The sequence below is a fragment of the Rhopalosiphum maidis genome, chromosome 2, assembly GCF_003676215.2.
Source record: "Rhopalosiphum maidis isolate BTI-1 chromosome 2, ASM367621v3, whole genome shotgun sequence".
Lineage (NCBI taxonomy): Eukaryota > Metazoa > Arthropoda > Insecta > Hemiptera > Aphididae > Rhopalosiphum > Rhopalosiphum maidis.
The window spans coordinates 87,577,319-87,703,536 of record NC_040878.1 but is presented as its reverse complement, the minus strand read 5'-3'; the positions used below and the strand labels follow the sequence as shown (position 1 = coordinate 87,703,536).

Genomic DNA, 126,218 nt, shown 5'->3' with positions numbered 1-126,218 from the left:
ATAACATGATATTAATTTCTACAACAGTTACTTACAATGAACAAGATGATCTAGTTTGTAGTATTTCGAGTTTTTTTCTCACAAAATACCAATTCCCTAAAGTAATAAAGTCTTCAACATTGTTTATAAAAAGGTCGCATGAAAAATTGGGTAAATATCTTGGGTCGCCACTACACAAAGGTTGAGAACCGCTGTGATAAAGTATATATTTTCACAATTAATGTTAGCAATAAGAACATAGTAACATGACATTAACCAAAGGCTATTTTGAAAAATTAAAATTAAAATTTAAGATGGGCGGGATAATATAATTTGAATGATTGGTGGGTGACGGTAAATCGGCTTTTTCATACTACTAAAATTACACACTTAAATTCCAAATACCGCTATTCGTTATCTTGTTAAAGTTCAAATGTTCAAAAGCCTTACTCGTTGGCAACATACACGTTTTACGTTTATTGGTATATTTTATACACACAATGATTGTTCTCAAATTAAATATTTTTGGCAAAAATTAAATTATCTCAGGGTAAAAATAATAAATAAAATACTTTACATAACAGCAATATCAAAAAACATAACAAAAAATTCACTTATTAATATAGTCTAAAAGAACCGTCTCCGTTCAGAATCGTTTTCGTATACAGTGATATATCATTGATTTCAAATACATCTAGTATCATCTATTCAACTCTAACCAAACAGCAGCGCTGTAATTTAATATTTTGATTAAAAATTAAAAATTAAAAATAAGGATTTATTACTCAATAGTAACTTTGGATTTTACTATATAATGTACAAGTAATAGTTTAATAAAATATTTGTACGAATAAAAATTTTGTGTAAAATAAAATAGAAGTGCATATTTTTAAAGCATATTTGTACTATTTTAGGCACATAGTGTATGCATATTTATTACTTTTAAAGGATATTAAGGTCCGAGCCCAAGGTTATAACCGAAAATTCAATACAACTAATACCAATATGGTGATGTGCCATATTGCAAGCAGTTCTATAGTTGACAAACTTTATTTATAACCATTATCATATCATCATAGTAATTCGTAAATCTTGGTTGATAACTGATAAGTTATTCATTGGGTATCAATATATTATTTCTAATCATCTACAACCGAACACATCTAAAAAAAAAAATAAATATTTTTCAATATTTCGAATTCAGAACTGTAGACTGTAGAAGTCGGTGTTCATATCATTGACGTCGTGTATCATTATTGCATATACAGAACGCCGTGTTTCACAAATACAATTTGCTGTAACTTTTAATAATATTCTATAATTATTTTGTTGAAAGTATTTAATTTGTGTGCCCCTTGAATGTCTATCGTGTAAGAATTCCAGACTAATTTCTCATGCCCGAGCAAAGGTTTTAAATATTGTCTTGGACAATGAATCACAAAGAACTCTAAAGTCAAACCGTTATTTTTTTCAGAGAAAGTCCAATAACAATAACGTTTGCCGTCTCCAAGTGACTATGTCACTATAAATATAATAATATATTACATAGATATACACATACATATACTTATTTACCTAGAGAAAAAAATTAAAAATCAAAAATATTTATTATATAAATAACCGTGAGTGTACAACAGCCTAGAATAAACTGTTGTGTGTACTAATTTCTGAAAACACTAATTTTCTCGGCCATTATTTAATATTCTTAATAGTTTATCACTTTATGAAGTTCGATAATCCATGGTGCTATGCGACGCAATACTAAATACGGCACTGACGCGTGCATGCTTATACGAAACACAGCAGACTCCACGTACTTGGCCTAAAATTACCTATACGGCGAGTCTCCTTAAAAAACGGTACGTTTACAAATACACAACAATTATCGAACTTTTTAACCGACAATTTTGCTATATTAATCATTTCACACATAGGCGGGTGAAACGCCTAAATCTCGGCGTCCAACGGACGGATCCTGTGTAGGAAACTCATGAACTGTAAATGCCGCCAATTTTTATCTAAACACGAACACCGAAGTGCGTTTGCCGAGCATTACCACCTACGGGCGCGGCGAAATACAAAAATATCTCGTTTATTTGTTTAATTATTATATACCCAATTCATATTTCGTATGACGGATATCGCCGTGTCACACGACTAATAAATACGTCTTGATTTACCGCGATGTTTTCGAAACCATTTTTAGTCGTCGTTATCGAAAAATACGACCGAAAATATAATTATTGCAATGTCGGCCGATTATCGATGTGCGGACGTCGCGGTATGACGTAAATGAGACCATAACGGAAAAACGTAGGTATTACGCAACGATAAAAAAATTAACTTGTCGAGCAGTTTGATTGTGTTTGATCACGCGTGTATCGATAATACAACACGATAAAACATTCATAGAAAATAAAAACTCAACAACCAATAATTGTGCCGCGATAACAAAACATTAATAAAAAAAAAATAATGTTTGATTTCCTATAGTCGGGTCAGCGGTTCGCTTATCACCGTCATCGTGATGGATCCCGCTGGTTTAGGACGAAACGGTGAGCGGGTCCGGATTTAGACACACGGACTCGATGATATTCATCGATAGACTGATTTTTTTTTTTAAAACATTATTTTCAACTAGAGATAGTCGCTTGGCGGTACCGTCTGTATTATACAATTTTCGGTTATGTTGTGTTGTCGTGCCAGTGATGGCCACCGATAAGGACACCACATTATAGGTAAAAAAAAAAATGTATAAACTTTATTTATAATAATATAACTGTTGTCATTGTCTTAAGTCACGAATGGAAATGTGTTTAAATTGTCCATTAATTACGAATAGCTTAACATCATATTATTATGTCTATTATAAGCAGTGGTCAAAATGGTTTTGTACAGTTTTTAAATAGCTAAAATATAGTTTTGTTTAATACATTTAATGTATGATTCTTTGTTTGTTTTGAATACCTATCAAGCTACAGAGATTCGAGGCAAGAGTATATGATCGAATTCGGAAATACATGTGTAGTCAGTTTCGTATATGGATGCGCTTTATATGCGAGCGTTTGGTACAGACATAATATATTTTATTGGTTTTTCGAAAATTGTAAAATTATATAATGTAATGTTCAAAAAAATAAAATACAAATCAATAATCAATGAATGAAAAAATAAAAAATATAATTGCTTTTATCTGGCTTTTGGGTGAAAAAAAAAATTAAGTGGCGGTATATTTCGGTCAATGAATGAAATGATGTTCGAATTTTAACTTTTGACTACGATAAGTTTTTTATATCGGTGCTTACATCATAATCGTACGCATTAAAAACGACCAATAAATAAAACGAATAGAGAATGAAATTAAAGAAAAAAAATCTATGTAATTTTACATTTCTCATCAATATATCATTTAAGGGAAATAAAAATACTTTAGAGGAAGCTCAAATATTTTAATATTTTATAAATCCATGCCGGTGTCTCAAAAGACAAGCAATAGAGCAAAATCGTGCAATAGAGCATCAAAATTGATCACTATCGGTACTTTTATAGTAAACGAATTTTGGAGAATATTTGCATATTCTGCTATATTTTGAGTACAAACATAGTATACATTTCAATTATTCAAATAAACTATCATTATGATATTAATTAACGACCGTTGACTTTGATCGATTGTCATAATATATTAATAAAAAAATTTAAGTATCCAAAAATATCACTATCACTTTGAACTGTGGTCTAACTATTAAGACTTAAATAACCTACTTAGATTGAACATGATAGGTGATATGGGTGTATGTTGTATTGTAACATTTATATTTGGAATATAAAACATGAATGATTTACCAACCATAACTCAGTTTTGAGAGGTTACAGGATATCAATAAAAACCAATTTCTCTACAATTAGTAGTGCTTTTTACAATATGTCACGAACTAAAAATATTGTCCTAAATGTAAGGTAGTAGGTAGGTATACAATACAATAGTGTTAAATAAATTGTAAATAATCAATGATAAATGAGAAACCACACATGCAGAATGTTACACTAATTACAGTATCAATAAGTAGTAAAAAAAAAAAATGATGATTTTGTACACTGGCATGTGTCTTATACCTTAACAAATACAATATAAAATCAACTATAGTGTAATGGTTCAACATACATATTATTTTGAGAAATCGGTAAGATTAATTTAACATTAGTATTTTAACCTTGTCAATTTAAATACCATTTTGAGTAATATTAGTATAAAATGTCTAATAAAGACTAAATTTACTATTATAAACTATAATTGTGCATGATAATTAAGAAGATATTTTAATTTTTCGATTATTTTAACAAACATAATTATGATGTTCAGTAATCAATTCTAAATTATGATGAATTTTCTATCTTTACATGAATTTATTTTTTAAATGATAAAAATAAAATGCTTATTTTAAATAAAATTTTGTGTGAATTTTTATCGATATGGCTATTGTAATACTATAGTCTAAATCAGTTTGCGTCATTATTAAGTACCCAATGAAATGTGTACATGTTGTACTCAATTAGGAAACAGAACAATATGAGAACGGTTTGTCGCTTACAATATTATTTTACATACCCAGATTTTATATATACTTAATTAAGATTTTGGAACATTAAAACAATTAATAATGTCTACAATCTCTGATATTAATAATTTATCTATTAGTAAAATAATGATAACAGCTATAATGACATTAAATATTAGGTAAAATATTACAAAACATTATAAAACAGCTTGTTTATTTCACTAAAATCTATAATCAGTCTTGATCTTATACATTAACATAATAAGACAAATATTTCAACATCAACCCTGTGCTTATATAGTCTAGAGCTTTATCAAACCCAAAAGTCATACACTTTTTCAGTCATTTTAATTATTTTACAGTATTAAAAATCTATACATTAAAATATTGTTTATAACATCATCACATTATAACTAACTGGTAACAATTTAATTTAATTAACCTATGTTTTACTATGAGCGTACAATTTTTTCTCTTTGTCGCTGTCGTTGTGTAAATTTGTGTCCTGAAGTTTTCGTTTACGTTTCATCATCACTTTAACATGTTTCTTTGAACCCATATGGATATTGTACTGTATGTCATCTACAACAAAATAAAACAAAAATATTACAATCATTTTCAAGTATACCATAGGTTAATAATTCATGATTATTTTTTTCAACATCTAAATTACATTATATATTATGGGTTAATGCTACATTCATATTACAATTTATTGAAAGAGACGATTACAATATTTCTATATGATATCAAGTGTAACTAATATTTTATTGTTATATAATATTTGAGCAGAATTTGCAATGTAAACTAGTGAATTCTAAAAAACAAACGAAAAAATGTTTAAAATCAAACTACCAACCCCCCACCTACTCACCCTTTGTTCAACTCACAAGTTAAATACAACTTCTTACTGCTCACTAAACACGCATTTCTTTATACATATATATATATAATTCTTGATTATACAATTTTACAGTATAAATAGGTACAACTTTACAAGCAATAGGTATTTACGATAAAACGGTTTTACTAATTTCAACTAGAGTTTGACAAACTCGTTTAATTTATTCATACATCTATCCATACATATTAAACTTTATAATTTAGTTTATTTATAGTCGAGACCATGTTCTAAAATTATAAATATCACATTTAATACTTCTACGTTATATAGGTTATAGTTCTATACACAACATGTTGTATTGACTTATTTTATCTGTCTATTACACTCTTCTGTTCGTTATTTTCTGTTTAAACTCTTAAACTTAGCAAACTATACTCAAATACTCAGATACAATCAATAATTCATAATTTAAAACAGTTCTAAGATTGAAAAAAAAATAAAAACAAATTAATTTATTTTTAGTTTAAGTTAACTGCAAACGCTATAATAACGCACGTCGCATAGCTATCCAAAATCAAACTTATTAAATTGAAAAAAGTTATCGATAAGTACTAACGTTTGTAGGTGAGACACCCTATATAAACGCGGAGAATAATTATTTCGTGTATAATAAGCGCATCGTTATTTTATAACTATTTATCACACCGTTATCGACAAAACATGAAATATTTTTCAGATTGGCTTTGGCGCTCTCTCTCGCTCTCTCTCTCTCTCTCTCTCTCTCTCTCTATCTATCTATCTATCTATCTATCTATCTATCTATCTATCTATCTATCTCTTTCTCTCTACTGTCGTAGAAACACATAGAACTAACGCTCGTGACGTCCAACACTCACTGGAAAACGGTCTGGAACAGTCTTCGCAATAATAGTCGCCGTACACGGGTAAAATGATTTTCTGGTCACTGATGTCAATCGGCTCCAGCGTGTGTTGACCGCGAGGTTTCCTGCCCAACACAACCTGCGCCAAGTCCACAGCCTGGTCGCTTAGTCGCTGCCACTCCCCGAGGTCGGTGCAGTCTAGTCGGTACACCGAGACGGCCTGTAGGTAGTGTGCAAAGAAAAAGGTTATCGTTAATAATGTGGTAATACAAAGTTAAATGATGGCTATTATTGCGCATATTTTTCTCTGATAAATCGAAATTAGCAGAATAATGTATTTATTTTGTAATTATGATGTTATTTTAATTTAAGTATAGCGTTAATTCCAAATTTAAGAAAAATGTTATGCTCAGTATTTCCTATTTATTTAGTAGTGGTCGATATATAATAAATATATCACATTCACATTTACATATATAATACACATCAATAAATTTTGGGTCAGGCGTGGGGGCCAGGAGACTACACGTCTATAATTAAATACAACACATAATTAGGAAGTTCAAGTACAAATGTATGCTAATTTACATATATTATATGGCTATAAATAATACATAAAATAGCAATAGTTTCGAAAATTACTAAAACTTCGAATTCCAAATCAAAAATTCAAATACCACTAAGCAATGTAACCATTAAGAAATGTTTGGCAAATTGTTGAATCTATCAAAGTCGTGGATAAACTTCTAAATTCGAAACAATGGGCAATAAGAAGATATAATTAATTAATAGTTGAAACGTTAAATATTAATAACTAATAAGTTACGATCAAATGTTTTTCAAATTTTTTTTTTTCACTTTATAACCGTCTTTACATATATATATATATATATATATATATATATATTTTTTTATAATCTCATTGGGTATATTATATTTTTTAGCGTAATTTACATACAAGTAAATAATAACACTTTTAAAATGTATTAACTTATACTACTAGAAGTTTTGACTTAATTTTGATAAATTCGAGTTATTTTAAGTTTCCTTTAATAACTGGACGAAGTAATTTTTTACCTTTATTCAACTTCGAGTTATTGTGACTTGACTGTATTTAAAAATATTTGGTTACTTTTATGTTTTGATCTTTTTCCAGATAATATATAAATTTATTAATACGCATTACGTAATAATATAACTGAAAAAAATTGTACCTAGGTAATGTTGTAGGTAATGGGTGTAACATAATATTATTAATATTAGAAAATATAAAAGTTCATGACTTCGTCACTGAACACCTATAAGTCCTATATATGAGTGGCTTTTATAAAGACATTTAGATCGTCACCTGTTTGTCATTGGGCTTGAGGAAACGGTTGTTGATCCACCGTATCTGCCGTCTGGCGTACTTTTTAGTCATGTACTTCATAGCGACGAGCGCATCCTCCAAACATTTACAGCCAACCTCGGTATTACGGTTGTCGACCGGTAGCTCCAGGTACTGCTGGAACTGTTTCAGACCTATGCACTGCAACACGCCCTTTGTAAAATCCAAATTGAAGCTATAATGCATTACACACGAAAACCAATTAATAACCTCAAATTTATACAAAATATTATTTTATATCGTGGATATAAAAAAAGAAGAATACAATAGTAAAATAATTTTAATATCAACAAAAAAAGAGAAAAAGACTTGCCCGATCGTGTTAACACTCATTAAGTACACGTTGATAATGCGTCGAGAACATATTTTACAATGAAAAAATTCGCTCGAACCGGTTATGCGCCACGAGCGGAATACGAATGTATAAAACAATATAATACGTATATATGGGTGTATATAGATTAAATGCTATGAACATAGCAAAGCTCTCTCAGTATAATACAATATAATATAACGTCGTGAGTCGTACGGCGTGCGGTATTATGTGTAGTGTATACCCTATAAATCGCATTTATTTAATGTGTATAAACGCTTTGTATAATATATGCCCTCAAACGGTTTTGATACGCATACCTCGACAAATACTGCAGCGAAGGGGGGTATTTGTACCGCAATGCAAGTAAATATTATATATATTATATACATATATATCGTTGTTTTTTTCGTCTACGATTACATTTTGGACTTCCTCAGATATGCAAACCGGCCTAGAGTAACCTCGCAGATGTACCTATACACTTATAAAACTCACATAGTTATAACTATGTATACCAGCCCCTTCCCCCCCCAGTGCTCATCCATACATCGACGGTAGTCACGTTGTACTGTATATATAATATAATAATGATCATAAACTGAACGTTTAATAATAATTATAATTTATACAATCGATCCTATAGAAATTTCTATATGTGTATCCGGAAGTAATAAATCGTTCGTCGAACGCGTTCAGTTTGTTTTGAATATTATAGTCCAAACGACTCGTTTCGTTATAATATATCAGTAGATATAGTTATACAAAGTATAATGACAAGATGTGGCATACTATAAAACACTATCAGTAGAACGTACTTAAATATTTTATAATATAAATCGATTCATGTCAAAAAACGAATAGTTGTTGAGTTATTTAACTTTGTGTACTGAGGATAACAATAAGTCCACAATGTTTAAATCATATTAAGGATGTGGTGATATTATAGCTATTGATATTAATGCATTTATAATTTATATAATTTATAATAAAAGTATGAAAATATAAATTTGATAAAATTTTACATTTATATTTGTGTAAAACAATTTTTATGAACTATCATCCAAATTAAATAGAAAATAAATACATAATAATATATTATAAAATTTACAAGAGTAGATAGTAATTTTATCCAGCGGTATACGATTTCGATCTCGTACAATGAAAATTACACGAAAAAAGTTCATATGAACGATTGCAAGTTCGGAATATTCGTCTTTACTGTATACCGTATACGATAATGGTGTATGATATAGATTATAGATGGTACCAATAGGTTTAATATAAACGTAACAAGACGACTTACTTGTCTGTTCCGGTAATTTTGGAAAGTTCGTTTTTGAACTGGCAAAGCTCGTCGATCAATCCCCGTTCGACCATCTCATCCGTACGTTTTTCTAGCCGCCTGTTTAAAACGTCCTGGAAAAAAAATACAATAAGACATAAAAACGACGAATAAGAATGATACATAGATACATAAAACACGTTTCCCAACAAAATATCTTATAGGAGGAAAAAATACGACATTTCGAAAATAATATAGCAAGTAAGTAGACACACGAGATTTGTCCGTCTTTTCGCACAATTATTACTATCGCCAACCGGCGAAGAGTCATTGAACCAGTTATTATATTTTCTTTACACACACATCACCACCGTAAATGATTAACTGCCCCGGCAACTATAAAGCCCGGCGTGTTTGAATTATTCATTTAGAGCACATACTTTCACGGTTAATCCGCTAGCCGTCTGTTTATTATAAATATGTAACGTGGCGTTTATATATAGGTACCTATATATATTTCAGAAAAATGGACGGCGTGCTTTCACCACAATTACACTCTATATTATGTTATATACGTGAGCATAAAGTAGAGTCTCGGTAATCCTACATATATGGGACCGGAAAGCTGTATTATATAGTATTATCGGGTCGTCGAATTTGTCGGATATTATCGAAATTAATATATAAATATATATAATCAATGATATACCTTATCATTTTTTATAATCTATCAACGTCAAACTGTTGTGCAAAAAGTACTTTACAATGCGAAATTCAACTATAACAATAATATATATATAAAATGGTTGTATTGATAAACGAAACGATAGATAACCAATTATTTTTCTAACTTATTTATCCCCCCCCCAACTTTATCTATAATCTATATACTTTATTATAGCTTTCAATAAAGCTTAAAAATTTCCTAAATGTGATTTTTTTCTTTTCTACATAACTTATACGTAAACTAAACTTCTGCGTGCATTTGACAAATATTGACGTATTAGTATATTCATCTATAGCCTCAATGTTTGCATAGTTTATTAAATTCCAACATCCAACTAAAATTTTTAACATGTATTGGAGTTATTTTTAATTTTTTTGCTTATTGTTTTGGTTGATTTTTAGTAGAAATACTTTATAATATAGCCTGATACATGTAGCGCATGAATATATTTTTTAAATGTATTCCATTGATACATTTATTAAACCAATCGTCGTTGTAGAATTAACGTAAACATTTCTAAATTTTAATTACGGTTGTCGACCAGTCGGCCATTAGACTATACATACAATTTACATGACAATTAACGTTGTAACCGACCGAAACAGACTTCAAAGTGGCACAGCTCGTCTTGTAATATATATACTCACCACATTAAGTTACGCACATTTAAACTTTCAAATTATCAATAGTAACGTTTGTGGGAGGTATATTTTTCAAGTCCTAAACTGCAAGTGCCATAGACCACCCCAAGCTTGTTATATTATTACCACGATGACGACGTAAGGGTGATCGCACACGAATACACGATATTAAAAATCAAGATTAGCAATATACCAAATGTCTTTCGCCAAAACAAATACTACAAACAACTCGAATGGGGAGAGGGATATAACACTTACAATTTTTGCGCTGTACATAGTGCTGAAACGGTAATCCTTTAAAAAAATTGTTTTTTGATAAAATAAATTAAGTATATTTACCCTCTTTTGAATCAGTAACTTTTCCCCTAATGAGATTGTGGTTCCAGATGGACTACGTGGAAACACATAAACTATATACCACAAATAGCCGACAACAATATTATGATATACGTATATTATGTAACGATGTATCGTTGGCAGAAAACATCTGCCTCAGTTGGTCACTCTTCACTTGGACGATTCATAGGTACTAGGTACTTAATATTATCATTACTTTAAAAGCTATACAGTCGACATGAGAAATAAAAAATAAGGAAAATATTTAAAGATAAATCGTACACGCTGTTGTGAGGACGCTACGCGGAACCCACCGCCAAAACTTACACAATAATAATAATGTAAAACTACTATAAAGAACAAACGTCATTGGAAAATGAATGAATTCCTAAATTCACCAAATTTAAAAAACAAACGGAGGAGTGAATACGTGTGTAGAGCCAGCGTGTCGTCATTACTATGTAAGACCGCAGGATATAAATGGTGTCCTGTTTACATTTCGTGCCGAAGAAAAAGAACTGACAAAATCGCAGGACATATTATGTACAGTCGTCCTACGCATTTTTATATGGTTTCGAGTATGCGTGAACCTCTATATACGGGCTTTTTAGTTAGAAACGTTCGTTCACGTTGGCGCCACAACTTTAAAAAAAAAATGCAGGAAAATAAAAACCTCCTTGTCGCACGGTCCGGTCACGAAACGACCACGACAAAAATCGTGATCCAGGCCCACACTCCCAATATCACCACGACCACAGTGCAGTACTAAGGTGAAACATCGCGTGATTTTATTAAAACTCTAACGCTGCAGAATCAACTTAGCGATGCGACGAATTTTCATCGCGTAACTCAATATTACGATAAAACTGAAATACTTTGGTCAACTCTATAGGTTTTTTCGATTTTGACCGCAAATCTCGTACATTTCATCACATGTTTTGTATTATTATTATTATTATTATTTGTATACATACAGAAAACATAATATTATACTATTATTATAATATCCTTAATTAATAATTATAGTTGCAACGTCATGAAAACAGTTCCAAAATGACATCGCAATACAATTGAAACGGATGACGGTTCGAGAATTCGTACATACTCGTACATGCAATATTACAATATTATTACGCAGCGCGTTACGAGAAAAGTATAGGAAATAAAAAAAAACCATTGTAGTACAGTGACCTATTCAAAGTGTCTAAATGGATGAATTATTAAAATCAGTGTTACAAAAATTAGACAAACAAATATTATTTTATTACTTAAAGTTAATAATAATTTAGATGTTAAATAAAGTAAAATTAATTACAATTTAAATGTAAATAGTTTGAATACAATTGATTATTATTACTTAATATTACTTAAAAGTTTATGAAATAAAACATATCAAAAAATAACAATAATGAACAAAGATAATATCGTTTTGTTACACGAGTATATATCTAATTAAATGATCATTATTATAAATTATTATAAAAAAATAATGTTTTAATTATTATAAAATAAATGAATAATTCATTTTTACATGATTTGTAATTTTAAGTATTATATTAATGAGTAAAAATATACGCAATTTAATAATTTAACAAAAATAATTGTATTATTAGTTATTATTCAAGTTGTATTCTTACATGAATAATGCTATCTTTTTTAATTAAGCGGAAAACAAATTTCCTATTTTAAAATGATTGTATTTCCTACATTACCTATTATCTTTATACAAATTATCCGTGGAAATAATAGTACTCTCGGAGAAAATATTTAAAAATACGACAATATCAAGCATTTTATTAATCAATAGGAATATATTGCACGATCCAGGTCAAAAGTCATCGAGTATTACATATCAACAAGTTTTATTTTAGACGTCTTAGGGTTCATTCCAAATAGTTGTTAATATATTAGTTAATAACGTTCAAACATAATAATATTAAAAAATTAAAAACCAATCAATAAGTAAAATTAGGTACTAGCTTATAAATTAATCAACTAGTTGATTCTCTGCTTGAACAAATAATAATATTGTTATAATAGGCATATGAATAAATTATATTATGTTAAATACACCAAAAGAGTTATAGCGCACCTGTCTTTCTATCTACATCAACAAAGGAACTAAGAAATTGAATCAGTACGATTTATAAATACAATTATCTACTGTTAACATTTAAAACAATAATAATCGCACTTTATCTATAGGAGTTGATGAATTTTTTTACTAAAATATCCAATTTAAAAAAAGATAAAGATAATTTACTTTTATTTTCAAAAAATGTCAATAATTTCAAGTAAAACTGTTCCAGAAATTAGGCTTAAAAATGTATGCATCATAATATTATTTTCCACGACTTCTGTAAAAAGTTGATTAGCGTAGATAAATAGACAGACCGTTCTAAGTGAACATGTTTTTATATTATATATAAATATTTTATAGTTTTACAATAATAGATAATATTAGTATATTAGTATACAGAAACAGGAGATGAACTCCTTAATTAAAATTAAAAGTATTATTTAAATAGTATGTCAACAATTGTTTATATTGAATACATTTCCTATTGGTACCTATTTATATACAATAAAATGATTAGTTCACAGTATTCGATCAAATAATGGGTAAATTATTTGTGTTAGAAAAAGGCTGCGAGCTACTGACTTTCAGTTTAGGACATTTTTTTTTTTTACGAACTTTAACCTATCGAATCGTCGTCGAATCGACTCCCTTGTTGCATGTTATTATAACTTTTACTTTTGCCTTGAGTTCCAATCATCCCGATTACTAGTAGATTGTTCTGTATATGATTAAGAATTTGTTTTTTTACACAACAAACACAAATAACAAGGCGCTCACAATCGACTTTTTGACCTAAAACGATAGATGTATACAGTAAACACGTCAACAACTAATCATTCGATCTATGTAATATAATAATGATTTCCGATCGAATTAAATTATAGCAGTGCACTGAAAGTGAGGTCAGATATTTAATTACGATAAGAAAATTTCAACAATTGTTTTCCGTAAATCAGTACATAATTATGATTGAAACTCGCTCTCGAAAATCGACCTCGTAGAAAACGGAAATTATTATTAGGAAAATTGTTCTCAAAAATTGGACTTTAAGAGACATTCCAAAAGATGTTTTTATAATTCGATAGTCCAAGGCAATGATACAGTTTATCGTACGATAGATTATAGCGTAATACATAATAATAAAAAACACGAGATAAAAAATCATCTTCCGTTTCTCAATTGTCTATAAATAATAAATATACTACAGTATATTATATTACTAGACAATTTTTAAATATAGGATATTAAATATATGAAACGATTTATTTTCAACTTTTAAAAATACCATTATACGTTCCCAGACGTCGAAATATGTGCCGCCGAAGAAATAATATTATAATTAATCTTAATTCTTAAAATATGATTATAAACAGAATCGTGCGAAAATCTTCTCGCATATAATATACATACATTATACATGGTATACGCGTGCATACAGAATATTTTAATGAGTTGTACGCATGCTGCAATTTCATCACTTCAACAATTCCATAGAATTTTATTGCTTTTCCGCACGCTCAATATTATTATTATTATTTATTTATTAAATTGAACACCCCAAAGGGATAATAAGTACAGACAAAATCTAAAAGTAATATAAACTTAAAACTACTGCCACATACACAAAAATAAATCATTATATAAGAGATATTCTTTAAAATACTTCTTAATTTGGCTAGTGAGTTAAAACAAAAATCAAAATTTGATAAAATATTGCTATGGCATACAATACAATTTTCCGGACTATTAATAATTCAATTACTTGAGCAATAATAAAAAAAAAGAAGTATTATTTCTTGAATTAACATCTGTTATTTTGAAATTATTTTTTTTTTCTTGAACTTGGGACATATTAATAGACTATTACATTATAAAATATAAATGCTAAATCATTAAATTATCGCTTAAAAGTTAACGATTCTAATCGAATTTCTCAAGCTATAACTCCCACAAGCCCACATCAATCTTATCTAACTTAAAAGTAATGGTAAAATGAGGCTGATTTTTTATCAACTTTATATCTACTAAATTATTTTGTTTAGGATTCAAAACAACAAATTAATATTCTAAAATTGACCTAACAAGAGAGCAATACAACACTTTTAAACCGTTGATCAATAAAATTACGATTTATAAACCCAATAATACGTAAGGCCTAACAATAGTTACAATATTTTGTACCAACATAATCATTGAATGTTAAGTCAGAAGACAATAACACACTTACACCTAAATTATGAATAATAATTGTATAGGTACTACTGTAAAGCAAAGCCATTTATATTAAAAGGAAAAATAATTTTATATTTTTGACGACTATTTATTATTATAATGTATTTATGATATATATATATATATACAACGTTTAAGATGAAAACAATAAAATTCATATAAGAATTTAATTATAATAACCTATTTTAAAACGCAATCCAATCAGACATCTAAAACACATATAGTACAACAAAGAACTCCTTATTAGCTTGTTACATAAAATACAAATTTAAATATCCTAACTATGTAAAGGCGACTACTAGAAGCTTTTTACAAGGCTTATCACAGTATTCTTATCATTATCCTAAAATCTAATTAAATAAAAAGTAACAATAATAAACTAAGCGGTTTGTCAACAAAATTCAATAAACGTTTTTTCTAGAACAAAAAAAAAATGATTTTTGAAATAAATAACAAATCGCTCCAATAACAACACAATAAAAATAAAACGACAATAATAATTGTATAGAATGTAGCTTGGAGATCGTACACCTAAGCCCTGTTATCCATACTCTGGCTATATGGAGTGACATAAATACGAAGTAATAACAATAATCGTGTGCGACATTTGTAAATAAAAAATAAAATGTATTATTTGTGACGATCAATCGACATATATGTGCAAATTTGCACACGAAAGTAGTCTATAACTTAAACATTGATATATCCACTAAATAGTTTTCATTGTATGATGGTTAGTATTTGAAATAACAGAAATTTCTGTCTCCTCAAGTATAGTGCAACATTTCTCAATAATTTGAAGACATGATCATCGAGTATACATTTAAAAATTCCTAAAACCAGATTTTGAAAAACTGCACATTATTTAAGGAAAAATAAAGAGTCGAATATGCTTGGCGATAACCATAAACGGATTGCTGCACACACTACGGCGACGTCATGTCGACACAAAGCAGCCGAACAATACGCGTATAATGTGTGTGGTACATAAAACGCCCGAGTACTACTGTTACTCCTCGAGACTTTGGGGAGGAGCAGGATATACTGTGCCAAGTAATATAAATATACGTTATTTTGTTGTTAAAGTTCTTCGAAAAAACCGTTTGTTATATATATATATATATACACCACGGTAGGTGCGCACGGTATACAACACAAGAACGGGATTCTGGCGTCTGATCGTAAAACGTACGGTTCGCGGGGCCTCGACTATTCGGCGTGAGGGATTTCGAATTTCGCGGAACCGAGGCCGGCGACAAACGCGAAGAACCACACCGTTTACAACGCGAAGTTGGTCGAGCCGAGTGCGATACAGTCGTCCGATTATTGTAATAAAACGTACCTCGGCGACAATGTTCTGTCGCGGCGGTGGTGAAAGTATGCGTGGCGGCGGCGTTCTCCGCTCGATATGGACAGACGGGGCCCGCCGATGAGTCACACGCACGCACGCACGCACGCACGCACGCACGAACGAACGCACAAACGGTCGGACGGCCGACGCCCACGACGCCGACGACTATAATAATAATCATAATATAATACCGGGAAAAAGGCAGCACAGACACGATATCAGCGAGCGTCAACCGTTAACTCGGTTTAGGGTATAAACCGAGAAAGAATTTATTGCAGTCCTTTCTGGCGGCGGGCGGTAGTGGTCGTCGTCGTCGTTCGCCGTTTACGAGGAACAACTATAGGTACACAACGCGAGAAATAATAATATTTTATGCGTATATATTGTGTGTATGTGTGTGTGTGTGTGTGCTCGCAGCGACTTGTCGTCGTCACCTCTTCGGTCGTCCCCAAAGATGGTCGCGCGAAAGTCATCAAACGTATATAAACGACGAGGGAGGCGGATGAGGTTTCGCGCGATATTTATCATTAATTTTATACAGACGTCGTAACCGTATTTATTATAATTTAATATATTGGGTAGGTCATAATCAAATTTATATTATATTAATGCGAACAAACTGTACAGAAACGTATGTTAATCGCAAGTCATATTAAATATTATGACCAATTGTTTCAGTCAGTATAACAATTCAACGGTAAGAAAAAATGTATTTTGTAAGCCATTTATATTGTTTACAGTTGTATGCTCTAATACATCCAACCCCCGATAACCCGATATAATTGTGTAATTTATAATATAATACATGTCTAAATTGATAAATTAAAAATATTGATAACCTAACAATAATAGTTATCAATAATATAAAACAAATTTTCAAACAAACATTTGAATACTACAACAAGATGGGAAACCTACATACGTAGTTCAATAAAATTTAAAATACGAGTATTATTTGAAAATTGAGAAAACTAGAAAAAACTTAGACGATGAAGATTGTGGTGAAACGTATAGTAAGCAATTTTACTTGTTCTGTTGTGAACACAGTTATTTTGCAAATTCGATGATCATTGCATTAACTTGGAAGTGGCAAACCAAACTAAAATATTTGCATGATTTTTCTTAATTTTTATAGAACCAAATATGTGGAATTCTGCAAATTATTTCAGTAAAAATCCTTTGTCCAATTACAAATGCCCATTAATATTTTACATATAATTAATTTTGAAACCACTTTTTTAAACGGTAAAATACACAGTAAACCGTCTGTGTCTTCACTATTGTAACTTTTATCCTCACTACTAAATAACTAAAGCCACTTATCAGTTTAACTATGACTATTAGTCCTGCTCCTTATTGTATCAAAAGAAAATATTACTACGACTTGTTACTAAAATTTTACCAATAAAAATGTCACTCATTAACTTATATTCTAAAGGCTGTAATGTATAATCATAATTTAGAAGTGAAAATTCTACATGCACAGAACATAATCTATAGTTGAGCTTAGGTTAGGTTTAAGTTATTCCTTGGAATTTAGGTATTATATTTTCAAAATATTAATAACAAAAACAATATGTTTTACCACGGACAATTTTTTTAAAGTAAATATTATTTAAATGTTAATACCAATGAGAAACACGTAAATACATTTTAAATTTTAAGTAGTATAATAGGTAATAACGCTTAGAACTTTATAATTATTGTTAATCTGTAGTTACGTTAACGCAATAACAATCTGAATTTAATTATTTAATTTTAAATAACAACATGTATTTAATGTTGTGAAAAAATGTTAATTTGTACAAAAAAAAAATGCATCAAGTATATTTTCCTTGCCATCCAGACATTAGGCTTTGGCATTGTTTGATTATAAATATATATTATGGTCGAAATTAGGGCGACCAGGTATTTCTCGAACAACTACTACTATTAACTCGCGACATTATATTTTGTTTGTCCAGATATCATCTGTTTTACGTTTTCGCTGCAATATCAACGTGCTGCAAAAGTAAAAGTTATTCGGGAGATTCTGTCATTAACAAACGCAATTGTATATATACCTTGTTTAAAGTCCGTGAGAGAAAACGGTAAAACTTTTGGACAAACAACTGCGTTAAAAACGAGATGAACAAAAAAATTCTGAATTATATATTTATTACTAGCGGTCGGCCGACATAGTACAAACTATACAGTACATATACAAACATAGTCTACAGAGAAATAACTTTGGCCCTTAAGACAACTTCAAAACTCAAACACTAAAAAATACAGACAAGACAAAAAAAAAAGTTTTGAAACCGACGTTATTAATTGAACATTACTAATTATATAAACAGAATGTTAAATAATAATGAAAAATAGACTTGAATGTTTTTTTATAATTTATCCGTCTATCATTAATATTTATTCATATGTGTGTGATTAAATTAAATATTTTTTCGAAAAACTTTCATATACCAGTCGAGGACCAAGAATAAAAATCTTAAAAATACCTATACTACATTACTTTTGAAATATTTATACTTCAATAACTGTATTAACACTCTAAAATAGAATTTTATTATAATCTATACTATTACTTTAAGTTCACTTCTTTTGAACACTGTGGGTACGTAGATTATTGTTGATCAGTTGATCGATCGGGAACAGGCAACAATAAACAAGGTACTCTGAAACTTGTTCGTAATTCAGCTTTGTTATGGCGTCTAAAAACACAAATCAAATAACATTATTTCGATCGTTATTCGTCATTGGGTAAGATTGGTTTTCTTTGATTTTTTTTTTTTTTTTTTACTCTGAACAAAAGAAATATATTGATTTTACAGAAAAGTTTGTAATCACGTTTTGAAGCAGAAAATTTTATACTTCCAGATAGTTTTTAGTTATAATTTAGATCTGGTTAGTACCGTAATGTGTGGAAAAGATTATTGGAAGTGGTATCTAAAGTAGGCAATTTCCAGTACTTTATTAAATAATTGGAAATAAATCAACAAAAAACAACGGAAAATGGGAATATTTATGGAATACTAGTTTTTGACAAAATTGATTTTGTTTTGATTTAAAAATATTAATCGTATACAATCGTTTCCTACACAATTATATTTTTAAAATGTTATACTATTGTTAAACTATGATCACGAACCTAAATTCACACATATTAAGGCTCATTAAGCTTAACTTATAACTTAATAAATATAATATATATATAATATGTTTTAGACTAAAACTTTTAGCAAAAATAAATTTAATCGACAGATTAAGACAATATTATACAGTAATTCGAAATATATATACTATAGTACTATATATACACTATGCTCCGAGGAATAAATGCCAAAACACGTGTTTGCTTAGTCCTTAACCGTTTAATTGTGTTTTTCACTGAATTCAAATTTAACACATCCATTACAGTGACTTATTCTTAATGACTAGATAATCAAATTCTACTATATACAGACAATTGAGTTACCTAGTTGTATGATATACCTATATTGACTTATTACAGTGAAGTGAAACTAATTTATAACTATTTTAACATTTATATGCGTTTTTTACATAGCCAAATCCCACTATTATGCTAAAAAAAACAATTATAATGATATTATTATTGAAGATTTATTCATAAAAGTCCTTTAAATAAATATAACATAGTTGTAATCACATGAACTTAGTATAGGTACTATATTCTATAGATAAAATAATTGGGTTATTAATTTTTTTTTTTTTTGATAATTTATAGATAAATGGTTTTTATTGATCCAGTACACTCGTGGATAGAAAAAAATAATTTAGGTATTTTATATATTAATTTACTATACTATGTACCGTTACCCAGATTCCCAAAGGTCAAAAATAACACTACTTTGCGATATATACCTGTAGATAAAAAACATACATAAACTATTTTATTAAAAAAATCATTCCAATACTACGATTTTATATAGATGACGAAGTAGGTACATACAATCAAAAAAAAAAAAACTAAATGTCTGAAACTATTATGATCAAGCGTACTGGGAATAGGCCCGAAAATTACATTAATAAATATAACTAAACGATACACCACCATAAATGTTTGATATTATGATGTAGTTAAGTATTATTTTTGTTTTATTTTAAAAGGCTTATATAGCTTGACGCGAGATTATAATTTGTAACATCATTAAGTCAAAATATCGACGAGCCGTATAAAAATATACGTTAAAATTGATTTATTTTAAAGGTTTGTATGGTTCACGCGCAGATTGTTCCTGACAAATTAATTTAACCACCAGACAGACGAACAACAAATTGATAAAATGCGTTATATATTGTACTAAAATAATGATAAGGAAATAATAATCATAAAACATTATTATTGTCAATAGTTGTACGGCATTAAATCGGTTTTCGAGTACATAAAGGTAAGCGTGAGCGTTGCAATATAAAAATAATCATCTTCCGGATTATATATAAGAAAACCACATTCGTCTTCTCTGCAGACTAGACCTCTAAACGATAAAATTAATATGGGAAAAATGATTTGAATCGACCTATCCAAATATAATTAATAACAATAAAATTTAATTAGTCGTATATTAACTACCAACAAATTTGTGTTTTTATTCGACTCCTTTAAAATATCGGTAATATATATAATAATATATAGTAGTACGATTTAATATAACAATGTTATAAAGCGTAGAAAAAGTTAATATTATAATAGTTACATAGAAATTGTTACCGGTTTAATGTTTTTTTATCGAATCAAAACGATTGAATAATAAATTATAAGTACATAGTATTAAATTCGTAGTTTGTAAAATTCGAAATCGCCATTCATTAAAATAATTAGACGGGTGTTTTTGATTTCAAAAGTAAATAATATTATAGCTGCACGTCGCGATAGTTAGTAAATAGTATTAATACTATTATCCACTATATAATAATGTTATTATAACATCGTAAAAAATATTGAATAGTAGACACCTGTGCGAAAACTATTTAACTAGTTTTGATCGGAAACGACGAATAGTTTTTTTTCTCAAAAATTTAAACAAGGGGAATAGGAATGAGCAACGACGCATTTAACGGCATATACAATGCATTGTTCATTAAAAGCAAATGGAAATAAAAAACCGTACGACCAAACGAAGATATTATATATTAATAGGGGGCTCAGTCCCCTGCTCGTTTCGTTCGAAAATAGCTTTAGGGGCTTCAACATCCCCTTATAACATAAGGGTTACTTAGCATTTTGAAATGAGAAAAAAATCTATGGTCAAAAAAAATGTTATATTAAAGTTTTATATAAAATGAAGATTATTAATTATTATACATAGACATTGAAGCATGACAACTTCATGCATAGTTCTAAGTGGAAGATTAAAATATGCTAAGTTTTTTTTTAAATAATAAAAATGGATATCATAGAACAGAAGAAGGGAGATTAGATAATATTATTAATACATTTTAAATAAATTAAAAAATATATAGTTTGAATCTGCCTAAATAAATGAACTTTACAAAGATTAACAAAGCAAGATTATAAATATTTCGGTACATTATTCCTAGTACCTATACAAAAAAGGCTCATATTAATTTTATTTTAAAACGTTTTATCAAAATTAAATCACAAGTAATAAGTATATAATTGAACATTTGTTTTAAATACAAGATACAATAGAGTTTAGTATATTCCTGTTAAGTATGCTTTTAAATCTTTTATTGAATATTTAGGATCAATGAGTATTTAAATTATTTACCATATAAAAATAAGCTGTAGGTAATCAAGTTAATGTCAAAAATATAGTATAATCTTAGATTTAGAATAGTTTCTATAATAATTTACTACGCTTAATGTTGTAACAATTCTATTGTTTTACAAACTTAAAATATGAAATAAATTGGTTATCACTTTTATGTATTGATTTTTATTATTTTCCGTCACAACATAAGCTTCGCTTCATCTTATAACAAATATGTACCTAATCATTTAATTGTAATAAAAAAAAAACCTCTATCACATACTTTTATTATGATTAATATAATATAATATTGATGCTGTGGCAATCCGTTGGCCTATCTACCTTTAGGTACACACAAGTAGGACGATTGATCGCACGCGCCGGAATAGCATGTCTTCTATATACGTTATCGACTATGTTGTTGTTGTTGTTATTAATATTATTATTATTATTATTGTTGTTATTGTTGTTGTTGTTGTTGTTACATATGGAATTAAACATATATATATATTATACAGACGACGATTTTCCAACGGGTTAATAACCGTTGTGGCCACCGCGGAGGAGGCTACAGCAAGCTACACAAACGCTGGAACGCGATGAGACGATAATAATTTTATAATAGGAATAATATATACATATTATATCGAAAGTGCAACAGAAACGGCGCCGCCGCCACCGCTTACGGGTTTCCGGTCGCGTGGGGGCCGTCGCCGTCGCTCTCCTATTTATTTTTATTATCATATTTAAGTAGGTAAGTATAATATAATAATATCAAACGCTCGGCATCCACCTCTCCCTCCCTTAGTCCATCGCACAGGAAGTCGCCTCCGCGAATATCACCTGTCACCCGGGACAATCTAAAGTGCGCTCTGTTCTTATATACATACTGCGGGGGAGGGCCAGCCAGCCCTACACGTGACTGATTAAAATAAAACGAATCACCAAGAGATCCATAAGTTATGTTAGATGGCATAAGTTAGGTGTACTAGAAATACACAGATTTCCATTTCAATTTACATTATATAAAAAATGAAACAATTCATAAAGTTATAAACTAGGACATGGAAATTATTGCATTTACACGTTTATGGTGAGCCCTTAGATTTATCGCTAAGCAAACTAGCAATTAGCTTCAATAAATACTACGAAATAATAAGAAAATTTATATCACATAATTTTTAATATTATTAGGTATGTGATTTTTTTAGTTTTAAGGACATATTTCTTGATTTTAAAATGTTTCAGTTCATATTTAGAATGATTAATGGTAATAAAATTTAAAATATATGTAAATTAATTTTTAAATATTTCAATTTTCACTATATGTTGTATATTATTTATATCCTCTTTTAATAAACCTAGTTAGTAGAAAAATAATAAATTATATTTATACGTCTCAAACTTTAACTATATGTATTATATACTATACATACATACAAGGCATTTCAAGCATATTTCTAATGATAAGAAGAATTTTATTCAAAGACAACTTTGAAAGTTATAAAAATTGTATTTAAGTTATTTTGTAAATTATGTTTAAGAATTTCAATTATAGGTATTATTCATGTAATCTTAAGAGCAGGTATCACTCATTTGACACATGAATATTTATTAAACTTATAGACTTATGTGCTAAAAGAGCCAAAGTTAAACATTATTTTTAAGTAAATATAACTATGATACACTAACATACAGCAAACGTGTTTGTTATACAACGGTTATTCCATTCGGAAGAAGCACAGCGACACTCTAGCAAAGCGTTTGAACTAGGAATTAATAATAATAATAATAATAAAAATTATCCCACTAGTCGTTATAAACTTGCACATACATCCGTCAGGTTATCCTAAATGACGTGTAATGTATAGGTATACAACAACGTGACACGGGCGGGATGGAATAAAAGCGCGTATCCGGTCAGCGATGATGAGGACCGACCCACGCTACTCAGTGCTCCGTCACATTATTGTATTAACCCCTTCCTTTTAACTGCGATTGATCGTTGAAAAACCACATCATAATACAATATATTATGATATTATTTAAGACATTTGCCACAACATTACTCGTGACATTCATTTATGACGCATACTTATACGTTACTATGATGTAATAGTAACAGTAAAGTATAGTATAGTATAGTATTTATAGTACACACTATAGTATAGTGTGTGTGTGTGTGTGTGTGTGTGTGTGTGTGCAATACGAAGCATAAATGAATAGATTAGCCGCAGTGGAACCAATATGCGGGCAAAAGACATACAAAATTTGAAGCACTCCTACACTGAGTATCGTAAGGTACCGTCAGAAAATGTGAGAGGGAGATAAATATAGGGATACGGCGTACCAGAGGGGAGGTGATAGATCATGAGGAACTCGGAGCAACAATCATGAATGAGTTGTAAACGTAAATCGAAAAACGGCGATTACTGTTGCTGCGTAGGCCGCGTTGTAGCAGCATATACTTATAGGACCTAACCATGTAAGGAATTATCGTGTGTATGTGTGTTTGTTAGGTATAGGTACGTCCTATACAGTACACGTATATTGTTATTACGAAAACGGAGTTAATACTATACGAGAAAATACCGCGGTCGCGCGATGTGTGCCATATGGACGTCGATGTATTAAGTATATAGAAAGGTATGACGAATGGAAGGAGGAGCGTGGGATTGCCCGCGACGATGACCGAGAGGAAACGAAAAACCGACAGATTTATACGGTGAGTGGACGCATGCATACATCGTGAGTGTCGTCTACGGAATCAGCAAACAAAGGCTAACAACTCGTATACAACGACCTGCAGAGGACAGAAAACCACTACTACCAGTATATTAAAATATGCCGACAATTTTTCCAATTTAGAAGCCACTCTACAATGTTTTGCGTCAACATACTAAATTATTAAATGCCTGAGTTTGTGAATAATGTGAAATATACTGTAAAAAAAACATTATAAATAAGTGACGAAATTTAATAACTAAGTACCAAAAAAATACATAAGATGATTGCATACGGGTGAGTACAATGTTTGAACTGCAAGCCAAGAATTTAACAAAAAACTTTGAATTTCATTTTGAGCTGGAAATTTAGAAAGTCATTCTTATTAGGTATACTATACCTACGCCTACAAGCTCGCCTTTCAAATGGCGCCAATGATCCAATTGTTGTACATGGACTACGATCATCTTATTTAAATCATAATTTATAACACCATTATAATAGCCAATATATAAAGAAAAAAAGAAAATTATACTTAATTCAACGTAAAGGCACAGACGCACGGTGTATACTGTATAATATGTATATATTATCTATAAAGTGTATATAATATATATATTCATTTTCACGGGCAGAAAAAATTCGAAACCCATGGTAGGGCCCCCATACATGTTCATTGCTTCTTCCTGTACAGATTATCTATAATATAAAATGTGTGTATAACAGCTGTATTTACAACCACGTCGTTAGTCACATACTAGTCGTACACTATCTATGTATCGTTGATTCGCACACGGTCTAGAAGACCGAGATCCATGCGTTAAGGATTTCCATCCATCGAACGAGACATCATTTGTTACGAGTAACAGGCAAACATAATATTTTTGTCATCTGACACAACCGAGATATACGCTGCACATCGCTATTATTAACAAGACAGGTACTATGTTTTATTGCTTATAACCGTTATACATACGCGATCAACGTACATAGTACATACTATACAATGTGATCTATTTAAGAATCTACACTAATTATTTCAAAAAAATATATATATTTTTAATCGTTAAAACGATTTTATTTTTACGTTTTTAAAAGACAATATTTGATAATTGCATATTTCTAAGGAAAATATTTTTTTTGGAATACTTTGATTTTGTAAAAATTTAATTTCAAACGAGTAGTTAATTATTAATAATAAACATTTTAAGTTTATCTAAACTCTAACTAATGAAATTTGATTTTAACATATCAAAATACTCTAAAAAATATTCTACTTAAGAAAATAAAATAAAATATGTATTTTTTATCATTCTAAAAAGTAAATATAAAATGAATATAAATTTATAACAATTAAAAATTGTAATTTGTTTTCAAAAAGTTTGTTTTACCACAATAATATAGAAAAAAAATTAAAAACTTTCCGTATCAATGAGTGTAGACACTTGAACGGATCACCTTGTATACTATATTATAATAATATGTGTTTGCAGATCGTCATCCATCCATCCTCTTCGGATTGTCACCTCGTGTGAAAGCCATTACAGTAATGACGGTTTGCCGAGACGCTGTATAATATACAAGTAAAATCGGACGTGCATTTGGAAATATAAAATATCACAATAATATTGCATAAGTTATAATGTATTATATACACGTCAATATACTATACGCGGGGGGAAACCGTCAAGAGAGTTCCAGAGACTGAAACGAATGCATTTCGTGTTGGGTTTCAGAATCGGAGCCGAAACGAATACACAACACACGGCGTTTCTAATATTGTGTGAGGAAAAATTGTCGCGGACAAGAAATACTTTACCATCGTTCTTAACGATACATAAAATCAAATATACACACACACATATCATTATACACTAACGCGTTACGTTGTTGAGAAAAACGAAAAGATATGAATAAACAACTTCGTTTCCGGTTTGCCGCGCTCATCTACATTTTAAATTATTTATTGAAGGTCAAAAAGCTATATTGATTTTACGTCTATAACTCATGCAAACATGCATAACAATAACTATATTATAATATTATATTTATGTGTAAATCTGTGTGTGTGTGTGTGTGTGTGTGTGTGTGTGTGTGTGTGTGTGTGTGTGTGTGTGTGTAGATATTTCACGCGTAGATAGGACTCGTTTAAAGATGATTCAGAGGCTACATATAGTGTACATCATGCTATGTGTTAAACACGATCATTATATGATATTTACTTTTGATGTAATTGAATTTTTTGCATATATAAATCATTCGTGGAAATAATTGGCTGAATAGTTGTAAAAACTTATTACTAATAGTTAACTATATAGTAATATTATACGTAGTTATATCTGTATTATAATATGTAAACTCACGCGTTTTATACACACTCAACATAAAATTGCATATACATGAGTGCATCGCAGAAAAAAAAATTACTAAGAACGACGATGATGTCAATGTCAAGAGAGATGGCTTTTTTTGATAACGATAAATATAGTCTCAAAAAATTAACGCCGTCGTCGATCGGTCATGTGTTGTATACACATATATATGCGATGATCGGCGTTCATAATATTATAATGCATTATACGAGAAATAACTGCGATCGCTTGTAGATGAGATGTGTGTATGTACTGTGTATGATTACGAAAGGTGAAAGATTGGGCAGGAGGAGATGACAAGTGTTTATTTTGATGACGACGAAATACCTCATCATTGCCGATTATTATTATTATTATTATTATTTTGTAAAAAAACAAATATCCCACGTTGCGGTTCTTTTCCATCAAGACGATTTATGCACACAAAACGCATCATACACTAATTAGGCTAAACATATTTCAATAAATGTTATGTTGGAGCGCGTGTATATAAAATGCTTACGAGAAAAGAGCATATTTTGAATTGTTATCAAGAGGTGAAACCGAATGCGGAAATAGTATGTACGTCGGGTCATCCACGACATATGACAACGATACATCGTGGTTTTTTGGCGCTGGCCCTTGACAAACTCTCGAAAGTGCGTCTAAATGACAAAACACGCACTGAACCGCTGTGGTTCTAAATTGAACCATACTCCGAGGAAGGGGGAAGAGATAAATAAAAAGTTTTGTATAAACTACGCAGAGTATCGAAACACCGAAGTCGATGTCAGTCCGCCGTTAAATAAACTCTGCAATGGGTTGGCGGAACATCACCAACAGATTTATTTATTAATCGTACATAATACATATTTTATAAAATATATAACACCAGGACCAACGCATAATTAACTTCCGAGCACTTTATTTATCGTCCATACGTCTGTTAGTCAACCGCGAGTCCCGTCTGTAAACGAGTTATTTTTATCTATATGGTGCATTATGTATATATTATAATAATCCCCTTCCCGTCGTCCTGAGGGGGGCAATAGATATTTCAAAACGTATAACATGTCGAAAACGAGGAGAACATACGTTTATGTACTATACATGCGTGTTATAATATATTATTAAAAAAATCCTTAAAGATTCTATAACTCTAAATTATATATAAAGATCTATAAACAGAGTTTCTCAATGCAGCGATCAACAAATTAAAATGTATATTAAAAATTGAAAATTTCTGTGAGTCGCGTTTTTTTTTTTTAATCATACATAGGAAAAATAGCATAACTCGACCTAGACTCGATCTCCAAACACGCATACAAACTCACGAACTTTACTACATATATTATACGCCTTTACAGTGCACTAAACTATGCATTTTAGTACGACAAACTTTGTATTTGTTTCAATTTCTTTTTTCTCCAACCAAAAAACGTTTATCACTTATTTCAACCCCCACATCAAACTTTAAAATCATTTTTTTTTGCCTCTTCAACAAATTTCTATAACTTTATAAACATAACTCTAAGTTTCTGTTGTTTGAAATCTACTGTATATGTAACTAATATATTACTTGGTAACTTCATTAATCCAAAATGCGCAACCTATTGTTTATAACGACATTCCCACGCAAGTAATAACCGTTGAAATATATTGATCACACAGAAGCAGTCATATTTATACCTAACCGAACAAAATTGCGATGACTTGGAAAAACAGTTTAAAATCTATCGAGTACTACACATATCACACAATGATAAATAATTCATTTTAAAAGCAAAAATAAATAGAGCACAATTACACACAAATTGCGACGTTAACATTATCGATTTAATTTCATGCGTGATATATGAACACATTTTGGTTTCAAAGCAAATTAATAAACAGACTACGCATTCGGACAGTAAGAAAAAAATTATAAATGCAAAAAAACCGTCGGTTCCTTAAACACACGCACACACACACACACAATACATATTTCCACGATGAATACGTTTCGATGTAAATAATATTTTTCCTCGCGTAAATATCACTATATTATACGCGCGTGAATGTGGGTTACTAAACGATATAATATACGGTTTATTATTATTTATTTCCGAATCGGGCCCGTCGTGGTCCGATAATTATTCACAGATGTGCCTACATCTATATATTACCGCAGCGACATTAGTGACTATAGTGTTCAGCTTTCAAACGACGATGAATATTTAATAATAAAATGCAGCGTTTATACGACACGTCTGCTGATACGTCCGGCGGTGGACGCAAATTCGTTAATCGTACTTCATTACAATCGTATATACATTACACGTACATTATACATTAATAGCCTATATACAATAATAAATAACCATACCTCTAACGCAAATACGCAAATTTACACTTAGGTACATATATATATATATATAGGTAAATAAATAGCATGTGTTAAAAATTATTATGAAATCCTTGTACATATTATATAACAGAGAATATGACCATCGTCAATAGATTTTAGAAAAAAATGTATTTTGTCGTGAATCAGATAGGTAGAACAATGTTATCAATATCACAACATAAAAATATCATATTATATATAGGTAAAATAATATGCTCATAAATCATATTAATATATAACTATATAATTAATTAAAAAGAATTTCAAATTTTGAACTAGTATAGTAAATTAGTTATATAAGTCATAACTTTAAATACTTATAAAGTTATAACAACTAGATCAAGATTTTATAAATTGATAAATATTTTCAAAATCTTAAATAGTTTTAGAAATAGTGTGATAATGTGTGCCTTACATTAAAAAAAATCACCCTGTATAGAACGGAAGGCAAACGCTAAGGAATCAGAAAGCGTCTTCGAAATCACTGGCAACAGTATTATATAAACCATTTTATAAAACTTATAAATAGACGATTTTCAAAAAAAAAAAAAAAAAAAATTATAATATATTATACTCGCATAAAAATATATTTTTCCAAATTTTCTCGAGACGTCATTAATTTCCCGCGCACAAAGCTCGGATATTATAGCTTATACACGACAGTGTTATTTTTACTCTTTCACCGATGTCCTCTCCCCGGTTCGTTATATTATATTTGAGCCTACGCGACTGTTAACAAAATAGACGACCGATGCCAAAATGTGTTCACCAACTAGGAAGCCGCCCCCACTACCACCGCAAAGCATACATTATGATGTCCTAACACTGTAAAATACAAGTACCTATCACCAGAAAATATACGAGTACGTTTACCCTGTCCAATATTTCTATAGCCCGGTCAGCGGACGACATTAATTTTGAATACTATAGAAACTGGTGCTTTTTAAATACGTGTACATAGTAATTTACTTACCATGCTCAACCACTTCTTTTTTAATATTTTCCAATTAGAACATCCTTTGCTACAATAAATTATTTAGCACATCGATTTTCTGAAAATTTGTACGTACTTTTTAAAATCAAAAGTTGAAAAAATAAATTTTGAGTTATTTAACTACATAGGTACTAATGATAATAGGTTTGGAAGATATATGGGGACTATAGTGATTTAAAAATGTTAATAATTAATTAATTATTAATATCTATCAACAATTTGAATTTATAAAATTGATCCAAGTACATATATTTTATATTTTTGTAACACTATCTTTAAAGATTACTATCCTTAGAATGAATATTTTAATAACAAAGAACTTAAGCTCAAATTTGAATTATATATATCAACATACATGTTTAAAAAATAAATTACAGAGCAAAAATTATTCTCATTCAAAAAATAGAATATTGTATCACCACAAGACACTCCTTGTTATATAATACGAATAAATCTCAAATATTAAAGATATTTAAAGAGAAAATGAGAGGGATCGAATGTATGGTAAACCAATCTGTATCACACGAGGCGTACTTACACTACTAAGTACGTTTATGTGGCAACTCACAAACTCCTGATATTTTGAAGACCCCACAAGTTAAGCATAGGAACTCGAGTCCTGTATATAGCCTGTGCCTAGATTAAAATGAAATTTTTTGTAAGACCACCAGTGATTTAATAAACTAAACATATACGGTAATACAGTAAAAATCGTTTTTAATGACAGCTGCTATAATGACAAACATACATTGTTATTTTTGTTTATTACTTTGTAAAAAGCCGTTTGGTGTATATTTATAAAATAAAAAAAAATAATAATAACCTTAGATTGAAGGTCCTGGAAAAATTCTTTTATTAAATGTACTAATTTGTATCGATTATTATGACGTCTGTATAATAACTATACGGTTTTTATGATTAGTTTAACTAGAAAAATATATATAAATAAGTATGATTTTTATACAAAAGAAAACTAATATAACAATTTTATTTACGATATAAATTTAATTTTGAATAAATAATAATACAACTTTCATTTTTTTATCTATATATATACCTATATAAAAGTCATAATTTAATGATAAACATACAATGCACGTTACTGATAAATTATAATACAAAAAAATAATCGAGTTTTTAAATTGTATTTTATCATTTTTGTTATAATGACAATCAGTTATTAGGTACAATTTTAAAAAGTCACGTGAATGTTATTATGAACGGTTTCTACTGTATATTAAAGTGTATGATATGTAATAAACACATATAGAACTTTTTACAAATTATCTCGTAAAAAACAATGGAAAATAAAAATTAAACCTATATAAGTGTTTCAATTGCTCCTAGAATATTGCTTATAACTCATATAAGTATAGTAAAACAAAAGTACTTAATCAATTAAATCGTCAAACATGAAAATTTCATTTAAACGAATAATTGTGATGTATGTCTGCGTGATCAAGGTTTTATTAACACGTTAGTGTAATGACATATATGATACGGTAAAATATTGTATGCTCAATGTACACTTTTGAATAAATATCAACTATATCGTCAGTCTCGTCAGTCTCGTACGGAGAGGACCTTTAAATACTGTGTAGACACCAACCTAATAGTATATAATATTTGTGCCAGCACGCACCCATATAATGCAGATTATCATATTATAATATACTACATACAACAGTTTTTTGTTGTAGTATACGTATATTGCATATGATGTACGTGCGTAGTCCACCGGCCAAAAATGATCATGATCATTATCACATACATACTATTAATGTGACCTATAACCTTCGATCGGATAGATAGCGCGCGATCCATATAATCAACCAACCTAATAAAACTCCCCAAATCGTCTTTACCCATCATAAAAAATTGAAATAATATCATATTTTATTCTAATAAAATCATAAACAAATTCAACTGATATAGACTAGGACTTAGGAGGCGATTTCGGTGGCGATGGAGCCGTGTTCTTAACTTCTCATTCTCTGAGCGTTCATTATTTAGGCGCTTAAGTAGTCAAAAGATGTTTGAAATTCGAAACCACATCTGATATAAATTATATTATACACACAATGTATAATATCACACAGTGCACTTATACCGGGAACGGTATACCGATTACCTAGCAGTTTTGCAGACCGCGGTGTTTTCGTCCGACAAGTATAACATATTATAGTTTTATCTATGATACTATATAGAACAACAGTGCATACTATTATAGGTATGATGTTACAGTACCGAGTAAGTTATATTTTAAACGGTAACGTATTTGAGTATCTGAATATAAAATAAAAGTGTAGGCAGTGAAGTAACACAAAGTTACTTCTCTCAAGTTATATTTTCAAAATATTATATCTATGTATATAATTAATTTAAAAAAAGAATCGTTTAATTTTAATAACCCAACATTTTGAATTTTTGATTTTGAAATATTGGCTCCTACTATATTTAACCACATAATTTATTTTAAAATCAAAAAATCATATAAGTTTTAACCCGAATGAATAAGTTATTGTTATGAAAAATTACCAACCGTATAGCAGTAATCAAAAAGTAACGTCATTAGAATAAGAAATTAATTACTTACATTACGTTACTATCAAGACCAAGTGATTAAAAAATATACTATTTATACTAATATTTAATCATATTATTGTACATTTGGAGCAGACGTGTAGAACGGCTATACGAGTGTTTAATACATCATAATGATGACGACTCGTCGCGATAACCCTTACCCGCTTACCAACACGCAACTTAGTGTATATATTCGTTAGGTTAGAACACATACGCGTACAGGTACGCACTTGGAAAGCCCTCGTCACTCTGATGTCAAAAACGATTTTAAATAAAGGTCAGCAAATCCTAAATACATAATATAATAGTCAATAGATATTATAGTATAATATATACTATACTTAACGACTTAAAACTTTGAAATAAACCCTTCTGGCGATAATATTACATATATTAATAAATATTATAAATACATAAAAAATGACGTAGTATGTACTTCACTCATCCTCTTAGAACTTTACACCACTAATTTGTCATAGTTAGAAATTGGTTTAATAGATTACCTAATATAATACATTATTATATCGTTTACAGTACAACAGTATACAGAATATTTGAAACCAATGTACTATATGACATAGAACAAAAAACGAACTAACATCGAAGAGATCACGTCACAATATAATCTCAATGTAACAAAAACGTAAAAGAATAATTAGAACGAAAGTATATTTTATTAACTTTTTAAATCGTACACTTTATTCCGACCTACACATTAACTTTATTACCTAATACGTTTCCTTATCTTACGAAAAAATTCACCTCAGTTCCATTTAAAATTATTACACTTGTTAAATATCTTAACTCGGATATTATCCCTGGAAATATTTATAATCGCATTAAGCGCTGCCAGTACAGACAATTAAAAATATCTACATTTACAAATTAAGCTAAATAAAACAACAAAAGTAATAATTTAGTTACTCGACATTAAAATTTCTAAAAATGTGGTACTTACAACTTATTATTTTTGACAAATAAATATTCATCTGACAAATACACCAATAAATTATCCAATCAATAAAAAGTGACAAAATAGTTATCTATAAGAATAGATTTACCTATAACAATTATTTTTACTAGCTTCAAGACATAAAAAAAAAAAAAAATTATATAAATATTAACATTAGGCAATTAATTTCTTAAGATGCCGACGAAATGTAGCCGCAACAATGAATCTCAAAATAAACATTGAACTTAAACCACACTATAGTAAGAATAAAGTTTATGCAGTATGTAACGAGACACAGTTTATAACTTAATCATAAAGAAAACTCCACTGCCGTAAGAAATAGATGCACCTAGATTTAAAAATGTAATTTTATCATCAGTCACAATTAATAAGTAATAATAAAATAAATCCTTTATTGACAGACAAGCTAAAATCAGCCGAGAGACAAATAATTTGTACGGTCCCCAATTTCGAACAATATTTAAAATTCAGAATCATATGAAAAACGATATTATCTATGATATTATATTTTATTAACTGGAATATTTTTTTAAAATGAGCGAAGTATAAAATTATTGAAAACGGTAATCGTACAACAGCAGCGATAAATGACATTGTGACATTTTGTGAGTTAAAAACGCGCGAAAGAAAGGAATGGTTGGGCGTTTATCGAATGTTTATAACTCGGTTTATAACACTCTAAAAAAAACTCGTTCTTGGGCAACGCGTCTAATTAAAAACCATTTAGATATTTGGGAATCTTGTCATTTGGCACACAGCATACCAAATACATTGCGTTATATATTATATGGACATTTCTTTTTCATCGCGCGGGTCATCGGTGCGATTTGGCAACTACGAATTAGCAGCAACGACCAACCTAGCCGACTCGTCTTCTCCCATCCTGAAGGTCAACATTTTTAATCGAATTCGAAAATTTCGGTACGACGCACATTGTGTGCGTGTGTGTGTGTGTGCTTATACTACTTACGTACAACACACAGTTATAACATTATATATGGCTACAAATACACCGATGACGACGAGGATTATGATAAAAACGACCGTGGCGTTGGCGGAAAAGCGTAACCGCAACCGCAATACAGTAGAACATATTTTAACGTTTAAATTATAATCGAGGATAAATCGTCGTTTTCTCGGTACAAGCAGATGTAAAAATTTTAGTATATATTCAAGAAAAGAAAATTCTTTAAATATTTCATTAAAAAAAAAAAAAAATGGTCTCGATTCCATGAACTGTAGATAACTTTTTACAAAACGCACAATTTAATCAAGTGGCTGCGACATATATACATAAATTAAACTATTAGAATGAACTTTAGACTATGATACTACGTTTGTTCCACCGTCAACTTTTGTTTTTGAAAGAGAAAAAATTGTTTATCCATTAATATTGTGTTACTATATTATTAATAAAGTAGTTTTTGGATATTAACTGAAAAAATACTCAACGATAATTTTGAACTTTCCATTATGAATACCGATTTAACTTTCAAAAAGTTAAAAATTGAAGCATGAATAGTTCACAATTTATAACAGTTTAATAATAAAGTATAGACGCCACGCTTAATTTCGTAGCATCAAATATATATATATGTGATATTTACTCCAGTTCATTAAAAAAATAATGATATTTTAATGCTGAATAATTGTTATTTCTATACGTAGTTTGTGTGGTTTATAACATTTTTTTTATGAAAAACTTATTGATATAAAAATTAAATTATTTTAATGGGTAGCAATACAAGTTAAGATTTACTAATCTGCCGTTTATTATAATATTATGACGGACGAGACGCAATCCCCCCCCTGCGATGCACCGGAATGCGATTTTACGACCAAAGTGTATTAATTTTCACGTTTTTAGAGATGACAATTTTATTATAAGTATTATTAATTATTATAACTACTCGTTCAAGATTATTATCAGGCTCAAGGACGGGTTATTCACATAATATAGTATTATAAGTACTAATATAATATATACTATATTATGTATAATGGTGATCATTTTATCACGAGCTGGGTTTGATATCTATACGAAACTTGTTTTCGATTTTTCTTATTGTATGTATATTGGAAGATTTCTTATTTTCGTGTAGACTATTTTCAAATTTTTCAATAGTAATTTCTCAAGAAGTTTATTTACAAAAGACAAACTATATTTTTTTTTAGACGACAATGCTTAAATTTCAAATATTGAATAAATAATAGTTCTTCGTCCCGTGAACATTCAAATTCCGAGTTAATGAGTGCAAAATTATATAGCACGAGAATTTGGCGTGACTATATCTAGTATATTTTCTCAGTATATGTATACACTCTAAATGTTCATTCGTCGTCATCAATATATTATAACATAAAGGTATAAATAACGACATATAATTATGATTGATGCCGAGAATCGACCATTAATCGAAACAAAATGACTATATACGGGGAACCTATTACGCTATAAAAAAAATAATTTATCTATATAATGAGGAAACTTATCGTTCAGTACTTTGAAACCCCAAAATCGAAAAACAAACACCAAAAACCTTCACGAACGAGACCACGGTGTATACGTCATGTATAACGTGTACCTAAGCGTGTATGTGTGTCTTGTTCGACGGGGTACGCTCGGTAAACCGGTTGATAAAACGGCGCTGGGAACAGGTTTGAAAGTTGTGTAGGGGAAGGATATATACGCAATGATATTATATACACACGCATGTGTACATAAAAATACCGTACACACAGGTACGCGGTATACTTACGGTATTTTCGAATAACTTTACACCGCGCGTATGTTTCGCTTTAAGTAAATATATATATATATATATAGTATGGATTTTCATCGATCCGGAATGCCGATTCGATAATTGAGCCGTAACGGAACCGTGTCGTCGAGTCGCCGGCCGCACACAAAGTTTGCTATAATATATTTTGCTCGCTGCGAGTTTAGCGACTGCCGAACGGGGTTAACGAGTCTATCGTGATGTGATGACATATGTAATGCAATATAAAATGTGTTTCCCACGAAAATAATTCAAAACAACCCTATAATTCAACATTTTACTTTATTATTGTGTATGTGTGTGTGTATAAGACTAACGTACGGTCTCATCGCTGACGTGCGCACGCGAATGAGTGTATACAATAATTTTCATCGAAAGCCGCTCATCGTCATTTATTTTTTATGGCCACCCGTATAATTGATAAAACCGAATAAAGTTTTGAGCGCCAAGAATGTACAAGTTTGTGACATATGTTTTGGCACCAAAAAGCGGATTGCCTATATCATAAACTGTGGTATACCTACATATTATAATATGTTTAGGCAACTGGATTTAAATGTGTATAAAATGTACACATAATATATATCGAGACAGAATTTTCAAATTATTTTGTACCATTCTCCCGGCTAGATTAAATTAGTTATTTTCAATGACATAAAATATGTAAAAAATAAAAATGAAATAAATACGCCTATATAAAACAAGCATCTCGTATTAATTTTTTTTTTATATATAATAAATCATTTTGTATACTAAATCATTCCGGTAAAACACGATATTATTCAGATTGTACATACACCGTTGCAGAGAGCGTACATCTTACTAATAAAACCAAGCGATTTATAGTAATCCGAGCTGTTTAAAATCTGCAACAGAAGCGAATCATAATATTACACAGTAAATTATACATGCCCATACGATTAATATACGTGTAATATAGGTGTAAATTTATATCTTTTTTTACACCAATGCTGTTATTATTAACGTTTAAAACATACATTTGAGTTATAATAATTAATTTTTTTTATCGAAACTCCATAAAATTTAACAATCATGCGTAATCACGTCAACCGATATAAACAATGAGGTAAGTCTTTATTTTTAAGTAGCTATGCAGTGAATAAGATCAGTCGATAACTTAATATATATATATATATATATATGCGCTAATATATTACCAAATATATTAATGTATAATATCAGCGTGAGCCAATATAAAATAATTTACAACAAATAGTTTTGTAGAATTCAATTATAATATATTTAAATAAAGAAAGAGACAGAGGCAAAGAAAATAAAAAGTACGTAAATTATCTTAAATTGAAAAAAGTATACAATAAGTGACATTACATTATATTATATTTTCTCGTTTGAATCTTCAGAATTAATAATACTTAATATTTTTGTATAATGGAAATCATTTATTTAAGTTTTAAACTATGTTTTAAACATAAATCGCATTCCGATAGGTTAGGAATTTATTCTTTCGATACATTTTACAATCTACATCTAACATGCGCTGGAAATCAATAATAAAAAAAAAAATTTAAACATGAAATATTTAATAATAAATTAAAAAATCTTGTTGATAAGTGTTGTTGGCTGCTAAAGATATTTTGTGAAATCCGTCAAAAACTAAAAGAAAAATGAAGCGTGGAAGTTTAATACCGCGACTTAATTAATCGTGCAAACCCTAAGCGCGTTAATAAACATGTATGAAAGACCAATATTAAATAAATTAAAACCTTAATAAGTAATAACTAAAACGGAAACAGAGATTTTGGACTCTAGCCATCACTGTATTTTAAATTATAATTAGGTTATTATTTTATCATTGATGCTGCTCATACGTATACGTAAATCACGATAAACGGCTCGTCTAAAAGTGTACATAGTGTATCGACGTCATCGAAAATAAACGTAAATAATTAATTTATATTACATAAGTACCTAAGTATATAATAAAATAATTACGTTTTGACCATAGTTGGAACACAAAAAATCGATAAAATAATAAGGCAACAGTTATAATTAACAATAAGACTCTTTATTCTATATTATTATAATGAAAAATATATTCTCAAATACAATATAATGTATGTCTATTTTGTAATAATAATAAAATGTTCTGAATATTTTTTGGATTTTTCATTTCTCATATATTGTCCTGGCGACCTGACGTACGAAAAAAAGAGGTAACATATTTTTTTATTAGACAATAAATTATACCAAAAAATTAGGTAACAAATAAGAAAAACTGAATACCGTTAACGATTATTAACCGAAACAGATAAATAAATAATATATATATACATATATACATATATATATATTCGTTATTTTGACTGAAAAGAAAAATCCGAATAACAAAAAAAAATTTTGTAAAATTAAAAAAAACGCGCGGTAAATCAATGTTTTGTTCTAGAATAAAAGCCGAAGTAACCACTTCATTTGTACAAATTAAATTTGCGTAAAATAAACAAAATAGTATGCAAATTATACATACATAATATGGTCATTTTTACCTACTGGAGCTGATTAGCGCGCACGAGTACAATCTGAGATACAAAATGTAAATAATTATTACCTATATAAATTACGTGTTATATACTAGTGATGTGTAGGTAAATTATCAACTCTTACTTTTAACTAATTAATTTCTCTCTCTGTGTTTAATTATATCATAAGAAAAAGTCGATTAATTGTTTTCACGCAAAATATTGTGTAGGTATTCAAACCATCGTTAATCGTGTATATCACGCATATATAAACGCTAATAATTAATCGAATTTACGTCTCACACACGGCATGTGCATACAATGCAGTTAGTATGTAGTATATTATCATAATTATCGTTTTCAAGATACCTTCACTTATACATTACATTTATGTAAACATATAAAAATCCTAACGCTACACAACAGCATTATCAGTAAAATACTAAAATAGCAATATATTTTCCCAGGACCCGTGAGATAGACGTTTAACACGCGTACAATAAAATTATGCACCCGTATAATTTACACTGTTACAATTTACAGGTATACGTCCACTAGTAAACCTTTCGATAAAGATGATTAATAAACATCCGCGGACAGTTCATTTTCAATAACCGTGCAGCTGAGCGAAATAATTACCACTGCACGAATGATTATTAATATGCTCATCCTGCAGCTGTGTAAAATGTAAATAAATGAACATTTTTAATGTCGAGGTGATAAAGATATAAGTATATGGTTTTGTTGAAAAAATATATACATTTAATATTATATTTACCTCCTAAAACGACTCGAATAGGTTTTTTTCTATATTTTTTATTATTTTCACTAAATCAAATACAATTTAAATGCTTATAATTAATATTATAATATACAATTAAAGTTGTATGCTCGAAAAACGATGCAACAGATTAGAATCTGTAAGTAAAATAAAATATTATAAGAATATATAATAGAATATAATAGAATATATAAATATACGGACTAAATAAAACGTTACATAAGAATTAATAACAATACATCAGGGTACATAACTACATAATAGTATATTTTAGAGGTTCTCTAATAGAGGATGTAGATTGACTAGTTTTTGATATAATAAATATATCTAAAAAATAGGCACGAACACATTAGTACGAATGAGGTCGTAAACAAACTTGTATTTACATTAATTATAATAAAATGTACATCCCTCTTTTATTTTATTTTATTTTTTATGTCCTTCCTGTACAGATAAGGTTTAATGTGTCTCGAACAGAATTATAGAGGTTTTCAGCAACGTTTTACATAAGTTAGACTTTATTGTATATTGAATCTTTAATATATTTGCTCAAAATTATTTTACCACACACAATTTTCAAATGCATACAAATATATTAATTGTAATTAATAGGAAGTAGGTATACACTTGGTAAAATTTAATATCAGAATACGAAGTTAAATCGCATAAAAGTGAAATGTCATTGATTTGTTAATTATAATGTATTATTATACTATTGAAATATAGTTGAGAAAACTTTAAACCTTTAAAGTGCAGTTAAATGTTTTTCAATGGATCGAATACATTGATGTAAAAGAAAGTATATATAAGATATATAAATTGATAGATGTTAAATTTAAAAAAAAAACATGGTATAAAAAAGCATAAGCCTTATAAAATCTATTAAACTATAACGGTCGATATTCAGAGGCCATAGGGTAATAAATAGTGATCAACTAAACTTATTTTTTTTTAATTGGAATATATTCTATAATATGAATAATCTTCTTTTTTCTTGATAAGAAGGAAAATAAATTCTATTTAACGTTTAATTATGACTGAAAACAAATATAAGCATTTAAATTTTGTGCTCTTGATAATATAATTTATTATTACTGCAATTATAACACAAAAAATCTATAATCATATAAATACAATTCCTTAAAAATATTAACATATAAAACCAATTTCTATCTGAAGGACCCTTAACTGGTAACACGACTAGAGTATTTTTTTTTTTTTTTTTTTTTTAACTATACACCATAAGAAAAAATATCAGTAGGTATATACTCGTTCAAAATCAGAATGGCTGTGAAAAATAAAATAAAATTACATATTATATAAAGTTTATATTATCTACAATGGATATAATCTTATATTATACAGTGAAACTATTTCCGGGTGCGCGCGCGACGTATAGTAGTAAATATACCTAAATAATAAGTCTGGAAGAGAGGAAGAACACTGGTGGGAGGGGAGGGATGCCACTTATTAAGAAGCAACTCCCCCTCCCACGACCCTCTCAACAACCATGAGTTCTCGTCGCGGGACAACCGCCAAACGCGTGGGCGCCCCGGGTCAGCACGTGGACTTTACTAATTCTACTACCTCGAACCCCTCCCCCCCTCCTCACCGTACGCACATTCCAATTGTCGTCGTCGTCGTCTGCTGCTGTCCGGTTGCTCACCCGACGACGTTTTGTATGTTTTATTATTAAATGAAAAAAATTATTTTTTAAATATAATTCTGTCTAGCCCGTGCCCGCTATTATAATATATATATATATTATTACACTCGTGTCGACAGCTTCCTTTTCGGCGCGGGACACCACACTTTTCCACCCGAACCGCTCCCGGGGGACCTTGACGGACGGTAGCGCACGGCGCCCACTGAAATCCCCGAAGGCGACGCGCATATTTACATGCATGAATATAGTAGTCGTCGAATGTTTATTATCATTAGTATTATTATTATTTTAACTGCAGAGGACCTTTTTAATAATAAAATTAAAAATGTAGCTTTATTATTATTATTAACAACCACTCAAAAGACGACGATGTGCGAGTGCGCGACGCAATTAAACTAAGTATATTACAGAGTAACCGTAAAACCAATGTTGAAAACATAGCATATATTTATTGACACGTTTTCATAAGACTAAAAACATCGACGGGAAATATTGTGGTTGTCCACCGACGATGAATATAATATACCAAGTCGAGTAAACGATTTAAGCAGTTCATCGGAATTCGCCGCGAAAAAGTCCAGTTCGCACTTTTAAAAAGTTTCCACCAAAACCGTCGCAATATCGGAATTTATAATTACTCGCAAATAAAATTACTGACGATAAGATACGTAGGTTTACGCCCCGCAATATAAAATGATAACAAGAGTGTGTCGATACATAGAATACCTCTATAAAAAAAAAAAATCGTTCTACTGAAACGATTCAACTTGCACTTCAACAATTAAACGTATAATATCGTCGGACTTATTACAAAGACGTCGCGGGAAAGGATGAACAGTGCACACCTAGTAATACATACATCATTCTCATGGACATAATACGAACGTTCGCAGCGTATAATATTATGTACTTTATACGCAATATAAGAGAGAGAGAGAGAGATACTGTTTTATAATATATATATATATATGATATGATATAAGAATACAATATTATCGGTGTGCTGAATCCGCACACCACCCCTACTTCCTCTACAACCAATCGTTACTGCAGCGAGCCGCGAGTACACTACGCCAACCAGTGGTTGCCAATTGGGTGGGTTTTCATTTTTTTATTTTCGTTTGAAAACAACCAAATTTTTATGTATTTCCGTCTGTTCACATACAAAAATATTAATGTATATTTATGTCACATCGCCGCGAATACATAAATAAAACAGTATATATAAATATATTTTATAGGTATTTTTTTTAAGAAAGCATTCCGATTTTGAGCCAATACATAAGAGAGAACCGCGTAGACATTACTTTCCTTTGCATAATACCTATAGGGTAACAGGTAATTTATAGAGTCGCGAATTTTTTGTTCGGCCCGCGTTTCAACTCTCCTATATGTATTATTATTATATATTATTATATAACTGCATGCTGTGCATCACAAAAATACCACGGCACTTTATTGGAAAAAAAAACTTTGACCACCACTGCCGTGTAAGCTGTATACACGCCGTAACCAAGCACAATATAATATTATATATAACGCCGTGTCCCAAGTATCGAATTGCAATAATAACGACGGTACGTATAAGTACGCGCGTGATGTATACATCATATTATGCGCAATATCGCTTAACGATAGGACCTTACACAGTTACACACACGTTGTAGTAGTTCGAAATTTTGTATAATAATACATATGTAGGTAATAAATTATTTGCACTATACACTGTTATATTATTAAATACTGCAGCAGTTTGCGTTTCTTCACTGCGTATATTCATACGTTCAAAATGTACATTTTTGCAAGCCCACCCTATAACGCACACGCTGTAAGTTATTCTTTTGAAATCGAAATCGTCGTTATATTTACGTTTGTTTCACTGATTACACGAGTGAATTGCCTTGCAACCAAATAAGACGCATTCGATATAGTCTCTTTAAAAAAAAAAACCTGAACGAGCGCGAAATGAAAAAATAAATTTAACTAGTTTGTATACAATATATTATGTGTGTTTATACCCCCCGAATATAATACATTTAAGTGTGTACACATAATAATATATAATATATATATATAGTGAGGATGTAAATGTAAGGACGAGACGCCTATAAATTTATTTCTCTCGCTCTTTTTCCCTTCCCTGTCTTTCGTTTGTCTGTCTAATGCGCATTTACCCGATAAGATACAACAACAACAAAAAAAACACAGTTTTCGCACACAGCACCTATAACGTACAACGTTCCTTGTTTTTCTAACCAAAAACGACGATCTCAGGATAAAAAAAAACACGAATAACGTGCATGCACATACTCAACCAACTGCTGTAATAATGGCGAACAAAAGCAAAAAAAAATGGTATACGTACGAAAAATAAACGTTGATGCGCCGATGGAAATCTACGACAACTTACACAAGTTAAACACGAGATAATACCTATAAACGTATATTTAAATTTACACAAAAAATAATATACATCCAAAGCCGCTCGACGAAAACAGACGAGAAAATTAATGAATATAATAATATTATTACTTATTACAATATATAATAATATAATGTTTATATATATACGAAGTACGGACAATAACGACTTTTTGTGTACAAAATAAGACGTATCTCCATCACAAACCCCTTTCCCACTCATAGCAAGAAAAAATAAGTTTCGTATAATATTTTATCATAGCAAATAGGTATATTAAAAAAATATAATTATAAATAAAAATAAATAGGTATATTAAATTAATAAAACACTAACAGAAAAAATTTGAATAAAAAATTATCCAAGTAACATCACTTATCAGGAAATTTCCATTTAATAATAATTAAAATAATTACTGATAACTAAAATACAAATTGTTAATTTACGTATTTGTTTATAAATAGATACCTATATGTACTGTATATGTCGCATCCACATAATGAAATGAGTGATTTCACTATTTGGATGCGACATATATAATTCAAATAGATAGCTATAACTTTTAATTTATAGAATATTTTTTTTTATTATTATTATTGTGGCGTATTTTATATTTAAATTAAAGTTTTTAATATACAACTGATACATAACCACAAGGTTAGAAGAGCAATGGTATATTTTTTGCCCCATTTCAATTAATATCTACTCTGAATGTATAAATAAACAACATAAAATTACTGTAGCAATAAAAATATTATTATTAATTAGTTAATTAATAGTATAATTTATACCATATTAATATAGTAATAGAAATACAGAAAGTATTCTTAATATTTGTCTACTCCTGTAAATTATACGAGTTCCACGCGATACCTAAAAGTACGTTACATATATGAAACACACTGTACTGACCTGAAACATTTAAATTATTTTAAAGCCTCATCCGAATATATTTATGCTGTATTAGGGGAATCTTTAAGACATGTAATAAAGTTAAACATGAAATTCGAAAGTTTAAACATTTATTTTCGTGTTTAATTTAACTTTTGAAGTTTTATACATCGCCTAGGATACACGTGAATATATATGCGGTTAATTGCAATTGTCAGACAGTATAGGTCGGACGAGGGCGGTAAAATATTGTCAGACCACTAAAATAAAAAAACGATAATCATTTCGTTTTTAAATTAAATACTACAATATAATATTAAAAATACAATTCTCATTGCTTACGCTCGTGAACAATAATAAGCAACATTTTTATATTACTATATATCTTTTGTTATAGAAATAGCCACAATAATTTTAATGAACTATATTAACATTTATACAGTTTGAATGTAGAACGGATTAAAAAAATGAAAAATAAATGTACATTTATTTTTAAGTTTTGAATCTTTCATCTTTCTGAATGCGAGACGGTTTTTCGAAGTTATTCATCTTTCCCGTATTGTGTATACTGTAAATAGGTAATAAGTATGACTGAGTGAATTTAATGAATTTTGAAACTGTAAAAGGATATAAGAATGAAAAAATTATATATATGTATATATTTTACAATACTACTGGTACACTATAATGAATAAACGAAATTCTACTTTGCACGTAGTTGTATATTTTAAGTTTATATTATCAAGGTTGAAGGGTAATAATATGTAAATTTTAGACCTAAGTTATATTATAGGTACAAGAATAACATAATATACGATAATATTAAGTTTTTAATACACAAAACGAAGGCACTTTGAAGATGATAGACGTACTTCACTGCCTTCGCAGCTCCTAGGAAAACACATTTTTTTCCACATTGGGCACATAGTACAATAACCGCCGCTTATACCTATTATATTATGACGGAATTCACCTAGGCGTTATTCTTAGGCAAGATATCGCTAATCCCCTATAACCAGTCTGTTAAATTATGTCAGTGTGTTGGTACATGGAGTATGCAGACCCCGCGGCCGTCAGTTTATAATCTAATTATAATATTTATAATGACATGTTTATTATAATACATAAAATACACGAGCGCGAGTTGTTAGTTGTTAGTGCAGGCAAGAAGCGGCCATACTAAAAAAAAAAAACTATCACACTTCGCAGTCCGCGGCGTGTTAGTCGTGTTATAAAACAATTTACATTATATGTGATAATTTAAAAAAATTTCTTTTCTTTTCTATACCTACGTCATACAATATACCGTATATTCTGCAGTGTTATTATTATTAAAACGTCGACGACGTACATTTACGCAAATATAGCAATGTCAATTTTATTGTTAGTCACAATGAATTTGTATTTATAGGAAATTTATAAATAATAACGCGTGCGTACACATATATTATACTTTAAGTGAACAAACCACCAACACCAGTTTGAAAGAAAAAACATATTAAACCCGAATGAGCATTCTCAAATTAAAAGCCACGACGCGAGTTTATCCAGCAAATTTGTATATACGCGTAAAGTCACCACACAACGTTTAGATTATATGAGATTATATGTATATTAATGAATTTACGATGAATAAATAAAAGAGTATAGAGTAGATTTGTTGGTAGAAATAAATATCGTATTGTTAAATTATAGTAAATAAAAGGTGGGGGATATAACATACAATATACTACAGAAAAATATGGTCTCGAGTTACGGGCATGCAGATCAATAGAGTACTGCGATAGACTACGATCACTGATAATAATATATGCACCGGTCGCATGTGACGGGTGAAAAAAATTCCAATCCACAGGTATTTAATGGAATCGTCGTAAAACCGGTTTGGTGTTAAACAAAAAAAAAAAAAAAAAAAAATCGCCAAATATTCCTCACATGACGCGAATCGGCGGTTCAATATAATTATAATATTGTACAGCCGAAAGTAATAATAGTTTATGTATGGTCCGCGGTGTTAAATGTATATGTATATTGTATACTTATATTATCGTTGCGTCATACGTGTATTGCAATATATACATTTTACAATAGTATTATAGCTCATAATATTATTTAGGTCCAGGATAATAAGCTCGTTTAATTAACGAATCCTCGAGTAGGTAAAATAATTAATAATATATCATGATTCGTTTCAAAAGGTGCACATTGTATATATTCGAAAACAATTTATCATATAAATATAAGTTATAATCTAGTATACTATAAATATAACATGATATATTTTATAGGTCCTAACACACTATTAGACGTATAGATAACGAAAAATTAATTATTACGCTTACGTAAAACGGTAATAATTTAATAATAACAGACAGTTTAACTTGAATTCTTTCTTTTATTTCTATTTTAATTGCTACACAGGAACAACGTTACACTTGTAATAATTTCGTTGTTATTTCCGGCTACTATACATCATAATAATATGTATAGACGTTATTGCAACACGCCATTATGCCAATTAAAACCGTCTACATCCTACTGAGCTCATTGTTATAGTTTAGCTCGTCATTTTTAAACGCGAGTATACATCGTACTGTTTTATGAATGAAGTATACGAAATCGTTAATATACATGGTGGCCGACTGACAGACAGTGAAGGCATCAGATGATGGTGAAAAAACATACTATGTAGTTATTAGTACTTCTCACGTTGAAAGGAAACAAAAATATTTATTTAAATTATTTATTTGTTATTATAAATTATAAATGCAATATAATAATTATTTTTGTACACTATCTACACGTGGAATTAACTATAACACGTAAAAGTACATACTTACATATTAATATGAAACAGAAAATCGAACTACGTATAAAAAATGTACTGTATAAACACGATTGGAATACATTCAAGTGTCAAGAAAGAAATCAGCCATTGTTAATTATTACGGGGAAATGTTAATATAGATAACCTATGTATATGAACGAGTTTAATTAAAATATTGATACGACTATCACGGAAAATAACAATAAATTAGTTTTAACTAAACCATGATTCAAACATAAATTAATTCCATTTCCAGTCGATTTATATAGACGTGTCTTACGCATAGCTCTATATAATACACAATACACATATCATATTATATTTTTATTGTGCAGACTAAAGAACTGCGGTCTGAAAAAGTAATAAAAGCAGAACATGTTTTAAAGACTATAAGTATAAATATGTAAGAATTAATAATTTGCAATCAATGATAATGCTGGCAATCACAAAAGTAAAAAAAAAACTTATGGTCGATAACTTATAGGTATAATGATCGAACATCTATCGTAATACCATCATAAAAAAGTAACAATTGATTATGTTTTTTTTTTATTTTGGTAGGAATTTGAAAAAAAAAATTAATTCATGTGGTCATCAAGCATACAAGCGTTACACTAATCAATGATAATAATACAAATGATTCAAATGAAAATAATAATGATAATATTATAATGAAAATCCAACTGAGCGGTATATACAACATACAGGTGAAGGAGGTGGCGGAGAGCGAGATTATGACGAGTAGGAGAGAGAAGAAGACGCGCAGCTGTTATACGGCCGCCGAAGTATAAAAATCTAAAATGAAAGTGATGAATGAAAGGGAAACCGAACGTTGTCTGCTGTATGTTCCGACGGTGGCAGTGACCGAGTGGGTAGTAGTACACGTAATAGAAGTAAATGAATGAAAAAAAAACAATAATTTTTATTTTTCGACCGGGGTGGAAAAAATTGTAAATAATAAAATCATTCCCTTCCCTCTACCGTATAGTAGTCTAGTGTGCAAGCATGATAACGCGGATAAACAAAAAAAATCGGTCACGGGAAGGGAGTGGGGAAGTGTTTTATAGGACCTAGCCAAAAACCAATGTCGTGTCCTTGATCCGTTCTCTTATAGTCGTTTCACGCACGCACTCGCAAGCACACACAAACTCGCATATTACTCACACACACTCACTTACGCGAACTTATACACACTTACACACACATACTAGCACACTTACAAGGGCGTCGGTTCGGCGATTTCATATATTTCGGCCAGCGTCAAGGCCGGTCATCATAATATCTACCAAGTCACCCGCCCCACCGACCGACCGTTATGGCACAGACCGCCATCGCCACCATAGCGTTTCCGTTCCTTTGTTGACGAAAATTCGTTGCGCAAATATGGAAACAAAGAAGGAAAGAGAAAATAACAATATTATAAGGAAAATATAATAATAATAATAATAATAATAATAATAATAGTAAAACTAAAATGAAAACACGTCACACAATTGGCGGGAAACAGGCGCGAGGTTAGGTGCACGGACGGAGAAAACGTGGGGTTTTCAGTCATACGAGTATAAACCAAATAACATTTACTTCCAGATGTTTTGCTTTCAGTAAGAAAATATTATTAGGATGTAAACGTTACGTTATACTGTAGTTTTCCTTGCGGTTTTCCCGTGATACGCAGAAGACAAGTCATAGAGTATCTCTATGGTACAGGTAAGTGCAGATTAGCGACATAAAAAATCTGCAAATCACAACCACAGTATACAAGCGTACTATAATAGCTGTGTCGCGATATACAATCAACATTTTCGAGTGAAAATTATTATTCTTTGCCGACTGCAAACAACGAAGGCATTTTTTTTTTTTTTTACGAGTATTATAGCTAGCCGGCAATATTACAGACCTCGAACTTTGAGTATTACATTAATATAAATGCGAGACAAATAATAATGTAATTTGAATAACATTATGATTTTTATTATCTTCTATGCATCTCGACTGAAATTCTCGACGTCTCGTACACGTCACACACATTCCACAAGGACAAACGGAAACTAGGAGATGACCCAACCCGAAAAACGCGCACATTGTGTATAATATTTAATATTTTATAATAACACATAGTCGTACCCATATCGTATGCCGATACATAAATACCGCACAGTCAAAGATACGGGCTAACTCCGGATACCGTAAAATATACACGTAAATATTAATATAATACAATATTATGTGTTCTGCCGGGTTCGGGTGGCGCCCTGTACCTGCGATTTCTAATCATATTAAGTTGTTAATATTATACAGCGTGCACGCCGTTTAAAGTTCAAGACATCGCCGTCAGCGTACATTCTGATATTATTATTAACAAACAATAAGTACAAAAACCTACACCTCGGCTGATGATATAACGAGTTGAAAGTCACTTGATATAATTTTATTTCCCATTCAAGTCACTGATATTAATAATACTTAGCGTACAACGGTAACATCTTCAGTACGAATATATCGAACGAACAATATCCTTCACTTCCAGAACGATGTATCCGATTAAATTTTTGTAGCGTGCGGTGACCTTTCCAGACCCCGAAAACCACTAATACGAATTCTCTAGACCAACTAGCAGCTGTATAATGTTACCTTATAATACTATGTTTGCAGTCATATATCTAAAGTAGAGTTTTTTTTTTGTTCAAAAATCTATATTCCCAGTGAAAACAAAACACTAATCGGAATCCAAAAGTGCAGAACATAATATAGAAATCGATTATATAATTACACTAGTGAGTATAGGGACATATCCCGGGTTTAATGACCTACAATCGAAGGTCACTTCAAAATACTGTATGTATAATGTATATAATATGTGCTATTTATTATGATTTATGACCTATTTTTGTCTGATTATCATTATAAACGATTAATATTCTATACTATAAAATATGTAGATTGTATATTATATAATATAATATATAATTTACAATATACCTTGTAAACTTCATCACAATTAGTCTAAGACTAAAATATTGTATAATTATTTCGTACTCGTGATTGAAAATAATCGTTGTAATAAAAATGTATAACAAACCTAAAAAATTAAATACCTAATAAACTTTTTACTCAACAAAAACATTTGATTTATATTTTATTCTATTCAAACCTTGCCAAGTTTTCCTGTAACAACAGTGTTTAAAAAAATTAAATTACGATAAATCAATTTATATTTGCGTAGTAACCCTAAGGTGTGATTGGAATGTGCATATTCTAAACAATTATATCACTCACACGTTTAAATTATGCTATAATAACAGCGTACACATCAAAACAATTTTGTTATGTTATAAAACTACTAAAATCATTATGAGAACCACCACATTAATGAATAAATTGTATCAATTAGATTACGTCGTTTAAAATTAACATACAAAATATAAAATATAAATACGATTACAGCGTAAATCGCAATTTTAGTATAAGTTGCTTAACTGAACTAAAGACACCTACGTTATTTGACTAGGTATTAAAGCACATAAGTTATATACCACTTATAATGAACAATGAACATATTATAATTCGTTACATTAAAGCGTATTATCTATAGACTATAGGATAATATTATTATTTATCAATATGATAAGAATAAACATAAATTATTTTAATGCTACTACATAAAATATATTATTTAACCAGAATGCTTGGAATCAACTAAAAATGTGCAAATTAAAAATATAATTCTGATTACCTACCTATGATTATACGCAAATTATTTCGAGTTGGGGAGCCACGCGATAAGACTTGTTTCATACTTTAGTATAGGAGAAAATTAATTTGGCATATTTTTGTTCAAAAAAAAATATCATTTCCACAATACCAGTATTTACAATAATATTATAGGTATATCATGATAGCATATTATTCTATTACAGCATTAGTATTTAAACTTACCGCGTCACATGTTAGCCACATCATGTGCACTTCTTTGAACCGCAGAGCAACCACTGGTACATCGGATCCGCTCACCCGGGTTCTCTGTTCCTCAAACAGCTTGCTCTTTTGTTTGCCTTGCACCAAATAGATCTGTATAGTCCTGCGTGGTATAAAAAGCTATTATATGTGCATAAGGTATAAAAGATAAAATACAAAAATAATATAATATAATGTGTGCCTCTGTTATAAAAACACCCAATGAAGTACCCAAAAACAAAATATTCGGGATTGTTTTTCCATTTCCAAAATATGGATTTGTTAAAATATAAAAATATTTCCTGTTCAAAAATAAATTTAAATAATATATCTTATGATTTTTATTCCAATGTATGCAATAATATTATATATATGTATGCACTATGTATTCGTAAAAATAATGATTATAACCAAATAAAAATAATCATAATAATGATATGGTTAGTAATATTGATAGTTATTATTAACACGTAAATGTATCGATACAGAATCAACCTCGTAGGCAACAGATAAATTTTTAAATAATTTTGATAATATAAATTTAGAAACCATAAATGCCAACAATTCCGTTTTAGAAGAATCCTACTACAACTACAACGCGTTTGTTTATTCTGACGATAACGTGATTCTTTATAAAAACTATGTATATAAATATTGTACCTATCTGCATTACTTTTTATTCCATAATAAATTAAAAATGATGCAGTGTTTTAAAATATGTTATCACTTATCAGACTAGAAGTTACATATTCTAAAGTGGAGATATTGAAAACTCAGCCAACATCTGTCATACTCAAATATTAGAGGTCATAAGGTCGTTCGACGATAATATTTTAATAGTATAAATTACGAGTATAAAGTGACAGTCATTCGCGATTGAATGACGCGACACAGCGCACGACTTCACGAAATTTAGATAACGGCCGGTTATTGTTAAAATACATTTTAAAAAATAACTCAACCCAATTAGATATAATACTTCCACTTGACAGATAAACAGTATAGGTATTAAGATATCATACCAAAAAGTGTTGTATAAAGATAGAAAGAAATGGCTTTCTACATACGATGGAAAATTCAAATCCAAAAATCCAGTAAAACTATTGATACAATACAGGGCGATTATTTTATCAAACAACATTATTTCAAAATCTATTAATATTTTTGAAAATATTTTTTTACTTAAATAATTTCCAATTGAAATAAAACATTTAAAAATATATATACATTTATATATTTTTAAGATCTTTACTTTTTTGAATGACAACATACATTTTTAATTACATTTTCTGAAAAAAAATATTTTTCGGGTATTTCTATACATAAAAATCGAAATATGGATGAGTATTTTATAAGTTATAACTTATAAGTATTTAAAGTTTAAGTGAGCCGAGTGGAATGATACTTGTATACCTCGTAAAGTATTGGTCTTCTACTCCGCTAATCTAAACTTTAAATACTTGTAACTCAAAAACTACTCATCTCAATAATTCAGATTTGTATGTATTAAAATACTCTGAAAATATTTTGCTTTGAAATATGGAATTAGAAATGTACATTGTCATTCAAAAAAAATAAAAACTTAAAAACATATGATTTATTTAATAAAATATAGTTGAAAAATAAATGTTTTCAAAAACATAAATAGATTTGAAATAATGAATGTTCGATAAAAGAAACACCCAGTATAGTACCTAAGTACCTATAAGCCTTTTGACTCACGTCAAAGACGCTGAACCAAGACATATTATATTATTACAATATTATTATGGTAGAGGTGAACAAAACGTTCTTATCTTTGATGTTTGCTTCGCGGTTGTTTGCCATCAAACACTGAAATTATGCATTATAATATTTTGATCCCACCCAAACTCTATAGTAACACATGAGTAAGTATTGCTCGTTGTAAACTTTAAAACAAGTATAATAAATTCTCCAACACGTTATTATAATATAGACAGACACATGCAATGTATCCATGTATACGTATATTAATATAAAAAATAAATAAATAGGAACTATCTTTTTATATACTATCGTGGAATGTCCAATTGTTTACCAAATAAATGCAACGATTTATTTTTAAGACTATTTTACTTATTTGTTTCCGACCAATCGTAATCAATTAGTCGTAAAAGTGGTAAATTAAATATTAAATGTCTCCTTCCTAGTATAAAATGATTTCCAGTGGAATATAATAATAATAATAATAATAATAATACGAGTAAAAACAGGTTTCGATTGTTGGCTGACAAAATATAAAACAAATAGTGAGTGCATAAAAAAAATGCATAATATATATATACATTATATACACATATAATAAAGATAAATATTCTGATGGGAAAATTGTCTAGTGTGTAAACAGGTGATTTTTATGAAAGGTTATACGTGTAAACATAAAACATTTTTTTTTTCGTAGGTATATTATGCGCTCATTGTTCCTTTATTTTATAATTCACGACTAAAATAATATTTCATAACTTTATAATTACAAATAAGTTATTAATTATATACTTTTTCAAAAAGCAATAAATCATAATTGCAGCAGGTACCTCTCTGTTTAAAAGGCACAAGTTACATTAGGGACATTTTAACTATACGAGTATATGAATGATGTACATATTGTGCGGAAGGACGGCGGTGACAACAAAAAACGCATTAAACAAAACTATAAATTTGTTATAAACTCGTAAAGGTAGGTGTAATAATTAAAATTAGGAAGAGATTATATCCGAAATCTAGAATACTATGTCGGCACCGTACAGACACACAGAAAATAGATCAACGGCGGTAATTAAAATCATTTATTTAATTTTCACGACCGTTCTATATATATGTATTATATACGCGTCGTGATTTAGAAAATAATATATTATAACTGTTCACTAAAATATAGTCCTATGAATATTTTAACTCAGACTTAACAACTCCCGTGTTATTGTCATTTGGTTACACAATTATTTTTAAATAATATATTATTATAATATCCTCCTCTTTTAAAAGAATATCATCGCGGTTTTGGTACCTACATCATAACCTATTAACCTAATGTCAGAGAATATCGTTTTAATTTGGAAATAAGTACGATTTAGCATAAAACTGTCATTATTGAAATTAAAGAAAATACATTTATCTAGGGCATCACATATTATTATTTTTGTGAAATAATAAATGTTTAATTTAATATTAAAAAAAAATTAAATACTTTAATGTTAAATATATATTTAATGTTAGAGAAGTAAATACTAAAAATTCATGAGTAAAGACCCAAATAATATTGTACCTACGATTCGTGTAATGCGTAACTATTGCTTTAAAATCATTTTATACCGATATTTGTTTTATCTAGATACTAAGTATGTTTTGATCGATTCTTCAATAAAACTTCGTATAATCACGCAATAGCGAGCGCCACAACCACAACAATAGTACAGACACAAGACATCTTGGAAATAAGAGTATTTTCAAACACTTAAAATTAATAAAGAAATGTATTTAAGATTACCTACATCGATCACATTTTATATATACGTTTGCTCTGATATACTCTCCACTATCCAGTATCGATCATCGCAAGACCACGTACAACACACACGAGAGTGGTATTATTCTGGTAGATGATTTTATTACTTAAATACTAACAGAGTAACAGACACTACACTTTATAAACATTACGATATAAAAAAAGTTAAATTCTGCAATAAATGTACACAATTTTATACGCAGAGTAATTCAGTTAGCATTGCTTAAACCTCCATTGCATAACATTTATTTAAATTCCTATTTAAGGAATTTATAGTTTAACTTAATATTATATTTTTGGATACTTAAATTTATTCATACTGTTTAAAGAGTAAACACAAACTCGATTTGACTTAAAAAAGAACCTCTTTAGTTATTTTTGATTCCGAGCAGAGCAAAGAATTTATTGATTTTATAATAGCGTGTGGTTTTTATTTTTATTTGAACACTTTTAATTAAAAAAATGCTTCGATTTTAAGGTTTGAATGTGGGTTCTGGTATCAAATTGAAACTAGTACTTTAGGAGTCAAAAGTAAAATTATCACTATAACTTGTCGAAATAATCGGGAATCGCAAAAAAAATTCGAACATTTTGTTCACATTTTAGTATTACAGTAAAATCCCGTTACAACGAACTCCAGGGGAGCGAATTTTTTTTCGTTATAACGGAAATTTCATTGTAACGAAAATTCGAATAAGCTCTTTATAAACCCTGCTTTCCGGCAGAGGACTTCTATGACTTTCGTTCTAACGGGATTTTTTGTTGTATTGGTATTCGTTGTAATGGGAATTTACTGTATTATGAAAACAGACGTTTGATAACCATGGATAATATAGTACAAAGTTCGACTACCTTCACTTAAAATTGTTATCTATATACGATTATAACTGATAAGTATATAATTTGATTTAAATTTAAAATATTTTTTATAGGGACCCGGTTAGGTTAGGTTCCCAAACAATGATGAAGTACGCCCGATACCTGATTTAGAACAGAACAAGATTACCTCATTGTCCACATTTTTTATTTATATATTTTTTTAGATAAATCAAACTCAATTTCATGAGTAAAATTTGTGCAATGCATTATACTCATACAAGTTTTAATTATATTATACTAGATATATTACACGATTTTGCACGGGGAAAAAAAAAACAATTACAAAATTATTGGCATTGAATATATTTTAGTTTTAGTGTTGACATATCGTAGATGTCAGTGAACACTCAATTTGTGGATAAATCCAACCGAGGTGGGGAATGCGATTATTGTAGCGGATTGAACAGAACACTTGATGTATTTCGATTTAAGTATAAAAACTTCATGAGCTAATCAGATTAGGCATACCTCCATCAGTTGTTATTGTTATTATTATTATTATTATTATTATTATTGGTAATAGAGTAGCTTATAATCATATGTATTAGACAAAAAATTAAAAAATAGTTTATTCGGCCTCAGTAATCGAACGTAGCCTCAAACTAATCATTAAACTTAGATATCTCTCAGAATATAATCTCTAGAATTTTGATTACAAATTACAATCAGTTGAATAGTTGTTGAGCCTATTAATCATCACGTAACTACATACACACATTTGCCTTTTATATATTATATATTAATGGTAACCAACTTGAAGCTCAAATTATAAACAGATACAGCTCACGTCTTAATTTACCTATTATTATTATGCGCATTTTAATTATTTTGATATACATTTATAAAAATATGTAAAATTATATAAAATGTATTTATAAATATTTTGGATTTTAATATCATTGTATTTATTGTATATATTCATGTGGCTAGCAAACATATTCATCCTTGTTATACGAGTATATGTGGATAGATTATAATCTATAATAATATACTACTACAAACTTGAATGGTTTTACGCAGTAGCAAGTAATATCTTGGTTCTAGGGATGTAAATGTATATAATTATCGTAGTTTGTCGTGAATCGCTGTTTCGGATACAACGTTTTACGCGCGAACCATTTTCGAATTTCCATATAGGTACGCATATCTATGTATAAATTTAAAATCCAAGTTTCTTCAATCAACTACTTATTCCTGGTGTGCTGTATAAAACGTCCTTACCATATATTCGTCTTACGGGTCAGGCTTTTCTCTCTTTTTTTATAAGAAAATAAAACAAATATATAACTAAAAAACGAGCAGCGTACTCTAGCAGTAATTCACACAAACACGCATGTAGATAGAAACTCAACATTTCCCCGGGGAATGATGTGTTTGGTGCTGTTAAAAATCTTATGTTGTTAATTTAAAAAGTGTTATTCGCTAACAGATAGGGTGAGAGGGAAATAAATATTAAATAACATTGAACATATATACTGGCTCGTATACACACACTCATACTCACACACAAGTATAATATAATATTATTATTTATTATATTACAGAAAATAAACGCATTTCAGACTAAATGATTAACAGCCTGATGCATTTAATGCAAACGTATAAACGCTTGGGATATAATATAAACAACAATGCAGGACACGGGTAGTTAATTTTTCGCATAAAAAGTTTACTTAATTATACAAACGTATATAATAAAATTTGTTATTATTTCAACGCTAGTATTATTATATATTATATTATATATATATATATTTCAATTTGAATGTTATTCTTTAAAAATAATTAAAATGTGAACAGAACCAAAGTATAATAATTGTTAAATGTAAAATGCACCTGAAATATTTAAAAATACAACTACAGTTTACAATATATTATACATTGTATTGTATTATGGTTATATTGTATAATATACAATATAACCATAATAGTCTCCTCCCGACAAAAACAAATAAAAACGCCAAACAAGGTACTTTTCCCAATGTAGATTATATTATATTGGAAATAGCACGATATTACGCGTATCGTATGCAGTACAGAATAACTCAATGTATAATGTTATATTTTATATTAAATACACATAATAATCGGTTTATGCACATTAGAAAACGATTTTACGAAAATTTCGTGTTAGTCATCCTCTATTGATTTGTTGTAATAAAATATTAAAATACTTATGGTCGATATGCACTGTAAATAGGTATTTACGTCAAACGAGTTTTGTTTTTAAAGGAACATCTCAATAATATTATAAGCATTCTGATATCAGGTATGTAGGAATATTGTACAAATATTATGCTAAAAAATAGTCCACGATAGCTATTTGTCTGTAAACACTATACAGCAATATTGATTTAAAATTCAAACCTCACTGTTTTGTTAATATAGGTACTAGATTATCACGATCTAATTATTGACAACGAATATACCGACATGATGTTAATTGTGTAAATTTAATTCAAATGATTTACTTATAATATTAAACTGATTCCGTATTTATCACACTTATTACACAATAATATATTATCGTTATAGTATTCTCGACATACAATAAAATTATTACATAAAACACGTTTACGCGCAAATATGATTTTCCACTCAGAAAATATATATTATAATATGTAAACCTATTATGAATACGACAAAGTCATAAAATGAGCTACGGTCATTTATACATTATATGAATACGGTATTCATCTATCTTCACTAAACATACACTTTAAGGCCAACATGACGGAGAAAGAGAGACCGTAATATGGTTCTCACTCGCACGGAAGCTTCAGAGTGATAACGAAAGAGACGTTTGAACAGATAAAAGAGATGTATATTGTCGATTAACACAGGTATCAGTATTGTGTTGGTTTAAGCCGAATTCACAGCTATATCTGCAATGTAGTGTCCAAAAGATGATCCCTAACTAACTTCCGGCAGATCATAGTTATGGTCATAATAATTATAATGAATGACCACGGCTGATCAGAATTCAGAATACGATAAAAACCACACGACCGCGACACGACAGATACGGCGTAACTGCAGTGAACACACGTAACCACATATACCTGAGTTTAATACCAAGGATATACGGTACGTACCTAAAAACCTTGCGAGTATTGTGCGGATGGAGCGCGCTGGCCGCCACCGGGTCAAAGTACGCGGCGTGCGCCTTGAGGGCAGTCGGCGTCAGCAGATCCACGGCCGTCCGTTCTTGGTCGACCAACAGAGCCAGCGCCAGCCGTTGCGTCCGCATCTGCAGCTCGGCGTGCGCCCGGCACAAGGCAGCCTGAACATTTCCGTCCACTTCCAAAGCCGCTGTTTTCACCAGCGTTAAGATGATATTGTCCAGCCTGGACTGTACGTCAGCAAACCCATACCGCTCGCGGTGGCCAACCGTCACGTCCGTGGCCGTCACTTCGTACCAGACATCCGGTACACCATCGGTCTGGCCGACTGCTCTGGCCACAGCGTCGAGCACGCGGACACCGTGCGCGTACAACGCGGCCGTCTCACATTCGGCCACCGTCGGTGGCCATGTTTCCGCCACCCGTATGTCATCCCCGTCGCCTACACCGACGAACGTGTTCCTGTACCGCCGGAACGGTAGCCGGCCGATGGCCGTCATGGTTTGCGCGAACCTGACAGCCTCGGCCAACGCGTCTGCGTACAAGCGGCTGGCCCCGGCCACAGTCACAACCGTCGGAACGTCGTTAACGTTCCGAAAACCGGCGTACTCGCGAAAAGCGCCCACAGACAAGTCATCGCCGTCATCGTCTTGCTCGTCGTCGTCCTGCTCGTCTTCGTCGTCCGCCACATCCGGTTCAGGTTCCCCGTCGGCGGATCCCTGTACCAGGTTATCGTAGATGATTGATTCAATGTAGTACGATGTGCCGCCGACCACCACCGGAACTTTTCCTCTGGAGAATATGTCTTTTATCTGATATTATCGGAAAGTCAAGGAGCACAGTATAATGTACGATAATCATTAACAAATAATAATTTAAAAAATATATTTATACTTGGATGCTTTAATAAGTACATAGAGTAATATATAAATATAATGTTTTATAAAAGTAATTTACAATATATTTAATTTTTACATCAAATTAATTTATTTCATGATCTTGCAGAAAATATATAATGACGGGTCCTCATTCATTACTTAAAGAGAAATTTTGTAAATCTTTTGAAACGAAGGTAGGCGAATATTGATAGGCACAATTACAACAACACACAACTGATATAAGCATAAGTCGCGATCGTATCTATAAAATACTTACACATGCCAAAGTTACAATAAGTTTAGTTTTTTTTTGGAGCGTGGGCATTTTTTTTTTTTTTATTATTAAAACCTCGAACGCTTAAAAAAATTATTTATACAAAAGATTGTAATTTATATTGCTTGATTAATATCAAATAAATAATACATATATATGTATAATCGGCGAGCCGTAAAAGCAAAATTGAAATTAATCAAGCGTGTACGTATACGTAATCATACGACCTAATCATAAGTGTAAACAAACTCATTATTTATTTTAATACGAGGGTTGTGTAAACGCACGTAACACATTACAAGTTAGGGTATGTCAAGTCATTGCGATTGCTCACTGTAATATTAATATACGCGACAAAACGTACTGTAATCGTAACTGAAAAATGCATATTTTTACACGCGATAATAAGGCGTGTACACAGTATGTATTAATAATTGTAGTGAGTTGAAAAGTCCAATGAAGAATTGAGTGAAATCTTTACGCACGATAATTCAGTAAAAATTCTGAATTGAATGTCGATCTATAATTTTATGAAACTTGCAAGTATAACATTTTGGACACCCCTCTCAAACCGTGCTATACCAAGTTTCTATCTATATAACATAAGCACATATGGTTCGTTTAATGACATATGTATAAAAGGGGTAAAGATACGAGCACAACGTCAACTACAATATAAGCATCACAATGATGGACCGGAAACGAAATGACCACACCGGAAAAACGCTTGCAGCAGGGTCATCCTCTGTATATAGTATATACAACACCTTTTTACGCAAATTTTATAGTATGTATGATATAATATGTAAATCGTATAAAAAATAAAAAAATACGTATACACGATGTAATACCATAATTTACGATAAATAAATAGAAAAACTCATCGAGAAAATTAAACACAATTTGTGGTTCCAAAAGCACTTAATCTCAAAAAATTCTCTCTTTTTTTAAATTCATTTTCATTTTAATATCGTCATCGTTCCTTATCGCAGTAAATGTTAGTTTTATTAATTAGTTTTTTCGATTCCCTCTTACAGTTTTGAAGATTACGTATATATTGTTTCATATTGTTATAATCATTTTCGTATATAGCCGACATGTAGACGCCAAAAGAAAAACTACTATCACCGTTATTTTTTTCTTTCTTTATTGCCAACATTAAAATCATTATTTTAACGTTGCATTTGTCGTCGATTTATTGTTTTAAACTCCTACCATCGTATTTTAATTTTCGAACAACATATGTTATACAAATATACAATACACGAGATTAAAAAATAATATTTTGTAAATGTTCAATTGAATGCGATTTATAAGCTGAAATGAACATCATTGATCAGATTACATTGTCAATACTCTTCCCTTCACCATTCTTTCATCGAGCATATTCCGTCAACCGAGATTGAAACAATGCATTAAAATTGTCAACCCAAGTCGATCACATAATCTCACCACAGCCTATTTTTACCCTTCACCAAATATTAATGGAATCCACTTTTAAGCCTTTAAGTCGTGTAATCTAAACAAACAAAATATATAACATACAATACGAACAACCAAATTTTACTCACTACTTATATTAGCTGTATTTGGTAATAATATTATGTTATGCTGAATTGAAATAATTTTAAAATCTATACGGTAATTTCGGTAATACATATATTAATCACGTGGACAATAATATAAATTATTATATTAGGTATACGGTCTAATATGTGTAAATATATAATTAAAAATATATAAATATATACATAAATTTTAAAAAATTTATAAAAATACCAAACATGAATTGTAGAAGACAAGTATAATAAACATTATTTCAATAGTGTTAAATTATGTGATATAGCCCTTACATTGTAAAGATATTGTACCTACCGGTTATTTGTAATTATTTTATTTATACACATTTTATATGGTATATATTATGAGTATTCTACATTATGGTGTTACAAGAATAACATATATTTTAATTATATCCATACAAAAAAAGAACTAGAACATTAAACAAAAATCAATACGTGACATAACTTTAACCAAGTCTTGAATAGGTCATTGAATATAATAAATAATAATCATTTAACAAACTACGGCGGACTGAATGTGGCAAGTACACAACGCATGTATACAGTAACACTTATTCCGGTGTATGATAATATAAATAATAATAATCAATCCTTAAAAAGTTTGAACGTCAATTCAGTCTTTCTCAACAAATCCGACATACACAGGTTCAATTTAATACTCGCAACAGCTTTTTCCATATTTTATTCGCTTTCTCTCTCTCCCTAAGGCTCGTATTGCCTCAGGAAATACAACTTTACCATCACTGCACTGCACCAGTACCGCACTTCCTGTTATTATTTTACTGCCCGAAACTATATTCTTCTGTTACACATTTTACTTCACACACCCCCACCCCTTCTTCTTTTCTCAGCACTCGAATACCGACGCATTATTTATAGGGGAATCCCTATCGGAAAAAAAAGCACTTTCTTCGAGGAGTATAATATATACGGTATTATAATAATAATAACGCTGTAGGCGCATATATCACACAAACGCATATGATATAGAAAAAGTATTAACAAATACATACAACACACTAACAAACAGCACGAAGCGTGACACTCGAGTATGCATGACAAAAGGACTTCATTAGAAACCTGCTGTTTAAACACGAACAAGAGGTCGTTAATCAGCTATAATATATTGGCTATACGAAGGGCCACGGAACGCAAAGAACCTTTTTTCATCGTTATTTTAACTGCATGTTACGCGACAATTACAACATAATATAATGTTCACATAATAATAATAACGAGAAAAGGATACAATTTTTAGAGCTTCATTTCTGTACTGGTGTACGTTACACTCGTCGCGCCAATCCACGGTACCCATCATGTGGTGCGGGACTCCGTCCATCTCTTCCCTGGTAGCCTTATTGGTGGCCACGTCAAGACCTTTGTAGACCTGCAGAAAAATTAAATAACACCGGTTATAATTTTGTTTATTATACATGGGTTTTTACAAGATACAGATAAAATAAGCCAGCTGGGAGCCATAGCTTCGGCTATTTTTTTTCTGTATTGCTAATTTAGGTACCTAATTCAAGATTATCTACCCGTAATTAACATGGTATTTAAATTAATGTTTTAAATGTCATGATAATATAATATATTTATATAAAATAATACATACGAAATTGTTGTGTCTAATACCTATATATATACACGTCGCTACGGAAAATTGCAATAATGCAACCCTTACATAAACTATAGCTAAATCTAATTGTGAATCAAAACAAAAATGCAATCAAATTAAATTATATGAAACTCTCGATACATGATTTATCCAGAAGTTATCATAAATAATACAGAAAATATAATATAATGTAATATATTTTTTAAATCATTAATTAGGCGGTACTAAGCCCTAAAACATTAAAAACCATGTAACAAATACTTAATTGAAAAAACTTTAACTATTTAACTTAAATTATTTTAAATAAATGATATTAACATTTTATTGTAAACAATTTTTATTTAATGTTGTCTCAACTTATATCATGCATCATCATGTGTTAATCATTGCAATCATATAGTGATTAACTGAACTACACGCAGTTGTTGTGCGTCATTTCCGACATTTTATTGTTTTTAGAAGTATATAATAATTAACAACAGATGAAAAGCATCTGAAATCGAGTGCGATCGAACTCGCCCGGTCAATGTCGACTTAGCCCGATATTAGAAATTAAGAAGCATACATTATATTATATATATTATATAGGTTCCTAGTATAGCTTAAAAAAAAGGTGGATGATAAATTTTCTTATATAGTCGGGTTGTAGCAATGCAGCAATATCACACGACGCAGCGGCGGGAAAAATCGTCGGCGAGACCTGAGGGGTGGTAGTCTACCGGCGCATAATGCCATATATTGATCCGTCTGCGTTTTATGAGTGTGCGTGTGTAAGTGTGTTTGTCTACCTTTTGCGGCGTGGTGGTGTGTCTGGCCGCCGGCGGCAGACTTGTTGCGCGCTACCTATATACAGTCGGTTGTCGGTTGAGTTACGCGCGCGGTACATTATATGTACATAATATAATATAACTAGTACATAGCTGCAAAACACAGAATACATAAACCTCGTTTCTCTGCAGTCTATCTCTGTCGGCCCGTCTGTGGGGTAGGTTAGGTGACGAAAATTTTAAACAGCCCACGCACCGCCGCCGTCACGAAATGGTTTTTTACCCATTATTATTTTTGTTTATATACACATTCGGTTGGTCTTCGGCAAGTATTTATTTCGACCCTAGCCGCATTTTTACTATTAAAATTTTACAAAATTTAACAACCCTGTACAATAAACATTCATTTATTTTTACGTATTTTAAAACAAGTAAACTACATTTGTATTTAGTCCTGGTGTATATTTATAATCCCTCACAGAACATTAATGGAAAAACTGGAAAACAATCGATGATTGTGCGAGCAGACATGACAATATGTATTTATGAAATGAAAAATATTATTATATTTTCGCATACGGGATCATAAATGTCAATGAAACTATTCGTAAATAAAGGGTAGAGTGTGGGGAGGGGCTGAAAAGTTAATCGGACGTGGAAAAGACAAACAAAGTTAATATAGTTAGGTAAATACTTAACCACTGTACTTTAACAGACGTCCAGACACCGAAGGCTATCGACTCTACTAATTTCTTAAGGAAAAAATTGATAGCGACAATAGAGATAGCAAAGGATGTTCCGGAACAACGTCAATATAATGACAACAAAAATGAAAGGCATACAGAAGATTCAGCCATAAAACCAACCTTTTGAGTTGACCATTGCAGGGGAAAATATGTACTGTAGATATACACTACCGTTGTCCAACGTTCAATATTGTATGCCACACCCTCCCACACAACACTAGTGCAGTTCGCATTTATACTATATATGTATATACACGTGCAGGTTTTCGGTCGAATAATTTTGTTGGACTTTATCGCACGTGGTGCACTCACAAGACTATACGTTACATTAGTTTACTAAAAATATATAAACCTGACCTGCAACGGGCGTATATATCAATAAAGTATGATAGTATCGACTCTGTCATACATACTATATACGCATGACGTATGTCCGGGGCGTGGTTAACCGAACAGAATTAGATTATCCGTGGAAATTTTCGCTATATATACCATTGAACTCTTCGAAACATTTCCATTTATAATATTTATATATTATTTTATATTTTGATAATACGGCAATATTTCAGGATAAAGTAAGCCACCAAATTTTAATTGTATACAGAACGGCATCTAAGATGATAATATATACATAAAAATGGCATATTAAACGAAAATATGGTTTAATAATATGCATTTAAAATTAAATATGATATAATATCCGAATGGCAAACGCATATATGTGAGTGTATTATAGTGTTTTCATTGAATAATTAAGTCGAATTTCATTGCATCTACAAGTATATAAACGATATCTGTTTTGTATAGGAGCACAATTTTCCCGCTGACGCCCACTCAAGAACATGTTAAATATTTTTACTTATTTCAAAATAATTTCCCACGTTTATGTACAGACCGTCTAAAATGGTATTCACTATATAATATTTATAACAAATATTATTATATTAAACACACGTTAGCGATACGGTCTGACGTAGAAGAAACGAAGTTATGAAACACTATAAATACTATATAAATAACGATCGATATTAAAAACTATTAAAGTAAATTCGCAAAAACGTTTTTTAATTATTTTATTTTTTTCGTCATCACTATTATTATTATTATTATTATTTAATAGTATGATAATAATTTATATAGGTATAGTCACTATAGTTGGTTGCTTATAATTAAATATTTTCTCAATACATTCGGACAACAGTTTTTACTATATTTAATATTACAAGTATTGATTATCAGCCAATTGTGAAACACAAAACAGCTGTATCAAACGAAACATTTATTAAATACGTATATGTGTATATATATAATTATTAATAATACGTATTAAACAAAAGGTTGGTTAGGAAAATAAATAGCTCAACAATGATTTTATTTTAACTATTTATAAATATGTATCAATATATCACTAACCATATTTCAATTATTCAACAGTTATAGGTTTAAGATGTTTAATAAGACATTACCGACATCAGTGTAACACAATCTTAATACATTTAACCATCGTGTATTGATTTTTCAACGTTTTTTTTCCCCTCAGACGCAAAAAAAATAATAGTCCACTATAACGCGAGCACGCGCGAATACGCGATATAGAAAATATTAATCAGAACATAATAATATAACATATAATAAGGTTTAAAAACGTTATAGGTTTGCTGCCATGTGGAATAATATTGTTTATATCAGTCTCGGAGCGTTCTAGTTTAAAATTCTCCGAGTGAATCATATCTGTGATCTAAACGACTTAAACCGGCCAATTAGATTGCATGCTGCCGAGAGAGGAATTTATGTGGATGATGGTTTTACGCTGGCCGTCCATATAATATATATCGTCCTTTCGAAGTCGAATTTAATATTAATGGTCGCGCACATAGTAACAGCTACAATATACATATTATTATTATATATTCTTACATTCGGTTCCTATGTAAAAAAAAAATATTATTGCACATGTATGATATTATATAATAGCATTATATTAAATACTAGACTCACGACGGTCGTCTCTTGAAGAAAACGTCAATAACAATAAAGCCCAACACATATTTTGCAATTTACGTCGTTTACGATGACGGCCTAATCGTCGTACACAACTGTTATATTATTATTATGGTGATATTAGGTACTAAGACGCCGCAATAAACCACTGACATTTTTACGACTATACACGTTCGTATGTTCTTATTTCGACGGCGATCATACGGAATTCATTCGTTAAACTTTTGTGTTGTTGTTCGGGAGTTGTCGATTCCGAGGTTGCATAATGATATAATACATATCTATCTATATCGAAAATAAGACTAAAATTCTATGAATTCTTTACAGAATGTTTTTTGGAATTTAAATTAGGTACACGTCCGTCGTCTCAGTTAAGATTAAAATGAGATATTACGTTACTTTTGCAGTTTACACACTCGGACGCGTACGTTATAATATTATTACTACAACTTCTACTTATTTACTAAAGATACAAAAGTAGCGTTACGAGTTGGCGCCGTGCTATACACTATATTATACACTATGTACACATATACGTACCATATTATTATTAAAATATAATAATATATATATATATAGTATTACAGTGTTAGTGTGTAACAAAACGCGAGAAATTTCGAAATATTATGTTATAATTTATTCAACTTATGCGTCAAATACGTACTTTAATTATCTAATTTGTTTACAACAACTCGTGGACTAGTATAATATACGACAAATTAACATATTATAGTGTAAATTACTGATAAAATGTTTTATCCTCAGTTAGTCATGATAACGAGGAAACCTCGCATAAACGCCACCAACAATAATGTGTCGTTATATAAATTTGAGGGCAGCGTATATACGTTCTCGACGAACGCGTCTGACCGTTACGCCGTTTTTCAGTAAGATAGCGCGGAGTAATTATATCAAACTTTCGTCGTTGGCGGAATGTTTGATAAAAACAGGCACGGTGTGAAATACGAATATCAAACGGAGCAATACACGTTTGTATATTGTTATCAGCGGCGAAATCCACACAGAAAATAAAGATCATAACTATCGTTATAGTGAATGCAGGAGAAATAGTTTCTTACGTTGAGTCGCTTTTGTATAGAATCCATTTGACTATATAAGACAAATACACATTGCACACTACATAATATGATAACGTAAACCGTGATTTCCAGAAAAATAATTTTAAAATTTATATTGATTTGTATTTAAGTAATTCAAATGTGTCAGTGTTTGTATTGATAGACTAAACAGTAATAACAATGGTAACTGATTTAACTTTGAATAAGGATGAATTCTACTAAATACGAAGTATGTAGAATATACCTACTACGATCAAATACTATGAGCAAATTCTCTAGCGGAAAACGTTTTTCAATACGAACGCCAACGTTTGAAACATTTGTAAGGTAGAAATTCGTAAGGGCTTGGTGCGGTATGTAAATTAACTGTGTTACAGTCATTAATAATTATACTCCACGATAAAGCCGTACAGTAATCAATAATCATGATAGCGATACTAATAGAAATAACCAGGTATTAACAAACTCAAACACGGTATTGGATTATTTGAACTAAACAGATAAAACGCTGGATCGTGGCGTTTGCAATGTTTCAAACGTTTACTTCGTTGTTTAGCAAATAGACAGTCCAAATTTTTCTTTTATCCAACGTTTCCAACAATTGCCGCTATAGAATTTACTCAATAACATTGTGCTGATACGTCACTTACTAACCACAAAACTCACGTCAATCACATTGTCAAATTGTTTTTCGAAAATCGCGGATCACGTTATCACGATGGAATGTGAAGCTCGCCAATTGGTATATGTATATAATGGTATTTGTAACGATAAATATGTATACGCATTGTTGTTATTAAACAGTTAAGCCGTTATCATGCGTAACTAACACTCAGCCACAGTGGCAGATTTAGGTGGGGTGCTTGGGAGCGCTGAAGCACCCACCATTCCGCGTATTTTTATTAAAAATTACTAATAATTCGCCAATTTAAAAAAAAATAATATGCTAAATTGTTTAAAATTTTTATATTGCTTAATTATGTTTTAATACCAAATTATTAATTTTTTTCCCCCAAATTGTACAAAATAAGTACTTTAGGACTATTATTATTAACAAAATAGCCCCCACCATAAAAAAATCCTAGATCCGCCACTGCTCAGCCACCTGTATAAATAAAACGCTGCAAATTTGTATTTTATATAATTTAAGCTTTAAGCAACCCAAATATTAATATCGTATTCTAAACATCTTTATTCGGCAACAATCCTTTATACAATCTACAAGAACTACGCATTATTTATAGTCCTCGATATTAGAACAAATGTAAGAGAGCAGGGTATGGCTTTTGAATATACGTGAAAACTAATTTCTATCTTTAACCCAGTTTTGTCTATCAATAATTATAGTAATATGGATGTTTTAATACAGTTGTACTACTCTATTTAAATGTCATCGACTTGCTGAAAGTCGAGTACAATTATTACTCGCGAAACAATAGCCGTGTAACAAGACCGTAAATAACATATACAACATTATTATAACATACAAACAAAACGTGCAGCATAATAAAAATAATAATAATAGTAATAGTATTTTAACATAAACAGTTTATGTAACAGCATGTCAGCCCGGCAACCCAATCAACGTGTCAAGCGCATTTCTGGATAATGATGGTAATGACAAAAATGATAATTAATGATAAGAAAAAATTATAATAATAACAATGTAATTTTATCCTCGGTTACACTATATTATTTTACAAACGAATACGGAACACATAAGGAACTGTGAGAAATGAACGAGAAAGGAGAGGGATACGAGCGGTAGATGATGGCGAATAGGCGGGGGTTTTCGTCAATACGTTTTATCTTAGTCTAGGTCGGTATCTCGACGTGGCGAGTGGCGGATAAAGGTCAATATGTGGGAGGATGGGAGTTATATAGTATAGTAATAGAAGTACGTGTTGCAGATACGTGATCATCTCGGTTTTTAAATCGTTATAATTTGCAGTTGCGGTAAAAAAAAAAAGTCGAAAAACTAAACAAAATAAATAAAACACGAAAACGGAAAAAAAATAGCGGTCGTAGCAAGGGCCTTGGACGTTAGGCGGCATCATACGATTTCTTCTTATGACGACGAAGATGACTGGATCCGTCGCCAGACACGGCGACGAGGGTTAAGGTCGCCGCCGTCAAGCGTAATAATGAGTGCCGATGGTGGCCCATCGACGGTGGATAACAATCCATTTCACCAGCCAGTACACATTTTTTTTTTGTTTTAAGATTTTTTTCTGCAGTTCCACGAACGAGAACGATAGCTCCCACACCGCCGTCTCAAAATATCTCAAAAAATCTCGTTAGCCAACACATTATATACGTACGACGAGGCTAACGACCCACAACATTCTTACATGTGTATATATATATACACAAGGTACCAGTAAATTACGAAAATAATAATATACAATATATTACGAATGATAATGACTATACGGTTTACGAGCAAAAACCACTACTTTTTCACTTACATCTCCGCCTCGAAGGAGTTCCTGCACCAGTATAGCCACGTAAACTTAATGAGTAAGAATTGTCTGTGGTGGTAGTGACTGTATGTCGATACAATGATATTAAGTTCACGTCAAAACGAAACATAAATAAGATTGCGTATAGTATTTGTTAAACGGCAAGTTAATCACGGAAATTATAATAGACGATATTGCCAATAAAAATCCGATAAAAACTATATTATAATATTCGTTGAAATGTTTTTTTCTTTTTGAAATACAAAAATCGACATGAAAATAACAATTGATTATCGATGTAAAAATGTTACTAAAGAACTGTGTAAAATTTATTGTTATCCTGGAAAGTGAAAAATGGAAAAAATCCTATTAGCATTTAACACAATAAGTAATAACATTAACAGTTGTTTACATAAAATAATTCAAAAGGCATTTGGTATGTAAATATATTCACAATAGTATTCAACAGCTTATAATACATAACAGCTAGGCCTAATTTCAAAATCTTTTACAATCTTTAGAACGTGTTATCTATTATAACTCCCGAGTCCAGATCAATTTAGAACGATTTCTGGAATCCTGCAAAAATATGGATTATAATATTACGTAATTTAACAATTTGAACGAAAATAAAAAATATAATTTTTAACATAATATTATAAACAGTGAAGTACGTCTAAAGAATAAAGTCTTAATTAAAACCATCGATATAATACTATGTGAGTCAGGCACGTATACAAAGGGGGGTTGTTAATCGGCTCCCCGAAATAATTTTGAGTAACGAGGAAAAATTGTTTTATTATATTGTGGCTGCTATGTTTTGTACCCCCCCCCCCCCGATTTTTTTATTTACGTACCTAATGTGACTATACAAAGGTCTGCGTACACTGACGCGGTGGTGGTGGCGCGGTAAAATAAAACACGTATGTTTTTATGAGAGTCCAACAAATATACATACGTGTGTATCCGGTCTAACATCAAACGCTAATGAAACGTTGCCCAAAATTCCTATCTTTTTAATATAGGAAAAAATTATTATACTATAATATACTAAAAATAAATATACGTTTTATTAATAAAATATCATGTATTGTGTAAATGTATATTTATATATATATTATAATTTATAATAATAATAATAATATTAACAATATATTGTACTTAATTTAATATTTATTAACTTAAAAACCGCTAACGAGGGTTTCATTGATTACGACAGACCTTTTTATACTTAGTAAACGATTAATCGATTGCACCAAAACAACGACAGTCTAAAAACAACCTATCGATTCCGCCACCTAATCAAACAATAGAAAAATTAATCTTACCAGATAAAAACTATATTTTCGCTCATAAAATTATAATTTAGTATTATGATACGATTTGAAATAATATTATTTAATACTGTATACACTATACACGATTAGGTTATGTATATTGTATATAATATACACAGTATACATAATAAAAGTTTTTTTTATAAATACCCTGGTTTATATTAAAATATGATTATTAATGTTATTATTACATTTTTATTTTTATATTTAAATAATCCGTAACTGTTGTCAGTGGTGTATATTTTTTTTTTTTTGGTTTGGAGGGTGTCCACGGTATCTAGACACCCCCCAAAAAAAAAAAAAAAATTAATGTCGATAAATTTTGAAGGGAATTTGGTAAACAATAATATGTGATTCGTTTTTTTTGATTAATTTAATATTATATAAAATCATAAACTAATTTTAAATTAGCTCATAACGAATCACATATTATTGTTTGCCAAATTCCTTTTAAAATTTATCGACATTAAATATTGAATTTTTTTTTTATATAAAGTAATAAACTAATTAGGAAGGAAAATAAATTTAGTTTTAAATAATGTACTTATTATCCTATGATATTTTTAATTATTTATAAAACTGTTATTCTTATAGCATCACTGGTATTAAATTTAACAAACAAAATACATTGTAATAATTATGTTTACAGTAGGTATTTTATACCCGTATGATTTAAATTACATAAAAATTACTACTTTTAATTAAATAAATAAAAATGTTTCATTACAATATTTAATGAGTATATTATATATGAGCTTTGTGGTAGTGGATGTAAAACAGAAATATTGCAACCAATTAACATATAAGTATATACCTATACTATCTGGACACCCCCTAGAAAAACATTCAAAATACGCCACAGACTGTTGTATAATTTTGTAAATATATTGTTAATATATGTATATCATTCGTTTTATAGGTATATAAATTGTATTTATAATAAGAGTACATTTATTACTATTCAAGTACCTATACTCGAGTTATTATTTCCAAAAATATGAATTAAATAACTAAGTCAAATTTAAATGTATAAGCTAAAAAGAAAATAAGATAACCACAGATAAATGTTGGTAATCGATAAGCTGTATTTAGACTTCTGCGCTAGCGGAGTCTGTACAGGCGGAATCGACGCTATACTGACAGGAAAAAAATATTGATATGTAGGCGAATTTAAAAATAAAAAAACGGGTGTATGTGAGTGTGTTTTAGAAATCAATTTAATTGTCCAGGAAATATTTGTAGTTATAACTGAAGTGCAATATAGTAATAACTAATAAGTTATACTTTATGTCCATAAATTTTTATTTTTTTAATAAAACTTTCTCTCAACAAATTGCTCGACTTTTAATTATCAGACGTCTCTATAATTATAATTAAAATAACAGTTATTTTTGTACGAAACAATAAATAATTTTACCGAAGATAATCCAATTAAAAACTGATTTCTGGTATAAAATTACTCAACTTAACTCGATTACCAACACAAACGATGACATCACTGTACAAACGTTTATTAAATCGTACTACCATAACATGCTAAAATAAAATATAATTACCACGAAAATAATGATAGGTTTATAAATAATAACTTGCTGCTGTTTTGAAGTTTAGGTTTTTATTTTACGCTCTCGTAGATATCAAAACTGCGCAAATGGGTCATACAAATTGTGCCCATTTTTTATTTTATTTTTTAATGCTACCCTCTCACCCCCCCCCCCATACACACACACTGTATATCATCAAAATTAAACGATCCTGTATACGCGCATATTATACCATACCTCTACGGCGTGGCGACGGTGTTACACGGTCCTATTATATATATATATATATATTAACATATAATATATACGTTATACATTAGTCACGATGCGTGCGTGCCAAGTTAAATAATACTTCTCGTATGCGTATTATTTCTAGTCTAGTGCTCGGCGACTGCATTCGGCCGGCGTAACACGTTCACATGCATGCACACACGTACGTACCTATGTATAATACGTACTTAGACGCGTTGTGTGTGTACATGCTTGTATATATATATTTATATATGTGTGTATTATAATATTATATTCATATGTACAGAGTGTATCAAAAGTCTTCATCCGATTACAAATTTATGTAGCTCGGCAAACGTTAGCCACTATTAAGCGACTCATATACCTGCGGCTAAAGATTACCGAGCTATATAAATTTGTAATCGGATGAAGACTTTTGAAACACCCTGTATACTTACTGTACACACTATACAGTGTTTATGTGTAGACAACTACACTCGTGTAACGCCACCGTAGCCGCACGACACAAATATGTTTATCGATAACTATACATGTGTCGATAATTTGTTTTATGTTTTGAATTTTTTTTCTTATACACAAAAAATGTTATCGTTACATAGGGTACATATCTATATAAATCTTATTATATAATACGTAAAGATAGGTCATGACCTACGACTCGTAGATACTTCGTAGGTCACAAGGCAACTAATGAGAATGCAGTACAGCTCTATGTATTATTTATTATTAGAGTTATCGTATTTATTTGGCTAAAAAAAAATCATTTTAATCGAACAAATTCTCTGTGAACGTCGGACGGAAGAAAGACATCTCCTATACACATGATAATTGAACAGTAAAATATGAAATGTTATATTGATATGATACAATATTTTATACTGATATATACTCTGTAGATTGATATGCAAAGCTATATATAAAATGGAAAATATATTAAATAAGTGTTTGAGAATCACAATTAACCTCTTTTCAAAAAGGAATACGGTAACTGAGCCACTAAAACTTTTCAGGTGTACTCGGTAACTGGGTCAGTACTAAACTATTTTTATGAATATCTTTATACTTGTTAGGGAACGTATGGACGTATCACAAGATACATTATCATGATAACTGCAGTTATCATTCTACAATATGATTCTACAATAAAATATTCGTCGTGTAGGCTTTACCCAAGGTGGAAGGGTGTAACAGGACTATTTAACAAATATAATAACATTTGTAATGAAAGTTTGTCAAATAGTCTTGTTACACCTTGGCTTTACCATAGGATACCTAACAAATTATCTGATATTAATCGGGTATTAAATTAATATGTACCGATAATAGATAATACCTAGGTACGTAAATATTTAAAATTGTATAATATACCTATACAATTTAAAGCTTATAAAATATCGTTTAATTAGAGACAAATAACGATACGCGATACCCACAATGCAATTTATATCATACAAAAGAGAGCACAATCATTTTCCTCACGAAAGTAAATTCTATAAAATTTGTTGGCAAAGCATGAATCAATTTTAACAGATTTACTAGTGGGCGGGTATTAATGGGCATTTTTAATCAAATTATAAGTTTGAAAGCCAAACGTTATCATCATTATCAAAAAATATTATCGAAGAACATGATTATTTAGATACGACTCTGAGAAAAAGAAAAAGAAATAAAATCGTTGTATTAATACACAATAAAATAGACCATATTCGTTTATACGAAAAGTACGTAAATCTATTATAAAGTTATTGAGTTCAGAGTGACGGTGTCCAAAAGTCATTCGTATATACTTAATACATATATGTAAAATTTACGATTTCTACAGATAATATAGCATAATACATGCAGAGCACTAGCGTTTTTTTTTTTTTTGTTTGCTCCCGCTCCCATTTTAAAATCCTGGCTATGCCACCGATGCAAAGCACTACGATTGCCATACGAAATAAATAAAAAACTACGATTGGTATAAAATAAATATTCGAATTGTTCACGTTGTATTTTTTTTTTTTATATATAATTATAATTACAAACAACAGATATGAGTAAATAAAATGAGTTTTACTTTCGCCAAAAACGCGTGTATAGTGAAATATAAAAAAGTTACTCGACGTCATAGATTTCGTATACGAACACGATATAAAATACTAATTCATACTTCTCTATCGTTATAGTTTACCTATTTGAACATATCTCGTTCCATTCATCTGTTTATATGAAGTGACTAAAAAAAATTCACGATCAAAATAATAATGGTAAATTGATCTATACATACATAATTACAACATGCTTTAAATACGTATAACCAAATAATAAATTACTACAAAGAAAAGAAACCAAATACAGAAAGTATCGATACAATAACGATCGATTTTTATCAGTTTTCCTATTGTTTTTTTTCACTATAAAAGTATTATAGAAGTATTAAATAAAACAATAGAACTACGAGATATAATGACCAATCGTTTAAATAACGACAACCCTTAATACATTGGCCTCTGGGTAGTATGCAGCAAAGACATTTTTCATTGGACTAATAAAACGTAAAGTTTTTTTAACTGCTGTAACAAAATCTACTACGGGAATTTAAGCTGAAAACGGCAAACATAGTATTATTAGTATTACAGATGTACTGTAAACCTATATATTATTTATAATTATCTATACTAATTTATAAAACCAATAATTACGATTTTATTTACTAATTGTAATATACATATACTGCACGGTGATTGGTGATAATTAATACAACTATAGTACATACATTTTGTATTCATAAATATAATTAAATTATAACGGACAGTTAAACAGTTCGAAGTTATAGCTATAAATGAATTTTAAACATGCACGTCAACCAACTAACTAATAAATAAAAAATAACTTAGTCAAGTTCACAGCGTGTAATATGCCGACCACCGCACACACAACGCAAAAGACACATAAATATGAATTGAACAAAAAAACCTAAACCTCAAGTGAGAAATAAATAAATATCAACCATTCAGAGTCAATCAAGTCAAGTTAAAAACTACACGAGGAAAAATAAATTTAATTTTTTTGTTCATCTAGGCAACGTATTACGGAGAAGATATTATGTGTGAAATATTATTCTCCTACATACAACGACTAATCGAACAATATTACGTGATTAGATCATATTGTTAAAAGTGTTTATTTGCAAACTATATACTTATTTGAACGACTTATTCAGCTAAAATTTCCTCAACACGTTTCACACCACACGGTCACGAGCCATAGAATGTACGATGGAACAATATTAATAATTCACACGAGTGCGATAACAAATAGATAATGTTTGAAAAATCAACATAAGGTATTTTTCAATATCAATTTAATCCGTTGTTTTCTGATCCCGTTGGCCGTTATCCTTCAAAGTTCAAACAGAAATATTATACCTGATGGCTAACTGTGTATAATTCAATAAATGTATAATATACCTTTATACTTATGCTACATATCTATGTTGAATAAAAGTCTGATCGCGTGTCCGTTCTTTATTAGTTATTAAATATTCAAAACTAATTAGCAGTAGTACAGTACTATTATATAGTATATGGTAACTATCAATTACAATTTATCAACAAAGATTAAAAAAGTAATACTACTCTTAAGTACAAAAAGTAAATTTATTATAGACATCGCTTTTTTCGCACTGATGTCTTAATTAAAAAATTTAAAAGAAAATCCAAAAATTAAAATGTATAGATAATAGTATATACGTGCGGATAATGCGTTAAATGCACTCACATACAGCTCACCTTGACACAAGACAGTGTTTTATTATTATTTGAAATAATAATACATAATATAACTTTAGGAATTTATCTATAAAATAAAAACATCACTGTAAGAATAAACTCACTCAGCTTAAAATTTAAGCCCGAATTTTAAACCTTGAAAAATATAATAAACGAAATAAAAAGGAAATAATGTAATGTCGTTTTTATGTTAATATTTTAATCACGTTTGCTTCTACCTATAGTTTTTACTTAAAAATCATAAAATTGCATACGTAATACGTTTTAAAAAAATTGTACACGTCATTGAGGTATCAAAAAATATGGTGTTATTGAACTCAATACCATCTGCAGATATTATGCCAGTAATGGTACATACTTGAGGTTAAGAGGTTCTCAGAAAAATCTATCTTAAATATTTGAATACATCGTTACTTTATATTCAAAACAGAAAAATTGTATTTTCAAACTTTCATTTAATTATGCTATTCATATTTCATTTTCGATTCGCAGTAATTTCAATCTTTACAACAGAACAGAATAATACAATTCGGCAATATTAAAGAAACATATAATAAATTTACATGTCCAATTTACATATTTTTATATAAATTATCAATAGTATAATATTATGCTAATCATTATCATTATTTTCGTAATGAAAATTATATAGCAATTATAATAGTTACGAAACGAATGGAACGTTTGTAAACTATAAATACAATTTTAAAGAAACGGCACAGCAGCTAAAATAAATGTATACAAACTATTCGTCTATAGATAATATAATACTGCAATATTATAGTATAGTCTGTGATTATGTAGGTACATAATAATATATATAAGACAAATCGATCGATCGATCTAAATACGAAGGTATACAGTTGTGTGTGATGTCATAAGTACGTAGCTAAAGGGGCGTCATAAAATTATTAACATATTATTATGAAATTCACGAAAGAAAAAACGTAACGCCCCAACTGTTGGCGTGTTGGTAGGTGGGTAGATGATTGGTGAGGGTTAGACAAAAATTAAAAACTGTAGTTGGGAACAATAGACTCGCCGTCCATCCCGAAATCCGCAGTCGTTTGAAAGTCATACGATATATAATATATAAGCACATACAATAATATGTCCTTCGATTCGGGCGGAATCCTGCTGCAGCAGCACCAGCAACAGCAAAGTCGAACATCTGCACGCAATATAATAATATACGTTAGAGCCCCCGGCCGATATATTATTGCGTACCATATTGATATTACCTATATAATATACGTACATGATATGCGAAAAATATGCGGTTATAGGTTAGGTTAAAATAATAAAATAATTGTATAAACACCCGGGCAGGATGGTAAATTACCGTCGTCGTATAATAATAAAATATACGTAAAACGCATTATTATTCTGTAGGTATGACTTTCCCGTGACTTCCATTGTCCGGGATCGTCGTAAGCGGTCCAAAGCGCGCGCGCGAGCAAAGAAGAACGGCGGCATATTGCGGAATAAACGAATTCCCCTGCACTTCCCCCGACCCGCCCACCAGATATCGAATTCGGTCCGATGGACGAGGACGTGGTGGTGGTAGTGGCGGCGGCGGCGGTGGAAGAGACTGTGGCTGCCGTTGCTGCGATAACTGGATCGGCGCTCAGGAATGCGGCGAGTCTCCGACGACCGACCGACCGCCCGCCGTACAATCAAGCAGCGGCGGCTTTTTGGCAATGTCGCCGGGCGACAGGTCACGCCGCGCGGCGGCTGGCCGGTACACAACCGGTCCGCCGGCACGACGACGCCCGTCGTCGATCCGCGGGTAGGGACGGGTGTATGAGGGGGAGAGGGTCTCGCGAGAGCGGAGGAGATTCCCATTCAATTTTTGCATAAGGCGAATGCTTCGCCCCCGCGCGGCCGCGGAACTCCGCAATCCCCACCACTGCGCGACGACCGGTCGCGGCCCAGTTTATATTATTTATTTTATTAGGTATTATTCCGTTTTTATTATTTTTTTTTTAATTGGAATGACCACTACCCGCTCGCAGGGGTTACCAAACGTCAAGTCCTTGAAACATATCTATAGCAGGCAATTGACCAAGGTCATTAACCGGACTCATTTATCACACGAATGTGCATATATGCAGTGCCGAAAGCCACCGCTTCTCATAAGCGCAAGAGCAGTCAAAGAACCCACTACCCCCCATGCCACTACCAACAATTCGTACCACACACATCGATGTTTAACTGTAAGTGTTATAAGGAATTGCCCACTAAAGTTCAAACAAGACTTAATACACACACCTCCCTCCCTTCGTATAATGGAAGTAAAAAATCTGCAGTAACACTATGGGAAAGCACTTAACAATTTTCGAAAAAAAAACCCCATCCGGTAAACTTAGTGTACCAAACAAAACCCTATTTTTATTATGAGTTCTATATTACAGTACTTGGAAAACAAATATGTACTTATCTAATTTTTGGTATTAGTTTTTAAGCAAATGTACTACCTATTTAGTTTCTGATTTTCATTAGGTTAGGTTATGTTAGGTTAGTACCATACATTCTTAGGTATTAAGTCGACTCTTATTAGCGTGAAATTCGTGTACGTTTGGATCGTATAAACGCATCGTGGTAATGGTGATCATCAGAAGTCAGTAAATCACGACACCGCATACCTAGGATTGTCTCGAAGATCTCATATTTCAGACACGAATCAAAGGTACCACTATCATATGAATCTCAATGGCGTGCGACCATCAAAAAAGATCCAAAATAGCGTCGAACTTACTGAACTTGGTTACTAACTTAATATTATGTCTTAGTTACTTTTTGTATTTTTTTCGATTTTCTAAAAAGTGCAATAGTCATTATTTCACAACAATAATAATTAAAATTAAAATCAATTTTTACTTCGTATATGTAACATTCTTAATATATAGTTTAATTATACAATTTGTTTAATTCAAAACTGTTTTTTAATGTAAAGCTATACATTTAGATTTTTAGCACACTTAAATATTTTGTTAATTAATAGATTAATTATGTATTTAAATTAGTGTATTGATTCCTATAATACAACGAATAAAAATTAACAATTAACATGACACAAGAACAGTTTATAGACTACAACCACTTTTAAATATTGAACATTTTTAACAAATTAACTAAAAACTTAAGATACTATTAATAAATTTGCTAACTGAAGACAATAAAATTACTTTAATAAAGATAATAACTTATTATTATAATTTTCTATAAATGATTTGTATGAACTTAGCACCATCAAAATTTTAAGTAAAAAAAAGGTGCCATAGGTATTTACGCAGACATGTTTTCAATATAATCAATTGTGCCTAAAGTAACTAATAATAGTCATGAACTAAGTGCACACGTGTAAAATTTGATATTCTAATAGTATATAACAAACTATTTTTGCGACAACCGACAGTAAAGAATGCAGAGAAAATACTACATATCTAATCGACTATTATTCGTTGAGGAATCTGGGCTAAATAATATGCATGTAATCAAGATCCATTCATAACTGGTTCCGTAATATAAAATAAAATTTACTTTGCTTTTAAGAACACGTAAATAACAATACGATGATAAACTTGGTTTAAGTAGACATACTATAAGCATTGATTAAATTATTTAATCAATGCTATAGGTACCTATACTATACAATTTAACAATTGCGGCACTTGGTCTATCTAATAATAACAGTTATTAGTCAAATTGAACCTTATTTCAATAACGGAGAAAATATTAAGCATTCATTAATTGTCCAGATTTATGACCTTAAAGCGTTTAATCAAGCGATATATGATTTTTTTTCAGTAGACATAATTACAATGAGTTTCCTATACATTTTATTAAAAAGACCTTAGGTAATTCCTTTCACATAATTGCTCACAGATGATGGCGGCATTGCCCAGGTGTTCGCTTACTGACAATGAGACATAGGTCTTCAATATCGCCTCCAAAGAATTATGAATGAAGTTTCATACAAACGAAAACCCAAATCCAATACCCAGTAGTGATTTTAACTCAGCGCAGATACAAGAGACGTCTTAAGTTTACACAATTCCATACATTTTTCTATACATTTTTCCTTTGTATTTGTGCTTCTCGTGTTACTAAACTCGCAGTGGTTTAAATTCTGCCAACCCTAGCTATTATATTAAACAACCATATTTATTAAATCAAGTTTTTTAATTATTTATCATTATATTATATTATACGAGTACATAATACATTAAATAAATGTATAACATTTATTTATTAAAAGAGTTGTCATCGTTAAAATCTAAACATTATGCAATTGTGAGCAATAGTTTAATTTAAAATTCGAGGGGGGGAATCATTCATTATGTATTAAATAATAATAATAATTAGTAAATAATAATTACAAAATAAAAATAGAAAATTTACAGCGATACATTTTTTTTATAACAAATAATTAATAACAAAAAATTTTTCAATTTTAATATTTTATTACACGTTTGATAATTTTATATAATAAATTAAAGGTCTTATCAATAAATAAATCTAAGCAAAATAATCTGAATTTTATATACATTATTAAAATCTTTATACTTTATTATAATACATCATTATACATTTTTCTACTTTGATTTTGTCATTAATTATCTACGTATAAAAAAATGTATCACTCTGAATTTAACACTAAATTATAATTTTATTAATTCATAGATTTGCATAATGTTTAATTTATTCTTGAAGTACATTTGGAATTAATAAGTTAGAATACATTATATTAAATGATTAAGTTATCGAATTTCTGATAACTCACCACTTAAAATTATGTAATGTATGGCTATGTATATTTATTACAATTTAAAATCTGAAACGCGTTAAACAATTTGTCTGTTATCTTGATCCAAAATTAACTCTTAAGTCCCCAGTAGGAAACGCCTAAATAAATTCTTTGGTCACACATATTGAATTGGATTTAAGCCATTTTCTCATATTATGCATATATACATATATATACATTACACATATACTCTCTAGACACAGAGTTCCCGCCAATAAATCTATCATGAATGGGACACATAAAAGTGTGTGACTATGCAAGACTCAACAATTTTAATGATCAACAGCAGTCCACCGACGAAAACGCCTCATCAATAGCCTATTTTATGTTTAGTACTGAAGATAGGTCCCCGACGTTTTGTTTGCAAACCAACAGCACTTAATTACGACGTTAATAATAATAAAATGTTATTTGTACTGCATAATAATTAGATGGGTAAGACAGGGTAGTGGTGACGGGATGAAACCGGTTGCAGGGTAAAGTCATCAATCCATGCACGTTTAAAAAAACATATGTGACGAAAAATGCTATCGGCAAATACGATCGTCTCTCTCCGAAAATTAAGAAGAATAAGAAATAAAAATGTCGTCATGATTTATTGTAATTCATCTTTCTCTTAATATATTTGGACCCACCGGACAGTTAAAACAGACTAATCTGATAGTGGTTACGTAAGATAAAATAAATAAAAATAATTGTTTATTACAAAAATGAATTAGAGATACCAAATAGTTCTCATACATATTCACGAATTCATGAACGAGTTTGACACATTACACAAGCGATTAGACCGGAAGAGGTCCATTGATTCACATAGTAAACCGGCGCCGCTCTTGATAGGGGCCGTGGCTGTGCCAAAAAGTCATGTGTATTCGTTACTCAAAATCTTTATAACGACTTTAATGTATTTCTCAATGTATAACAATAATGTATACAAAATCATAAACAGAAAAAACAATTTAGCAATACTCAAAATACACATACCTAACTACGATACATAAATATAATTTTTATAAACTAAACAGTAAAAATCATAAAATATTTTATATTTGTTTAATTTTTGTACCTCAATAAATGCAAGAATTTAAGGAAAAAATTAATAACACATTTTATTTATCAGCGAATGGCCTAAAACTTAGATACTTTACATTTAATTTAAAACTGTTAAAATAAATATTTAAAAAAAAACTTTTGTACCAAGTTCCTAAAATAAAATAAATGACACAATTTCCTTGAAAATCAGAAGAATATTTTTTTTTAATTAAATTAAAATTAGTAACATCGTTAAAATTAATAGATAGGTACTATTATTATATTATAAAATTTTAAATGTAATTAACTTAACATCAATTAAATTAACCTTCATACAATAACTATATTAATTTACAATCGCAATTACGTGTTGAAGTATTTTGAATTACACTCAGAATGTATACATATTGTCTACATTCACTCATACTGAAGAAAAGTTCTTTCAAAAATAATTCTTAATATTGTCTTTAGTCATAATACAATAAAATATTTGAGATTATTTGTTAAACTATAAATTAAATAAATACATTACAGATATCATTAGCTTATAATCACTTATATTCTACGGTTGAAAAAATCCTTTAGCTAAAATAATATAATATAAAGATGAGACTCCATTGAAATTATATATTCCATAGTATATACATATTTAACACTCAGTATGCATTTCATAGTGAATATTAACACGATTATACTTTTTTATAAATCTTAAAATTGTATCTACATATATAAATTAACCATCCAGTTCTTTACAATAACTATAAGTAATTTGGATTTCGATTTTAAAACCTGTTCTGAATTTATCATTTTACCATACTTAATATTTAATTTATTCGAACAAGTATACACTTTAACATTTATATTTTTCTTTAAAATAAGATTGTTCTAATCTAATTAATTATAATCAGTAATTTATCTCAAATGAATACATACCAATAACAATAACTAAAAAAAAAATCAATATTTTTACTTTTTGATTGATTGAACTTAAATTTTGAATTTTAAAAAAATGTAAATACGACTTATCACCACTATAGGAGGAAAAATAATTAGATGCATTTGAAAATCAATCAATTATTATAAATACCGTTTATAAACGTCCGTTTAAATTTAAACAGAACACTTAAATATAATCAATAAACATTATTTATTGAGACTTTATACATGTAACATAAAAAAAGAAATCGAATTTTAATGAAAACCACACGGCGTGTGAATGAAAACGTTTACACTATAGTAAGCAATTAGGAGAAAAAGGCAGCAAAGACAAAAATCGATTGTTTTCGAACATTTTATATATGCATGAAAGTCGTAAAATTGTTTTTTTACGACCGCACACAGTGTCGCGAACTTGTTAAGACCCACAAGATTTTTTTACCTAGTATTTTTTTTTATTATCATTTTTATGGCGCAAAATAAATATTTTTACAAAATATATATAATATATGGAGAAGGCTTAAACCATAACAATCGTCAACGACGTGACCCAGGTCGGCGTTTTGCCTTAAGATCTGTTTATCATAATTTAAAATATTTATACCCATAGAATATATTGAACACTGATTTATATAAGCCATAATAATATACCATTTTCTTACACATTACCGCTCATTTTAAAACTTTTTTTTGTTCTAGTATATTTTAAAAGTATATAATATTTTTCTTAGTTTCATTAAAATTGTTATTCTTCTTCGCAGATTTGTAAATTATACCGAAAAATAAATTTTTGCAGACTGTGTCCCCAAAACTAGTTTACAAAATCAAGAACAAAGAAAAGATACAATAATTATGAAACATAATTTTATTTATAGGTTATAAACAAGTTTTTGCTTCAATAAATTGGTGACTTATTCAACAATAAATATGCATACAATTTTTATAATACCCGGCTATAGTATTGATTAGTCAGTAATAATTCAATTCTAAATTTTAAATACTGAATAAGACACACATCCGAACAGAATTCTGAAGTCAATCTGAATGAATTTAATATTCAATTATTTTCAACCTTAATCAATTTACGATAGTATGCAATCAAACGTCCTGCTCAAAGACATTATTTATAATCCTAAAATGGAATATACCTATTATAAAATGATATAACTAATACAATAATGTGATATATACAGACCCATTAATAAAATAGCAAATAGACTAAAATAATAACTCAATTAATAATATAATATTTTTATACAAAATATGTTCTATAACAAGTTACATCCAATCATTTATATGAACTAACATAAGAAATAAGTACCAAACTATTAAGAGTTGTACATTATTTTGAGATACACAAATGTATAAAGATGAGTAGATATAGTTTTAATAAAAATATCAGAATAAATCTAATAAACAATTCCAGCCAAACCGTTTATTAAATACAACAAACTAGCCACGGCTGCAACAAAATTAAATTGTAATCAAAAACTTTCGCCAGACAAAAATTCACTATAAACCCGTTTTTTACACAATGCGATGTGTTCGGACGTACGCGCGAGATTTGCAATTTTTAAACCAGCGGGTCACGTAGTTTTTGCACGTAATATTATCATAACTAGTCTATTTTTATACACAACTCGAACCTATTGCGTGTATATAAATAAAAGGAAAAAAACTGTGATTTTAAAACGTGGTGCGGCGTTTAATTCGTAAAAATACATCGGACCAGACTGATGCTAGTGGCATTATTTTTTCCTACACGATATTCAAGGCCAAACGTGCACGATAGTGTGTGTATGTGTGTGTGCGTGTATACACGAATTCGCAATAAATTTAACACCCCCGTAAAATGTACGCGTGGCACAGAGGAATACCACATAATATTGTAACTATGTCAAGCTACGTCATCGCCGCCTGAAAACGTCTCAAGGCCCGTCTGGATAGTATTTAAATGTTGTGAGAAGAAGAGGAGAGGAGAGAAAAACCGCTCGCGTAATTTACATGCGGTTTGCGGGGTAAACGAATTTTTTTTTCAGCTCCGGCGATTGAAATAATATATCTCGATTTTTACGCGATAAAAAATGTAGAATTTTTTATTTATTACGATTATCATTTTTTTTCTCCAACTAAAAACTTATCCCCCACATCGCGAACGTATGCAAATTACTAACATACAGTGACGTGCGCTCGTTCGAAAGATCATGGCCAACGGCTGGCCTATGCATTACAAACAACCGTTGTAGCCGCCGCCGATTTCGTAACAAGAGGTGGGAGCCGGGAGGGAAATTGGACGCGAGTACAATTTTTTGCGACAAACGTGTGATAACGGTTCAACCGTATACATCGAGAAATATTAACCCTTTATCTTTTTTCAAAACTAATAAACGGGAGAAAATATATTTATAAACAATTACTGATCACAATAATATAATTGATCACGCTGCAAATAAGTTTTAATATTATGCAAGTGTCTATATATTATAATATTTGTACATAGTTAAGTGGTATATTATAAGCAATACATATTAGTTCCTCGAGGTTATTCACCTGCACCGCCGCACTATGGAAATTATTTCCAAGTCGATGTTCCCCCTCTTTGCGAGACGGTACATATATTTTAATGACATTTTTTTTTGTACATTATTAACGGAGGAGTCTTACTTAAACGAAACAACCACTGGCAAACGATCTCGGTTTCATATAATTAGTACCACATTGATCCTTACTTCAGTATTAGATATAACAGAGTATAGTAAGTAGCGATACATCACTGCACAGCTGGTCTCAACTCTCATTTTATGATCATACATGGCATTTGAATTAATTACTAGTTTCGGATTTTTGTCATATCCCACATGGTTAGTAAAAATAAAAATCTTTGAAAATTAGGTATTTTCTTTATTTAACTTTAGTAAAAACCAAAAATCAATCTATTTTAAAATTGTTCAATTTATACGATTTTTATAACTACCAGTCACAGTTGTTTTTATTATTTCTACCCTAAAATTAGAGATTCTTATTATACTTATGGACAATTTTACTTAATTCTAACTCCCCATTCTGAAACTAATAAACAAATGAATAAATTTACCCTGCAATAAACAAAAATTAAATTAACTTTTTTTTTATACTAATTTTAAAAGAATTTAGTATTTGAAAACTAAAAATGAAAACTCTCAGTAAAAAATAAAAATAATTTTATCAATAATAATTTTTAGACCTAAATAAACAAATACTATCCATTTATATAGACCATCTAAAAATTAAGATATGAAAAACACATTAAATATACACATTCAATAGGTAGATGATACCTAGGTATAATATATGTTGGCAAATATTAACAGAGTAGTATAGACAACAGTCGCCTTCACACATACACACACTCACTTCGTTGGTTTTTTTTTTTTTAATCATTCAGTGATAAAAGAAAATAATGCATTACGATGATTCGAGGTATTTTTACTAGCTGGTCCGTGGCTGTAACTGCAATTTAGATTAAGCGCCACACCGTGTCACCGTTTATAGCGGTAGTAATGAATGTCGGTAGTCTGTACTTGCGGGTGAAAAGTAGTCCGCGGCGTTCCTAAATAACATTCGACTAAATTTGGTTTGGAATTTAACACATGCGTGTCGGTGATGTCAAGTGTGTGAAAACACACAGAATTTATTGTTAAAACGAAAACGAGAACCCATGAAGTACACAACGTATTTGGGTACAAACTACAATCGTGTTTGAACGTGATTCGAGAGAAAATTTAACAGTTCGCGAAGTTGAACGTACGACGATGTATTGACGAATGGAAGAAAAAAATTCCAATTTACATACAGCAGCCCCGCGTGTACAGGTATAATCGAGTGTAACCGTTTAGGCTATACTGTACAAGGCTAATATCGGTCACTGACTGTATACGCGATTCGTACAATATTAACTGGTTTTAAACAGAAAACAATAACATAATATAAATCAGCATTATAGTTGTTTAAATGTGTAGCCTCTCAGAAATAAAATTGGACCAACTTCCGGTTAACAAAAGAAGTTTAATAATGTCTTATTGAAGGGTATAACTGGTGATTCTTGAATAATAAAATGGTTCTCAATGACATATTCTTAAACGTTTTAAGAACCATTTAATAAATGCACATATTAGGTACGTAGTTATTACTGACTTGAACAAAACTGAAACAGTTTATTAGCAGTTCACATTAATAAATGCACACAAGAAAGTCGAAAGCACGGTATTTCAGTGTACACACACGCAAAAATGGGCATTAACTAGTTAAAAAGTTAAAGTTAAGTTAAAAAGTTATTTTTTAGCTTTTTAACTTAACTAGTTAGTTTATTTTCTAATCAACTTATGAACTTAACTAGTTTAATTTACAGTAGAAATAACTTAACTTTTCTCAGTTGATTTTAATAAAATCCATCAAGTTAAAACGTTTGAAATTTTTCGTTTATACGTAAATATTACTATATTAGTATAAAATTAAAATAATACAATACTATAATAAGACAACAATCTCTATTCTTTTTCTTTATAACAAAATGTTGTATATATAATATATATAAATTAATAAATATTAGTAAAGTAAAAGTAAAAAGGTATATACGACTACATGCAATATACATTGATAAAAGTTCAATAAAATTGTTTTTTATAATTTATAAATTAGAAACTAGAAAGACACATTCACTCTTTATGTAATTTACATACTAATTAAATAAAATAGATTAACTTTTTTTAAACTGAGTTAATATTTTTCTCCATATTAACTTTTAACTTATCCATCTTGTATCCTCTTAACTTAATTTAACTTGAGTTAATTATTTCCATTAACTTTCCCACCTTTGCACATACGTAGGTACCTACATTATATTCATATAAATATAAATTTAAAAAATATGTGTCACCCTGTACTAAAAAAAAGTGTATACACATCATTAATATTATGTAGGAAGATTTTCAGTATCGACTAAGTAGCTAGTAAATACCTAAATAAATGTATACTCAAAATTGTGAAAACTTTCAAAGTAAATAATAGGTATTTATAAATACCGTAAATACGTAAGAAATTACTCATAACTTAAAATTCAAAGAACGTAACATCGAGATTTCTTATCTTTGTATAGCATTAGATTTTTTACAAACTACGTTATAATAATATATATATCACTAATATAAAATTGTTAAATTTTAGGCAATAAAAGTTAAAAATTAAAAATAACATTATAGTTAACCGTAACTACAAATTATAATTTAATATTTAAGTAAAATAAAAACCTTAATTCTTAAATTATCAACTACTTTAAATATTGAAGTATGCTATTTCAATAAAATGTACAACTTTCTATATCTGTATATATTTTTAAAAAATAAAAATTCATAAACGCCTTTAAAACTGTAAAAAGACAAAACAAAAACAAAAATAAACTAAATATATTTGGAAAAATCTGCCATCTTAACATCTTAGTAAGCTTAACAGTACAGTGTTGATGAGTTAAACATTTTACATACATACGCTGTTTTACTCCTGACACAAGCGTAAAATAATTTAAACTGAACATAATCTTATATCAAAAACAGATCGACAGAACAACAAGTTTTAAGGATATATTAAAACAAAATTAAATAAATAAAATATTAGTTAATCTCATATTATATCACGATTTTCACAGTTTTTAAAAAGAATATTTAAGTTTATTATAGTGAAATAATGTACGATGTCATATAAAAGGAATATTTAAATATTTACATTTGGTTAAAAATAATAATCATCATAATTTTTATTGGATTTAGTATAATGGTTAATTAGACAATTTCTTATAAAAAATATTATTATACGTGTGTACATTGGGAATACAATTAATAAATTATACACAACTTTTTAATATTTTATTATACTATATATTAAATGTTTGAAAGACTTTTGAATAAAGAGTTTATAATATAATTCAAATATATGTTATCGTTTGCCATTACAGTTCAAGTTCAAAATCTTTTGTTAGATGATTACTGAATGTGGCAAACATTTTTAATACGAACTACAAGTGCCGAAGAGCAATATTAAATTTTATGCACTAATATAATTTATATGTACATATCTATTATTTATAGCCACATTATTTTACTGTATCATTTGTTGTACTATATATTTGACCATTTTCAAATAAAATATTTTACCAGTAACCATTTAAATATTGTTTAAAAAGATACTTTTGCATACATTATTGTAAATGTTTTATACTTGATATACAATTTATTATAAATCAAGAATATCAAAATTAATGAAACCGATATTTCAATTACCTGTACTTATCACTATAAAGTATCTACACTTTCTATGTAGCGTGTATTGACAAAAAGTCTTTCCAATTATCTATATAAATTACAAGGTAAGTAAAACGAATCCAAATTTTAATTTTCACATAAATCAAATCATTGTATTGTTTTTTATTCCAAATTATAGTAATGAAATATGCGGTAGGTATTAAACATATTGTTCTGTTATTACGTATTAACAACAGCCAAGAATATTGTAATAGAAGACAAAAGTAAACCAATGTAGTTTAAGAGTATATAATCACAGTTGGGGATATTATTTCAAGGTTGAAGTGCATAACATACAAATACCTAAAACTAAACTTAATACGAGTAATTGATAAATATTATTATTATTCAATATTAATATTATTGTTCGTTAGTCATTACCTCATTATAATTAAAATTTGCATAGTAAAATTCATTTATAGCTACAAATATTAATTACATTTATTGTTAACTCATTTAATTTACTTAAAATTGAAAATGCATATTAACATTATTTAAACATGTTATTAATCAGTAAAATATAAATGAGTAATGGCTATCTTTATATATAGATATAAATATATTTTTTAAATACCAAAAAACAAATTGTTAATCAATGGTTCAATAGAAAATATGTAATACGATTTCATATTTTTTTTATAACGCTGACTTAAGAATTGAAACAAATTATTTTTATATTAATTCCTAATTAAATACAGTTCAAAACTTCAACTCAATAAAAATATTACAGAACTTTAAAATGAGTTTCATAAAAATTCAATCAATTTCAAATACATTAAAAACAAATTTTAATTTTGTTATTATTCAAAAGATAATATTTTAAATGGGTAAGCAAATAATATCAAAGTTGTATTATTGGAGAAAAATAAAATCAACAAATCGTGTAACCTTATTTTTAAATACCTACATAATAACATTTTATAATGAAATGTAGTAGTCTATCATTTTAGAAACAGGGAGCAAAACAAAATCTTTTTGGTGCCAACAAACACTATTGAATTGAGTAGAAAAATTCAAATTTTCGGTAGGTATACAATTCTTTACTAAAATAGTCTAAAATCTGAACATATATGTCAGAATATCCATAAATACAATACGGCGTGTCAATGCAAGAGGGGAGTTATAGGTCGGCGGCTTAATAGCAATGATTCTATTCTTTTTTTTATAAACGGTCGTAAATACGCAGCGCTGTTGGCCTTGGTGTTTACTAGACCTAAATACACAAATATAAAATATGTATACACAATAAAAGGGCGAAAAATCGAACAGAAAAAAAGACAAGCACTAACTGATAGTGGGAGAGAAGCGTCTGTATACGCATAAGGCCAAGGTCCATACGATGTATGAGATAATCACAAAAACGATGAACGATACGTATTTTGATAATAATATACAATATAGAGATAAAGACATTTCACTTTCAGACGGGTTTTAAACGTGGCTTAAGTTCAAACTTCCATGGCTCACAATTTCACATATTATTAGGAAAAATGTGCACAGCGTAGGTAATAAATATTTACACATATACACATACGAATAAAGGTATAGTATATAGATAAATAATGTATACCAATATAGTTTTATTTTTATTCACTAATTTTCAATTTACCGTTATTGCTAGACAGCGAATTATATTCAAATACATACGACGTGCGTACATCCATTTTTGAAGGACGCGATTCTATTTTTTTTATTTTTTTTTTATTTTACTGGCGCCATTCTCTAATCGCCCAGACTTAGATAATAGCAAAAAAACACTTGAATTGGCAACAAAAAACGCATGTTACAGGTCAAGTACACATATGCTATTCGGAAGTAGCAAATCACCAGAACAAGTGGAGTATCCAAAATAATAACATTAATTTTAGTTAAGATTACCTATGACTAACAGGTACAATTAAAATGTTTTTTATTTTTCGTACTTAATTATTTATAAGTTAAATTACAATTTTAGTATTTAAATCGCCACACGTATGAATAATTTTAAAAATTATTCGAGGTAAATACGGTAAAAAAATAAAACAATAACACATACTTGGGGTTGTCTTTTCCCGAACTAAATTTGTAATACCTAACTCGCACTAGAAATTGTTAATAATATACAATTATGTACATACTTGCGCTGCGTTTGGATAAGTTAAAATATAAATATAGTTTAAACAAAATACAAATTAATAACATAAATGTAAATAACCAAAGGATACACACCCTTTCAAAATAAATATAAAAAAATTAATATGATTTTTCAAATAAAAAAAATGTCAAAACTGGAAGTAATTTATGTAATTATATGTAGTTGTATAGTATCTCACGTACTTTTAACAGCATAGTAATAAACAATCAATTGGAAAATGTTAAAAATAAATTTTGTTAATACTAAGAAGAAACTTGTTTATTCTTTTATATATAAATACATATTTATTTTTATTTCCAGTATTGAATAAATTCAATGAGTATTAATCGATTAACAATTTTACATTTGTGTGAAGCAACCATACGTAAAATATATTTAACTAAATAAATAATAATAAAAACAAAACAAACGTGAAAAGAGATTTAAAAAAAAACATACAGAAATATGTTAGTCATTTATAAGACACTATAAATTATACAACGTTAAATTTCCGAAATCAACCATATAAAATTGTGAAATAGTCCATTAAGTCTCAAAAGGAAGATTGAAAAAGATCAAAACTTTGATAGATGTATAAAAATCTTATCAAAGCTGTAAACTACAGGTATTTTATTATTTATTCCATAGAATCATAAAAATAAATGAACCAGATATAATTCCCGATATGATTCTTCCTAGGTATGATGTTCTCAATGCGTTCCGAAACTACTCAACCGATTTTGATGAAATTATGATCAATGTGTGTAATTTTTTCTTCGTCATAACTTCATGAGATATGATAATTTTTATTCCCATTAATGACCTCAATATTATATTACCTCTTCATTATGTTTAGGACTGGGCGATTATTTAATCGATTATTTGAATAACAGATTATTTTTAACGAATGATACATAATCGGTTAATCGATTGAAAAAATGTAACACTGGGCGGAAAAGTTGATGTCGGAAGTCGGAAATATCATCTATACACAAAATCAGAAAACAAAACATAGATTTTATCCTCATACTAAATTTTAGCACTAGGCCAAGGTGTATACACCTTGCATTAGGCAATCAAACTTAACATGGATACATTTTGTACGGGAAACGAAGTGCACGAGTACAGCTAGGTTTTGTAATTTGTGTAAAATACATAATAATATATATTTATTTCACTAAATTTTAGATTCTGAACAAAGTACAAAATATGTTAGTTTTATAACCTTTGTTGTCTATCATCACGTTTTAGAAAGGGAAATTTGATCTAGAAACATTACATGTTTTTCCAGCAATCTGTAGTCTGTAGTTTGTACTTTATGAGGTTAAAAATAGATCATTTCCAATACTTTTCTAAGTAATTATGATTAATGAAATACAGCGAGTTAAAGTGGCTCAAAACGCTTGTGGTTTGTGATTTGAAAAGAAAAAAGATAATTGAAGAGACTTTAAATACTTATAATTTTATATGCCTACATAATTTAGTTTTCAAAATATTATGACTGTTTTAATCTATTTATTTTCTAGGTTATATTATAAAGATTTGATAATTTTTAGTTTTTTAAATTATTAAATATATTAATCATTCTTGATACACCTAGTAAATAACAATATTATAATAATAAGTATGTCAACTAATAGAAATCAGAGCCGTTTCTAAAGGGGTAGGGAGGCAAAGGGGGCAACTGCCCCCGAAGTAGGGTTACCAGACGTCCTCTTTTCCCCGGGCATGTCCTCTTTTTAAGCTTAAATAAAAATGTCCTGGGGGTTTTTTAAATATTGGAAAATGTCAGGGTTTTTTCAAGAAATGTGAATTTATTAAATAATTATCCCGATATATCGATATTAGTATAAAGGTATTTAAATAATATATTCAATGTTCACAATCATGATTATGGTTATAATCATATTATTATAAAAACAGAAAAATAATGATATTAACAAAGTTTCTAAACCCTGATTAATATTATAATTTATGCTAATATGCTATGAGTTTCTTTATTTTTTTTCATATTTACAAATATTTGATAAAGACTATACAAATAAAACAGCAGATTATTTATTTCTAAATTACGAAGAAATTCTATAGTGTTTAATTTATTTTCTTAAGTCTAAATGTGTATAAATAAATATAATTTATACCTAATGATCTATATCATATATATCATATGATCACTACAGTAGGTACATTGTACATTATAAAAAAAAATAAAATGTACATATTAATTATTTTCATAATCTTGAAAAAAATTTCCTCTTTTATTGTCAACCATAAATGGTAACCCTACCCCAAAGTCATAATTTTCATATACTAAGAACGGCGTCAACAATTTTTAGTGCCAATAATCTATTATTTGAAAAATGTCAAATTCTAAAAGTTTATTAAAATATTTTTGAATTAAATGTCAATTGATTCATTTAAAATTGCATAAATAAAATATATAATATTGTGATAGTATAATAATACTATACAATACGATATTATATATATATATATATATATATATATATAAACATAGTATACTTCGATTTCATAAAAAAATGTTGCCATATTTAAAACTATTTTAAATTGTAAATAATATTATAATATTGCATATTTGTTTTTACTTCTTAATAAAAATACCAATTCAAATTCTCATTAAGTATGGCGATAAAACAAGTATCATGAAAGATTTTCTATGTATTTTGTTTACGCAGGACACAATGTTAACAAAACATTAGATAGGACCTTACAAATGGTTAAAAAAAAAAGCAAAAATACAAAATGAAAGAGAAAAAGTTCTGAAAATACCATTAATACGTATAGCAGTATCCAACAATGCTGTGTGCTCGGGGCTTATCTTGAAAAAATATTGTACATAATAAAGAAATGGAGCCCTCGTTATAACAACAGGCGAAAAAACCGGTTTCCCAGTATTCAGCCACAGCACTCAATAGAAATGCCGAAAACCGGCAGGCGATATTTCTTGGGTTTGTAGTTATTTTTTTTTCTGTCGCATAAGGACTATAGGCTATTATTTCTTCAACAAATAAATCACGAGGGATCATATGGAGCGTGGTAAATTTCGTGGAAGAATAGGAACACAGATTTTTCGAGGGGAACGCGATTCTATATCGCCAATAAATAAAAATAATTGGTTTTTGCAAATAAAATATTTTAAATATATGTAAATAATATGACTATATTATATTTAAAACGGCGCCAATAAAATTGATTCAACAATAGTAAATATTTACTTTGAAGATCTATAAAATAAAAATATATTAGTTTTAATAATTTAAAAACTGCTAAATAATTATAAAATATTTTTATTTATTTATTTACGTTTATGTAAAAACTTACACAATTACGCAAGTACTATTTTGTAAAATTTAGCAAGTCAACATAATATCCTATAAATAAATTATTTCTTATTATGAATAGAACGGAGAAATAAGTATCTAATGAATGACACAATAATTTATTATAGGTAGGTAGTGCTTAAGTAGAAACATCGCTTCTAACTTGTCTTCAATAAGTAAATTAAAAATTATTATATTTGAATTTAAATTCTCATATGTTGTTTTTATTTATAATTGTAAAAACTAAATAACAATTTAACTATTTCTAAGTCATATTTAATCCCTTCCTTTGTGCTCATATTTTAATTTGTATTTGTCATTCATATTTATAAGTTTTAAAATAATAATGGCATGTATTATAATTTATAATAATACATAGTATACATTAATATTTTTAAGTGTTTAAATAAAATACGACATAAAGTTGCAATATTTTTAATTTAGTTTGTAGTTATTAGTTATATTCGTTAAATAAATAATACCTACGTAATCTGTTTTGAATTTCTATTCATAAAAATTATTTTTTGGAAACACAAAATGTACTTAAAACAATTCAAACAAAGAATATATTTAAATTGTTAGTTATGAATCACACCGTACGTCAATATTTGGTTATAAAAAAATAAATAACAGAATTTAGTAATAAAAAAAACTCATTTGCATATTTAGGTCACAAACACACTATTGTCTATTTAGGCATACAAAAACCAATTATAAAATTGCATTTATTTTTTATATTAATAATATTATTGAAATAATTAAAAAACATCCAAATGCCATAACATAAAATGTAATTAAAAATTAATATATAAAAATAAAATATACAACAGAACATTTATTAAGATGTATATTAGAATAAATGGAACTCATAAAAATATGAAGTCATTGTAATTATGTAGTTTAAATCGCTTACGCATAATATTAGATTACAAGAATAAAATAAATATGAACCCTTTACCATATCCTTGAAAATAAAAAACAAGATTATGTTATAAAACTTAAGCTGGCTAATATAATATACGTAGTCAAATCGTTTCAAAAAGGTGCACTGCCCTGGTTAGGTAAGATTTACTTCAAAATTAATCGTTCACCAATAAAAATGAAACTGAAAGATTCAAAGTAATTTCCTATATACATACTGTTATATAATATATAAAGAAAAAACAATATCCTAATTCATGCGATATAGTATATAAAATGATTGTGATTAACAAAAAATTGATATATTCAAAATACATCTGTAAATTGATATGTATACATGTCCAATATAATATACTTATATTCTGTTGAATAGGTGTTGAATCGTATACGAGCATATTATCATTGATTCCCCAGGGTACTTGGGATATAGGATAAAAGAAACAAGAATTTCTCGTTTTACGTCATTCATATTATGCAATTTCATTCAAAACGCGGCAAGGTCATAAATATACTTTGACATCTAGTAAAACTGAATTATACAACAGGGAACACATATTTAACACCAATAGTTGATTTTAATATGTACAATACTAATAATGTCATTAGAAGATCTATAAAAAAAAAAAAATTATACAGGATGAATCTAGTAAAGTAAAACATTATTTTTGAAAATATTTTTTACGTAATTCATATGTCAGACGTTTTTAAAAAAATATATTTTTTAGCCTTTTTATGATTTTCATTTTTTAACTTCCTTAAAATTTTGGATGAAAACATATTATATATGAACTAATAAAGAAAAGAAATATGACCCGATTGACAAAAATTTCGAGTACTTATTATGATTAAAACATTAAATTATTTAAAGTTTAGACAAGCTGGGTGGAGTGACAGAGATACCTAAAAATATTCTGCTTCAAAGTATGAAACTAAAGTAGTTATTTAAAAATAAGAACAATTTTAAAATTGTTTACGATACAAAATAGTATAATATATACATTTTTTTTCAAATATATGTTAAATAATTGAGTATTTTACGTTAAAATAATCATACCTATATAAAAAGGACCTAGATGTCTTCGTTTTATCAAATTCAAAAAACAAGAATCGTCGTTTGTTAATTTCCAAAAAAAACTATTTTTCAATAGAAACAAATTTGTGATATTGTCTTATTTTTTTCCTATACAGCTCGAAGTCAAAATTTTTCTCTTTCAAAGATTTTATGATAATGTTTAGTGTTCTATTTTTGCCTCTACAAACGTATGGGCTCTGCATATATATATATATAATGCAAGCAAAGATTTACAAACAGCTAATTATGAATAAAATATAATGTACACGTTTAACTGCCTAACATGTGATTGTAATTGTGTGTGTGTGAGTACGGTACTGCATGTATTTTGTATTTTTGTCATATGGTCACCACAATCATAAAAAACAAATATTGCGCACATGGATATTATATTATATTAACTACTGATTTGCCCTCTTGGTGTTCGACTCTACACAATTTAGTTAAGACCCGCGACCCAAAAGTAACTAAAAACAAAATATTGCTCTATCATAATATATATTTTACAGCTATATCAATTATTTAATAATTATTATATACAATATTATTAATATCATAATAAAAAGGTAGATAAGTTAGTACCTCTGCTGTACATTAAGTGTCGAGTGGGCCATTGTAATGTGTGTGTTCGAATTGAATTCAATGATTTATTATTGTATATCTTCGAAAAACGATTCTAAGCAGATATAGATGGCACGGTACTAAGCATATTTAAAATTAAATATGTTTTTTGATATACTTAATTTATTTTACTTTTAGTATTACGGTTGGTTCATTTCATTTTTACGGAAACACGGCATTTATTATATTATTAGAACTTAATTATTACTATAATAATAATATATAAGTACGTATTTATACCAAATTATATAGTATATACTATATACTATTGTAATTAAGTATCGAGTTAATCTTTATCTTTACGGTAAAACAGTGTGAATAAGTTCATAGAATAAATAGGACATAGGTAATATGAATCTACATATTTTAGAAATGTAGTTGAATAGATATAGGTAATAGGTATAATAGGTAATATTCATAATATAACGTAGTAAACGTTTTAAATCCCCTTGAATAATGTATTTGAATAATAACAAAATAATTTACATCGTTATAAATAATCATATTTGATATTTATTTATTTTTTAGATTTTTTTAGGTCCAATATGAACGACTTATGAGAAATATAATATTAAATTTTCAAATTTAGCTACAAAAATTTGAAATTTTGGTAATAACTTTTTTCTAGAAAATACTTAAAATACTTGTACTAGTAATTTTTCGTGGTTTTGATGAAATTTGTAAACATTTGAACTCTAATTGAATCAAAATAATTATAGCTATCTTTTGAATAATTGTGTACAGGTATAAGAATAACTTAGGGATTTTAAATTAAATTTCAAGTATTTCAACCCTGCAAATAATTTTTTATCGTAATTTATAGAAAAAAATTGAAAATGTCTATAAATAGCTCAAAAATAATCTAAATATTTTTAAAATTATAATATGTGTAAGAAACGTAAACATAAACATTTAATAAAATTTCAAGTATTAAAATTATTTTTTTTTTAAATACAAAAAAAATTAATAGATTAAATTGAAATCTGATTTTCCGTAAAAATAACCGTTTTTTCTTAAGTTTTTGTTATATTTCCTCAATAGAAAACTACAGGAAATTTTTAATTTCAAACTAGATCCAATTTTTTATTAGAAACCACCTTCAAAGTTAAAAATCGAAGCAATTTTTTCATTATTTGTCATATACACATCACAGACCGCTTATAGAATCTAAAACCATTAATATTTATATTGATATAACACCTATACTGTATAAATACAGTAAAACTTTCATGTAATTGAACTTCCATTTAACGAATTATTTTTGAGAAACCATGCCCTTCATTGTTAATCAAGCGTAAATTTATTTCTGTATAAAGAATCTGACATTTCTATCTAACGAATAAACTATTCGATAACAAACCCGTTTTTGTAAACGAAATCGAAACATTTTACGAAAAAAATACAATTTATAAAAATAAACGTCTCGCTAATTATTTCTCAATAATAAATTAAATAGGTAAATATAATAAATATGTAATAAAATAATAAGATTTATAATATGATATGTATTTGATATTTATTTTATAATTTTTTAATACAATATAGAATATATGAAACATGTAATTATGTAAAAAGAAAAATTTGTAATTCTATTTAATAAATTCCTCTAAATTAGAAATTTTTTTTGTTCCCTGTGCGACTTCGTTAGATGGATGTTTCACTGTATCTTATTATGTCATATAACTAGATATTTATAAGTTTAAACATTTTGAATTTTATTTAAAGTATTGTTTTCAAACATTATTCATCAATAAATAATTAGGTACTGCAATTCGATAAATTTTGGAATAAATTCCATACTTCGGTATTTATAAAAACATTAATAAAAAAACAATAGATACCATCATTTAAAAAAAAACTTGTCATGAACAGTAGATGAATAGTGTATTGATATTTTTTCGAGATGAAAAAAGAAGAATTTATAATTCAAGGACAAACATAAAAGTTTAATAAATAATTGTAATTACTAATCAGTAAATTAGTAGTCTGATTAAGTTCTTAATAAATTATGTAAAGCACCAATAATCAATGAAACGTTGTTACAATAGAAAACAGTATAATAACTCGAGTTAATAAAAATATTAACTAAATATTAACTCTTAAAGAAGTTAAAAACTTGAAAAAATTAATATCATATACTACGAATTACCAATGCATTATTCAATAAAAATTCGTTTTAATAAATTACACTATACACAATTTGTTGAGGTACTTTAATAAATTTCAAACCATTATTTTAGAGGAAAAAAATGTTTATCACAATATAATAATAATATTCGGTTTGTAAACTAAATAATTATTAGCCACTAGGTCAGGCTTGGCCAGGGCTTAAGCCCAATTCACGTTGTTAAAATATAAACTATGCGTTTACACCTGGGTATTAACTATGAAGTTTATGTTTAATCAATTTCTATTTAGGTATTACTATAAATTATTATCAAAAACCTAAGAAATAAAAAGCTGACTAAATTATTTTATTTTATCAAATGTATTCTCATACCTACTACATTCTATACTTATCAACAATGTTTAATTACTATTATTTTTAATTGAGAAATCACGACAAGCCATATTATACTTGAGACAAATGTAATACAAAGATGTTAATACCAAGCATCTAAAAAATACATTATTATTTAATCGAACAGCAAGTCATTGGACGAATGTACGTAATTAAAAATGCAAAACAAAAAAGTGGGCAAGAGGGTATCGCTCTGCTGTATAGTAGAGATGGAGAGTGGGTCACTATAATGGATGTGTTGAATTTGAATGCAATGACGGGTATCATTGTATACGAAAAACGATTCTGAACGGAGGGTATTTGTCAATCAATGATAATCAGTTGGATATATTATATTATTATCTATATTTAAATTGTAATATATCGTTATTTTACACGATTTCGTAAAAAATTAAATTTCATACGCTCATAAAATTTTTTCTACATTGACGATGGAATTTTTGTTTACAGTTACTTGAAGGAAAACTGATGGATAACCTTGTATTGGGTATTTTAACCTTAGGTATAAATCACAAAAATTTTATGAATTTTCAACTTCAAAATTCCTTAAAAATTTTCGTGTTTTGATATATTTCATAAATATTTGAACTTCAAATGCTTATAAACAAAAATTGTGACTAACAATTTATGATTTTTTTTTACTACAATAAGTAAAACTTATAATAAACCTTGTATTAAATTTTAAAGATTTTTTGGATAGCCAAATTTTTTTTATCGGCATTTTAAGAAAAACAACTTAGATAAGTTGAAAATTTCAATTTTCTATAAGTAGCTTAAAAAAAGGTCAAAATATTCTGAAAATTTAATCGTAAATAGATAACCATAATAAAAACATTTGGTGAAAATTTCAAGTATTTACAATGATTCGTTTTTGAGTTATAGCAAAATTAAAAAATCGATTTTGTCGAAAAGTGGTTATGCGTAAAAATTCCCGTTTATCCGTTATTTTTTCAGAGTTTTTCCCGATGCTTATGAAAACTACTGGAATTTTTTTACTTTTGACCCCTCATAGTACTAACTAGATGCATTTTCCTTTTCAAAGAGGGGCAGAAGTCAAAAATCAAAGCATTATTACTAGTCCAAAACGTGATGACAGACACAAAAATAAAAAAAAAATTTAAAAAAAAAACACACAGCATTGTAAAATCAATACATTCATCACTCCGTTCAGAATCTAAAAATGAAACTATTACAAAAATTTAATTTTGAGCACTAGGTTTATCTCACTGAACCTTGACTTAGCATAATTTGGCCATACATTTAACAAAACAAAATTCAACATTTTTAAAAACTAAAAACCAAAATTATTTATTTTTGAATTGTTTACTATTTTTGATTTTCTAGTATTAATCTCATTACTGTCTTAATAATCTTAAAAAATGTTTTTAAATTTCTATACTTACTTAGATAATAAATTGTGTTCATTATTAAATTATCAACTTCTAAATGAATATAAATATGTAGAAAGTGATTTTGTCAAATGTATTCTTACTTCTTAGGTAGTTTTATTTTTAAATTAAAATAATAAATTCCATTTAGTTATCACAAATAATACGTTTTTAAATTGATTTGGTTCTAACACAGAAGTAACGAAATTCAATTTCTTAAAAAACGTAATATATTTTATTTTTTAGCGATTCCGTGAGTTGGTTGAAAAATGTCATTCACAATACCCTCTTATCATCACAATGACCGTTCCGTGGACGAATTATTAAAATATGTAACTACGAAAAATAGGCGAATTACGTTATCCGTGTACAGCACATATTTTTTCAACACATCGCATTTAACGTTATCACGGTTATCAATAACAATAACAATAATAATATTAATACAAATATTATCTCAGTCACTTCCGAAAACATTCGTAAACGAATTTGATTCCCAGTGTCACAGTATACACACCCACACGCATAATACTGTGCGTTATCGAATTTGATGGGGACTTACTTTCACGAACAATTCGTCAAACAAAAACATAAAAAAATACTTTGGAATCATGGATTTGTAAGTGAGTGCACAACGACACACCAAAGCATGGGACAAAATGAAATTTTGTCTTATCGACCTAATTTACATTGACCGGGAAAAACACAACTAGGTACTCACTTGAATTGAATCGGCTGATACGACTTCGCCGCCCAGCTCCTGAGCTAGCCTCACACCGAGTTTCGTTTTCCCCGTGCCCGTACACCCGACGACGGCAAACAGCGGTCGGTCCTTTAAGCTCTTCAAATCCATTTCCTGGCAGCCGAGACGAAACGAGAAACGAGTACGGCACGACGACGATGACAACGCGAATCCCGAATTTTGGACCGCGGTGGCGGTAAACGGGATGAAATTATTACCTTTCGGATTCGCGAAAACCTTTTTCCAAAACATAACATAACCTCAAACACGTGCGATGTCGTTATCGCGTCGTTATCACGAACGTCTGACTCGGCGGCGATGAGGAAATGTCCGATGCGATGCACTCTGGTCGGCCTCGCTGGACGTTAAGTTGGCAGCCTGCGACACCGCCGACCGATCACGCACTCACGCGATCCCCCACAATGCGCCGCCCGAATTTACAAACGCCGCCGGTTGTTCCCGCGCAATCCGCAGTCCGTACTACCATCTATGTGCGCCCTGCCGCTTTATGTTTTTATTCAAATCATTTGCGGTCTAAGATTTTTAAATTAAGGGTAATGTTCGTACACTCTTTATATGCTATCGGTACAAACCACATTCTCTCCCGCTCACACTCTTTCCCTCTCATTGAGGTAAGGGTCGACGGAGCTCATAATATTATTATTTAAGTCTCGGACATTATACTGTTATAGGCCTATAAATATTTACCGTAGGTATACACCGCCAAGACCCATAGCCGTCAGTACAACATAAATATACGGTCCCAAATGGTCATGACGTGCACACAGAAATTATTTACACACAAATACTTTTGTAGAATTTAAATTAACAATTGTCGGTGGCCGTCAAGGTGGATATTCTCCTCCGATATAATTCACACGGACAGCTCCCCCGTATTGTGATGTGATAACTATATAGTCATATACTCATATAGGTAGACTGCAGCATAGTATATTATAAAAACGCATAATAATATATTCGTCTTTTAAATAAATATAATGACTTAATTCAAGTCATTATTTCGAATATTTATCATTTTGCATATAACAATATATCACATCCAATAAACAAGACTACGACCTAACCAATCTTCCAATATTTTAATATTATTGAGTATCGACAACAATACATCAATATATTGTTATTATAATACGTGGTTTAATGCCATTGCTATTAAACTAACGGATGCGGCAATGTATAAAAATCTGTTAGCTAACACAACTGATGTCTGATTTCCATCATTATTTGTTAACTGTCATTTCATCATTACATCTCTTCTCGCTCTCATTTAATTGTTTATTTCTTTATTGCTGTTTGAGTGAGAATACTGAGATCATCGTTACTATCTCCATAAGCTTGGCCAAAAAGCGTATGTTCAGTGAAGATAAGAATGCATTATCCATATGCTTAATATCAATGTTTATTAAAGTGTCTAAAACATGAATAGTACAAAGCGACGACAGCACACAGAGTCATAACATGCATAACTCTTACATGGTTTACTGTTTCAGTTAAGATTGCCGTAAAACAATATTATTACATATACACCACTTCTAAGATTTACCTATATTTTACAAACCTTTTAAATATAACTACAATAAAATCTAAATAATTTTCATAGATGTACTGTCTATACTCAGTGTCGGTATAAACATCTATAAGATCGTCTGGTTCTTAATTTGTTTAAACAATATCGATACAAATTGACAAAATATAATATTTTATCAATTTTACTAAATGTTGTTTACATTTTTAGCTAGATAACAGGTAGAGAGTAACTATTACATATAATTTATAATTTAGAATATATGACATATTAACTTCAAAATCCAACTAAAACATTAAATTTAATATAAAAATTAAAATTAGTTTAATATTCTAATGGAATTCAAGCCTATACAATTTATACTCTTTTACGAATCCTGAAAATACCATAAACATGTGCATCTTTAATTCTTAAATTACCAACACGGCATAAATATATAATCCCTGGGAAACAGTCGAATCATTTCGTTGGACCGGAAGTGATAAAGCTCACTACAAGTTACATTGTTATATGTACAAGTGTACAAATATTATATTACAAGTTTCGTTTTTTCACCCTACGCACTACTTTAAAATACCAATACAAAATAATAACAATAATAATTTGCACTCGCAGACAATGGAAGAGACGCAAAAACAGTTTAAAAATCAAAAGAGGATAATATGGTCGATATTGGACGACAGTCAAAGATAATATTTACCAAAAACTTAACGAATAACGGAATATATCACAATTACCCACTTTATTTTACTTAGAAGAAATTCTGCGGCAGTAAACGTGGTAAAGTTTGATAACGGAGAAATTGGAACTGTCTGTTTGCTAAACGAAGCTGTAAACGTCCACAAACATGATTGCCAATGCCACATGATTCAGCGTTTGGTTTAGTAACCAAAACCGTGATCGACTTTGTTTATACTTTTGCCACTATCGCTATCGCTATTCATTATTCATATTTGAATATTTAATGATTTTTTCATAATATTATTAACAAAATAATTAGTTACAATATCAATTATTAATGTATGTTACTATCACAAATAATATTATAATAGATTATATTATTGGTGTAACTATTACGACTTATCACGATTAATCTTATATCTTACACCCATAGGTGTTTTATACCATAGTATAAAATCTATGCTTGCACACGGTTGAACAACGTACCGCATCAAAACAAGCGCTTACGAATCTAAACCTTTTCAACGTTTCAAACTTTGGCGTTCGTGCTGCACTACTGCAAAACGTTTTCCGCTATAGAATTTCCTTCTAGAGTTACACTTATATTGTGAACCACGGTCGAGTCGGACCTCCTTGGAATCCGCACGCTAGCGTCTAATAAGTTGTCGCCAACATCGGTATCAGAAATTATCAAGTTCGTGACGATTCAATAAATGTATTAAATTATTATACTTGAAGTATTTGACATTTGTGATTACATGATGTATTTAATAATAATATTTGTTTTATTATTATTATTACGTTTCAATATCTTAGGTAATAATTACAACCTACCTATACAAATTTAAAAATTAAATGTGTAAGTTTTACATTAAATATTGTCGACTTTATTTTCCACGTTATGATATTATATTATTACGAGAATAAGACTATAAGAGGTTAGTACTATTATTACTATTATAATATATGATTAGGTATTTATGTGTATAATATTATATACTATTACATAATATTATTCCGCCATAAATTCAAAATAGTTACACGACTGCATTCATACGATTTACATCCCAACCACTTCATTGATTATTTTGAAATCAAGTTTTTATTAAAATACGTTTAATGGGGCATGGGCTATATAATTTATAACCATGTAGCAGCATTGATTTTTAGTTACAATTTATTATTTTTTTTACAAATCTCGAGATAAATGACAAAAATTATATTTTACCATTTATCTCGAGATTTGAAAAAAAATAATGTGTAGTAATTAGTAAGTACGTGTAATAACTTATAAGCAATACAAAAAGTCACCTCTCTTTTAATTCACTTAAAAAACAAATATTATTTTGTAAAATTATTTAATAAAATAATAACACAACATTTACATAATATGTAATGTATGCTATGCAATAATTACTGTAGTAATACTTTAACATAAACAAATAATAATTATACTATAATAATATTATTAAATATAACTATATCCTTGTAAATTGAGATCCTGGATACAAGACGTGTTTATGTGTTGGATAAGCTTTATATACGATGTAACGTATGGTAACCCCAGTTGAATGTATTAAGATTAAATCTATTTTTATATTGTGAAATACTAAGTGGTATACACAATGTGTGGCTTTTAAAAATAGTAGAACATGCTTAAAATAAAAATTTTATAGATTATCATAAATACGATAATTTATTTAGTAAATTATAATGAAATATACATAGAAATAATGTCAATAATCGTAATTAAAAATAGAAAATAGAAAAGTTTTGAGTTTTCTCAACTCCGTATAAAGTTCTTGATTGTAAATACTGTACATTTCATCGCATCGTTTTCAATATGTACTTATTATGATAATTTTTATGTGAGACCAATAACTCATTAATACAATTATTTTTGCTTTAAAGCATCAAAAATTAAATTTATTATATCAGTATATTATTGAATAACATCGACGTATTTTCCCATGAGAATTTGATAATAATATCGTTGTCTTTGTGTAATTGTGTAAGCATAAATTGCTTATACAAAATTTAAGCTTATATTAATCAATAATCATTTAAATAAAAAACAATAAAATATCTAAATAAGATAATAACAATAATAATATATATTTAAAAACATTTTTCAAAATTGTATATAAATAAAAAATCCTTGAAATATCTATTTAATTTTATGGTAAGTATTGTATTTTAATGATATAAATAACTCCTACAATAACAACGAACAACGAAACTATTTAATATTATCATGTTTCATGATAGTATATAAAACTATATAGAAGTATGAATATAATATGATAACTTGTAGATAATACTGTTACGATTTGCGTTGCGGTTTAAAACGAGTATTTTTAGAACCCATGCCATTTGGAAAATTGTTTTAGATTTAGAACTTGGAAGTATATGATTTATTATTATTCTTTCTAATCCACACCATCGCACAATTTATTATTATGTAGATTGTCGTTTAAAATAAATAGTATGTAAGGATAAAAATATAATTACTATAGGTACTTATACGAAAACGTGAAGCTTTTAGCGCAGGTCAATGTTCGGATCCTTTCTACACGTACATAACTTGTATACACCTAAACGTTAGATATACGTGACATATATGTCTGTGACATTGTTATAATATATATATATATTATTGTATAGTTTTGGCAACCAAAGTATAAAGTATAACCTTGATGAAATATAATGTTTCGTATTATGTCACGATTGTCACGCAACGAACGGACGGACGAAAAGCCCACCAAAGGGACAAACACGTGGTTTCTTGTTTTCTGTCGCCACTAAACCACGAATCACATGTTTCGTACAAACAAAATATTGTGCACCGATTATTAACACATTCAGGAACTATACTCCACTATATAGTATATCATATAGGTTCAGATTGTTGAGGGAAATTTGGGCGGGCGGGACAGTGAGTGGGTTTCAATTCCCAAGCCCACGGGACTGTACATTTTTAAAATTGTATTCGCACGTACCACTTTTGACACGCAATAAAATTGTTATCACGAGCAAAAAATACGAAGGTTACTATAAATATTATGTATACATGTATGAACACTATTTAAATTATTTTTAGAGATAATAATAATTTCTAATCGAAGCAAGTACTTACATAATAAATACGCACCAAGGCCCAAGACGTAGACTGTTTCCCATAATTAGTAGATACATTATTGGACAATATTCGACAATAATTATTATTAATCATCACGTGGGTTTAAAAGTACGTACACATTTCGGCAGTATAGTCGTATAGATCACATAAATATATTGTTATAATAACGTCACCATGAACTACAACTGGTGGCCGCCAACGGATTTACGTAAATACGGCTTTTAGACAATCACGCACTTATGAAAATGAAATTAACACTCAATATAATATTTTAATATACGCACATCAAATATATCTACGGAGGTTTTTACATTGACAATAGACTAAGGACTTATATAATATTAAAAAATATCATAATAATATAATGCCATTATGTTGTATACTGTTGTAGTAAAAAATATCAACAAGTATACGACGCTCTATGTGTCAAACATATAATATTTAATACAAAACCTAAATATGCGAATAAAATAGATGTCCAATTTCAATTAATAACTTAAATATTCGATAAATTTCAATTTTTTTATGCAGTTTTTCGTAACTATGTTGACTATTGAATGAATAATACATTTTAATTTTTTATTTAATATAATAAACTGTCAAAGGATAGCGCTTTGTAATACACAGTTTTTTTCACTTTTATTTGCCCTATACAACTTTTATAATAATATTAATAATAAATTGTATTATGTAATATAATTATTGTACGAAAATAAAATCGAAAAACACTGCGAAATGATTGTAAGGAAAAACAAACATGAATACATATAATAATATTTAATTTATAATAGCATCACAAGTAAACTGTTTTCTCTTAAAAAATATATTTTAATGCTTAAAAGCTAGTTTTATATTAGTATGAGTAAAATCATAAATAATTATACAACACCACTACCTACGCATTGTTTTCGAAGAAACTTTTCCGTGTTCAATGTTCAATCCATTAAATTATAAAATATAAATGTTACTATTATAAAAGTAATCACATGAACCATGATGCATTGATGCCAAAATGTATTGTACAGATAGTAAAACTACAGTATTAAAATGTTATATATACATAAATAAATAGTTATTACTTTTTTTATATTATGCTAATATGCTTAACATAATTTTGCAGACTGTAATTATCTTAATATTTTTGAGTTAAAATAAAAAGAATACAAATTGTATTAAATGAAAACTATGTATTCTTATTAAAATTACAGTATAGGTATCTGTTTTACTGTAAACAGTGTAATGTTAAAGAAAATAATTGCAATTTTTACAATTCCAATCTTTTTTTTTTTTGGTTGTCTATCGTCAACTTTTTGAGAAATAAATATACTTAATCATCAACTTTAAAGATAGTTTCTGATAGTTGGATTTAATTTATAGTAAGTACTTTAAAAAAAAAATATCACGTAAATCATCTATATTTACCCAAAACTAATTTTTTGTCAAAATCGATTTTGTTTTTAGTAGTACCTTAAAAATGAATAACTGCTTAGGCTTGAAAATTTCTACAGCATATATTTATAGTTTTTTACATTTTCTAGGTATGATTAAATAATATATATATACATAATTTATACATATATTAAAAATACTTTGCCTTTTATGTACAAATTAAAGATATTTTAAATTTTAGAATTTCACTAGATTTTTACGATGATATAGTATGATAAAATTGTATTGTAAGTTAAGTTTGTAAGCAAAACAAACTGAGAATTTAATAAAAAGTTGCTTACATAAGTTATTCTTAAAGTAATTAAAAAATAACATATATACAATCAAAATTGTCTTCATAGACTTAGTTATACTAAGTTATAATTTTAATGAAATTGGATATTAATGAATAATAACGATTTTTCTTCAATAATTGAAACTATTGTTCATTGCTCATTAAGATTTAAATACGTAATAAATATATTTTATAATATTAATCGTGGAGACTTTTTGTCGTTACATAATACATAGATATATTATTATTTTTTATACACGATTAATTTTTAAAATGTATTTATACAAATAAAAATAAATGTACCATGAGCCTAATCGCAATGTTCTATAATTTTACGTAGTACTGACTTTGATTGACTTTAAAGTTTAAATTAATAATAACAATAATATGATATATCAATATGATAGAATATTCTCATATAATATAAACGATGTTTTTGACAAATATAAGTTAAGTCTTAGATCATATTCTGGTATTATGATCTAAGAGTTAAACTTACTGTATTATTCTAATAAATAAATAAATAGTAATAGTAATACAAATGCGTAATTAAATAACTTCATAAATAGAAGCTGAAAAACCATCTCCGCTCGGAATCGTTTTTCGTATACAATGATTCATCATTGAATTAAAATTTAACGCACCCAACCTATTCAATTATGAGGTACAAAGTACACTCTAAACATACTATACAACAGACCGACTTCTCCGGTTTTTTAATACATCGATTATCGATATATTCTACAGCCTAACACATAATTTATGACTTAGTAAATCATTAATACAGGTGTACCTATGACAAGTGTTTATCATTATTTTATTACATTAACACAATATGTATAACAAATATATAGAATATATAAATAGAAATTAAAACAGTATAATATACTTAATACAAGTTATGCAGTATATTATACCTATTTTTTTATTATATACTGAATATTGAAAAATAATGTTGGTATAGAAATAGGTAAAGCATGAAAGCTATCGTTACTTTAATTAATATATGCCATATATTAATACATTGCTAAATACAGCGGTATGATCTCAACTTGAACGTAATATCGTACATGCGGCGTATAGGTATGTTTTTATTATTACTATGTTTAATTATGACGCAAGCCTGTCTGCATTGTGCAGCGGGCAATACTACCAAGCAGACAGCGTGACTTAGCCTACATACGCAGAACCTAGTCGAGAATATGCTGGTGTATTTAGCCATGCCTATATAATATACGCGTAATATACGTATACGAAGAAGTACTATTATACTTAAGGATGAACGAACGAAAAAAATACTAAGGATATATTGAAGGGACATTTAATAAAAAACAATGAATGAATAACAACAATTATGGATGGAAATATAGAGGGAAGAGCAGGGTACAGATAAATCTGTAGCAAGAACTCCGTTTATTAAACAGATCAAAGGAGACATAGGAAGAACCACTTACTAAGAACTGAAAGTAGCGGTAATGAATATAGGATCGAAGTCATTGAACTAATCCAAGTATTGAAAAAATATATATATATTATATTATAAATACATAATATATATGCCAGATGTATGTGATTAATGAAAAAACTATTTTACCTATATTATATTTGGATTATTTATATCATTAAAAATTATTATTTTATATTATTTAAAAAGGGGGTTTACGGCGTAAACAACTAAGTCATATCAAAACAAAAAAATTGTGCATAATAGATCAAGGATATCAAAAAAGGAAAAAGATCATCAGAAACATTTTTAAAAGCAATTGTGTTCGTGATGTACAATATATCTACGACTTATTAATAAATAACAACTATTGGTTTACTCTCGATATTATCATTCGTATCAATAATATAACTTGTAAGACATTATATTTTAATTTTTAGGTATATCAAAGAATATAATATATGTATAATATTTGTGTGATTTTTAATAACTTAAATAATATACATATAACGATTGTATATTTTTTAATGTTAAATGATAATTTATTGATTTGATTAAGGTTTATTGTGAATGGCGAATGTAACAATGTGTCCTTTGTTTGAGAACATAATATTATATTTGGCTGCTAAAATTAAATATATTTGTTTTTTTGTTAATAGTTAATATTTTTTTATTTTGCTTGTAAACTATGGTAGATACAATTATTTAAATTTAAATAGCTCGTGTAAGCCACAGATTTTTTTTTCAAAATATCTAACATTTACTAGTTTTAATAAAACTCGCTGATGAAAAAATAACGTATACATTACAACCGGTTATAATATTGTATATAACTACAGTAACTACTGTGTTTTGTATGGATCCACGGGAATTTAAAAAAATGTGTCTGGCAATATAACATTTTCGTTGCCGAAAGTTGACTCTATAGTCTCTATATAATATAGTTTGTCGAAAACCGGTTCGATTAGAAATAACTTATAGCTCGTTTAATTTTCTATTTTTTTGTACTTTTATGCTTAAGTATAATTTATTGTACAAGCAAATTAAAAGGAATCTGTAGTCTGACGTTTGTGAAAATAATATAATACTGTGATAATTAAGAATGGTTAGAGAACAATAGTAAAAAAATTAAGTAAACCTATTTAAATTGAACTTTGATAATAAACTAACGACAGATGAAATAGATCAAAATTTAAAAATAGTAGAAAAAAAAGTTGAAAAAAATTATTTAAACTTACAAATAGCCAATAGGTATCTGGTATACTAACCACTTTTGATTACTTTTGAAATTTATATTCAAAACACGTTTTCGTATTTCATCGGCAATGATTTTTCATATGGTCATCAATCAATGATAATTTGTGTTGTTTGAATGAATACTGAATAGACTTAATTTTTTTTTTATGTTTTACATCCCGTATGACCATAAATATATTTTATGTTTAAAAAACATTTTTTACTTACATTTGTTTTTCAATATTATTACAAACAAAAAAAAATACTCCCTCGAGGCCTCAACGATTCCTGTATATCGACTTCGACAACCACCTCGTCGAAGGTTTATGTTGTATATAATTAGAACGTGACTACTATAGTTTTTGAAAAATAATATAAGGTAGTGAAGTTTTACTAAATTTACCAAAAAAATGCCAACTATTGTATTAAATGTGTCTCGCGCGTAATTTTTTAGAAAAATATTTGTTTTATAGTGGGTACTATACTGTACATAAGCGACAAACAGCTTAACGATTACACGCAGGGATTAAACATTTATAATACTCACAATTAAACTTAAAAAATCGGGATTAGGACTTGTTAATGTACGAGTACAATTACATTGACATTCAATAATATTTAAACCGTACAAAGATTAATCTCACAATTGTATAGAGGTATCTGTAATGATAATAATAATAATCTTAATAATTTTTATTATTTTTCAAAACAATTAATATAGATGTATGTGATTTAATAAAAAAAATACAATAAAAAGATTCAAACCCCTATAAGCATATAGTGTTTGTAAAGTTTGCGAGCTCATTAAAATCATTTAGTTTTTTTAAATATACATATAGGTTTAATACATATGTATATTATGTACTTGTATAGTTGTATTACATGTTATGGTTTATGTAATATATTTATATATTTGTATCAATTTTTTTTAATAGATCATTTTATAATGTATTTATTAAAACGGTAATACAGATATATTGTCAATGTTATGTTGTGGTCTTAGTCGTCTTACTAAATTGTTGAAACGTAATTTAATTTATTTCTTTCTTTCGTTACATCTATATTCTATGATAAATAATAACAAACTATTTAATGTTGAAAAAAATTAAATGATAAAATAATACCTTGAGATGAACACGTTCATGGTTTCATTTTGTCTTATTAATATACTGCCTAGTGACTTCGCAAATTGGATTTTAATGAACATATTATATTGATATCGTCATTTTTATATCTTGTAATATTATCTTCAACGTTTATTTTTTAAATACTATTAATTTTATTACAATATGTTTGTACTTTTATAATTTTATCGCGTATAGAACAAATGTATATGGTAATGCGGTGCTGGCACAAACGATGTATCAATATCGTTTAGTGCATTCAATGTAAGTTTAACCTTTTTGAATCCCAATTATTTTTTTTAACTACGATTCCTGGCGCGATTTCCATATACCCAGTAGAATAACGAAAATACTTTTAATAGATGACTAAGTACCTATTTGTAGTTTCACAAAAAATAATTTTAAAAATAAAAAAACAATAATTGCAACGGCATGACAAAAATACTGATATGATATGATGTAATTGATTTTAATGATATTAATAAATTACATTTATAATTAAACAATTTATATATTATTGTAATACGTAGCGCGTTAAGTTAACGTTAACACTAATAACACATATCATATTAAGTTTGTTCAAAATAGAAAACTTAAAAAAGTTATCACAATTACCTACCTAAAAGATCTAGAAATTAAAATTGATTTTTTTTAGTTTAATGGAAATATGCATACGACCACACCGTGAATGTACTAAAGTTCGAAATATTAGAAAACATTATTTTATATAATTCACAAGTATCAGCTACTTTCGAATTTTGTGACACGTATAACCTACCTATTTATCTATGGAAGAGAAATACAAAATTTACTGATGTGCTTGTTCAAAGTCGTATCAGTAATATCACTTAAGTATGGGAATATGGGAATGTTTGAACATGTATTATAATTTATAATATACAAGTATAATATAAATAATATAAAATATAAACTACTAACTAAAATAAATGTACAAAATATAATGACAGCAATACGTTTAAATTTGTAAAATTACAATTTAAACTAGACTACTGAGCAGACGAATAGTAGTGTCATTTCAGTTTTTGAGAAGGGGGTATATTGAGTATATATTGTATACTTAATGCTATTAGCTATACTGTATGATGACTTATTTTGAGTGAAATTTCACCTCAATTTATGTCCTATTTACGCCAAATATTACCCTGCCACCCCCAAAATGATGCCACTGCTACTGAGTAATAGGTGGCGAGAAATAAAATTTAGGTAAGGATTAACTACTCCGCTATGGTACAGCTTGGCGTCCCTAGTAATGTCGCTGTGCTCCAAAAAAATGTAAACATCAAACAAAATGTGAAAAAATACATTTACAAAACTATAGGCAACTTTTGATCAATAATACGTAGTTAAATTATTTTTATTTAATCAAATTGGTACGTTTTAAAAATGTAGTGTTCTCGAAAATAATTCGACAAAAATATATCAGAATAACAATTACCTCTTCAATATTTAAAGCCTTTTTTTAAAAAACTATTGAATATTACAGTTTTAAGTGTTTTAACTCATACTCGTATTGACTAATTACAATTAACGATAAGCCAAATAACATATTTTGAACCATCACAACACTTGTACTTTAAAATTACCCATAAGAATTAATAATAATTAAATGCCATAAAGAAACATTATATAATATTATTATCGATTAATATAACCTAAAGAAATAATTAAACTTTGAAATATTTCTGGAAATCAATATATTATTATAAATACAATATAAGTAATTACTTTTCTTTTAGATATCTAAAAATAAACGGAATAGCCGGAATACACTTTTGTACTATTTTTCGGGAATACAAACGAAATATTTAACCTATCCTTATGACAATATTTCAAATTAGTTATATTCATGTGTTTAATAATTAAAGTAAATACGAGTGATATGACAATTATTATAATGATTAATGAGGTAATTGCACATCGCAGTGATAATATAATAAAAACAAAAGACCTGCGGGATAACGATAAAGCACGTTTCCGAATATAATAATATCAACACATTTATGTATAATTTGTAATTTGCATAACGAAAATATTACTCGACAATAATTTGATATCGAAGTTTGTTGCTTTAATACATATTTCAATTGACGATCTAGTATTTTAGTGGTTCACTTTACTGTTCGTAACGGTTTTTGATCGGTACCTACTATATATTATAATTTGAATTTTTTTTAGAAAATTTTTATTTATTATCAATATGCGATTTTTTATCGATAATAATAATAATAGTATACATTTATAATTTTTATTTATCGATATTACTACTTGAGCACATGGCTGATATTGTACACTATAATCGCACGTACTTATACAATCTGTACGCCATTTATTCATCACTCATCACATATCACTCGTCGCCTATAAAAAAAAAAGTAAGAGGCGTATAGTGAATTACCCATTGCACGTACAGTTGTATACATTATAATATTATACTGATTAGTGATTACTGACTGAACATATTATTGGAATATTTTCGATTAGGTACGTCAGTCGTCAATGACTCGACGACTCGTCATTACAAAAGTATAGAACACATCGCAAACCGTTTCAGCCCAATAAAAGTAAAATTTCAAACTATCTTACTATCTATTTTGGTTTATGTCCGCACAGTTTCAAAACTAATAAAGACTTAATAATTGATAGGAAATCTATACTCGAACTTCGGCAGCGAGATCACTCGACACTCGTATATATACTAAATAGGTACTTACGCGACCGTATCAATCGTTCGGAACAATATTATCACTCGATAAGTATCTTACGTAATTTATACATTGTTCATTATGAAAATGTGGATAGTTTCCATAATTTTTGTTCATCACAACATTGTCAGATGTTTAATTGTAATTGGTTAACGATAATTCCGCGTATTATAATTTATAATACTCATTAGTCATTATTAATTAATAATAATTATTATTACCGGAGTTATAAGTACGCGGTAAACAAAACCTGTCGCTGCTGGTTAAAATCGTTCAAATTTGTTTCAAGTGTATAATCATTTTTCGAGATAATATTAACTAATAAAGTAATAATAAGCGTTTATACGGTAGTAACAATTATAATAATAATAATAGTAGTAGTAGTATAAACACAAACCAAATACGCTGAAGCGCAATGATATCATTTCTTGAAACACAATCATATTTTTCCTAATACTTACCACGATGGCACGATACGAATGCTGATCCACAAGGCAATACATATTTAGATAACGCTTATTTGATACGTTCGTCGTTGACTCAAGTTTTTGATTGTTTCCCATTGACTTAAAACGTCGGATTGGAATTTTGAAAAATCCATTCCTAAATCGTTTCTGAGCCAGGATGACTCGCGGCTTGACAAAAGAACTCGATTAATATCACGGTTCGAGACGTCAAATGGCAGAAATATAGTAAACAAATTTATTCAGTCAACATATATATATGACGTAGAACGTAGGTACATTATTCAGTAGTAATAATTGTATTCTACTCAATACGACAAAATGGAACGTAAAAATTCGCACAACATATATTAATATATTATTATCGACGATTAACCAGAAATATTTATAGATCAAGTATCAAGTGAATACAATATTCGCAATAGTCCAATTAGTCCATCACAATTTAATTATCATTTATTAAATCCCCCTGAATAAATTCAATTAATTACAATATAATATTGCACCTTTTTGTTTAGATTGTATTTTCGTAGAAAATAAATACATTATTCTACAAAAGTATAATATGTTGAATTTTCAATTTTAATCTGCGTTAATCGGTATTTAAAAATATCGTATACATGCTCTGGGTTAAGGTATAAAAATTAATTTATCTATAAAACCTTCACGATAGCCGAAAATAAATAGTAATAATCTAGTTATAAAGCTTGTGTAGGCCGTCGGGTTATTTCAGTTTGGTGAAGTTATTTATGTACACTCGTTTATCAAAATATCATTGGTATCTTTATTATGGTTTTACATAATAATTCGTATAATAATAGTGCTCATATCAATATAACTACAAGGACAATAGAATTTAATTAAATATACAACAATAATTATTATTAAACCATATAGCACATACCATGTCAATAATAATATTACATTATAATTTATAGACTTTTGTTTAGATTTGAGCGATGTATTGATTTTACAATGATGTGTGCTTTTTTTTGAACACTCATCTCCAACTGTACTTATTTTCTCAGTTTTTATTATTGTTGCTAATCGTTAATAATTAAATTTGTTTACCTCAAGAACGTGACGATTATATTTATTATATATTATTATTATCATAGTCATTAGTCGTATAAAAATATATTGTATATATGATATTCAGTTTATTTTTAATCTATAAAATACAATACATATTTTTACTATAAGGACTATAATAAGACTAGTATAGGTACTTAATAATTTTAAAGCCAAACGTTTAAAAAATTCTAAATAACAAAAATACAGTCATTAAATTTAATATTCAGCTCGTGATTGTAGTATGAGAACTGTGGGAAGCATAAACTATATTTGGAGAATTACAGGTATACTCGTTCAATATAATATTCAACAAATTAGACTATCGTCTATACCGTGTTCCAAGAGTGAGGTTCTTGATTAAGTAAAAGTAATGCATTTTCGAAAAATGTGTCTAAAACATTTATGTATTGTAAAATGTGTGGTTTTATCATTTCAACGTTTTCCCAGAAAACTCTTCTTTAAATAATTAATATGGAATCCTATGCGTCAATAATTATCCCAGCTAGTATAAATTTTTCAGTTTTATATTATCATGGAACAACATCTATATTCAGTAATATGATTATTTTGTATAGGAAACACTATGTATTATAATAATATTCAAAATATAATATAATAATACTATTATAATACTAATTAATAATTATAATATTGCGAAAATGCTATTCGAACACCTGATTAACAACCGAAGTGATTTTTCCTAACTTAGATAATATTATTGTTGTAATCTAATGTAGTGTCAGCATTTTTTTTCTAACCGTGTTCTAGCATTTTACATCTATGAATTTATATTATACACAAATATTGAAAGCGCACGCAGTGCTGCCGATAACGAATAACGCCCATTACAGATAACTGTTGTCTGCTGTCTGTAGATTTTAATTAGTTATAAACTTATAACTATTTTTGCTTTTTGTGTCAAACAATAGCTTATTGACTATTAGTATATAATATATATATATATATACTACATTGAAATATTGAATCTTATCGTTGACAAAACAAACTATCATAGATGTGCTTTAAGAGTATACGCCTATACACCTATACAAATGTCTCCACCGTACAAACTACAAAGTGGTGAAACTTTTGCGCTCGCATACTATAATATTATAAATACCTACCTACAGCTCCGTTATCTAAACTATACAACTTGTATAAACAAAACACCATGAATTCGCGAATGAATGTGTACCTTCTAATTTAAATTAATAATTGAGCTTATAAAATATTTAGATACACATTATATAGTCTTACTAAATTGGCTAGCCATAATTTAAATAACGAGAATTTATAATTTTTTGTTTTCTTGAATCTAGAAGTATCTGAAACTGTGAAACGTGGCTACATTTGTAATTTTTGTTTAAGAAGATGCTTCACCGGTATGCGCAATGCGTTGTCTCTGTCTTACAAACGTATAACATGATAAAAACCGTTTCATGCGTACAATGACTCAGGCTATAGTTCAAAATTAAGTACCCGAATGTTCACACTAGAAAGAGGAGATTGCAACATCGTTTTATTTTTTTATTTTGATATCAGAATTATAGAGTTATTCAAGTTTAGTAAACATAAAAATAATGAATTTTGAAACAATATGAACTTTTTCGTATTAGTGTTATCAAAAAATTAAAAACGATGCTTGCACAACCCCAATGTTTTTCTTTTTGTATTATGAAAATTGGGTTGTTTAACTTGGACTACAATCCTAATAATTTTTGCCCGCGTGAAACGGTTTTTACTATTTTGTTCGTCTGTAAGATAGAGACAATACATGCGGCGAGTGCGGCGTCCTCTTAAATATTGATAATAATGATAATTAAAAAAAAATGTTTCTGACAGTACGGTGTGACACTATACAATGTAACGTGCATGCGCGTAAGGATTTTGGATTAAGATCGTTAACACGTACTGCTTATATTGTAATATACACTAAATTAGTTTTGCTTTTATGTACAAGTCGAGTTTGAACTCGATTATAAAACGAAAATATCAGTGCACCATCGTGTTATATGTTTATAACGCTTTATATTTAGTTAGACATTTTTGGGGAACTACTTGCGAATTTGCATACACGCGTATAATATTTATACTTATACATATGCAAATGGCCAAAACTTTGTGTATGTGATATTTCATCGCCACGGGAATATTGTCCTCCGTCCCACAGCCCTTATTGCTATTGGAAGGCGCGATAACGGAATTAATTCAACGCAACTTAAAACACTACTATATTATACTTATTTTCATAAAATATATGCTGTTTATTAATTTTTAAAATTAAACACCAATACGGAAATATACAGTTAGCGTAAGAAGGAACTCTAAAATTTATATCTGTTCAGAAGTTCAGAAGCATTTATTGAGTTGCAAAGAAGAAACCCTAGAAAATTGTGTTACTACAAAATTATAATTTAATATTCTACGTATAGAAAAATGAATATTTCTTTGTCCTTTATAAACTCAAAAACTACCGGACCGTTTTCAATATAAGTTATATAAATAGTTTCCTTGAGACCCGGAGTGTTTATAACTTATTTTTTTCAATCCCTAAAGGTTGATATAAGGTATGAGTGTATGATCATATTATATAAATTTATTTTTGGCTCACGAAAATCGGAGGTTTTTGTTTATTTAAATAATTGTAATTGATTATAGTCTTATAGATTATATTACAATTATTATATAGTTATTAGGAAAAATGGTATATAGTATAAACATTTTTTTAACAAATATATTTAAAAAAAAACATCTTAAGACTAATGAACAAAATAACAATTTGATTGCTTTAATGAGTTAAATGATTTGTTTTCTAAATTATGGACATATTATGTTTAATATATGCATATAAAAACGAATACCGGTCTTAACGATATTGTAGGATTTACGTCTGAAGATTTTTTAGTTGTATATTAAAATATGTTCAGAACTATTAAGTAGAAAATCAATCATTGTTATTGTGTTTGTATTATGTGTGTCATCTGAAGTAAAATGGAAGTCGATAAATGATAAAAATAAGTACCTACAAATTAATAAATTCTAACCCGGGCCAGTCGCGAGTCGGATAACACACTAACACAGCTATAGTAAGTATATAATATATAAATTATTCTGCGATGTGTACCTATAATAAAACTATATACTATTATGCAAAACACTCGTATTTTAATAAGTTCCGGAACGTTCGGTTTCATCTATGTAGTTAATTACATTTAAGTCTCTGGGCGTGCATAGTATGTACTATATGTCTGCGTCCAATGTGTTTCCAAAAGAAATGTTCGTCAAAATAATATGAAAATGTTAGACATTATAATTATTATAAGTCGAATGTTATTTTATACTATTATTTTAAACACCTGCAGTCTATGTAATAATAAATTATTGATAACCGACGATCGTCTTATCGAATAACATTATGTATAGGCACTACAGTTTATTGTAATAATATTTCGAGAACGGTGTTAAGGTTCTCATCGATGTCATCATCGACACAAGTATAATAAGTGAATGTTACGAAACCGTTCGGGTATTATAATAATATTAAAACAATATATCTAAAGAAGTCTGAACTCGAATTTGTAACTCTGGTGACTATAATTGTGAGGATTTACAACAATGTATTATAACAATTAAAAATTATTATAATATTGTAATAGGGCACTATAGTGTATAGGAACTCTCGTTTCCCTTAAATAAATACACTCGACGGCAAACAGACGTACACACACAACTCACACACTTGACACCAAGGTTCGTTGCGGTGTATATTATATCGTCGACTGCAGCGCGTAGTAGAAAATTTACGAATGAATTTCATTGGAACACCTAAGTATACATATACGGCGCTCACTCGTATATTATAATAAAAATTTTAAACAAATATTGCCTCATTATACACATATTATTTGTATGCCCTCGACGGCGGACCGAAACAATATATATAGGTACCAAAGATAAATCAGCCACAGTGGCACACAATTAATTCAGCGTAACACTATAATATTGTCTTTCACTATATCTATTATTATTGTTACTATAACTATTGCTATTGGAACCCGATATTGGTACATTGATAATGTTTACTTTCAACAGCTTGTGCTCAACGTACTTCCCGGCTGCTGTAACCCGTTCGTCCTCACACGCCGAGGTGACAATAATCGATTTTACGAACTTTTTGTTCATTTTAAGAATTTAACGATTTTATCAGGCACAACTTTAATATTAAATATATTTATTAAAATTAAACGGTATTATTGAAATCGTTTCATAAATCTAGGGGGGAGGGTCGTCAGTTAATTGACTAAATAGCGTTCACCGTCCATTTGAAAAATAATTATATAAAATAATATGTTAAAATATCTGATAAATTAGTTTTGATACTCCTCACGAAGTCACAGCCATAGGGTAGGTACCTAAGTAAAAAGAGAATACTCATTTTTTTTGTAAAGCAGAATAAAAAATAAATAGCATCAGGAGAATGGAGATTAATGCTTTAAAATATAATTGTAATATTAATTCACATAATATTTGTACTAATTGTACTATGTATCGGTTTTAACAATCAATTTTACTTCTACTTACCCGTGTTATGTACTTATGTCTATTTTATTTTTTTTTCTTAGAGGGGGGTTTTACGAGGGTGGGTGGTCAAAAAAAAAAAAATCACACCTGAAACAAGACTCTGCGTACGTCTATGGTCACCACCAAGTCAAGAACTGATAATAATAATTTTACAACGACCGAATCATGGAGTCAACATTGGCCACAACGCCTATTTCATACGACACTATAGCTATCATAATATTGTTTATTATTATGATTACATTACCTTATCTGAGCTATTGTTTTCAGTGTATATAGTTATGTAGCTATAACATTATAAAAAATATGTTTCCGCGCTTCGTGTATGCATTCAGTTCTTTTTGACGGCTGTGCGGAAAGAGCGTAATAAACCTATCTATAAATAATGTGTATTATTATAGTGAACACTTCACACACTCGATGACATATACGTCTCGCGCACCTCACTTCGACTATTATACAGTGTACTGGCGATGTATACGGGGTTGGAAATTTGGTTTAGTTATTGTTTTCACGGTAGGCATTTATACTTTAATAATTGATTGTAACAAATTAACAACTATGTAATAACAATATACACATCGATAGTTTGACATTGTAAAATAAAAATTACTTCGTATGTACTAGTGTGTGTGTGTGTGTGTGTGTGTGTGTGTGTTAACACTAATTTGCTATATACAATTATTTTTGTGAGAGTCTAATAAAATTGTGGTATCTTCATCCTGTGAGGGATCCAAAATTAGTAGCTTATACTACCTAGTAAATATTAGTAGTATAGGTGCGTTATTATAAATTAAACAATTGTAAAGAATAAAAAACGATATAATAAATGAATAACTATCGACGAGTTGAACTCTCTTTTATGGACGATATTCACTCGATATTATACCTTTAGGTTTTAAATTTTTTAAATATTTTGAGTTTTTTTGAACTATTTGTAAAAATTTAACATTTTAGACTTTTTTACTTGTGTAGATAAAATTTTTGTTTATTGATCAAAAAGTTAGTAAATTGAATATATGGTTTCTCAAAAGTTTTTCTTGCAATAATTTAAAAATAACAAATATATTTTCACAACTTAAATTTTACAAATGTTTGAGTTGAAAATATTAAAAAAAATAGAATATAGGTACATAAAAAAAAATGTATTAATAAAAATTGACATTTTTGTGTTTTTCGGCTATACCAGAGGACTCGTTTCGTTTTCCGTTCTTACATAGGTACATTTATACTGGGTTGTACTCGCGGGTGGGGAGATGTAATATTCCTTGACGTATTTTTTCTATTGATTATTTCTCATCATTTATTATTAAAACACAAATTCATGTTTATGATTTTTTCTGTGATTTTTATCTTTTCATTTAAATTAAATTGATTGATAACAATACAATATATTGTAAAATATCTAATAAAAGCATTTTTACCGCTATCACGGGGTAATTTACGTCAAGATATGATTATAATATAAGTATATAAAAACATAATGTACAAATTTCCCTTACATACAATTAATGAAATATTATAATAATTTACCTGAAAATAAATTTAAAAACTTTATTGTTATTTTTTTGCTACAACATATTGGTGTGAGAATATTCTTAAATTAGAACCCCTTTTTTTTAGTGATTTATATAAATTAGGTTAGGCATTTATTGATTTATCTATCTAATTAATAGTAATTATTATGTAATTTTATTCTAAATAAGCTATTTTTCGCGGGTATTCACAAACTTATGGATACCACCATCTAATTATACTTTTCTATTAAATAAAAAAAAAAAATAAAATGCGTGGACTGCGAGTTTAATATAAATGATGACTAGAATTTAATTGGTCAGCTTACTCAGAAGAGAAAATGGGGCCTATTCTAAATATTATACAATTTTTGTTAAAGATGGTGGAATAAATAATCAGTCTTTAGAACATTTTGTCAAAACCGCTTTTGATGCATGGAAAGAGGTTATTATTTAACGACAAGTATATAATATATATTCATAATTCATAGTCATACATATAAAAATCTGCTATAGATGTTTCATTATGTCTTTTAAAATCATTCAACTCCGAATTTATAATTTTGGACTTTGGTCCATGTTTTTCAGGTAAAAATCATTTTACTAAGTATTTAAAATGTACAATTTTTGTGGAACTTACTGTTTATATATTTTATAGCTTATGTTTTCATAATTTCATAATTTAGATATTTGTATTAGTGTTTGCGTGGAATACTTGCTGCAATAAAATAATAATTATTATTATTATTTTAGTTCTTAATTTGTATGATATATTTATTTGTATTATTACATAGATACACGTGATAATATAAAGTAAGGTATATTTAAACTATTTCATTCAGCATTCTACATTTTACATTTTACATTTTTACGTACTTAGGATATTTTAAAACAATAAAATGTAAGTTAAGCCCAACGAATTTTGGATATACGATATCAGTGCATATCCATGATATTTGCATATTAATTATTAATTTAGAATACACGACTTCGGCTTAATAGTTAAAAATGATCTTACGTTTATATAATTCAAAACTCTGCAGGAAATTTTCTATTGGCAATACATTTTAGAATGTACATAATGCGTATATAAGTACATCATAATTTATAGTCAATGAATAAGTC

General features: G+C 28.9%; 1 protein-coding gene across 1 annotated transcript; it reads right to left on the bottom strand.

The window, feature by feature from the left end:
- Nucleotides 1-4,734: 4,734 nt before the first annotated feature.
- Nucleotides 4,735-104,144, bottom strand: LOC113552737 (tRNA dimethylallyltransferase). The gene is made up of 8 exons (XM_026955614.1): nucleotides 103,824-104,144; nucleotides 63,686-63,823; nucleotides 59,675-60,513; nucleotides 52,157-52,298; nucleotides 9,270-9,382; nucleotides 7,612-7,825; nucleotides 6,279-6,483; nucleotides 4,735-5,120 (listed from the first exon to the last, which is right to left on the bottom strand). Exons 1-8 carry the CDS (start codon nucleotides 104,094-104,096, stop codon nucleotides 4,981-4,983), a joined length of 2,064 nt encoding a protein of 687 aa, XP_026811415.1. The 5' UTR covers nucleotides 104,097-104,144; the 3' UTR covers nucleotides 4,735-4,980.
- Between the last annotated feature and the right edge of the window lie 22,074 nt (nucleotides 104,145-126,218).

What these genes read in the sequence shown, in the direction of transcription:
- LOC113552737 (XM_026955614.1), bottom strand. Translation starts at nt 104,096, where the DNA reads ATGTTTTGGAAAAAGGTTTTCGCGAATCCGAAAGGTAATAATTTCATC. An exon ending in TGTGGCTAACATGTGACGCG is followed by an intron (nt 9,383 to 52,156) that starts GTAAGTTTAAAT and finishes TTTTTTTTCCAG; the next exon opens with GACGTTTTAAACAGGCGGCT. An exon ending in TCAAGCCCAATGACAAACAG is followed by an intron (nt 6,484 to 7,611) that starts GTGACGATCTAA and finishes CACTACCTACAG; the next exon opens with GCCGTCTCGGTGTACCGACT.